At 41.5% G+C, this 144,179-nt stretch overlaps 1 protein-coding gene across 2 annotated transcripts; it reads left to right on the top strand.

The window, feature by feature from the left end:
* The first annotated feature begins 60,153 nt into the window (after positions 1-60,153).
* On the top strand, positions 60,154-120,518 carry CNKSR3 (CNKSR family member 3). 2 transcript variants are annotated; one of them, XM_075707184.1, is made up of 13 exons: positions 60,154-60,205; positions 92,406-92,569; positions 100,215-100,417; positions 102,199-102,286; positions 105,273-105,314; positions 107,208-107,327; positions 109,106-109,165; positions 111,969-112,037; positions 112,791-112,937; positions 114,742-114,866; positions 117,895-118,103; positions 118,584-118,673; positions 120,220-120,518. In XM_075707184.1, the coding sequence occupies exons 1-13, from the start codon at positions 60,154-60,156 to the stop codon at positions 120,516-120,518; spliced, it is 1,668 nt and encodes a 555-aa protein (XP_075563299.1). The 2 variants fall into 2 exon arrangements, with proteins under 2 accessions (XP_075563299.1, XP_075563298.1); XM_075707183.1 differs by having other exon boundaries at positions 118,584-118,685.
* Positions 120,519-144,179: the final 23,661 nt, after the last annotated feature.

Raw genomic sequence — 144,179 nt, 5'->3', positions numbered from 1 at the left:
ATAGCAAATATAGTTACTGAGGTCACTTTCCTGTGCCAGGGATGGATGTCCTCCCACGGGGTCACTGAGGAGTTCCCTCCCTTCTGCCCGCGGGTACCAGGCTCTGTGCAAGATTATCTGAACAGGCTTTCAACAAACACTCAGATTTTAATCTGATCCTCAGCCTGCGAGCCTGAGCCTCGTGCCTGCTCCTGAGCTCCTGAGTCTGGGTGCATGTGCTGGACACCCTGCAGTGATGGGGCAAGGCCTGGTGGGTACCCTCCCTCCTTCTCCTCCATGGGGAAACCCCCTCAGTCTGCAGGCTGGGGGGCAGCACCGTATTTTCTGTCATACACGCAGTCTGAGGTGACCAGGAAGTAAGTAAGGTCCCACAGTGTACGGTTTCTATAGCCTGGGGGTATCGGGGCAAACTCTACTGTACAAACTCCTCAGTGGATAATACCATGCTTGTAGGTATAATTCTACATTTGCAAACACCTGCTGTACTACATCACCCTCTACATTATTGTTACGACCTTTTATGGAGCTTTCTCAGTGAGTTACTTCTTATTTTTCAGTTGCTAGCACAGCAAGCAGGACTGTGAAGGTGAAATTGTGATAAGAGTATTTTTGCTCTAAGGTAATGGGGTAGTGCTCTGTATAGCTGATACCTGAATCTGACTGCCTTGCAAAAATCATGCTGTAGGATGTTCCTCAGATAATGCAATTTTGTTTCCTGTTTCTTCCAAAGGAAGAGCCAGGATTTTTTTATGTCTACATTCTCTGTACTCCTCTTTACTTTGGCTTACTGGATAAAGCTGAACTAAAGTAGCAAATCTGACTCTGCTTCATGGATGGGTGAGGTTTGTAGCAACTCTGACCTAATACAGAAGCCAATTCCAGTGTTAAGTTGCCTCCTGAGATTGTTTTGTTCCTGACTACTGCATCCCACCCCAGAGCTGATATCATTCAGCTCTCAGACACTTTCACACAGTTTCTTGCTTGGGTTTTTTTTTTTCCTTGTTGGGTGGGGTTTTTTTTGGTTGTTTTTGTTTTGTTTTGTTTTTTAAATAATAATAAAGCCACTTTGGTACACACCATGGTGCAAGGCAACTTGCAGGAATATGCAGTATGCTGTCCCTGAGGCTGAGTAATCCTCCCCAGTTGATGCATGTCCATCAGTAGCAAAGGTCAAGTCCCAGTTTTGAGACCATCTTCTCTAGGGGTTGCAGAAGATGCAGAAGCAGCTTCCAATTGCTTAGCACTACCTCGTGCATGTGCAAGTATGTACCTACAACCCATGTCCTTGCACGTGTGCAGCAGCAGCATTAATCCTGCTGCTTCTGGGCACACTGTTTGCAAGCACAAGAGGAGACATTTTGTGCCTGGAGTGCTGCTCACCTTGTCCTTGGGGGAAAACGTGGTGGGTGAGGTAGGAAGAATCCATATTCTGCATGTAGGACAGGCTATTATTCCTCAATAAAAGCAAATTTAATTTCAAACGTACATTTGATTCTTTGTAAAGGTTAAATGCCTCTTACATATTATTGATATCACACAGGATTTCAAGATTCAAATGCTTTTAAACTGTTGTGTGAGTGAATTATGCACTGTGCTCTATGCCATGCATTATATAACAGCTAATTCAAGGTGTCCCACAATTTCTCAAATCAAACAAATGGATGTGAGGCCTTGTGTATAAATCTCTTTACACCAGGTGCAGCAGAGTGTTATTTGGTTTTTGTTGGGGTTTTTTTTTTTTTTTTTTTTTAACTAGTAGGGGATCTGCCCTTTTTATAATATACTGTTGCATGCAGCTTGTGTTGTGTACTTTCTTCAGTTTCATTAAGGCGTCCTTCCTTGCATAATTTATGTCAGTATTCAGCCCTCTACATCACCAAAATCATGCAAAAGAGCTTTAAGATGAATGAAGACCAAAGAAAGACTATTTTTGCTGGACTGTACAGCTTTTCCTGCTTTGCATGTTACCACTGGTTATAACAAATTTAGGTGGACTCAAATTCATATGGACTCTAAGTGCCAAAATTGTGGATTTAATTGTAGGATATATCCCTACAATTTATAGTAGAATTTTAGTTAATTGTAGAATTAAATTACTTTGTTTTCCACTGCTGTGGGTCCTTATTGAATTTGGCACAAGTTCAAATGGCCTTGTAGCATCCAGCCTTTGCTGGATCATAAAGCAAAGACCCTCCCTAGGAACACAAATGGAATTTCTTTCCACCACTATAGTGAGATTAATGACAGCGTTAGTAGGGTTTTTTCTCCCACTTTGTTCTGTAAATCTTAGCTCTATTCAACTAAACTGCCTTTTAAAGAAAACAAACTAAAACTCAGGCTGCCTAAGTTCTCCTGAGGCACATTCAAGGCAGAAGTGTTTTGTTCATCCCACAAACCTTTCATGGCACTGTGGATTTTGGGCAGGAGATGTATACAGTACCAGGCATGCTGGCAGAGACTACTGGGGTCTGCAGTTGTAGGAGAAAGGGGCCACACATCAGCTGATGCTGCTGATGTGGTGATGGATTAGCGAACAGAAAGGTTTGCATTGTGCTAAAAATGGAAGGATTAGCAGCTGCCCTTGTTGAGTCAGGCGAGAGGGAGGAGGATGAGGAGGACAGCAACATGCTGTTGCACTGGTCTGTACTAAATTTGTTATCAGCATCCCTCTTTACCGATAATCTCACACCCCCCCCCCCCCCCCCCCCCCTTTCTTCAATGAGAAAAGTATTTCTGGGGAACTCCCTTCATACCAGAGAAGGAGAAATCTTATTTTCATTCCTTCCCCTTTGCTTATGCTTTGTTATTATTACTCTGCTGACTGCATTTCTAACTTCTGAAATATTTTTAATCCAAACTAATTTCCAGATAGAAAAGAGTGCTATCTTAACTGCAAAGGCAGATCCCAGCCTGAAGTAAAAACCAGGGATGTCTGTGCATATAGTTTTATTAAATGCTACAGCTGTGTGGCTGGACAGCATGTCCTTATTGAGATTAATTTCTGTGATGTGAGGTTTGAGTTCAGATCCACCTCTGAAATTGATAAGCCATGGTGTTTTCTTTTCATTTCCTCAAAAGAGAGTAAATTGGTAGCTTATGTTGATTTTTACCACCAAGTTCCTTAGGGTCCCTGTCTTACTATTTATAGAATCATAGAATCATAGAATCATTTAGGTTGGAAAAGACCTTTAAGATCATCCAGTCCAACTGTTAACCTACACTACCAAGTCTACTCTAAGCCAATCAAGGGTAGACTAGGCTAAACCATGTCCCGAAGTGCCACATCTACCCATTTTTTGAACACTTTTGATACAGCTCAGCAATCGAGACCCTTATGTTTGGCACAAGACCTGTTTCAGTAATGCCAACAGTTAGCACCATTGCTGATGGACTCTGGTAAGAGCCGAGAAGCTTGCTCAGATGCTTGCTGCCTCTTGCTGTCTGCTCTCCCCTCTTCTGGGGGCTGCCACCCCCCAGAGACTCGTCAGGAGGGAAGGTGTTTCCATACCTGCTCATGGCTGTGTCAGAAAGGGCTGGGGTTGAACCATAAATCACTTCTGAGTATGGCTTTGAGGTCACTTACTGGGATGTGAATGGGAGCAGCTGTGTTACCATGCAAATCCCACCTGCCAGCTCTGCCACCAGCCTGCAGCCACCGAGCGGGTGGTGGGGTACGCATCGTGGCACATGCTCCCCAAACCTGATGCAGATCCTGCGGCTGTGCTTAGGCACTTTGCTGAATTAGACCATTGCCCCTTCAAGGTCCCCCAACATTTTTAAATGCCATTTGGCCAAATGAAATTGTATTCCTCAAGCAAATGGATTTGCATCAGCCAGATACCTTCGACCTTAGCAGAGAACTCAGTCTAATAGTTGGAGGCGAGTGAAACCCCCATTTTCAGCGTTGTATTGCAATCAGTGAAGCTTCTCCTTGATGGGTGAATCTAGAGGTAAGGATTTGCCTGTAGAAAAAGAGGAATAAAACAGGAGGCTTAAATTACCTGACTGTCAGGTGGGGAGACAGTGCCGTGGCCAGAGCCCATGCAGGGCTCATAATTTCTAAACACTGCAACTCCCCACTAGGTCAGCTGCACGTGTAGCATTCACGGGGGCAGCAGCTTTTTACGCAACCCAGAGCTTCCACTAATGGGCAGCAAAACTGGACTCATACTAATACAGGATAATGATTTGTGGTATTTTTTAAATACCTGCAAAGAGCTTTGTGGATTAATATTGGTATTTTAGATCTAATTATAGATAGCTTTTAACAAAGAAAAAACATGAGATTGCTAAAATGTGTCATAGCATGTTACAGCAAGACAAATTGTTCTGGACCACTTTCCATTAGCCAGTGTGCAACATCTCTTGGCACTTCAGATTTCTTTTAATTTAAGGAAAAATATAAGCCCAAACTTAAGAGCCCAAATTCTGAAAATGGAGCACTTAAATAAAAAGCTCTGTTCCATGATTTTCTTTTGTCCTATATGGGTTAAGCTCCTGCAAGCTCTTCAGAAAACAGGGTCACTTGCTTCAGTGTCTCACTGTGAATTAAATGCTTAATTTGGGTTTACCCAAATTTGAAAAACATTGTCTCTGTAAGACGGTTTGCTCATGTGAAGAACTTTAACGTGCTGGTCAAAGAAAATAAAAGAAGCATTTTGAAAATAGCCTGATTAAAAAAAAAAACAAACAACCAAAAACTGCAGAGGAGAATTAACAAACATAAGTGCTGTTTAAAACAGATGATCCTTCTTGTTTGAGAGCAGACCAGTCTCACAGCGCTTAGGGGTGCTCGTCATGTGGGGTCTGCTCAGCCACGTCTCTTCTGAGCAAGGACAGAGAAAGATTTGAAGACAAGAGGTCTCCTGCTCACTTGTCAGAATCATGATTTGCTGCCTTATTTTCTGTCCCATAATAATCTAGAATATTTGGGACCCACTCCTGAAAGGAGAGGAAGAGGCATTTTGTGTACATGCAGCAGCACTTCTTAGGGAAAATGATGAGAAGAACTTGCCAAGTGAGAAAGCATTTCACCATTTGTCCTCTCAGAAAGTGGCTTGGGAAGTTAGGACAGAAGGATTCTAGGAAGAATTTGGTTATAGCTCACTTCCAGATTTTTCTTTTTCTCCTTCAGGGAAACAAATCAATTTTAAAAGCAGAAGCTGGAAAGAATGGAGGAGTTCATTCTGTGTCATGCCTTATCTTGCTGTCTTTAGACTGCAAGAATGAGTTTTTCCCCATCTCTAAGCATTATTGATGCATGAGGCTTTCATTGTGATGGGCATCTGTCATAGCTGTAAAGGGCATACCTCAGGGACAGCTGAAATTAATACTGCAAAATGACTGGATCTTACAGACTTGGAAGGGATCTCTGGTACTCCCTAGTTCACCCTCCCATGCAAAAACTAGGTCATGCTACTACACCCTGTCAGCTGAAGGTACTTCTGGCCAAGTCTTGGACACCTCCTGCGTGGAGACTGCACAGCTGCTCTGGGTGCCTGTGCTGGGCCTCCAACATCTTCCTTGAGATGACAGTAAGGAACTTCTACAACAGTTCTTCTCATACCAAGCATGCACCTGATGTACAGGTATGTGCCAGTAGTCTTTATCTGCAGAGAGGCAACGGGGTGAAGAAACTGACCTTTTTTTTTTAAACGCCTAAAAACATAAGAAGGTTTTGTAGCCTCAGCAAAAGGGGGAAGGTTATTTGGAAAACTTACTAACCTGTTCTCATTGGAATATTTATACCATGTACTTGAAAATGTAACTTATTTACATGGATAATATTACTGTGTTAATTAAATATGTGAGGGCAAAGAACATGTATAGAGTGTGAGTTTTTTGACATATGGTTGAAGAATCGGATGGCTCTTATTGGAGACAAGGAATAAAACTCACTCTCACCCATATAAGATAAATTTACCATTGAGACCAAAGTCCATGGAGCTTTTTGAGGTACTTGGATGGATATGAAGTTAGGGCTACAAGACTCTGTGTTCAATGATTCATTTAAATTAATCCACTTAGAAACCAAAACCAAAATCAGATGTTGTGATTTCCTCAGAGAGGGGACAACAGCTGAGATCCCGAAGAGGTATCCAGAGTCCTTACTACATCCTGATATATGTGATTTTTAGGATTATGACTTAAAGAATAAATTTGAACAAGAACAACAATGACAAAAAAAGTCCTCCAGCTCATATCCAGTAATCTGAGTTGTTTGAGAGATGGATGTGAGCCAACAGAAGTCTTTCCAGGAGTCACCCATCAATCTCAAATTCATTCCTTCCTCTGTTACAGCTCAAGCTGTTTTATAAAGTACCCCTGCTTTTTCTTTTTTTCTTTTTTTTTAAAGGCTCATGTGGGCTGAGGTGCTGAAAGCGTGAGATATTTGGTGTCCCTCCTTCCCTTCCGAGGTCCAATACTTTTCTTTCTTCCTGTGGAAAAAGAGCAAAGGAAAGAAGCACTTCAGTGTATGCTCCTGATTTGCGCAAGCTCCTCTGCGTGCTCTGACAGACCAGGCTGCGGGAGCAGCTGTTGCCAGCCTGCATGCAGCTGGCTGCATCCAGCCGATGTCTGAGCATGCTTACGCTAAGATTAATCACTTTCTAATGTTAATCACTTTCTACCCCTTTAAAACCCTATGGTGAATAGCAGTGAATCTTGCTTCCCCAACAACTGATGGAAGCTCTTTCATGCATGGGCCCAAGGAGACCTGCAGATGGGCTGGTAGAACATTGACGTGGTTTCTCTAGGGCAGGCAGGGCGCTGGACAACTGACTACTTGTGGTCCTTTGCCAGCTGTGTCTCTTATGCTTGTTTTGGGTACCAGCACCTTTCACACAGCTCAGGTGCCTATGCTGCTCTGCTGAATATGCTCATGACATCTTGCATTTCTGCTGACTTCAATGCAAGTCTGGTGTTTTAGCAAATGCAGTGAAAGGCTATGTTAAAGTTGAAATAAAATTTAGATATTATGTCCTGTATTGTTTTAAGAAGAGTTTGAATTATTTTGACATACCTGCTACAAGGAAAGTTGAAGATTTGCCAATGACATTTTTTAAGTCCTCACAATCACCTGAAAAAATGTTCAACATTTCTGTGTTCTACAGGGTTTGGATATGATCTTTTTGAAGGATTGTACTTTTGCACAGCCCAGGCACCAAAACTTCTGAGATTTAATGACATTTTCTTTCACCTTTGAAACTATAATTTTGAACAACCTTCTTCAGTAGATTGATAGCAACAAATTAAATTTTCTGCGATGGATCTCAATTCCTTCTTCTGCATACAGGTGGTATCTGTTAGGATTTTTAGGACATTATGAACACAAAAGGCCAATTCCTTTGTCAGGAAACAATATTTCCTGAATAATTTCAGGAAGCTAAACACTTCTCATAGCTGAATGAAGTATTAATACATGTATGAATCCTCAGTTTAATTTCAGTGATAGTGAGTCACTTCCCCTGTTTGTGTTGGTCATTCTACGACAGAAGAGAAGAGATCTCAAACTGCATTAAGTTTCCATTTTTTATTAAATAGGTTTCTAATTGCCAGCGCTCCTTCAGCATTAACACTGGAAGTGACTCCCCTCTCATGCCATTCTTGAAAATTTTTTCATTTGAAATAAATTATCTCCTATACATAATGAACAATGTCAATTGAGAATAAATACACTACTTTAAAAAAAAAAAAAAATCTCATGCTGTCCAAAAGACTTGCTTTTGCTTTAGTTCCAGGAGCTGGTAAAGCTATAGCAGTGATATGGTTGCATAAGTTTTCCATATGAGAAAGATAACACATGTGTATATCCAGTTTGTGTGCCTGTAGGGAGGATCACCACAGTATCTTTGAAAACCTCATTCTCCCCTTTCAGATAAATGTATTCTGCAGTTACTCCTCTTCAAGTACTTTACTGAGGGGGAAAAGAAGCACAAAGTATTTTTGAAAAACCTCACAATCTGTTGTGAGTTGAGCAGACTCATAGACACCATTCTCACACCACACTCAGTCTAACTGCCACAGTACAGTGCCACAAAGGTGGTGATTTTTTAAAGTGAGGTTGCAAAATCTTCAGGAGAATGGCAGAAGATCCAACACCTCTGATGATAACACTGAGTCTTCATTTTACTGACTTTTGACAGCCAGCCCTGATGGCCTTTGAAACTCCCAGCTCTGAACAGCCTGTTTTGAAACATAAACCAAAATCCCTAATTGTTTAATGCAAACACCATCATCTAAGAAACTCCTGTCAGCATACTTGGCCTTGCCTTGCATTGCCTTTCACTTATAAGTCTTTCAGAAAGCTTTGGATGAGCCCAGCTCTGGCTGAATGCCTGCTTCCAGCCTCCTGTGTTTGCCATGCTACGTTCCGAGGTTCTGTGCAGTTTGCTTGTGTTGTACTTGTGCAACAGCAGTCATACCAAGCACAGAGGGTTCTCTGCCCACTGCCTCTAGAACACATGTCCTACTCATGCCTATAGGATATGCACATGTTGAAAAGTTTTTTCTAGCTTGGGACTGTAGAAGGAGTGCAAACAGATTTCCCCTGGCTATCTGACATGTGCAATAAGTGTACTTTAGATAGTGACTGAGGAAAAAGGGGAAAGAACAATGGAGGAAGGAAATACGGCAAATATGCTAGGGACCTGATAGAGCTTGTGATTCCCTCCAAGTGTAACAAAAGCAATCATCCTCTTTATTTCTGTGCTTCTGTGGTTAGAATTAAAGGACTCTCTGATATACATGCTAAACTGAAACTAGATGGATGATTTAGTAAAACAACCAGGTACTTCATCAAAAGGCAGCATGTTAATGCTTTTCATTTATCAAAATACGTGCCATTGATACATGGAGTAGGGCAAAGTATATTAAACAAAAAGCCTGTGTTATGAATACAGACAAGAAGTGTGCAGCCTTATTACCTGTTACCAACGACTCAAAGTTGGAGATTGTTTACCACTATTTGGACTAATTGTGTATCTCAACACTGACATTCTTTCAAGAGAGCTTAGTTCAAATGCTGTTTGGGATCTAGAGATGGTAGCTAGCTCTAGTGAGCAATGCTACTGCAGGAATCTGGCTCAGTTTCAGGTATGCAGGAGCTTAAGACTGTTTATCCAAAAGCTTGAATCACCCTCACTTGCATCTGAGCAGTCTTGGCCAGCAATGAATCAGGAAAGCAGATTCTTCACCAGCAGAATGCTAGAGGCAGGGTTGTGTTTTACAGACAGGGAGGATGGGAGATGCCATTGCTGGGCTGGGAGGAAAGGAAGCTGTTGCTATGATGAAGGAACACAAACAATCAGGTCACTTTGTCTTTGAAGATAACAGCATGACTGTGAACCTAGACATCTCTCCAACCTGGGAAATGCTGTAGTTGCCCCTCTGGCAGTTTTATTAGTTTTACTGCTTACTTGTGTTCTTGGGAGTCTGTTCTTCCTACCATTGCTTGTCTCCCAGCAAGTCTACGGACAAAATAAAATTGTTGCTAAGGGTATAAAATTTGTATGAATTCCGATGTCAGTACAGGATATGGCAATAGCAACTAACATCTGATGTCTGCTGGGATCAAAGTTACTTTGAACTATGGAGACTACAAAGCTGTAAAGCTCTGCATTCTGCAAAGCTCCTTGGCAGCCCAGGACTGGACTTGCAAGACACAGTGTCAAAAGGCTTCAATAACCTTTCCTTCCATATTCTTCACTAAAAGGAGGGATTTGAGTAGGAGTCACAGTGTGTAAAGAGAGGTGAATTATAAAAAAGATGAGAAACTTTGGGTCTTGAGAACTGGAATTCAAGCATTAGAAGTCTATCTTGGCTCAGCTGTTGACTTGTTGTGTGGCCTTGGACAGCCTGGTTTATAAAGTGGGGAGGGGAAACTAGCACAGGAACATCTGAGGATTAAAAGATGTTTACAGAGTGCTTTGTACTTGCATCATTTTATCTTTTCAAAGTGTTTATTAATTTTGAGCTAGTTTCTTAGGCCACTGTAACAGCACTGAACTTTCCTCAACTGGATCTGTTTCTTTACAAAACAATCACATGTACATAACTAAAACACAGTGTTCCACACAAGTTCTAACCAGTTATAGAAGTCTTAATATCATCTCAGTTGGACTAGATGATCATTGTAGGTCTCTTCCAACTGAAATAGTCTATTCTAGTCTATTCTAATCTCATCTTGTGGGTATTCAGTGCTGAAAAAGATTGGAATCCCAAGGAGGGGAAAAGTCTTTATGGATAGCTGTCTCATGAAGACCTTCTTATTTGTTAACTGCTAGTTAAGGAAATATTTATTTGACTGAGAAATATACTTTATGTATTTTTCTAAGTCTCTGTCATTTTAATTCATATTAACTTAGTCACATCTTCTGTGCATGAAGTCCCAAGAGTATTTTGCAACAGACGTTTCTGAGCATCCAAGCTCTGCTTTTCTGTATGAGAATTGAGTGAAAGTGGGATCATACTGCCTGCAGTGCTTGTTTCAAGGGACAAGAAGCCACGTGTTAATCATCATTACAGTATGAAACTACTAGCTGCAGTCAATTTAAGAGTTCGTGCCGAGTGATTCTGCTATAAACCCACTTGTCTGCATGGCCTGGCTGTGTTCCCTGGGAGACACTGGTTCCCTTGAGCCACTCTGGTAAGATAGGCTATGAAGAACATATGAAAGGGAGGAGGAAAACAACCTGAAGTAACGCTGATTATTGATATTACGGTGAACAATGCAATAGGTCAAGGGACTGAAAAGATGCAGAAAGAGATATATGTTGTCATAAATATATACTATGAATACTCAAGAAAAACAGAATTCAGTCATAAAGAAAAACCTTTGAACAGAATGAAGACTTTGTGAGCAGTTGCACAAACACAGTCTATGACAGAGTTGATAACTATGGATACAGGAGATCACAGTTGTTGGCATGTATACACTGAATGCCTGGATTCTTCTATACGCAGTAGCTGTAAAGGAAATGTATCTGTGCTCATTTAAATGGCTTATGGAGTTCAGGACCTCTGGGGGTCAGCTACTCTCAAAGTCTGAGAGTCACAGCTAGTATCTTCCATTGTTTATTACATTGTATTACTGTTGGCTTTTGCAAAGCAGTTCTGAATATTCAAGCAGTCACGTGGCATGTTTTGGATGGCTGGAGCCTTTGGCAGGTTTGCAGTACCTTCTTTACATTTCACTAACCGCAGAACTGCAGGTCCATTTTCAATAAGCTTGGGGACCAAGCTAGCAAGGCCAGTGAATGAACGTACTCATGGAGGAGAAAGGTACACCTGGCTCCCATCCTTGGATTTTTCAGGTGTGAAGTCATGAGAAAAACCCCTTCAGAGTCATGTGCCTTGGGTCAGAGACCCACATTCAATGGTGATGTATACAGATAAGCAGTCTGGTTTCCAGGAATGGCAAAAAGCACAGCAAACTACAGACATAGGTGAGATTTGTGTGACAGTCAGCAACTCTGAAAACCAGGCCCCTGATATTGTTTACCATCAGGCACCTAATCTTGAAAATGTTGGCCAAATGCCACAAAACTGTGCTTCTTTTAGAAAATGGAACCTGGTTTTTTTAAACTCTAATCTGTAGTGCTGGAGCTTTGTAAACAATCTCAGATGTTTCCACTATAACATTAATGAGTAAGTCATTTACCAATGGAGAAATAGATTGGCTTGATTTTTCTCTCATTGCCCTTTCTTCTGCGGTCAAGGTTGAACGACTAGAGCTGAAATGATTATTAGAGTAAGAACGCTCTCTGCTTCTGCCTTTCCAGCTAAAACCATTGTAAGAGAAAGTGCTTCTCATTCCTGGCTCTCATTCCTGGGTGTTAGGCTGTTCTCACCCCAAACTATTTTTCAATTTTCTTGAAGTGCTTCCCTTGTGCATTTTTATTTAGTGTCTATGTACAACGGGGATGAAATGTGTTCTTAGGTTGTTAATGCAGATTGCTGTGGGCGTGAAGGGTATGAAATCTTCACGGTCTGATGGTGCTCAAACACAGATTGAGTGAGATTATTATGAGGGAAGCATGGCACTTGTATTCAAGAGGGCTGTTCAGTCCCTGTGTCTGTTAGTGTTGTGGTATCTCAAACCATCCCTAAACTTTTAATGCTTTTTTACGATTCTCAAAACATTTATTCAGGAGTAAGATGAAATGAGACTGGGATGGAGCATAACATTCCCAATGAATGTATGTGTTGTGTTTCTCTAAGTTGCTTTTTCTTTGGACTGTTTCTTCCTGTCCAATAGGCTCTAGTAAAGTTTAAAAATCTGCTTTAAAACATCCTGCCAGTTCCAGGTACCTTGGCATTTTTCAGTAGCATCACCACCTCATTAATCATTGAAATTATTAATTTCAAAAGATTAATTTTAAAAGATTAATTAACTACAGATTGACAGCAATGATGGTGGATCTGTGGGAGAGCTACGGGATTTCATGTGACAGAATTTAGATGTGGAAATTGAGGATGTGCATTTATTCACTTTCTCGATGCTTCCCATTGTCCTGGTTTCGGCTGGGATAGAGTTAATTTTCTTCCTAGCAGCAGGCATAGTGCTGTGTTTTGGATTTAGTAGGAGAAGAATGTTGATAACATGCTGATGTTTTTAGTTGTTGCTGAGTACTGCTTATGCTAGTCAAGGACTTTTTCAGCTTCCCATGCTCTGCCAGGTGCACAAGAAACTGGGAGGGGGCACAGCCAGAATAGTTGATCCAAACTGACCAAAGGGCTATTCCATACCATATGACGTCATGCTCAGTATATAAACTGGGGGGGGTTGGCCGGGGAGCAGCGATCGCTGCTCAGGAACTGTCTGGGTATCGGTCGGCGGGTGGTGAGCAATTGCATTGTGCATCACTTGCTTCGTGTATCATTATTATTATTATCATTATTATACTGTTACTATTAGCATTACTATTTTACTTTATTTCAATTATTAAACTGTTCTTATCTCAGCCCAGGAGTGTTTCTCACTCTTACTCCTCCAATTCTCTCCCCCATCCCATCGGGGTAGGGGGAGTGAGCGAGCGGCTGCGTGGTGCTTAGTTGCTGGCTGGGGCTAAACCACGACACCCATGAAGACCTTCTGAACCTTGGTCTTGCCTGCACTGCTGAATTGCTCGTCTATTGCTTTCTGCCACTGCTAGAGGCCTGATCAGCATTCACACGGCCAGGGAGGAAGAGATACAGCCGGTGTCTTTGCAGAAGAAATATTCTAACAACAATAACAATTCATTTCTGTTGCATAATCAGTGGTATTAGATGCTCTAATAGCTGGACTTAATGATCCAATAAGAGTTATAACCTAACTGGGTGTGCATATGTTTGGCTTAGCATGTGGCACTAAAAGCACTCTGCAAAACTAATTGACTCCCTTTCTTTGTAGTTATGGGTGTAAAAGCTCTAGCTTGACGAGAAATTTGCAGTATGCATAGGGGTTGTTTACCACCAGCTCAATAACGTCAGCAATATCTTTGTCTTAGCAAAGCTCTCAGGAAGACATTCTGGGTGTGCTGCTGTCAGGGACCTCAATTCTCATTGCCCACAAGCATCCAGCACTTGGCAGGGCAGGTTGGTTAATGAAGAAAAAGGAATGAGGAAAACTGTTCTGCCCAAGAAAAGAGGGAAACATGCAAATGGAAGCCTCAAGGTCAGCCACAAAAGGGTAACTTGAGCATTACTTCTTTGGGCTTTCCTGTGAAAGCAAAAGGGTTCAAGGAAGGCACTGCCCTACTGACTGGAATGGCAGAAGGAAGAAAGTCCCCAGAGCCCTTCCCTTTCTTGCCTTGCATTTGTCCCCTCTTGACCATAAGAGGAGAAGGTTTTTGAGGGCAAGGATGTCTTAGTGTAACAAGAAAGGAAATGCAGAAGCAAACCCTTGCCTGGACAGTGCTCCTTTCAGAGCCGGTATTGCCCAAACAAAGCTGAGTGTAGCTTCTGACTTGCCAGCATACTAGAAGCTAGTACATACCAGTATATAAACAGAACCTATTTTCCTCAACTGTTTTCTTTCCCTGAAGCATATACCTCCGGGGGCCCTGTTTTGCTTCAACATGCAGACTATATGTGATGAAGTGAGCCACTATACCCACATTCCTGTGGCTACCATATAACTGTTTTTTTCTCAGACAGATCTTCCTTTTCCATCCTTTATGTTCCATTGGGATAAATAGTATTTAAATCCCTGCCTGCTATTTACCTATTTTTTTCTTGCCAGCTTGACCCAGGGGAAGATGTTTGGGAGTACCAGGATGTTTTCAGATACATGGTAAGAGGCAAGTGCTGATGCCTAGGGGTAATATAACAGGTTGAAGATGAACACCTCATCCATGTACAGCAGATGTAGATGCTCCAAATGGGAGCCTTACAACAGGGCAGAGGACCTAGGGATTGAGAGAAATAGGGATGCCCCAGGTTGTGCGGGGAGAAGGGGTTACAGATGGGAGGTGCTTTGAGGCAGGATTGAGGACAGCAGGTCAGAAAAAAAGCAGGACTGAAGCAGAAGCTGGGGTGCTGAAAAGTAGGAGGACATTAGGGCAGCAAGGAGAATGTAGGCCTGAAATAGGATGTATGGGTTCCAAAGTGAGCTTAGGATTGGGTGGGTTGGAGAAGGGAGTTAGGAGGAGCAAAGAGTTTTGGGGATTGTGAAGTTGTGTGTAGGAGGAACATTGAGAAAAAGGCATGGGAAGCTGGATATTAAGCTTAGGAAATACTGGGAGATTCTGAAGAAAGAGCAATGGGGATATTTGATCTCTAGGGCACACTGGAACATGAGAAGCTTGAGACAGAGTCTGTCAGAGGAGAGAATCGGGACTGAGCTCTCTGGAATGTGAGGGGCTTGCAGTCAGGAGAGGAGCAAGGATATCTTGTCAAATTTCCCCTCAGCCTCTGCTGTGGGTTGATGGTAGGGACACCCACTGAACTCCTCTCCACGTTCTCTTTCAGCTGCAAGACTGTAGGACACCGTCCCCCCGAGTGTTTCCTACTTTCATTAGTGTGGCAGCCCAATTCATTTTCAATCATGTAACATCCACTTCCCTACGGCTAAAAGAGTGGTGGCTTCCCTGTAAAGAGTTAGAGATACATTTTAGCTGTTAATATATGAATATAATATAAAGTAATATAATGTAATATAGTATGTACTACAATATCAATGTAGTTTAGCTATATGATTTAGCAACTGGAAACAAAAAGAGCCAGCAAAATACCCCTCATGTAGTGCAAAAGGAGCCCTTCTCCTTCCCCAGTCTGTCTGTAGGCAATCTAAGAAAATTATAGAAGTTAATCTCTGTTTCACTGGAAATTAAAATTGCAGGCAAATGCTCCTCAGTAATGCCTTCAGACAGATTCCTACAGATAAAAGTCAGTCCCTGGAAGCAGAAAGTCCATTCTACAAGCATTTGCAACACTGTATTGTGGCCACCTCTTCCCCTGTGGAGAGACCAGCTACTAGCCAATGACACTACCTGAGAAGATAATGTCAGTTAACAGAAAGCCTGGTTAGTTTTCAGCAAATTTTACTGGTTCTGATCAATCTAGTAGTGCTTAGAGAAGAAAGTTTTGTAGCATTGTCAATTGCCATTTTTCCTGGGGACATTTCCCTTCCCAAAGACACAGAGCCCATCTCCGTACAAAAGTGGCAATGCTGTCCCTCTGTACTGGGAAGAAGGAAGCTCACCCTGAAGGAGCAGTCTGCAATCTGGTTTCTGGACTTTGCCAGTGGTGGTGGAGAAATGCTGAGGCAAATGCTCTGGCAAACGCATAGGTGAGCACATCATCTTACTGCTGGTACTCAGCCTGTAACCAGTGTGCGCTTCTCTTTTTTGCCTAATTTGTAGTCTGTTCACCTCAAATTTGTTTATACCTACCAAGTAGGTTTATTACTCGTTTGTACTTCGCTTACAGTTTGTTTGCATCCAGATTACAGTAGGTTCATTGGCAAATTATACCCAATTTGCAATCTTCATATAATTAACTGATTTGTTAATACCTCTTTTTCTATATCTGTTTACAAAATTTGACAGAGAGGCGTTTTTTGATATTATGCAGTCCCAATGAGGAGGAGAGGGGCTTTATACAGGTTCAAAATGTTCATGAACTGGGCCTTATTTGGCTAAGTTCTTGAATAGACTGCCATGTTAGTGGAATAAAGAAATGGGCCATATATTTTAAGTGAGGAAAAAAATGAATAATTCAACAGTAAGGGTCAAATCGTCCTGCCAAGAAAAACCTACTGAAGAGGAAGTACACTGAGTTATAATTATTTGCATTGTAGATAATAACATCAATTATAGTTCCCAGCTGGAATCAAGCCTCCATATTTTGTCTTCCATACAACCACGGAGAAACAGTTCCAGTCACAACAAGTTTCAGCCAAATAAAGGCAAAGCTCAGTTAGCAAAACAACACAAATTTGCAGAAGCACGGGGTTGGACAACTGGAGACTGATGTTTGTATATAGTTACATATGGCAGTTCAGTGACAATTAGCAGCACTAATCAACATTTATAGTTAATGGCATTTTGCACAAAAAAAGTTTTAACCCTTCCCAAAAGCCAGATCAAAGAAAATCTCTTGTTGGACCCACTAGGAACTATCTGCATAGGATTAAGTTTATGGTCTAAATGAAATTGCCAACCCACTAGGCTTTGTTGTAGATGTCATGCTATCATCTGCTTCTAAAAGCCCCAGCTTCTGAAATCTAGTTATTATGGGAGAATCACATTTTCCTTAAAAAAAGAAAAAAATCAGCAGCAAGGAGTATGCTGGCAGGTGCTGGGGCAAAAGGGGATCAGCCTGGTTTGAGGCAAAGGAGGTAGCTGCATTTCATAGAATCATAGAATCATAGAATCGTTTAGGTTGGAAAAGACCTTTAAGATCATCCAGTCCAACCATTAACCTACACTACCAAGTCTACTCTAAGCCAATCAAGTGTAGACTAGACTAAACCATGTCCCAAAGTGCCACATCTACCTGTTTTTTGAACACTTCCAGGGATGGTGACTCCACCACCTCTCTGGGCAGCCTGTTCCAATTCTTGACCACCCATTCTGTAAAGAAATTTTTCCTAATTTCCAACCTAAACCTCCCCTGGAAGGTTTTTTGCAGACTGCTGGGGGACTGTGCCTGGCACAGAGTCCTGGAAGCCAGGCTAGCACTGTCACTGTCCTGGCAAAAGATCAGGGGGTCTAGGGAAGCAATAGTGCCAAAAGGACTAATCCTCCTCTAGCCCCTCCAAACATTCTGTGACAGCAGGAGCAGCAATCCTGGCTTTCTGAGGTTCTCCCCTGGTTTCCTTTTCCTAGTTTCCCTCTAGTTCCCCTGTTTTCTATGCCGTTCCCCACCCCTCTTCTGTTCCCATAGAAGTAGCTTTGGTCCCTCCCACCTGGGGTTGCAAAATTCAATTTTGCCTACACAACTGGAAAGCTTCATACAGTTTCTGTCCCGGATGAGGGGACTAACTTTTCCATGGGATTGAGCAGTGAGGCCCTCACAGAAGTGAGGAGGCACAGAGCTGGCTGAAACCCACCAGTCTCCTTTGTGCAAAATAAAATGTTGAAGCGGGGGCATCAACCTCCTTAGGAGAGATGTCAAACATCTATGCTGTCTCAAATGGGTGATTTAGATCACTTAAAGAATCACTGTCAAAGGTATTAGCAAAAGTGGTTTTAATATGATGTCGTAAAAGTGTGACTTAACAAAGTTTGATGGCAAGGTTCACTCTACTAATTACTGCATGGAAGAAATTTACAAAGGAAAGTTGAGTTACACTCAAGTTAAAATGATTCACAGAGAGACCATGGATGCAAAAGGGTAAGGAAGACTGTCCTGTTGAGTCACGAGGTTCAGAGTAGACCCCCTTGCTTTCTAAACTCCTGATGGAGCTTAGGTGTGGCTAGGTCCAATCTTAGTCTCAGACTTGGTCAACAGTTTATGTCAAAGGGATTGTACATGCAAAGTTTATGTAATGTTTCATTAGCATCAATTCAGCACACAATCAAAGTTACCAAGACAAAATCAAAGTTACCATACTACAAGGTTATGCATTATATCATTCACTTACCAAAGGTCTGTCATTGGTAAAAGGTCTCTCTGCCTCAAGGAGCAACCTTGAGAGGTGTCTCAGCTCAAGGGGAGATCACCGCCACGCAGCCATGCTGCCTGGCAGGGACAGCTCGAAGAAGGCTCACTTAGGCTGTCATATCTATAGAATAAAGTGGTTGGCTTGTAGTCAAATTACATGCGATTCAAAAGGTATGCATGAGACTCCTTGTACTCACAACTTTCTTTGTTCCTTGATAAACGAGTTTTGGAAAAGCCACCCGCTATTCATGTGTTAATCGCATGATCTGTGTTCCAAGCTCATATGCATCGATGCTCACTGTGTCACTCTGCTCCTTTGTGGGTTTTCAGAGAACAGACTGAAACATGAGGAGTTCATGGCCTGGCTACAGCTCAGGCCTTTACCTCTTCTGGGGCCTGCATCAAACCACCACCAGTCTGGTCAAGGGGTCGAGTGCATCTGTCACTGATCTCCATGGAGATGGCAAAGGTTTTGGCACTTCTTGTACCACTGTTTGGAAGAAACAATCTACATATACTTCAAATGGCTCTGATGATCCAAACATCCTGTACAGAGTTCTCAGGTTGTGAGAACATACAAACCCAAGTATGCATTACTAATGGGACAGAGGAAGGTACCAGGGTAAGATGAGGAGAGAAATAATGTAACTTGTCCCTGTGGTAGTACACACAACTGTGGTCAGCTGTCTGGAGTGTTTAGTCTTGACTTCATCTTTGCAACACAATTTTTTATTGCAAGGCAAACCCAGCACATTCTAAAGGGCGTTAGCAGTGGAGCCAGCCAGAGCCTTCCTGCTTTCTTGTGCCACCTGACCCTGCCCATTGCACAGTGTGTTGGTTCACAGCATGCTGATTCCTCTTCACCCCGCCTATGTTGCTGATACCTGCAAAAGCTTCTTTTTTAGGACAATAATCCATGATGTAATCACAATGGATTGCTTTTAGTAACCGAGTGACAGATGAATAGAAACACCTCTTCATGCCTTCCTTTTCTAGCTGGAAGGAGAAGACATAGCCTTCTTTTCAACTTCCAACCCTTTAGGAAGAGGAAACATTTTTTTTCTTCTCCTGCCTAAAGGATACAGAGAGAGGCCTCTCTCTTTTCCCTAGTGCAGTTGTGGTCATACAGAAAGGTGACCTGGTTTTGTCTCCCAATAATGCACCCTTTGGGAGACAGATGAGTCTGGCTACCTCTTGGGGGAACCATGCATGCTCCCACTTCCAGGTTACATCTCAAGGATTCAACTCACTTGTTTACTGTCAAGGTTAACTCGACAGGCCTAACTGGATTTGGCACATACACACCCTTTATCTCTGTTGTGACAGCAGTTAATTAAAGTGACTCAGAAAACAGCTTCTCCAAAACAAAGTCATGTTTATTTGCCAAAGGAGCATCCAAAGAAGTGTCCTAAACAGCAAAGAGCCGTAGCTTAGCTTGACCTGCTTGTAGGTCTGGCTCAGTCCCAGCTTGGTAGGGAAGCCTGCCACCTGCTACACTGCCTGACTGCCCAAAGCTCCTCTCTGCTCACTATTAGTGGCAACTCATCCCTCCTCCTTGCCAAGCCAGCATCTTTAATGTGTAAAATCCACCTTGACCTCAGCTCTTGGCGTGAAGAAGAACCAGCACTGTCTTCCCGAGAGAGCAAGCCTGGAGTAGACCTCTTTTCTTCAGGGGCACTCACATTGCCCTTTTTCTCCTTTCTTACTCACTTCCTAGTAACAGTTTCGTTGCATTTTAACTTCTGGTGCTCAACAAGAATAAGGCATGGCAGACAAAATGAGACCTACATGATATATGTGAAACAGTACACATTTTTCTTATTCAACCTAGCTACGGTAGGAAAAAGCAGATGCTTCTCTTTCTTACTCTTAAGAGTAGGTGGAGAAGCATATCTTAGTGTAAAAAACACCATGTAAACAACAAACATTCTTGAAAGTGAGTCTTCTTCCATTTAAGTGCCATGGGGCCAGATGAACTCTGTCTTTGTACAGTCCTTTAGAACTGTGAAAGGTCTCTGCAAGTCCGCTACTGCAGCTGTACCTAGGAAATCTGTAGTGAGCAGCATTTCCACTCACACAGCACCAACACAGTGTGGGACCACAATGGGAAGAGTGGTACTGAATCATAGACACCAAGGAGCATGGCATTACTCATGGGAGTTTAGAGGATAAAAATCAGTCTTCTGTATTTAAGGTTTCTCTAAAAGACATTCACATCAGTGATGGGCCTAGCCTCTAATTCTGGGTATTTGACTGCCACACTTTTGCCCATCACTGGTGGTAAGCACTGGAAATGAGAAGAAACGTCTCCCCTTTGATTAGGAAGATACAGTGCCATCCCTAACCACTGCACAAATAAAACTAGTCACGGTACAAAAAAATGCAGTTACTAAAAGAAAACATACCATTTCCTCCACATGAAGAAATGAGGTCTGGAAACTCATGCAGGTATTTCTGAAACTGCTTTGATGATTGTACCTTCCACATATTGCAAAGCAAGCAGGTCAGAGGCTGCGGCTTAAAGCGAGCAGGCCTGAGCTGAAGAAAAGGAAGGTTCATTAAGTTCCTCCTGCAATGCCTACTAGTCCTGTGAAGCTTTGGGACGGAAATCTGGGGGACCATTCTTGAGAAATATATCTGAATTTATAAAAGGAAGCAGTAAGACTTGTATTTTCTGCCCTGTTTATTCAGTGTGATAACCAAACATCATGTGTGAAGGAAGTAGAAACAGAGAGCCAACAGCTAAACCAAGATACTTCAGGTCACTGACAAAGAAACACTACAGTCATATAGCATATTACTGGTGATACTACATTTGAGGTCCCAAGACTATTTTTATGTTTAACAGGTGATTGCTGCATGTTAAAGAAATAATAAGTTATTAAGTATCTGTTTTCTTTGTCCTTCTTCTACATAGATTCCTTGGATATTTGGCTCATAAATTTGTGGGGGGAATGCATCACCCATATTAAAAACCTTAATTCAGTTATTAAAAGGAAAAGCAGGGTTCAGGTTTTTTAACATTTGCCTTTTCATTATTTTTATTTTTTTATTGCTCTTGGTGTATTTTCATTGCTTAGACTTTTGGTTTTCAAGCATTAAGGCCAGGTTGTGAAAACAAATACTCTTTTTATATTCCAGTAGTTAATAAATGCAGCTTATTTACTTAATTTTGATTTTTTTTTTTCATTGTTCAGTTTTGGGCACAGAGTATACGAAAACTTTTATTTGCGTATCAGGCATTTTTGTGTTCCTTATACAGTTGTTAATTCTGTATGCATACCATCAAAAAGCAGTTGTTTTTGGTGACATTCACAGTCACCACTCTCCTCAAGTTGTGACACTGGGAATGCTTGAATTATGATTTTTTTTGTCATACTTTCATCCCTGGTCCTCTGAAAGTCTGAAAACCCCTACTTTATCGAGGTGTTAGGGGATGCTCAGAATCTCCTTGAGCTCCAATGGCAATTAAGACCCATTGGGGACATGGTAACACTCTGAGAACAGATACATTTAAGAAGAAAAAAACATCAGAATAATATTTTTTGGCTGTGAAAGAGGTGGCATACATTGACTTGTAGACAGCAATTGCTCCATGCCAAGGTTACTGTGCCTGATTGGAACCTCAGAGCAGTGTTTGGGCATGGGAGAATGGAGGGCGTTGCAGGACCATGGGCTTATTTCAGCTTCAGTTTCCGAAGCAAGGCTTTAAGTAATTAGCTTCTTTGAGATGAAGTTTGTAGGTGTTGGAATATGTCATCTTAATCTGTTTTTTTACAGCTTGCTTTCCTACTAAAATGTACTAAAATTTTTACCCTAAGGTAGCACAGTCAAATATTAGCTCTTGGTTGCCCTCTGGTTCTAAAGAAATGCCTTCTAATACTACTGGGTGTTTTTTTTTTTTTTTTTTCCTCAGGAATCTGCTGGCATTTTAAATCCTTTATGAGATGATGTAATTTGTCTGAGAAGAAAATGATTCCACCTGAAATGTGTCTTGGAAATACCATAATTTTTATGTATGGACTTTATTTTCATGTTGATTTCAAAAAAAGAAGAAAATAATGACAGAAATAACAAATAAAAACTTTATTTATATTATAGTTTCTAAGAAATAGCTTTTCTACAAACTGAACACAGAGTTGAAAGCTACTGTATATGGTGATCAGGAAAGGCTGATTCTTAAAGAACCCCCATCCAAAAAAAAAATCCCAGAACAGGGATTTTTTAAATGCTAACAACTAACATTTTAACTTCAAATGATCAAAATTCAGTTTGTCTTTCTGACAGAGAAAGAAGACTCCCTTCCTCAGTATCTTGTGGTGTGCACGTTTCATGTCAGGACAGATTCCCTGTGCAGGTCAGCATACATATTATGTATTATGCTCAACATGTATTGAAGATTCAGGTAAGTTAACAGACTTTCTATATTTTAAAATCATCTAAAAGTAAAATAAGGAATACATTTCTTTAAGAGCTGAGATATCTTGATCTCCACTTTTTGCTTCCTAGCTTCTGAGCAACTGCACGATCATTCAGGCTTCCTGATTGCCCAAACATTATCTACAAACTTGTAGTAAAGCTGTTGTGATTTAAGCACTTTGGACGAGTCACTTCTATGCAATTCCACTCTAACATGGGTGTTCCATGCTTAGACAGGAGAACCTCATGTGGCATAAGATCGGAGACACGTGGTAGTGAACCAAGCTCTTTTCAAATATTCTTCCCAGTTATTAGTGATAAGAGGTACTCAGTGTATGTGCATGTGAATGTGCATATATGTTCATGTGTCTGTATATATTTATGCATTAGATATTATTTATAAATTAAATATTTCTCACATTACTACAATGTGCAGTCCCAAATAAGTACAGTACAGAATTTTTCTTTCAGAATTTATTGACACTCTGAAACCATTATTGGTAATTGGAGGAAGATGCCATTCTCCCATTCTTTACAGATGTCCTTTACAGACTGCAGTGGATTCAAGTTGTTATGGATTATGGCCTGATAGCTAAATGATATACTTAATCATTTAATATTAATTTACATGGCAGACAGTAACGGTTTTTAAAAAGTTTCCTTCCTTCTTTGTGTCAGGAAACTTCTCTGTCAATCATTTTAAAAACCATTTCTGAAATAAAATGTAAACAAAACATTATATATGCAATAGTAGACCTAACAGTTAATATGAGCAGATGTTTCTGATGAAACTTTTCTGTTTGCCAGTTTCTAATTCTCTTTCCATCAGATACCACTGGGGCAACCATCTCAGTGACATTTCAGGTTTAGTTTTGGTTTATTTATTAATTTATTTATTGCCTGTCTCTTTACAGAAAAAAAACAGTGAAATCTGGTTTGCAGGAAAATAATTTAAAGCAATTACTTATATATATGTTTTTTTTTCCTTGGCACTTCAGAGGTAAACAAATTTTAGTTATTCATTATTCATTATTATTTATAAGGTACACTAGTAATCAGAAGAAAAATCTTCAGGAATTAGTTATTCTATTTGAGAAAGTTGCCAGAAAACTGGTTAGGTTTACTCATCTTTCCGTAATGGTATGTCAGAACTGGCATATAAGGGCTGCTGTTCATTGTCTCACAAGGATTGTGAGAAATGGTATTTTTCTAGCAAATTAAACTCACTTCTAGACTAAGGATTATGCCAGCAATAGATTTTTCCCCCCGGAAGCTCCCCACCATAATGCCAGCTAGTATTCCAGTGCTGAAAGGAGTAACATAGACCAAGTTCAGATGGTTTCCAGTGCTTGACTTAAAATACTGCCAATACATTGTCTAGATGGGCATGGGCAGGTCACCGCTTGAAAACAGTTCTTCTTTCATGCCTGTTAAGTAACAGAGTTGTATGTTGTACGTATATCCATGTTGTAATGATCTAAGCCTGGTTATGCTTCACTATGACATTTTCAGTGACAGAATTTAGAGCATTTTAGATATTGATCCAACCCAGTCAGAAAACAGTCCCTGCAGTGAGGTTTTGCATCTTCAGTTTGTGCCTGGCCTGTGCATCTGTCATACAGATGATCTCTAAAGCCCCGCTTACCTCACTTGCTAACGTATGGATTTCAACCTGTATGGGAAGAATTCAGGACATACTACAAACATTGCAATATATTAAACCTATTGCTGATCCTGTAGTGTTCTTCAATTTAGATTAATGAGATTACTGCATATTAACTGCAATAATCCTTTACCATAAGATTAAGTAACTAATAAAGACGTAGGAAAGCATTTGCAGGGCAGGGAGGGCAGTTGGGCTGTCTCTGGCAAACTCTGATGCAATCGCCTTCCTACAGCTCCAGCCTTAAGGCACAGAGGCTTTCCTGGTCTTTAAGCGTCTCACACCACAGAGGAAATATTTCCATTTCCAGGGAACTGACATGCCCTGTTCTTTCCGTCAACAGTCGTGGCATAGGTGGGATCTAGCCATGTGCCACAAAACTGTTTGTTCTATAAATGTTTCATTTCTAGGGTTCAACTCTAATGGCAAAGCATGTTTGTGCCCTGCTGTCTTTATGGTAGCTCGAAAAGATATTGCAAAAGACATGTCACAACCTTTACGAAATACTCAAGTGTATTATTATTGCACTAGCACTGTCCCTGTCCCTGCCCATACTTGAACTGCACCAACATTAGTGATGGTGGGAAGCACCAAAAGCCTGAGAAGACTCAGGGTGCTTTCAGCCACTGAGTGGCTCCAAGCTGTCTCCCAGGAGGGAGCCTGGCTTTGCGCTGACGATAGGACTTAACTGTGCTGCCAGGAAAAACTCAGCTGTGGAAAGCATTTTTTAATAAAATCTATTGTAATTTGTGAGTCCCTGGTTTACCATGGAGGTAAGTGCCGATTCAGGGATGGTGGAATGGGCCACCAGCCTCACCCCACAATTTGTACTGTACCTTTATGTATAAAGACATATTGGGGAGCTCATATGGACACCTGCAAATCCTAGAGGGACAATGCAAACTGCAGTGAGTCAGACGTACTTGGCTATAATGAAATGTGGAGACTCCAGGCAATGGGAATTGCCAATTTTATGATATTCACTGCTGTCCTCCATGTGCCAATGCACAAAGAAATATTTCCCATGGTTGAGTGAGATATTAAGTTCTGTGGGGAAGTGCAAGACATTGTGGGAAAATACATGTCATGTCACATACCTAATACTTGGCAAGTCTGAGGTAATAGTTATGCCTAAGACAACAGCAGCTAGCACAGTGGAAGTAGGTTGGGCATGCAAAATATTCACTATACCCTGAGGTTCTCAAACACTTCTGTGATTAGATATGCCCATCCTCAGATCAAGTAAGGATTAGAGGAAAGGTGTAGCTGGCACATGTATCAAAAAGGAAAAAAAAAGTGTCCTTAACCTACTGAGTTCACAAGCATAGGGAAATAAAAATAGCAAACTGAAACTCTTCCAAAAAAGACAGGTGTGCGAATAGTTCCTGCTGAAGGGAGGTATAATGCTGTTTACATTGCTGCTCTTAAGCAAGACTTCACTTCGCCACCTCCCAGAGCATAAATATTGAGATTTTTAATGAAAGCAGCTGCAGGACATCTAAGAACAAGGATAGTATCTTTGGATCAGAAGACATTGACACAGGCTATGTTAACCCTGTGAGTCAGGAACAATTAATGAAGTAATTTACTTTTTCTGGTTCTATACTCAATAGCAGAGATTAGCAAGGCAGAAACATTTTAGCGTCTTTTTTTCCTATGTGTAATTCCCTCTGCATTTTGATAGCTTTAGATGCATATAAATAGTGACTATTGTAGGTCAAAATGCCCAGCTGAATAATTTGGCAAAGCTTGTTTTTAATTAGACTCTCTATGCCTCCAAAAGGAGCAAATTTGGGGGAAAAGTTTGGAGAGAATAATGGCAACAAACTGGGTATTGTAGGCTCAGTAAGGACTCCGGCCAATCAAGCATGGAGAACTTCTTGTAAAGAAACCCCTTAGGAAAACTGACTCTGTGGTGAGAAGCTGGAGGTTTCATGCAGTGAATGCTACAGGAGATTGCATTTGTAAATGGACAAATATGGTCAACTTGTACAAGCAGAAAAATGTGTTTCCATGCATCTTCATCCACTATTTTCAAGGTGTAATATCCAAAATAATAATACAGAAAACAGTTCATACATGAAGCCATTTGGGATAGTTACCAATATTGCAGTTGAATTCTACCAAATTGCTCACAGAACCTGCTGTCCCATCCAGTCTCAGCCTGTCCCTGGCCCCCGGGAGATGCCTGATGCCGAGGGCTGGGCTGCCCTGGTGCCCCCAGGTGCTTGCTCCTGGCTGGGGCAATGGGACAGGTCCTGGCTGCCAGGTCCTGCCTGGCCACCCCCATGGGGAGCCACCATGGTCCTGAACACCCAGCTCCTGGGAAACCCGCTGGTGCTGGAGTGGTGCTACATTGGCTGTGTAAGAAAGGAACAAATAAAATAACCTAGCACAAGGTCCTAGAAGTGCTCAAGAGACATGAAAGCCTGGTGCGCTCCCAGCCCCATGCCAGCTAGACAGCCGTCTCTGTTATTTGTAGTCTAACAGCCATTCCCTGCTCCAGTGGCAATAATGATGTCGTATCAGATGCTTCCAGTTATCCTGTAGTGCTAAATATGGAAATCTTTTAAATAAAATATAGTGCTTGAGAAGGTATGAAAACCCCCCCCAGCATTTTATTCAATTACTTTTATCAACCCTTGAGAGAATGAAAGGCTTGAGCTGACCCTTTTGGATGCCAAATCAGTTGTCAGTGATGGACAGGGAATGAGTACTCTCTTGCTTACACACATCACTGCACATCTGGCATTAGCAGGGCAGAAGAAGACTTAACTTCTAAAGCAGGTCACGCTAGAGATTGACAAATGCAAATTATTAGGCAAGAAGGAGCAGTGAATGCACCCACTACAGCATGGCCCATTTTTTTTATTTAATGTGCATACCTACCTCACAGAATAAAATAGACCATATCAGTTAAACTAACATTGAAATCAAACAGCACTACTGCTTGGTTGTGTGTCCTAAAGGCATGGCATAGGGACTTATGGTGTAGTTGCCTGGGACACCTGAAGAGCATGAACTACATTTCAGTAAAAAAGTGATGTAACTGAATTTTCTTTTTCTTAAGAACTATGTGTTAATATATTTTTTAAACTAAGGACCTGAACCAGGTGGGAAATTTAAACCCAAGGCTTCCAAATTCAATACAACTATTACCTTTTTTCTTTTTTTGCTGTATTTGTCAATGGCCTTCTAAAACATTTGAACCATTTCAGCTACTGTGGAAAAAGGCATAAAGATCTTAGAGTTATAAAGCTCCTGCACATTTAAGGAAAACCAGTGCCTGGAGAGTAGAATAAGACCTAGAGGGGTGTCCCCACTGAGGAAAAGGCTGTAGGATAAGGGTGTCCGTTGGCTAATAGTGACGTGGGTAGCAGCTGGCCGGCCAGCACAGACATAGGTCAGAGCCATCCATGGTACCTCGTGCCCTTCCACACTTATTAGTGAGAAAGCACAGCGTGGAACCAGGGGTCTTTTTGAGGTGGGGGGAAGTTAAGTGTTGATGGAAAGGGTAAGCTGTAAAAAGATGCCTGGGAAAAAAATGCAAATTCAAAAGGAAAAAAATGAGTCATCAGTTTTCATGGAATAATGACTTGCTTTTTTTTGCTATTTTAAAACACCACAGTACAGGAATTATTAAAAAATCCTCTATCTGATAGCGTGGCACATTATCATGCTAAGTTACCATGCTGTCTTAGTGAGCAAAAAAGTATTTTTCAAATGACTGGAGGTTTCAGAGAACCATAATTCACACTGCCTGAAATACAGCTAAATTTCTTTTTGAAAGGAGCCTTTCTCACAAGATTCCTGGCACCTCTTGGGTCCAGCTGGATCAGAAATAAAATACAAATAGACTCTCTTTGAATTCAGTGTTTCTTCTCTGGCCACAGCATCAATTAGGAAGTCAGCAAGGGTGTGTACGTGTGTGGGTAGATAAATGAATAAGTGAGATTACTTTAGTTATTCCCATAGATTTAGCTGCCACCTTTGTGATGATGACTCTAAAAACCTATTTCCAACCTCTCCCACTTTCATATATAATACTAGACGTGTCATTGGTGTCTTCCTCAATTAAATCTTCTCTATCTCAGTTCCTCCTCACCCCACCTGGGCTCCTGCCAGGTCACATACCTTCATAAGAGCCCTGAAATCCATTCCCACAGCCACCAATCTGATTCATCCTGTGACTAATTTTTATCTTGGCTATTGCAGGTTCTTTTTTTCTATTTGCACAGTCCACAAAGCCTGCACTTGCACAAGTAGTCGTGTTAGTTATAGGCACTAGTGACATCTTGTCCTTTCACTGACAGATGAGAAGGGAATTGAGTGCAATGAAATTGCCAGTTTATTGTTTGTTCACCTTTGAGAATCTAGTCCATTTTATTGTCTCTGATTCTGTTAATTAATGCAGCTTAGAGGGTCAGAACATGAACAAGCTGAGGTAGCCTCTTCATATTTTCATAATATTGGGTCAGTTGTGGGAGGCTCCAATTTACTTGACATCTGGTGGCAGCGGCCTGTGTGGCTCCAGACATAGGATTCAAGGGTGCTATTCTTGATACTATATTTCTGTAAGGAAGAAAAGGATTTTCTTTTATTCCCCACCTCCATCTATCTGATAATTCTCTTTTTTTCCTTGCTGGACCCCCAGAAGAGGAAAGCAAAAAGCATATTCACTCAGATTATCCTAATTGAAGTGATATACCCTCATATCTGATAGAGGGTCTTCTGCCTGTTTCTTTAGGTGGGATTTGGGAACTGCTATCAAAAGAATTACTATGTATTACAGAGTATTTCCTGAAGACACTAGTGAAGACCCTATTGTGTTCAATGGTGTTTATACTGACAATATCTCCAACAGACTTGCCATCTATTCAGCCAGATCAAACAGAAATGTAAGGAGCTGAAGGCCACTGCTGAGTCAGACACAACCCATGGTTGGCAGTTCTGAGGAGAAAAACCATGATTATCCAAATCTCAGTTTCTGCCTTTTTCCACTGGCCCGTTATCATTGACAGATGATATGGTTTATAAATCCCTTTAAAAAAAAAAAGAGAGAGACTGATGGAAATTGCATTTAAGAACAAGTCCATAATAGTATTTTCCCGGCTCATCCTTTTAATTGTCCTGTGATGCTTGCAGGGTAAAAAGACAAGAAAAATTAATTAATATAGAAAGAGACAAATCCTAGTAATTACGTTCAGCTGAGGCTTTTGTGTAGGCTGAGGAAACAGGCTTTGACTGCCAGGCTGGGAATGGACACATTTTTTCTCACCTGTTCCCTGCAGCAGAACACAGGGAGTGGGACAGCAAACTGTGCAGGGTGCACAGGGACCTTGCACTCAAGCACGACACTCCCAAGATAAGCTGCTCCCTTTTTTTATCTGGAACCGTCTCATTGCTTCGAAAGGGTTATAGTCCTCTGCAGGCGCTGAACCCGAAGACTCTTCTTGGCCATGGATCAAGAACGCGAAGAACGTGTGACCTTCTCAACACGGAGAACCTTTGTCATACAATGAACTCAAGTAGCAACACAGGGAAGTTGTACTGGGAATAACTAGAGCCTCTCTGCTCCTCCCATGAAGGGATATGTAATGCAGCCAGTGTTTGAAAGTGGGAAAGAAGAGCATATCACAGATGATTGTTACTTTTTTAATCTAAATTTTCCAGGACTCTTCCTGAGTCCTTGGCATGAACAGTTATCACCGCATAACGAGAGGACACTTGATTGTTCTCACACATAGAGACAAGGGAGGAACTTACTGTTTCTTATTGCTTTGTTTGCTTCCATAGGCAGGCTCTCCCCTCAGTAAGTGAGACAAGAAGCAATGTTGTAGCATCATAATTTGAAAGGGCAAGGGCAAAAACCTCACTGTTTGTATCATCCTCTCTTACCCCTCCAATGTGACTACAGATCTGGAAGTCATTTTTTGCCTGTCTACTGATTAGACAGGTTCTAAAAAGGAGAATGAATCTGATGCTGTAATAATATTGACCTGGAAAATTGGCCTGTAGAGCTTCTGTATGAAATTCTAAAACCTTCTTACAAACATTAATGAAAAGCATTTCACAACCTTCTTGTCAGACAGGTAAGTGTTATTGTCATCATTTCATGTCTGCAAGAACTGGGACAGAGACTACGTGAGTCGCTCAAAGTCAAGTGACAGAGCTGAGAACAGCATCCAGCTCCCTGTGCCACAAATATATAAAATGTGGCAGCTTCTCAATCCATTTAGTTTCACTAACAACACAGATTAGCATGATGAAGAGGTATATAAAAATCAATTTAATCTGTGTGGTGACACATAACATTTTTGTTTTCAGTACGAATTGTATGAGAATGCTTCAGAGAAGTCGCAGCAGATACAATGGGTGATGTGTCAGTGCAGTGTCCCTGTGTGAGCGGGGGTGTTGAGACACTGGGCTTCTGTTTCTGTGTCCTCTGTTGATCTTCTGGTGAAAGCTGGTGCTTATCTGTGCAAGGATGCACAATTCTAACTATTGCTTGATCCTTACAATTGCTGGAAAAGTCGTAAAAAGAAGTCTGTGTTCAGGGTTTGGCTGCTCACAAAGCTGCTTGGACTGGCACTGTCCTTTTTGCTGTATATAGGAAAAGATAGCAAGAGACGGTTGGTTCATCTGCACCTGAATTTTCTTGCAGCAGAAGTAAGCAGTGATTCTATTCCCATGTGACAGTCATCACATTTTGTTTTCACCTAGAAAGAAATGGGTGAAATTCCTTCAGATAATAGGCAACTTGCATCACAGTGGATTAAAATGACAGCTTGTTCTACAAATCCTTAAGGATTAAGAACATCTATTTCTAAACATTAAATCCCAGCAAAAGGACAGGAAGAGTTTTTGGCTTGGAGCAATATCACAGCTGATAGCAGAGACACTGAATAAAAATATAGTCAACAATGTTGGGAAAATGTATAAAAGCAGAATCAGATTTCATTATTTTTACTTTCTTTTGTTCAACAGGTTATTGCATTGCCATATGTTTATAGTAAAGAGTACAAACTAAGGTTATACTTTGATTTTTATTTCAAAAATAGTTTATATCCTCTTTTGAGTTAATGAATGAGAAGTATACTATAGGTGGAAATAATTACCCTCACTTGTCAGCTATGCATTCTACCTACAACAAATAAATTCCTGCCAAATTTTGGATGTTTACCAGTTTGAGCTATTCCATGTAAAAACAATGAAAATGCATTTTGCCTGAGTTGCAGTGCTGTAAACTTAAAACCAGATGGTGGATTATCTTTAAAATAATCTTATTATAAAGTTCTCCTTATGATCTTGTCTTAGTCTAATTCATTATTAGACATTATTGTTATTAGTAGTATACCCAAGAGTCTTCTTTTCCCCTGAACACTTAACAAATACTGGGGAAGTAAGATGTGTGTATTTGAGGCAGGCAGGGTATTGTATTGTCCTTGTTGAACTGAATTCTCTCAGAACCAAACAGGTGTCAAAGTTTCCCAGGGTTTATGAAGAGGTCAACTGCACTGAGCAAACAGCAGCATGTGCTACTATATGTCTACATCAGAGGTGTACGTTGATGAAGCTCCCTAGATGTAAGAACAATTTTTTAATCTAGCTAAACTTTTGGGGCTTGAGATTTAGGCTATAATGCCTTTGCTCTATATTTCCTCCAGTATGGTTGACTTGGCCTTTTAGTCTTCTGAGAAAGATGTAATGGCTTCCAGGCTTCCAGGCAAGATTCAGGTTTAAAATCCAGTTTGGTTTATATGTAAGGACCCAAATAAATAGTTTTAAGGAGAAAAAAATGTAATAGTGTCTTACGTTCCTTCCCACTTTTTCTCTTATTTTGTTTGGTATGTGCTGATGCTGCCTTACAACCTTGGGGCAACTACATTTCAATTGTTTGTTTTGGAATCCTTTGGGGATGAAAAGATATATTCCCCTTAAATGGTATTAATTATGTGTTCTTTCTACTAAATGAGAAAGAATGCCAGTACTTGCTATGGTCTTCCAATGTACGATAAGGTGTTTTAGCATCTGTCTAAATATTGCATCTGCCTAATCTGTATTTTACTGTCATCTGGTACTTCTATTTCAGGAAAATCTGATATGTTAAGAAATCACTCAGCAGCCAGGAGAGAAAGAACAATGAAATCTAGTCATGGAAACTTCTGGCTGTGCATAGATTGTCAGTGTGTATGTAGCAGAGGTCCTCCTCCATGGCAGTGTTATATGGCTTAGAGATTGCAACCCCCTCTAGATGTGCAACGCTTACCTAGCGTTTCATTGGGAAGCTTGCCTGCAAGCACTCTGACGTGACAGGGAAAGAATTCAAACTGCAATATCTCAGGCTGATGAGCTTTCAGGTAAGTATGTTGCTGCTCCAGCTTATTTGAGTTCTTAAAATTTTAATGCAACTCTACAGGCTCTTTGGGGGTAAAATCCTTGACAACACTAGCATAAAGAATAGGACGGAATCATCTGTATGCCCCTGCGTGGCTGTGGCAGCATTAGTAAAACATGGAAGCAGATATTCAGCATTTAGCAGCTACTGTCAGAACCACCTGTTAGCAGGGCAGACATTACAACATTGATGGATATTTTTGAAAACCCCATGTATCACACAACCTGTCCTGTCACCTCCCTGGAGTTCTCACAGCAATCCTGCTATGTTATACTCGGGAAAGGGGTGGCAGGAAGTAAAAGCTTGGCAGTGACTGATTTGCCAGCATGGTTGTTCTGGGTGTTGAAGAATTCTTGCTCTCTCCTTTTTGAGTGTGAACATTGAGATACTTTAACAAGATTCTTGCACTTTGACAATTTGCTTCTGAGATTCAAAGCTTTTCTAAATGATCGAGATTATGCCTAGACTGTGAGGCAGATGCAGTCATGGCACCCCAACATACTGATTTTTTTACTGTCCCAATTGTCCATCACTGTTTTGGCATTCATACCATGGTGATTAGTATTACTACAGACGCAGTTCATCTGTAAGTATGGTGAAATAGGCCATTACAATAAATGTTATATTCTCACTCTACACAGTCAGACATCTCTGTATCAGATGGCTCCAGAGGGGTACAGTCTCCCCTCTGTGCTTGTGCCTGTCCTGTGCAGTTGCTGATGTGCAGCTGTATCACTCCTACTGTAAACAGATTAGCTGGTCCTCCTTGCAGAAATAATACTGCATCGTTGAATTATCTTTGCTAAATGATCTACGCTTTGATATTCCTTACAGAGACTACTGAAAATCTCTAAGAACATATAAAGGCATAACAGGGATGAAGGCAATAGAATGCTGTAACTCAGCCTGATTCTGTGATAGAAGATAATACAGAAATATAAACTTTGAGGATGAAGAATTAAATCTTTTCTTTATTTGCCATATTTAATTAGCATGTAGGTCCATTGCAAATGTCTAACATAAGACACATAGACGGTTGTGCCGGATTACCTTGGGGCATAAAATGAATAATTTTTTTTATAATAGAGATATTATTCCTATTAAATATTACTCAGCTCTTCTATGATGACTTCTTCCAGGTGGAAGTATCATTCATGATAGTAATACAAGATGCATAACTTCTACTTATCAGGCTGGAGGAAGCTCTGTGTACGCTTCAGTCCTGTGAAGTGTTGTATGCCTTGGACTACCACTGACTCCAGGGACAATCTGAGCATCTAAAATTAATGTTTAGCACTTTTTAGAACTGAACTCGACTTCCTTTAATGGGGTTGTGGGCTGAGGAATAGGTGGTAGTGTTGCAAGCCTCACACACTTAATGTGCACTTAAGAACTGGGGTCTTTGCTGACTGGTTGTCTAATTTCAGTGTCTGACTATTGGATGATAGCTGAAGCTGAATTTTTGCTCATCTGCGTGTCACGCACAGAAACAGAAAAATTCCTTTTCCATTCACTTTTATGTGGTTTAGCACCCCCATGTCTAGAGCCCAAGAAAATATTTGTCCCAAAACTAGTTTTGTTGTGCCATAATTGGGGATAGGTGTTCTCCCTTCAAATAGAGTCTTAGGAACTCAGATGTTTAACCACTGTAATGCAACCAAAACACTGTTACCCAAAAGTGAGCTTTCACTGACTCAGATTCACACAGAGTATGTAAATGCTGTACAATTGATGCAAAAAGAATTGGACTGTATAATTAACATTCTTTCTATATCCTTTCTGGATCAGAACTGTCTAGTCCAATGCTTAGAAAAAACATCCTGCTGCAAATCATTTGGCTTTTCTAAGAGCTTATTATTTCTTATTTTTTTCTGCAAAATAGAGAAGGAACCACTCTGCTACACAGAATTTGAAGTACCTTTCTGGCCTTCGAAAACAAACCATTACATAGCAATTACTGGACTGGATGTTCCTCTCCGTCTTCCTGTACATCAGCATGTCAACATTTCATCAGTGACATGAATTTTCCATGTGACTTTTATTTAGTTATTAAAACCTGCCTGCATATAACTGTTTCAAAGTTATCTACTCTCAAAATCATTATTATGTTTTAAAATGCTTGCAACTGTGAAAACCCATAGACAGATGTTTCCTAATGAACAGCGTGTGCCATGGCCAGTTGCATGTGGACGGCAGAAATACAAACTTTTCAAAACAATACACATTTTGTGGTTGGGTTTCTCCAAACTAGTGAGTGTCCCCACCAAAATCAGTTTCCTGGCAGAACATAAGTGTGCAACAGCTGTTTGAGCAAAAAAACCCCACCCCTGTTGCTGGGGTGGTTTTATATATCCTCAATAGAATTTTTTTTTTTTTTTAAAACCACACAAATTTGCACTGGGAATTCACAAAGTAACACGCAGAAAAGGATCCTTCATATGTACTGGGTATGCAACATCCCTGCAATTGTGGTGTCATTAATTCTGTATGCCAGGCTGCTTCTTTGGAAAGCTGAGTGAAAAGTTACTTATCTAGGAGTCAGGCACATTTATCAGGAGGGAAAGATGCTTTTCTGGGCATGCTTCCTTAGTTGAGTAAGCCTGACTTTTGGAGGGTCTGCATATATTCAGGTCCCATTAAATCAATCAGAAATGTTCTTACTCAGCATCTCAGCTAACTCTTTCTAAAGAAGCAGAACAACCAGACATGGTAATTTCAGTTTAAGAGGTGCATTTTGTTAAAAAACAAATTGCATTTGGGTAGTTTTAGGGACAAAAATGTGTTGTTATTATTACAGAAAAGACCTTCAAAATCCATTTCACTCATCATTAATTATGGCCTTTGTTTATGTGTTTGTCTGCTTCTGGAGATTTGTTTCAGAAGATTAACGAAGTCAGTGTATTACATAGGATGCTTCACTGATCATCAGTATTTTTCTGTTATTCATTAATTACTTTTTCTTAGGGGAAAGAGGAGAAGGCGTACACCATGTTGGTACTACGATGTTCTAAAATGCTGTGAAATGCTGACTGAAGGCATTCCCTTATGTATACCACAACATCACATATTTCTTTGGGTTCTTCCTAGAACAGAGTGGATTTGGAAGGTTTTGTTTGGGTTTGTTTTTTTTTTTTCAGTAGAAGTGAAAGACATGTATTTCTTTGTCATCTTTATTCTAGGCAGCATGTAATAAGGAAAACATTAAAAAAATCATTATGCTTCCAAACATATTTAATATGTACGTATTTGGATACATATTATTCACTTTTGTGTTTTGTTTTATTACTTGTTTCCCAGAACAAAGAAGGCAAAGAAACTCATGAAAATACAAGCCAAAGAAATAGCGTGTGAGAGCGTGTGTGTCTGCATGCAATAATTTATATACTAACTTCATTACATAGTAATACAAACCATCTAGCCAGCAGTGTTCCCCTGCTTCATTACACTGTGCACAGAAAAATTGAGCTTTATATTAGAGATCTTGCAGTATTCATTGCCATCTGAATCTTTTGCCTCTTTCATTGTTCTGCTCATCTCAATTTAAAACGCAGTTCCGATTTTGATCTCAGAGTACTATAAATCCAAAATAAGTCTAACAACTTCAAAGAAGTTTATTTCTGCTTTACATAGTTATAACTAAGATACAGATCTGGCCCATAGGCACATTCATTTTATAGCGAGTTAAAACATGTACCCTTACTATTGGCAAATCCTTAAGGTTAACAGACATACATGTGCTGTTAGAATAGCAGCTATGGTGCTTTTTTTTTTTTTTTTTCCCTTCTTTTTGCATCCAGAGCTATTTTTGGTTCCTTCCCCTTTGACACACATTCCTGGTAACAACTAAAAGCGGCTCTTCTCAGTATAAAATTAAAGTTGATAGCTGAGCGCTTTATGTACCAAGTACATTTTCTGTTTAGATGATGATTATCGTACATGGAATAGAAATGTGAGGTCCGATTCTCCTTTTACTTGCAGTGGTGTAAATCAGCAGAGATGGGGTGAAAGATGGATAGGAAAATGATTCTGGGGGTCTATTCATGTTTGATGCTTGGCTATCAAAACAAGAATGTGATGCAGAAATGGGGACTGTTTGTGCCTTTGTGGGCTCTGTATGAACCCTGTCCCTGCTTGTGGAAAGTCTGCTTGGAAGGAAAAGCAATGCACAAGGTCATTCGCAGCTTTCCCCTCTTGAAGGAGCCAGAGCTGACACTGCAGCGCATTGCACTAATGGGGTTTGTCTTGGCCTAGGTGGGGATGGAAGACTTGCTGGAAAGGGCTGCTACCATTGTCCCTGTGGGCTGTCCCACTGGAGTTACAGGTCCCGCCTCCCCTTTGACACAGCTGTTGCCCTTGCAGGTTGACATGGATTTGGTATTTGTGCTCTGTCTGTGGGCAGAATCTACCCCAAAGGTGAAAGGAGAAGTGGATGACCTTGTCCATCACAAATTCCTATAGTGGGTCTTTCATCTGCCTTAATGCCCAGGTGCTCTTACTGCCGTAAACTACGGAGTGCTCCTGCGTTTCCTCCAGGAACTCAGGGAAGGTGTTCTAACCTTTTTCGGGGTCAGTCTGAGGTACTTGGGGCTCTCCTCTTTTCATATGACCTGGGCTAACCAGTAATATTTCCTGGGATGATTTTAGGCTGACTCGCCAGATTTGAATTTCCAGGTGCCGGCAACAGAAGGTTCTTAGTGGAAAGTCCCTGGGATGTTGACTCATTTCCTTTTTTTTTCTATTAGAGTCCAGATTTTCTGACTTCCAGTGTGCACAACCAGGAGTACTTATTTAATTTAGCATTTGTGAATCTAGGCAAAATGCCAGGAATTTATTTTATCAGTGGGTGGGGTGGGCAGATGGTGGCACGGCTTTGGGCATTTGCCAGTCGTTGGCAAGTTCATTTGTTTATTTCTCTTTAACTGTGCACTTTGCCTACACACAGCGTTATGATAATGGCGGCAAATAGCCACGAATAGTGATGAAGGAGATTAGCTTCTAAGAAGATCTCCATTATGGTGACAAGGTGTTAAACTCACAGCCTACAGTCATCTGTGTGGACTCCATGCAGCTTATTAACCCAGTTCAACAATGTAAGTTGGTTAAACTATCAAACCCCACTCAGGAAAAGTTTCCCTTCAAGGGTAGTATGAAGGATTTAAGTTTAAGTCAGTGGGATTTAGGCACAGGCTTGTTTCCCGAAGCAGGACTTTGCTAAGTTTCATTCTTTCCAGCTAAGCCTTAGCATTGCCTTCTGGTCTTCAGAGAGAAAATGCAGCCAAAAAGTAAATGTTTTCACTGAGATTAGCTCTTGCACCCAGAGTCACTGGGTTTCCAAGCAGACTGCGATTTCATTTGGAAATGGCCAAAAACAGGGGGGAAAGGATCCTGTTTCCAGGATGATTGGTGGAATAAATGCTGACAGTGTGGTCACCAATGGATAAACAAGACTTGCTGTCAACTTGTGATGGTTTGCTAAACACATACTTCAAGGTAAGTGCAGAGGTACTGTATAGTAAAGAATATAAGAATAATGAGTATGTTCCTGTAATAAAGACTAGACTAGTTGTAGACAGGGCACAACATGCATAGGAAAGTTTCATTTGGTGTCAGTAAAGATCATAGAGTTAGGCCTTAAAGGCAGTATCTGGAAGACAGGAAATACCATCTGTATCACACCCGAGTGTGTTATGTTCCCTGTTATAACATTGTCTGAAATTGCTCCAGTGCTTGCATGTTTATGACACTCCAGGAGACCAGGTGCATACAGCAGCACTTTGGGGATCCCGCATTGCCCACAACACGGTGTGGCAATTTCCTGGGATGCAAAAGGCTGCAACTGATGCTCATTAAAATTCCATCAATGCTTTTATCAGGGCCACAAGTAAGTAGTTAGCCGCTTCTACGTACCTTTTAATGATAGCACTTTCTTGCGTAAAGTTGATCACTAGAAAAACCTGCAAGGGATAAGCTTCATCCCAGCCTTGAAAGGGCAGATGTTTTGTGAGCGTTACTGTCATGTGTGACAGCCTGCATTTGAATCTCAGAAACTTTAGGTGGCTTTTTTCTGAGTGTTGCAGGTGCTCTGATCATAATTGTTGTAATACTCCAGCCCCAAAACACTCAGTACAGTACATAACCAACACTGTCTGGTGTAGCGGAACCTTGTGTTTGCCCCATGGTAGTCAATATTCATCCTATTTTAAAGGCCAAGTTTTCTGGTTAAGTTACACCTCTCATTACAAACTCTGTTCAAGTGAATCCTATGACGCACCATATCATACAGTCAGGTGATGCTGTTTTGCATCACTGGAAATACTGTATAACCACAATGCCCAACCCAGCCCTAAAACAGCAAGGTGCTTGGTCTACAGCTCCTATGAGGCAATTGCCCATAGGAAGGAAAAACAATTTAACTAACTGACTTAAAATGAAATATCTTGGGTCAATTCAACAAGTCAAAATTCCATTTTTCCCAGAAAAATATATTTAAATATCACTTTCCTCTGGAAAGCAACAGCTTTATGGGAACCTCATTTTCTGTTGGAAAGGCATTACAGTGAGAGATCCTTGATCAGCTCTAATGATTTAATAAGCACTGTAGCGTTATGGGCTATTATTATTGACTCTGGCAAATAAACAAATGTGTCCTTTGCTCCCTTTTTTTAACCTGCAGTGCCCTCCTTTCCTTTTCTCTGCTTCTATTGCATTGGCCCTAAAAAGCTGACTAGACAAACAGATCATCTAACCTCACCCATCTAGTAATTTTTCAGCTAATTACTTTGTGCTCCCAACCCCCAAGCAATTTTCATGTAAACATGTTTCAGGAAATATGTTTCATTGTGGATAGTTCCCTTGCCACTCTCAAGTTCAGGCAGGTGTTTTGTTTGTTTTTGTACAGGCTCTTATGCTCTATCATTAGTCTTTGTAAGTCATTATTTTTGTTTTAACTGCTTTGATCTATTCACTAATTTCAAACTAGCCTAAGTAAAAGTTGACTCCTGTATGTTTTAATTGATTGATTTTCATGCTATATGAATGTTCCTAAACACAGCTTAGCTTCCTTCAGCTTTTCATCTGTGCTCGAATAAATGAGATTTCTGCCACAAATAGGACCCACAGACCTTTCTTACCCACAAGAAGAAATACAGATCATCACATGGCAACAGCTGTCAGGTAAAACCCCAGCCTACATCTCACTGGGAATGCACATACTGCATGTTGATCTGCAGGAGAGCTCCTGCAGCTCCGCAGGATGCTCAGCTGCAGCAGATCATGCTGCAGAGGTCCAGGGGTTTCAGAAGAACACCAAGGATGTCCAGAGCGACAGCCCCACTCCAAATGCCAACCTTCAGCTTGTGCAAGGAGGGGAATGAGCTCAGATGAAGCAAATTTATGCCCTGAAATCTTCATTCTTACCTCCAACTTTTACCCTTCCAATCTCCCATCTCCAGCTGTGACTAAGTTTGGCTTATCTTTAAAATAGGTGATGTTGCTTGATGATTATATTGATGTATGTAGTTATAATTTGAATATTCTTCAGCAGATGCAGTAGGTCATGCTCCTGTTTTCTCATAAGTAGTTCAAAGAATTGCACAATGCTAGAGGAGGGCCTCTTGGTACACACATCTTATGAAGAAGAGTAGGTAAATATGCCACCTAAAAATGTGAGTTTTCACAGATCAAATCACATGACAAAACAGACTGCAAGGCAGAGTTTGTTGCACTTTCTAGTGAACATCAAGTCTCTCTCAATGTGCTGAAAGCTGAGATGACATGTCAGATGACTCCCTAATTAATTAGAATTTCATGTTTGACTTACTCAAAGTCCCTTTAAAAACAGGAAAAAAAAAGTCATTTCTTTAAAACTGCTGAAGGGACGGTGTCAAGCTAAATTATTGCCAAGTTTTATTGTATTTAGTAATGAACACAGAGAAAGGATGCAAAATCACTGAGGGAAATAATGGTAACTATCTAAAGCCTTTCATCTCTACACCTGGTCTGGTCAGGTATACATGAACCTGTATCAATGCCATTATGCTCTTTCTTCCTGAAATGAGCTAGGCAGGGTTTTTTTTCTGTTTGTAAAAGAGAAACAAAGGAGAATGCTTAGGATAAGATTTCTCTATCATAACTGATATTAGTAACATCTATGTTGGCCCCCAAGTGGGAAATCCATTAAATCCTTTGTAGAAATCTTGTTGGCTTCAGCCAGGAGAGCAGCAGAGACACTGCAGGTTTCCAAGACCCAGCTGTCAAATACAGGGTGTAGAAAACTATGATTTAGAATTTCCTCTCTAGGGTTTCCCGGTAGAGATTCTAAATGCAGAGTACGTCTCAGGGAACCCACATTCTCCCCCGGGAGATAAAACAAACACGCCCAACAGTCAGAAAAGAATCTGTTCTCATAATATTTCCAGCGTGCTTTAAAACCAGCTGGGATTTCCATGCTGTGAAATTTGGATCCACATGAGAACGACTGTATATTACTCTGACCCTAATTTTACTTTCAAGCTTTAGAGTTTTGTCCACCTCAGGGAATAATGCAAAATGGAATCAGGATGGACCTGGAGGAATAACACATTTGTGCAACACATTTGGCTTCATGGTTAGGCATTCTTGCTGCTGACGGCAGTCAGCAAGTCATTCATGGCTTTCATGGGAATTTTTGCCTCTTAGTGCAAAGATAAATAAATGTAACTATTTCTTCCTTCCCAGAAACAGAAGTTATGTGGGCATGACTTGACTTGACAGCAAAAACAGTGCTGACCTGGCTGTGCCACCAGAGTCTAATGGGCTAAAGCTTTAATTCACTAAGCTACCATGTCAACTTGGCTTTCCCTTTCCAGCTGTTGTGAGGAGAGAACTACTCTTCTCCTAATTCCTCACACCACCCTGGTCGATGTGCCCTTCGTATGAACATAGCAGACCCCAAGGTAGTAGATATTTTGTTATTCCTGTCTTCAGGTTAGTTCAAAGGTGGATGCATTTACCTGGTCTTCTATTTCTGTGTCTTGATGATTTATATGGTGTTTTGGGGTATGTTCTGATTTTCTTGCGGTAGGGTGCAGGCCAGTCTTTTCCAAGTAAGCATAATAACTGCCTTTTCAAGGCATAATAGAATGTATTACCAACACCGTTAGTACAGGACTAGTAGCAATAACATTACTGTAGCTATGATGATTGACAGATATGAGAGGGTACATTCTTGAGTGCTTGTAAGGTTTCCTGTGTCTTCCATCTACATCACACAAATGAATCTTTTCCTGCAATGTGTACTCTTGTTTGTTAGTAATCTTAGAAAAAATGTCCAAATAAATTAATCCATAGCTAAGATTTTAGTTTACTCCTTTCCCTAGGCTTCTGAAACTAATTAGGACTTAGGTAATTGTTAAATAAAGGATCCCTGTACTTTCTCCTCAACTTGCAGATCTGGAAGCAGAGTGGAAACAGACCTGGCTCAGTCTAATTTGTAATATTACTTACTTTCATTATCTCATTTTTTCCCTTGAAATCTAGTTCCCTAGGGCTTACAAATCTGGGTCAAATTGGCTGATGATATTTTTCAATTATTTATTGATGGAAAAGGGTGCAAAATGATCCATATAACTGAATAAGTTTTAAAATAAGTCTTCTATGACATGCAAAGCCCTGCTTTGTCTTCACAAAATTAGCTTGTTGTTGTAAATACGCTGTGCTTAACAGAACACAGAAAATTTTTTAAAAGTGTGTTTTATTGGTATTATAGTGTAGTGTTGTAAGGTCATAGCAGCAGAGAGTGGCTTGAATTTACTCCAGATGTTGCTTAAAAAAAAACAAACTGATTTTTGGCAGATGTTTGAAAATAAAATATAGACCAAGACAACTAAGAACTTTTGAAAACGCGACTCTATGTTATAAACTACTCATCAAGGTGCAAAGGCTCATTGAAGTTATTTGGTGCAGTAGAGGAAAATTTGTGCCCCTATTGAGCGTAGTTTCTATAAATGAGCTCAACTGTAATATCAGCCACTAGAAAATGCCACATGGGAGACAGACGATGGCAATTTGGAAATGCTCTGATCAGACACCACACTTTGTTACAGAAGGAAATAAATCACATGTCATACAGAGCCATAAGAAACTGATCTTCACAGCTCCCACTGCCAACTAGTCCCTTTGATTTAAATGAACTGTGTTGCATACACCACGGTTGAAATGTTATTTTGATAGAACCAGAACAAAAGTAGAAGGTTTAGACTGAAGTTTAAAAAAAGTCAGTTGTATAGAATGCTAGAAATCTAGAACACTATTTATTCCATCTTTTATTTATTTTTTAAATTGTATGAAACCTATAGAGCACCCTTTGCTGGGCACTTCTGGGATTGACACTATTACTAGGTTCCAAGCTGCCAATCTTCACTTTAGGCTCTGACAGATGTCTTGCACTGAATCAATCTGCTTCCCTGCCATGTCCCCCCACCAGCTGTCCACTGCACCTTTCTACTGGAGCTTATCTTCTCTGCGGCCGAGTTGCCACACATCTTGAGTGCTTGTGCCTGGGCTGTTCCAGTGCACACAAATAAATAAGGCTTGAGCTAAGGCTGAGATGCATTTCAACATCCTAATTTAAACCATCTTACCTATACTCATCAGTGGATGGTGGCCACTCATGAAATAAAGATGATTTCTCTTCTTTGGTTGCTTGCAGTGATGGCTGTGTTTGGATGAGGCAAGCCAGAGCCTGAAGCTTTCTTGTTTGCCAACTGAATGGGTACAGAATTTAGATGCGGTGCAAGCTTCACCAAGCTCCCTAGCAAACAAAGTTAGATCGTGATTCAGAAATGTGCTCAGGTATGTTCTCTGCTTTGAGCACCTGAGTAGTGCTCAGGTGCTCAAAATGAACCTGCATGCTTAAGCCAGGCATGATCTTAAGTGTCCTAATGAATCAGCAGCATGTCTGTTGCTGAAGCCAGAAGATGTGAGCTCTGGGCCTTTCTCTGCTATTGATTTTTTAATGACTATGCGCAAATCAGTCAATATTTATCACTTTCTCTACTCTCTGAGACTCACTTAGTTATTTGTGAACTTCCTTGAGCTCCTCAGATGAAAGTCTATGCAAGGACAAATCAAAATACAGTATCACGATGTAATTCAGTGAAAGGAAAACATTCTTTCTGCTTAGCTTTGCCTGATAAGGTCAACATTATATTTTTTCCTTTCCTTTTGAAACCAGACTTTCATTAATATCAGTGAGACCTTAAAATGCTTTTTGCAATAATGCTTTTGAAATATCTTTTAGTAACAAAAAATAAAGTTGCTGTTCTGCTAAATGGATTGGTTTCAGCAGATGTGCCTCATGTTTGTAATGTCATGGTAAAACAGATGAACAAGAGTCCTCTTTCTTCTCCACTAAAATACATGTGACATTGTGATATACATGAGTCTTCTTTCTTCTCTACTAATATACATGTGATACAGATGTCCATCTCAACTTGTTGCATGAGAATTTGGCTGCTCAGTTTCCACTAGCATGAGGAATTCCATGTATTTATTTGGCAGCACAGATTTTGATCTATGACAACACCGCTAAAGCATTTTGGGAGAAAAAAGTGGATAAAAGCCATTATCTTTCTATTTAAATTTGGACCACATTCTGTCTTACATCAAATGACACAGTTAATTATATTTCATAGGATTGCTGAGCCCAGTATGACAAAATGACCTTTGAGAAAGAACTGAATACAGACAAATGGCCAAAGATCATGACAAATATCTAATTTGTATTTTCTGCTTTATCAAAAAGCAAATTCTCCTTTTGATTCTTCTCCTTTCTTTCTCTGTAGAATGATTTTTTTCCGCACATTTCCAGAAATATGGGATGTAATTCAAATGGCTATCTTGCTCGCTCCTTATACACGAGTCTTATACACAAGTGGGGTCTTTCTGGGGACTAACTTTTACATTATCTTATTCCTCGGGATCTGGGGGACAAAGGGCGGCTATTGGGAGTCACAGAAGTTGAAGTTGCCAAAAAGTAGGCACTGCAGGCTAACTGCCTGGGTTGCCTATAGGTATTATTACTTGGCTCTGCAGTATCTGTGGTTTTATTTATGCTCTTTGCTTTTCTACTCCTTGACATGGTGGGCCTACCAGCCCCTTTCCCTAGAGTTTCTCCAGTCCTCCATCACGCTGTCCCTGGCAGTCAGAATACCCTCCTACAGTGAGCACTGCCCCCTCGAGCCTTCAGTTCCTTCTCTAAAACACACAAACATTGCAAGGCCAGTACCACCTCCAGTGTTCTGCTAACTAAAACTAAACAATCCTGCTGCCTTCTTTGCACACTTCCACCCTCAGGAAAATGTGATTTCTCCACCACAATGCTAGGCAGGTGCTTGCAGTTTGGCGGTTATCTCGGTCTGGTTAGAAGACAAGCTCCTTGAGGCACAGGTTAACCTTAGGCTATCGTCTATATCAGCCCAAGTACACCACTGGCACATAGCTCCGAGTAATAAACTAACACCAGCCCACAAAAATCAGGAACTGTTATGCTGTTAAAATCTTTCCAACCTGCAGGTTTCTGAAGTTAAGTGCTTAAGGAGTTGTGAGTCATACTGAAGGAAGAGGAATAAGTCAAGTTTAAAGGGTTATTAATGTGTATGGAGAAAATATTTTAAAAATTGAAATAAGTTCATCTGGCTCCTCAAAGCTGAGTACAGATCGAATATATATTGCTTGCCCTGATTGACTCATTGGAACACCTTGGCTGCCTCAAGTTCTTTCTTTTTCCTTCCCGCAAGTGTGTAAATACCCAGATATTTGGACAAATAAAACAGATCAATCCTTTTGCAGACTTTTGGATAAGCTGAGTGTATCAGGACTGCACAAGAACTGTCTGGTTAGAGATGCTGTCACTTATATAAACCTCCTAAAAAGATCTGCCAAGTCGCTCCTGAAGCCACCAAGACGACTGAGGTAATTATTGCCACCTCCTGTTTTATGCAAACTCTGTAGCACAGTTAAAACCACAGAAGCAATACATCACTTCCAAAATGAAACAAAAAATCTCAAAAGATTTGGAAGCTTTTAATATAAGCTATTAGCCAGGTATCAGAGGACTGAGTTAAATTGGGAAGATAAATAGGTAGGAAATCTGTAAAGGGTGGCTGATAATTAACCAATGATAGCTAAAGAGGGATGTTTCCCAAAAGATTTAGAGGGTCCATTTAGTTCAGATGATAAACTCTTAATAACTTGGTTATTTATCTATAACTATCTTTTGAAGTGCAGAATACTAAATCTAATATTGTTTGTACTGAAGTCAGCGAGAAATCACTCACTGATTTCCTGTACAAAACATTTTTCCCTATCAACAGAGACTACTATGAAGTACCCTTACTTTAGCATTTGAAAAACAGTTGTACACAATGTCACAAATTGTGACAGCAAATGTCACAGTCAGTACTTACAAATTTGACAAAGTTTCAGCAGATTTGTCAAAGAACAAGACCATGGGATATCTGAGATTAGCACCAAATGTGGCTTAGTTAATTTTAAAAGATCCAACTAAGACCATTGGTCTTTAGAAATAATAGTTGCTTAGTATTTCAACAAGGGTCTGTATACCCCGAAGAGTCTACACAGAAGTTGCCATAAACCATGCACATGATATCTCAAAAACTGTCTGTATAAGCACAAGAACACTGCATGTTTAAAGAGACTATGGGAAAATGGAATGTAGTGAAGTATATATCCAGGGGAAGATTCATCTGAGGCCTGAGCTTATTGCTATTGGATTGAACAGTTAAATATGTCAACAAGAAGTCATTCAAAGGTTCCAAATATCCACATAAAGATTTCATTCCTTCATTTATAAGCAGATCTTCTGAAGCATGATTTTACAAGGTAAAAAAGCAAAGAACTCATGATGTTCTCATGAGTTCAATGATGAACTCATTATTGTTCTGCTGCCATAAAACAAATGCATAAATGAAATGCAAAATCCCACTAGCTCCATGAATGCCTTTCTGTACTTTTTTTTTTTTTTTTACAGAGATCTGTGAAAAATAGCCCCAAACTGTTTTACTTGGCACAGGAAGACAGTATTACTTGAACATGGAACTTTTTCTTGTTTTGGGTTTTGGGGGGGTTTTTTGGCTTTTTTGTTGTTGTTGTCATTGGTGTTCATCTGCACTTTTTGTTCCTGCAGCTACAATGTTTGGAAGAGCTACCTGTTGTAAATGGCATTCATGAAAAAAACATATGGAATCAGAAAGAGCTGAGAATGCACTAACTGTTTTTATTTCTGAGATATTTTGTGTAGAAAAACAAATACTAAAAATGAAATACCCACTTGAGCCTTACCAGTTTTGTAAACACGCAAATGCAGTGCTAAGAATGGTTTACACAAATTGTGCCCGCTGCTTAATGGTTAAAGACTTTACCTTTCTTCACATTGAAGCAGCAGGGAAGAGGAGACATAGAGGAGGAACTTGCAATTAGGACCAACATAATTGATCCTCCAAAGACCATCTGGAAAATTTGCCTGCTGATGGACAAACTGCTGATGAAGGTTTCAGGATGTTTAACACTTAACACCCAACAATACGCTATGTTCACAAAATGTATGGACTTCAGGGCAAACTATCTGGCACCAGTAGTTTGTGCTTGGCCTTCTGCATTACTTGAAACCACGAACCTACATTTTCAGAACTGTTTCTTCATTTGAAGTTAGCTAAATGCATTGATCAACTATGTTTTGCATTAGAGAGATGTTCCTTAAGAAGCTAACAAAGTATCTCTTATTTACATTGAATGTTTTTTATTGCTGCTCATGGGGTTGAATCCTCTTAAATCACATATTAATGATATTACTGAGGTTTGTGCTTCCTGACTCACAATAGTATAGTCAACTAAGAGAAGTGAAAATATTTTTTCACATAGATGATTTTGGTGGCTGATCACAAGTGGTGTTCCCCAGGGCTCAGTATTGGGGCCAGTTCTGTTTAATATCTTTATCAATGATCTGGATGAGGGTATTGTGTGCACCCTCAGTAAGTTGGCAGATGACACCAAGTTGGGCAGAAGTGCTTGAGGGTAGGAAGGCTCTACAGAGGGATCTGGACAGGCTGGATCGACGGGCCGAGGCCAATTGTATGAGGTTCAACAAGGCTAAGTCCTGGGTCCTGCACTTGGGTCACAACAACCCCATGCAATGTTACAGGCTTGGGGAAGGTTGGCTGGAAAGCTGCCTGGCCGAAAAGGACCTGGGGATGTTGGTGGACAGCCGGCTGAACATAAGCCAGCAGTGTGCCCAGGTGGCCAAGAAGGCCAACAGCATTGTATCAGGAATAGCGTGGCCAGCAGGAGCTGGGAAGTGATCGTGCCCCTGTACTTGGCACTGGTGAGGCCTCACCTGGAATACTGTGTCCAGTTTTGGGCCCCTCAGTACAGGAAAGACATTGAGGTGCTGGAGCATGTTCAGAAAAGGGCAATGAAGCTGGTGAAGGGTCTGGAGCACAGGCCTTATGAGGAGTGGCTGAGGGAACTGGGGTTGTTTAACCTGGAGAAAAGGAGGCTCAGGGGAGACCTTATAGCTCTCTACAACTACCTGAAAGGAGGTTGTAGTGAGGTGGGTGTTGGTCTCTTCTCCCAAGTAGCTAGCAATAGGAGAAGAGGAAATGGTCTCAAGTTGCGCCAGGGGAGGTTTAGACTGGATATTAGGAAAAATTTCTTCATGGAAAGGGTAGTCAAGCACTGGAACAGGCTGCCCAGGGAAGTGGTTGAGTCACCATTCCTGCAGATATTTAGAAGACATGTAGACGTGGTGCTTAGGGACATGGTTTAGTGGTGGAGTTGGCAGTGTTAGGTTAATGATTGGACTCCATGATCTTAAAGGTCCTTTCCAACCTAAATGATTCTATGATTCTATGGTTCTATGATTTTTCCCTTTAAATGAGTCATCTCAGCTTAGCCCACAGCATTAAGTTTTGATCCCACAAAGTACTTAAACACCAGTGTAACTTTGAACATATGACTAGTGGTACTGTTTCAAAAATAGCCCCATTGCACATCCCACTCAATTTACAAATGATGAAAGACCTTGTTGAATCAGCAGCTTCAGCAAAATCAGCAAACCTGCATTGCTCTGAATCACATTTAATTGCTTTTTTTTTTTAAAGCATAGGTCTTCAAAACAAGAAAACTAGTGGGAAAAATCCATGATTCAACTGACAGTAAACAGAGGACATAGTGATAATAGTCAAATATACAGTACCGTGAAACCGTGCCTTTTAGCAAATAATTACACACAAAGATAGAAAAAGACTCATGCCTCACCAGACAAGTAGTCCATTTCTAAACCTATTTTGTTCAAACATATACCAGCAGCCTTAACTACAGATTGAGTTACCAAACTTATAGTAGTGCAATAAAACCCCAGCAACTGATCACAATAAAGCTAGAATTTTGTCAAAAGATAGTAAAATATTGCTATATAAAAGAATTTTCCAGTACAGTAACACTGAATGAAAAGGGAGTCATGGAGCCTTTGGGATATATATTTTATTTTTCCATTGAAGTTGGCTCCTTTCAGAACATAAACAAAGGGTGCACAGTGCTGCCTTGCTCTCCCCTACTTCTTCAGGAAAAAAGGTTTCTGTTGATCGCTTTCATGTGCAGTATACATGTTCATCTTTTTCATTAAGAAGAGGTTTGTGTTTTGATCCAAACACTGCAGAAGAAATTGCCAGGGATCCAGAGGAGGTAGGCTTCATATAAATCTGATGTAGGCAGTAAATGAAGAATTTCATTCACTTTAGTGTTGACTAGGCTTTTATAGGGCACATCATGACCATGCTAAGGGTTGGTGAATGGAGAAGCGGCTCCTGGGCTCTGGAGCCAGAATTCAGACCAGAAATCTGCTGGGAGTCCTGCATGGAAATACGCCCTTTCCACTTCTGGTATTAAAATCCTATAGCATCATTTTTGATCATGGTTAAAAATACCTCCGATTCAGTCCCATGGGACCTGAAGGTGCTCAGCTTTGAGAAATCTGCTTGCCCTTTCCATTTGCAGCTGTTGGGGGCAAAATAAACAATGCAAGAGCTTAGAGAAACCCCAGTTTCCCTTTCTTCTTGAACAAATTTGAGCAAAACCTCCTTAGGCCTCCCTTGAAACCATCAGAAAGTGTCCCAAATTGAGCTGTAAATTAAAGAGAGGTATTTCAAGATCACTGGAAGGACTTAAGTGACCAAATCTTGCTGATTGTTGATCAAATCTTGCTTGTTGATCAAAGTGTTGCATGTAAATCAGTGGAGAAGGAATTCATCCCACTCCCTTCCCAACTGAATACATTTGCCCTGTGGTGATCTCTCCCTATGACTACAGAAAGGGAGGGGAACCACTAGGCAAAGTTGACCTTGAGTGAGATCAATTTTTCTCTTGGACTTGTTTTGAATATTGCTACTCAGATGCTCACACAGGACTTGATATTAAAATAAGCATCTCCCAGGGGCTGGGCCAACTCACCTCTGTTTTCTCTTTTTAGAGTAAGTCATTTTGGGACAACACAAGCAGAGGTCCTTACGAGTAATTTGTCTGCATAGAGCAGGGCTGCGATGCTTTGGCAAGGCTGTATAGGGAAAATGGGTTTTGCCATGACCCTGATTGGAAGGCCACTGCTGTCAACTTGCTCAGCACACTGTACCTTTTGTGCCTTGCTCTGTTGGAGCTTTTGGTCTCTATGTCCTCCCATGACCATGATAATCACTTTAAAATCAAAGAACAAATGCCAAAAATATATAGTGCCATAAACTAAACCAAAACCACAATAAAAAAAGTAGGCCCCAAATTAATAAGTTGCAAATACAGTGCTCTCTGCGTGGGAGGGACGGATAATTGAGGGCTGAATGAGGATTTTGAACTCGCGACGGATCCTTCTGGTGCTGTTTCTCTTTCAAGGAGCATGTGAGAGGTGCCAGCCTTCCAACAAAACACTAAATCTTTAAAAACAACAACCCCACTCATCTGGTGGCTGGATCTGAAAGAATAAACATCAGTCCATTGTCTGGCTTCTGCCGTCATCTTGTACACAGAGAAAGCCGAAGACTCCAAATAATTTTGTGGCCTCAGGCATCAACAATAAACAATGTATATTTGATGTGTTGGCCTAATTTCTGCCCACTGAATCTGCTGTCTTAAAGCTGTTTCCATGCTTTTTTTTTTGTTATGTTCAAGTCTTTATATGCCCTGAGATCTTTCTTTGTACCTTTCTCAAGTCTTACAGTTTCATGTTTAGAATGCCGTTACTAAGGAAGGGGTGACCAAAGTGCTCTTCTACACTAAAAGGCCACTGCAGACTTAATTCTTGCAGAAATTTGCAATTCCAGTCTGGTGAACTCCTTGCCTGTTGCTACCCTTTCTAATTACATTATTGAATTTGGGGGGAAAAGCCCTGAAAGCAGGGGAAAGAAAACATAATTATCCTTGCAGTGGAGGCAAAGAAGACTTACTGAATGTGGTTACCAATTTTTTTTTTGCCAGACTTCTGCTATGAAAATTATTGTCCAGAAGGGAGGCTGTAAACCTATTTCTGAAGATCAGTATGTTTCAGGAAGGACTATTGTACTTCAGATAATTGCTTTACCCTTTCTAGTATGATTTATAAGGTCTTCCAGCAGTTGTGGTACCAACATTTGTTTGTGACTTTTATTGCTCTCAGAGCAGTCACTGATTCAAATGACAGACCTACTCTTTGGTCTCTGCAAAGATGTATTTTCAGAGGATTAAATGACCCCTTTTTCGTCTCCATTCCTCTGAGCTCCTCTAAAGGGCTTCACTTTGCATCCCAGGCTCAACACTACCAATGAGTCAACTCTTTACAGAAGCAAGAGTAATATACAGTCTAAGGAAGCGTTATACATAATGTAGTAATTTATTAAAGGAAAAAGCTTGTGACAAATGTACAGGAAATATTTCAATGCTGCTCCTCAGTGAAGGAATGACAGGTATAAACTTCTCAGCAATGATGATAAAAAAGCTGTAACGTACAAAGCAAACTGTTGAGTGTGATTTATCATTTCATTTTCAAGCAATGTTTTATAATAGCGGTACGTTTCCAGTACCAACAGCACTTGCCGTAAGTGCCACAGAGCAGAGGCATTTGCTTTCTCCTCAGATTACACAGGCAACACGTGAGGAGAGCTGGCCACATAAAGGGTATAAGCCACAAAATCTAAAAAGCTTTGAAAGGACTAGCTGAGCCAGTCCACTAAGAAACACTGCTAGGGGTGGACTGGGGCGGTGAAACCTATAGCTAGAAACGGCCCCGGGAAGTAAACCGAAATCCTGTGGGGCAGAGGGGGAAGCTGAACTGAGATGCCCCAGAGCTTGGGTGAGGCTGCGGCTCACCCAGCTGGTGGATGGAGCCCCAGTGTTTTCACCCAACTGGTTTGATCAGACCGACTCTGAATATGCCTATTAATTCAGGATCCCCACATGCCACAGGGAAGTGAACAAAGTTAGCCCATGAACTCAGAAAAGGCCTTGGTCAAGAGATAGTCATTGCTCTGTAGAGCTTGGCCAAGCCTGGACCAAGGGCCTGGGCAGACGTGTGCCAAGACAGCTGCGGCAGTAGTTAAACAGTCATGTTTTGAGATATGGTCGCTCTCCCTCCTACCCCTGCTCCGCTCCTTCCAGCAGACCCTCTGCCACAGATCCCCCCTCTGCAGGGGGGTAAGTGGAATTATTTTTGGAAGCTCCTCAGGTGCTCCAATGGACAGTAGTTGCAGGTGATGCTGTTAGCAGCTGCAGGAGGGTTGTTTGGACTTGGAACCCAAAGGTACCCTTAAATCCCCAAAATCTGAAAACATTTAAGCACATTCTTCCCACTGAATTTAACAGAATTACTTTCATGCCTAAATTTAAAGCACTTCAGGATCAGTCTTTCTTAGTCTTGCATGAGCTGGCTGTGACAGAGCAAGGCTTTGAACGTCTTTCTTTTGAAACTGAGTTGGGCTGGCTTAACCACAAGACCACAGGTATTTTGTGAGACTGCTCGTTAATGTTTGCAGCATGTTTTAAGATCTGAAGATTTGAGAACGCTATAGAAGATACTACAACAGTAGCTTGCTTTCCAGCTTTCTCAAGAAACTGTTGCTAAAGTTAATGGGGTCTTTGATTCCTGATTAGGGTGATTTACTTGTCTGCAGTAACCAGCTGTGATACTGCTGCCAATTCTACTTAAAATGTTTAAATACATGACAACTGGGGGGGGGGGGCGGGCAGGAATCAAACCTTCTGCTCAGACTTTAGGTATTATTTTGAAAGATAAGCAAATATTAAAATAATTTGTTTATTTCCTATTACTCTTTTCCCCTTCCAAAAATTAACTTCTATTTGCAAGTAAAGCTCTAGCAGGTAGAGTTAATGCACCTTTCTTACATTTCAGAGTCTGCAGGGAAATTTAGGCTATTAAGAAAAATGGGTGAATTAAAATACTTGCATATCTAACAGCCTTTAAAAAGAAGCAGCAAGAGGAAGACTGCAAAAGAGAGCAAGAAATTCTGTCTTCTTTTTAAGGTCCTATAGCTTTTCAAAAAGCCTGTTTCTAGCTCACCATTCCACTGCTGCATGTGCACAGAGACCCAGATTCAGCCTGGCTTTAAATGCCTTTGGATGTTGTTTCCTGATGAAGGGAAGAGGAGTTAGAGTGATTTAGGCAGAACATAGGCTTCCTGAATCAGGGTCTTTAAATACAATATACAAAGGACTATTAGCATGCTCTGTGCAGGAATAGCTCTGGTTCTCCATCAGTAAATTTGTTTCTCTTAGACCTTATCTTGAGCAAGTTTCCAGACAAATGTGGGCCAGGGTGCGCCGGCTCCATCTCTGATATACAAGAGATGGTCTTCCCTGCTTTGGCCCACACGTGCCCCTTCAGCAGGAGGAGGTTTCCGCTGCCTGCGCCTGGCTTCAGGGGTGGTGGGGACATCCCCTCTGCTCCGGCAACCCTTCTCCTCTGCACCGCCTGCCATCGCAGCCTCGCTCCCCACGCTTCCTCAGCCCAGAGCAGTGTGGTGCTTGAAGGGAGCCGAATGGTACCTCTGCCTCCTCCTCTGCTCCTGCACCGGAGGCTCGGCTGTGTCGTGTCTGCTTCACCTGCCAGGTGTACAGCACCGTGCCTGCCGTCAGGCAGGACTGGGTCCGAGTCCACTTCTGTGTGCCTTTGATAAATGACTGCTGGACAAACATCCGCAGCAGATGGGCCAGATGCTGCCTCTGCTAATTTTGCGACATGCTTTCCCCCCTCTACCAGCATAAACTTCTTTTTGCTAGTGTTAAACTCACAGCAGTTGATTTCCATTTGGCAATGTAATTCTTCTGTATCCAATCAAACTGACTGATGGAGTGTGTTCAAGATAACCCTTTCTTCTTGTGTGCCATTTGGGCAGGGAAATGAGGACCAGGTAAAATCATCTCCCTATTTCTGTATACAGAAGTGTTGCCATTTGACTTTAATTTTCTCTTTAAGCATTGGTATTGGTGAGTTCTGTAATTTTACACAAATAACAGAAATCCACGCTTTGCTTACCCGAGTGTCAGATAGCTTCCTAGACAGGTAAAGGGACCCGAGGTAGGCCAAAATAAATTTATAAACCAATTTCTATTAACTATAAAATATATTTATAATAAATTTATATTTTGCAAAATAGGTTTGTGATCCTCGTCTAAAACACGCTACCTCAGCACAAGGTTGCAGTGGAGAAAATGATTTCTGTGCAGTGATTTGAAACTTACTTAACAAAATCATCCAGTGGATTAAAAATGCAAATATATGGCAATTTAAGGCCTGTTTCTGCACTCTTGAATGAAAAAAATTACTCAATAAAGTTCAGAGAATTTTTCTTTGAGTAAAAACTTCAGGAGAAGACCTTTCTACTTACTGCTTAGCTCAGTTTAGCACAGTATCATCAGTATACATATATACATGTATTTACACGTAGACATATACACCTATAGCAGCAGGCAGTGGCAACTTTCACCTAACTAGGAACTTTGTGTAGATTGTTTTAAACCTGAATAGAAGGAAACAGGCAATCCAAGTACAGGATCCAATACAGCTCTATCCTTAGGAAATAAGTAGTGCAGGAACCTTGTAATGGAAAAACAAAATCTACAAGAACTCTGATAGGGTCATTGATATATGTAGGTCTTCCTAACTTAACTTTGATGACTGATAAACCATCCATAACCATAATCGTCTTTATACAATACGTGTTTTACTATGACCAACTGTAGATACACATAAAATTAAATTAATTTAGAAAAATCATTAGAACCACTCCGCACCTGTCTCTTCACCTAACCTGTGTACTTAGAAAGATTTCAGGGCTCAGAAATCTTTCCATTAACTGGAGTTAGCAATTTATTTTTCTTTCTGTAGATATTTCAGTTATTTAGAAAGGAAAGAATATACTGGATTAAGAAAAATAGGCTATTTCTCACCAATGCGAGATTATAAACCTCTGGGTGGTGAGGAGACGGAAACACAGAGATTAAATGATTTGGTCCAGGTCACCAAGAGAACTGATGCAAACACTGGGACCAGAATTCATAACTTTCTGATGTTTCCTCTTCTCGGCAACCAGTATTTCATTTAAGGCAAGACTTTTTACATAGTTGGTCCGATCTGAAATGACTATTTTTGTTTTACTGAAAATCTAATTGCTTTATCAAAATCATTCTGAATTCATGAGAGTATTGCATCAAATGAAATACACCTTGGTCAGTCCATTCTCTCTAGGGCACAGGGAAGGCATGGGCAGGACATTGTTTTTCCAAAGTGATCAAGCCAGGAAGCCCCCCGGGCTATCCTCCTTACCCCATCCAGCTGAAAAAGGCTCTCTGAATACACTGTATTCAAAGAAGTACTAGGCAGACCTATTTCTCTCAACAGGCTACACCAAGATCTCCCACTCTGTCATGCATAGAAGAGATCCATCACTAACAATTCCAGTATTGAGGGGGGAAGTAGGATGTTGATTCTTGTGCAACAACAGTTTCCCATTAGTGTGAATTTTTTTTAATTACATGCTTATAGAACCAAACCCAGTTCTGAATCTGACTCACTCTGACTCAGTTAATTTACCTGTTGCAATTTCCAAATGAACTTCAAATACTCGCTGACCTTACTGGGAAGCTCTAAATTCTCATTAGGTAGGGTAAAATTCTCTTGCTATTGTGCAAAAAAGTCCTACTGACTTCTGTGGATTGTGTGTGTGAGTAAGATAACGTTTGGAAAGTCCTATGTGAATCCTAATTTTTTTGTAGTGACAGTAGTAGAGATGGACCACCCTTCCACTCAAAGATACAAATTGCAATATGCTGACCCCTCTAAAAAATTTGAATCAGTCAGAAAAAAACCTTTTTGTGGCCCTGAACAGAAAACACACTTTTTAAACTTGGTATTTGACCTTTGGCTAAACACTTGCTTATTCACCCCTCTAGAGATGAGTAACAGCCGTTACCTCTCTTTGAGAAAGGGGCTTAAGACTCAAGCCTGCATCCCCGCAGGCAGGTTGCTCTGCAGCTGTGCAGAGCTCCTGCTGTCTGTGCAAATCTGCACTATCCGAAGGGACCTGCTGCGTAGCTCTGGTAGCTGGTAGTAAGTCTGGTAACAGGCAGACTGCGATGCAGCAGTCAGGGGACATGAGCAGCTCCATGTACAGCCACGTGATGTAAAGTGATAACCCGGTCCAAACTCACTAAACTCTAACCTGTTCAATGAATTTTGTTGTGTTCTCTCTGTACCAGCAGGTTTTTGTGCTAGATCAACCCTTGTCTGTCCCCCTGATGCGAGCTTAAAATTTGAATACAATCCTTGCACACTTTGACTACTTTGTCAGAAATGTGATCATCTACACGTGACTCAGATCCAAGCTGGTGACCTGGGAGCACACAGATTTGGTATTGAAAACTATGGCCTAGGAGGCAGGGTCGATCAGACTGTGTTTAGATAAAATGGTAAATCCAGCGTTAAACCAGACTAGAGCCAACATAGCTGCTGAAACGATGCTAAGCCTTTCCAATGATTGAAATACACTTCTTTTTTTTTTGAAACAGTAAGTTTTTCCCAGCAGACTTTCTGTTACAAAGAATCACCTGCCCTCCTTCGGCTGACCAGCTGCCAGGATAGAAACCTGAAGGTGACAAACACTGTGTAGCTTCCTCGGCTAACCTGACAGTGTGTCGCTGTGGGTTTATGACGGGTCTGTAAGTCTTTGCTGAGGGGTGATAGGAGTGCACGGTGCTGCGTCCATGACTGTGGAACCATGATCCTGGTCCACACTGAGCTGTGTGTTGCCAGACTGCCCATGCAAGCTAACCTGATGTCCCTTTGAAAACCTGGTCTGCAAGGGGAAATAAAAAGAAAGAAAACAAAGAAAGCAGGGAATCAGCAAACAATTGGTGTGAATCTGCTTCTCGAATCAAGTCACTTTTATCACTGGAAAATTATAACAAATGAAAAAATGTGCACTTCCGGAGAGCTGGTAGTCTGGTCCTTGCCACAGCAATGAACTCCACACAAGGCTGCAAGCAAGGAGAGGGAACTCACATCTTTTCTAATACTCCATACCAGCACAAAATTCACAAACTAACCCACAGAGAGCATCTGAAGACATGCAAATGGGCAGTATGATTTTTTGATTTGGCATTACTGGAAATCATACAGAGTTGGGTTTTTTTTTTTTTAAATTTCTTTTGGCAATGAGTATTTTTTGAACAAAAATACCTTATTCTACAAACAGAACTTCTAATTGCATCATGCCAATTGATACTAGTTAATCTCATCTCAAATAAAGATGAGATTGAGATGGTGCAATCATGAGAAAAATCAACTCAAAAGTTGCAATCTGGGCTTTGAAAGAGTAGCACAGGTAAGCAACTCAGCTATGAATCTTTTTGAGAAACTGGAGACATGCTGCCTTCCCCTGTCAGCTGGATTTCCTTTGTCCAGAGCAGGCTGTAAAGCAGCTGGTGTTGGGGGACATAATGTAATAAAAGAACAGAGAGTCACTGCAATATTGTCCTGCTTAAAAAAAAAAAAAGAAATAGATTTGTCATTTTGCAAATTACAAAAAATACTATCTATGAATGAATAATAGATTTATCAGTCTGGCAATCTGCTAGCAAGTGACCAGATCTGCATGCCTTACTCACAAAATATGGTGCTCATCCAAACCAGACACAGGGACTGGCCCAAGATGTGTGACAGAGAAGGATGACAGCAGATGAATGCTCCAAACACCAACAGCAAGAGACATTTGCTTTCCTGCCTGCAACCTTGGGAAGCATCTGTGCAGTTAAGACAGAAGCACTGTTATATTAACCCTTGTGAAACCATTAGCAGGGCACATAGCAAGGCCCATCTGTTTACTCAGGCCTCTGTGACAGGGGAAAGCTGCTGTTTTGTTGCTCTTCAGGTGTGAATCACACACTATTTAATGGGCAATCAAGAAACTTTTGGTTGTTGCACCAATATTAAAGCTGTGGTGAACTGCATTTTAATCTTTCAAAGAGACAGAGAGGTTAATAGACAGGCTTAATATTTCACAAACTAAAAAGCCAATAAATAAATTAGCTTTAATGAATTGACCTTATAATCAAGAACTAAAAATACACCTTCAACCACCATGTAACAAAAAGAATGAACAAATTACTAGTTTTTAGGTACACGTGCAAAAAGACCATTTTTTTTTACTACTACTTCCCAAAACTAGAACTTGTGAAGTGTTGCTTCTTGACACCACGGCAGGGGCCTGCAGCAGTGCCTGCTCTTGCCCGCCTGCCGGGAGGCAGTTGTTTGTGCTGTGGTGGGAAAGCTGGGTGCTGCACAGCTGGGCGCTGCACGGCCACGCACAGAACTGAGAGCTCCTCTCCCAAGCAGCCTACATTTCAAGTACGTGACTAGGGATAGCAGATGGATAGAGATGGGAGCTGATGAAAACAGTGGGATACTGGACAGTCTGAAATCCCAGCTGCTTACCCGCTCTCTAATATTGCCAAGTTAAAATTTCACAGTCTTATTGTCACAGCAGAGTTCACTCTGCTCTTTCTCACTGAGGAAGAGGAGCAGCAAGACCTTCGTGCATGTTACGAAAGGGCTGCGCATTGGAATTTGTTGCCGAGCCAGATCACCTAAGTGATGCATGCAATATAAATACCTGTTTTCTCGACGTCTCCTTGCTGCTTTGCTAATGGCAAAGTGGTTGTAGGTTGAGTTACATGTTCGGTAGCAAGGAATGGTGGAGGTCAGTGCACTGGACACACAGTTTTGGAGGTCAGTGCTTAAACCTCTGAGTAGAGGCTGAGACTCACTAGGGGCTTACGTGGGCTTCAGGAGGTGGCCAGGACACAGCGACACATTTCCTCTGAGGAAAGTGAGCGTGAGGCACACCAGATGGCTTAATGTAGCTCCCAAGCGAGAGCAGCAAAACAGAAGTAAACTACTATGGTGAAACGGCCTCCACACCCAAGGTCACTTTTAAGCGCAGGATTCAGAAATAAAAAATCCAAATGCCAATATTGGGAAAAGCGCGGTTGAAGGGAGTCCGCAGTTGCTGCTAAAATTGCCACGGGGCTGTGACTCACACAGAGCCACCACTGAAGCCAGTGGCTTCACCACTGAAGAGCCTGGCCGCCGCTCCACCCCACGGGCAGGCCGCCACTCCGAGGGCAGGATGCCGGGCGGTTCCCGAATCCTCCCATACATCCACCCCTCCTTCCCTTTCCTCACTGTGGCATCACCTGACACAGCTGCCTTGGCGGTGGGCCTCTCCCCACCTTGTGTACATGGAAATCCTGAGCCTCCAAAATGTGTTAGTTTTAAAAAAAAAAATCGCATTAATCACTGAGTACAAATTAAACAACGTTAATATGACAGTAGGGGTGGTATGACCAGTAGCGATTCCTGTTTCTAGCACAATTACTGTTCACCAGCTCTCTGGATGGATTCGCTAAATCTTCCAGGCTGGTCTTCACACCTAGGAGAGCTAAGACTGCACCTTGCTTTAAAGAAAAGCAAGATTCGTGTCAGCACATGGCCCCGAGAGCCATGGCTTTCAGAGCTGACACACTCGAGGGGTCTTGTTAGTGTGGTCTCGGCTACCGTGCCGCTTCAGATTTATGCCCAGCGCAGTCAAAGCTGGACGCGGCTTATAGACAGTAATGAAATTTGAAGTGTTAGGCGAAGTGTGAGGTTGTTTCAGGTTTTGGGGGACTTTCTTGCTTTAGGGGTGGCTCTTGGTCGAGGCACAGGGCCCGGCTAGGCCGCAGCCGTTAACGGCCGGTTCCGCCCCGCCGCTGCGGGGCGGAACCGGCCGTTAACGGCTGCGGCCTGCCCCGGCCCGCCGGGGGCCAGCACCTGGAGGCGGAGCGGCAGCGGGGCGGGCCCGGCCGTGGCCGTGCGGGAGGAGCCAGGCCGAGGAGGGGGAGGCCCGGAGCGGCGCTGCCGGGATGGGAGCTTGAGAGGGGGACGAGTCCGCGTCCGGAGGAACGCGGCTTGCGGTCTCCCGCGGGGGTTGGTGCTGGCGGGGTTGAGCTCGCCATGGAGCCGGTGACCAGGTGGAGCCCGAAGCAAGTGGTGGATTGGACTAAGGGTAAGAAGGCGCCGGCCCGCCCGGCTTTCCGCCGCGGGAACTTTTCGGTGTCGGGCTCAGGGGTGACCCGCAGCCCGACCGGGTAGCGCTGGCCACCGTGGCTTCTCTCCCCGAAGCCGGGTTCCCCGGCGGGGCGGTCGCAGGGCGAGCGGGGCCGCCGCCGGACGCGTTTGCCAGCGCCGCGCCGCGGCGGTGCCGGCCCCGGCTCCGTGGCCGCCTGGCCGGCGGAGCCCCGGGACTCCCCCCCGGCGTTCTGCTTGAGAGTTGGCGGCTTACCGCTCCCTCCTGGCTTGTCTCCTTACCTGTTAGTGCACTTGTGCCTACTTCGCGGTGTGGGTTTTAAGGATTTTTTTTGGACGCGGGGAAAGGGGGAGGTGAGCTTTACACCGGGCTGTGTGACAGTGTCTGGCTCGGGGTACGCGTGTTTGCAGTGAGCTCTCCCCCCTTGTTCCGTGGTCGTGCTGGCCAGTCTGCTTGCATAGGGATAGTGACTGTTCTCCTTCAGGCAGATACAGTAAGTTAACTTACAGCCTTTTCAAGCAAAAGCGGCTGACTGGTCGGAAAGACTTCAATTTTGTAAGTTAAGCAAAAACTTTACAAACTAGCTCAAGTAAGCAAGAACTCTTAACCCTGCTTAACGGTGATGGGATTATAAACGCTGGGCTCCCGCTCGGAGGGTTGAATAGTGGCCCCTTCGTCTGTCTGTCGGTCGGTCTGTCTGTCCGTCCATCCCTCCCTCGCTCCCACCCTCCCTCGCTCCCACCCCTCATTTCTGGTGTGTATGTTTGTTTGTCTCCCGCCCATCAAAACTTCCTACTCTGCTTCGAGGTTTGTTCACGACGTTGACATAGCTGCGGAGAGCCTCAGCGGGACTGATGTGTGAAGGAGGCGTTCGGGGAGCCTGCCCCTGCGTCCAGCTCTGGGAAGCTCTTCAGCAGGAGAGGGAAGGTGGGGATGAAGCGGGTGCTGGGTCGTGGGCTGCACCCACGAAGTGCCCCGTTCCTGCTGTGGGGGACCTCTGCAGTGTTGGGTGTCTTCAGGTTTTTCTTCAAAGGCAGGTTGAACCTCAGTTTTGTCAAATTGGGTTGGACTCTGAGCAGTTTCTGAATGCCAGTTGGGATATTGCTGTCGCAGTTCCCACTCTGAGTGGAATAAATCAAAAGGGAAATAGCTATGAATTAGGCGAGGGGTTTATGACTTATGAAATGTACTTCTGTTTTCTTGTAGGACTATGTTTTAGTGTAATCGTCTTTTATTACATAAAGTGTTTTCACAGGCTTTGCTGGAGTTGAAGTTGATGTGAAATTAGGAGCGCTTTCAGAGGTGAAAGTTTCCCTGGATTAGAAGCGGCATTTACTTACAGCAGCCATTACTCCTCTGTCTCAGGACCATAATGCTGATTAGACTGCGTGCCTGTGGTCAGCACTTGGCAGTAGTTCGGCTCAAGACTGAGGCAAATTTGGAAAGCAGGCTCATGTTTTCATACAGCGCGAGATGGATACTCCCAGCCCTCCTGAGCGTGAACATGTGTATGAAGGGGCTGGTGCCAGTGAGGGACCGTCCAAACAGCCTTTGTGAGGAGAGGATTCCCGTACAAACGTACTGTGAAGTTATGCGTTAACATATAAATAACTTCCACAGAAAGATCTCTTTTTTTTCTAATTGGTATTGGTTTAAACAGGAGTGCATTGTTCCGATGAAATAAGCCTTTTGCTTTGGCATGTGGAATATTTATATAATGCTTTTCCTTCATTGTGTTTTGTCTCTTGGGTGCTGAAAGTTTGTTACCTTGCCAGATTAAAGACTAAACCTGCTAATAATTTTAAAAGGCTTTATTATACTTAGGCATGCTTGGCTTGCTTTCTTGCATAATTTATTTTACTCGCAAGTTCCTTGAACAGGTAATTCTTTAGCTGGACCCTCAATTAGTGTTATGCAGAATAATGTGAGGGCTGGCTGTAGTTGGGAGGTGGATCTTCTGACTAATGCAAACACGTGTCCTTTGAAATGCAAAGGAATAAATTAAAGACTGTGGGTGACTTTTGTTTCTGCTGTTGTTTTTCAGTTTCTAGGTAAGCTTTTGACCTCTTTGGTGCACAGCGTCATTTCATGTCACTCCCTGCATGACAAGACTGTAATAAAGAAATGAGATGTGGAAAATTTTTCTTTATGGTTACGCTTTCATCTCTGCACATTAAAATTGACACTTTAATAGCTAGCTAACAGCTTTATTAGCACAATGTTTCATAGTTTATTTTTAATCTGAAATGGTTATTTACTGTGTAGTTCACAACCACTGGATTTTATGTTTGACCAAAGACCAATACTCTGTATTATTATGAATATTATATATTCTTATGAATATTATATTTAATTTTCAAGGTTAGTTTTATAAAACAAGTGGTTGGAGGGGAGCTTATGCCATTTGTTTTCTTACACATGCCGTCTAGGAAGGGTGATACCATGATCTTCACTGAACTGGTCAAGCTCTGGGAGAAGCTGTTTGGCTGGTGATACCCGCTGCCTGTAGTTAGTGCTGTGGTGCTGTGGAGATGTATTCTAGAAGAATGACATAAGTAACTGTGGTGGGAGATGCCAGCTCTCAGTGGGGAGATCGGTTTTGCAGATAATGATGCATGCTTACCGTACAACGATAAAAACATCTTGGAAAAATGTAGAGAGTAGTGGAAATAAGTGGTCTGATTTAGTCCATTTTAATGTTCAAAGTAAAACTGAGAATATTTCTCCAGAAATTATTTTTTCCTTCCAAATCTTTTTACAATCAAACACCTATAAATTGATTTTTTTTTTTTAATAACTTTTCCAAACCAAAAGAAGCATGGAAACTTCCACCTGTTCCATGAAACAAACCCCTAAAAGCCAAGTCCAAAAGTAAGCTGTACGACCACTGCCGGACAGTTAGCTTATTTGCTCTTGGTGAACTTGCCTTTTTTTTTTTTTTGGTTTGTTTTTTAAAGTAGCTTTTGAACTAACTTTTTTTAACAAGGTAACTCTTATCCTGAAGAGTTTTGTTCTGTTACTTTGAGCTGTTCATTCCTAGGTAAATCCTGTAAATAAAAATTTATCTAGAATTTAAAATAGAACCTATCAAAAATTACTAAGTCAGGTTTTAAATAAGAAGTACTCTGTTCATTGTTACCAACAACAGCTGATACAAAACGCAGTTCCTTGTCTTCTCTTGCTAATTCAGACTAGAATGCTGCTATTTTTTGCGAACAAGGGTGTTTTTTCTGGCAGAGTGTGCTGTACTGACAGTAGCAGGCTACGTAGCTAGTAAGAGTTGGTCTAGTTAAACCAAAGCTGCTGAGGAAGAGTTGTGCTTTTACTCACTAGCAATTTTCTGTGTAAGTGAAGCATTTCTCAAGCTTTGACCAAGCATGTAACTTTTTAGCTACAAGGTCAGTGTTTGAAAACTATCTGATATTTTTATAAGCACCTCCTTGATTTCTGCCTGGAAGAAGTGATGGTGTAGTTACAGGTTTCTCTTACAGTATGACACAAATTCAAATAGTATTTAGGGTCCATGTTCAGCATTTAAAAGGCACTTCTTTGGCTAGGATGCTAAGTTGATTTGACTTGTGGCTGGGTTGACGTGGAGTTTATGCTCTTTGAATGATACAGCCTGCACTGTTTTCCTGATTATGCTGAGATGATGTGTTTTGTTTTCTGGTTTTGGTTGGGTTTTTTTTTGGGGGGGGGGGTGTTCTCTTTTTTTTGAGTTGAAACTTGTTGGGGTATAAACTAACATGTGGATGGTGTTGCGGTCTTGCTCCTGTGCAGGTTAAGATGCTTACAGGCTCCAAGTCCTCACCTGCATCTTGCAGCACTCCCTCATGTGCCTGTGAGACTGAATTCCCCCAGAGCTCTGCAGAAGGGATTCCTGGAGTTATTCACGTTATTGTGGGACAGGTGTGTGGCCATGGAGGTTGTAGCACATCTGCAGTACACTGCTGGTATTTGATTGTGGGCTTGCCATTTTCTGGGCTATCCTGGGTCCAGAAACCAGCAAGAACCCATTTAGTTCCATAGGGCTACGCACATGGAGAAATCTCCAGCACAAAAGTGGCATGATTTTACTGGCGTAGCAACATTTTGAAGGAAAGAGAGTGATCTGATCCTATGGAGAAACTTTCTGTGGTCCCAGAAGCTCCTGGCTACTGAAAACCCCACAGCTAAGGTCATTCCTCAAAAGATGCAAGAGGAAGGAAAACTGCGTATGGGATAGAGCCTCCTGTGTGAGAAATGTCACTGTCTTATTAGAGGACATCGCTGTGCCTCCTCTTTGTTTTCTGTAGCTAGATCTGTCTTTTCTCCCTGCCCCCAGGCCTCACATACTTATGTGAGTTGGGACTTCAAGCCAAATTTTACACGGTAAAGACAGTTTGACGCGCTTGTGGTTAGAAGCCTCTGTTGTTGTGGGGCTCCATTACAATTTGGCCTTTGTGGCTGTAGCTGTAGACTCGGCTTAGCTGGGGATCACGCATCTGCTTTAGTGTCTTCGCTGCACTCCAGGTTCGGTTATTCCCTTCCTCAGTAGTTCTTGGATATCGCTTATTCCCGTGCGTGTTGTATCATGAAATACTCCTGATTTCCATTCCTGGTAAAGCTTTTGGGCAGCTATATTTATTTATAGATATGCCTGGGAGAAGGGGGAGAAATATGCTAATTTATTAATAGTTAGCAATTAATCGTGAGGGCCTGGTGTTCTTTTTTTAGGGCTATCTTGCTTACACAGGGAGATTTCAACAAGGTCAGCCATGTTAACTGTGTGTGCTGGGAGCTGCAAACCATAGTGGATTTTAGAAACAATTATGGGTAATGCATAGCACTGGAGTTACTTTTTAGCCTTCCTTTTCTTTTTAGGTAGTCTGAAGTGAATGCTGTTGTGTTCAAATTATTTCGCAAAATCTAACACTAAGAAACCCCGGGTTATTTTTTTAGACAACATGTTTTTGCTTTCAGTGAACAAGAGTAGAGAGCTGCCCATAACTGGGGCTGCAGAAGAATCTTTTTCCTCTGTTTACTTGGTTACTTAAAAAATACTTGTATGCAGTATTTGTTAAATAGATCAGAAAATGACATTGGATAACCACTCTTTGCAGATCTCAGCTGAAATTCTGAATATAGCTGGCTCATAATGTTTTACTAGCAAAAGGTGAATATACTAAATATGTCTTTTATATTTATTTGTGGGTTGAAACAAAGTAAAAAGTTGCACAACGAGTTTGTACTATTGCAGTCTTAAAATTATTCATTCGTTGTTGCTAAGATCAGTGAGTGTGTATGAAAAAAATAAACCAAAGCTGGCCTCTGTGTTCATGTGTTAGATGTTTTCATGTTTTTTGCTGTGTTGCACTTTCTTGAGCTGCATGTGGGTTCTGTGATTTTTTTTTTTTAAATCACTGCCCCCCCCCCCCCCCCCGATCTTTTCATGTTCACAGTCAGCTCTGTTTGTTTGCCATTAAGTTGCTGTTCAAACTATTTTAACCAAACATCAGAAAGTCTAAAAGTTGCATGCTGTCAGCATAATGTCTGGAAAAGCAAAATTTTAAATGCTCAAATCACAACAGGCATTAGTGGAAAGTTGATTGTAACCTTTGTAGAGGAATGTAGTGAAATTCTGACAATGAATTTTAGGTATACAAGGTATATTTAGGTAGTACCTGAACCTAGGTAGTACTGTTAAGAGTGAAGATGCTTGTTCAGTATTAACCAACTAGAGATGTAAGGTGGTATACTTATTAAGAGAAATTTCTTCTAACTGCTCAGTAGAAGGTGCAGAGACTGGCCAGTGGGTTGGTTGCTTTTTTCCTTGTTTCTTTAGAGTTTTTCCTTGAATGACAGGAAGTCATTTGTATCTGTTGTTGGAGACTTCTGTAGGAAAAGCCTCATTTTTTATGAAAAGGGTATGTGTGTGTGTGTCAGATTTTCATAACTCTTGTTATGTGTTCATTCCTTGTACTTCTGCCTGGGACCCAATGTTTTCACCAGGTAAATCCTCTTGGCCAAGGATCATGCCTCTCTCCATTTGTGCACTGCCTAGCACACTGTAAGAGCTAAGGGAAGAGAATGTACAGGGCACTGAATAAAATGCATGTTGAAATTTGTCATGATGTTTTATTTTCTTGAGTAAAAGATCCTGACAAAAGGCTGTTATCCAACACATGCAACTAGATGAATTGCAGTTATGAGTGATGCGTGCATACAGCCTGTCAGCAAGTATTCAAAAGTATGTGGGGTTTTTTTGGGTGGTGTTTGTTCTTTCCTTTTGATTTCTTAAATCTAAACTTCTGGATTGCCTGGTTTAAGTCATGGTCTGACAGATGAGCTTCTTCCAGGCACATCAAACAGGCAATGACTAATGACACTAAGGGATTCCAGAAGAGGTGGCAAGACTGCTGAGTTTTTGGTTTGCTGCATTGTCTTAGGACAAGATTTTCATTTACAAGGAAGCTTGATACAGAAGGTATGTTAATGAATAAATCCAAACAGTGCCTCTGCAAATTAAGTGGAAAAAGTTGATTACTATTGTGTTTTTTCTGTAAAAGTGATGATATTGGTCTTAAATTGTACCTTGTATTTTCCTAACAACGTTGCACAGTCAGGTCTCGCCTCCCTATAGGGATGGTGTTTCCGCAGCGTCTCCTCACTCGATCTTCTACGTACCCCAAATATACGTGTCCTGTTAAAAGGAGGAGGTAGCGAGGCTGGCCTGGGGAGAGGAAAGGAAGGGTGGACAGGGGTTAATGCAGCTGGGGCCTCTATAGCAACCTGTCACGTATTTACGGTAGTTTTTCAGGACCCAGCTGCTTGTGGTCTCAGGATTGCTCACAGATTTTAGTGTGCTTGTCCACAGGGCTGCAGTAAGAGATAGGAAATTCAAATAAAAATGCTGCTTCACTGTAGTTCTCTGTCTGATGTTAGGCAGGGTATACAGTCCTTTTGTCATTTGGGCTCTCATTACCAGATGACTTGGAGTCTGAGGCTATCATGCCGATCCCTGAGCCATGCTTCCTTTGCATGAGAAAATTGCCTGCAGGTTTCCATATGCCTGCCGCCATCTTTTCAGAGTAGAAGCAATGACATTTCACAGCTTGGAGTATCTGCAGGAGGTACACTAAATCAACCTGATCTGTTTCACCAGCTTTAAACATTCATTACTTATTAAAATAGGTATTTATGATATTATGAGATGTAGTTAATTTTCATCAAACCTCCACACATGCTGGACAAAACCAAGCATCTGTGTTTGATTTAGTGAGATCAAATCACTGACCTCTGTAACTTTGGTCGACAGACATGCATTCAGTATCTGGCTGAATTATGTTGTAATACTGCATCAGTGCTGGGTTCATGCAGTTTCTTGTACGTGCTCCCCTGATACCCTTTTACAGGAAGGCAGTTCTTTGTCACTGTAATGACAAGATCTTTTTAGTTTTTTGGACTGCTTCTTACACTAGTAGTTAGGTGCAGGTAAGCAAAGCGTCTGGTGTGCTGTTGCAATCAAAGCTCTGTGGCATAAATGTGATCTTATCTTGCTCCTTGATCAAAGGAAAGAACTCCATTTAAAACTTAATTGGTGCTCATCAAGGGCTGAGGCTTCTGCTAAAGCAAGTGTTGGTACACGTTTCTAGGCTAATGATCCTGATGTCTCTCTCTTCTGTGTGCAAAATGAATGTTGCTTAGCTTGCCATCCTTTTATCATTAATATCTTCCCTTATCTCACAGAGTCTTGTATTACTGGAATGAAGTTTGCTGGGCAAGTGCTTTATGAAAAGCTCTGCAATATGCCCATTTTGTCATTAAATAAAAGATATCTTGTCTGGTACAGATGCTTTCCTAGCCAGAAGAGAAGGGAAGGGCTCAAGGTATTGCCTCTTTTGGATATATGATCAGTCTAGTGGGCCAGTGAGGCAGGCTTAGGGTTAAGGATTTCTGTTGGGCTTTCTAGCTTTTGTAGCTTATAAAAGGTCTTTATCTAATAAGAGAGGATTTCTGCCTTCTGTTGTGATATTACTGCTATTGCCTGTTCCAAAGATACTTTGTCCCGAGCTGTAGGTCTTGGCAGTACTTTTTTCCTCCTCCTGAACTAGCATGGTGAAAGAGCTGTGTCCTTGCTGTGATGGCCAAAAGGCAATGCTTTGGTGACAGGTGGACATGTAAGTAGAAGAACGGAAATCTACCAGTCTGTTTCATCGGGACAATATCATAACTTCAGTGCCTTGAAAATTTAATTTTGAGTTGGCTGCTATCCCACTGCTGCAGGAGGCAGAACGCTGTACCTGACCAGGTATCTTAGCACTGCACTGCTGAGAAGACGTGTGCTTGGCTGGCGGGGTGGGGAGGGGGAAGGGAACAATAAGGGATGAAGACTTCCCCCCCCACCCCTGTAGGACTTCCCCTGGGGAAGGAGGGCTGTGAGAACAAGTTCAGACATGCCTGAAGAATGTGGACTGAAAAACATGTGCAGGGACCAGGGGATGGAGCTGTGCTGGAGAGTATTGTAGAGGAAAAGTGGGAACCTACTGAAATGCAGATACGTACTCTGACATGAGGGGTTGGTTGTGCTTGGGTGTTTTTTTTTAATTTTCTTTTCCCTCCTGTATAGTTCTAGTAGTGATGTGTATTCACTGCTTCAGTTGCCCGCAAGGTGCAGGATTCTTGCTGTTTGTATTCTGTTAGCTTCACCAAACATAATTGTAAAAGGATTATGGCAAAACATAAAACTTAGTTTTTGTTGGCATTACTAATGCAAGCCGTAATGGAAACCTTGGAAGAAAGAGGAGACAAAAGATAGATATGCTATAAATTCTGTGTGCTTGTATTCTTTTTTTGTTTAAAATTTGTAGTATTCCATGTACTATTTAGACTTAGGCTGTACTCACCAGAGGATGTAATACTATACCCCTTGTGAAATATGATCCCTGTGTAAACATAAAAGCATTGTAGTTATTTCCTTGTATTTAAAAACAATCCTTCATCTTTTCTCTAACTATACATATTTCACACTATTTCAGACAATAACACTAGATAAATAAATCCATATGTGATTGAAACATGAACTTGGAAATCAAACCTGCCAATAATATTTTTATTTCTTGGTGGTTTTGGTTGTATCTCACAATAACATGTGTTAGACATCACTGCATTAAAAAAAAAGTTAAGAATACAGTTTGCCCTCAGTTATGATTAGGATTAACGGCAATCTTGGAGGAACATGTAATATTGGCATTTGACTGAGAATGAGATTCATTGCTTATTTGGGAGGGTAGGTGTGTGTTTGATGCAGCAGTGCTGAAGCTGGAGCATTAAAATGGATGCTGTGCTTCCATAGCAGGTACTCGCTGGCAGTGGGGGCTCTCAGTAGTGGGGGATCTATTTTTATGGTTGCTCTTATGATAGTTTCGTGCTTCTTAAATGTTTTGCTGCTTACTACTTTATTAGAGTATGTGTACCAGATGGATGCTGGCTGTTAGGATTCTGGATCGTTGTGGTACGTTTATTCAGATTTTAAAAGCATCAAGAGAAGATGACTGGAGTAGAGCTTTGAGAAACAAGGTCTCTGGGGGCTGATGAAGTGTTCTTTTGGTGCTTTATGCAATTCTTATCTTGATTTAACCTTAATGCATCATTATCGCAATGTCCCTTGTGCTTCCCAGTCTTTATTCTTTCAGCACCCTCCTCAGTAGGAATTTGCTGTTCTTTTCATTTTAAAGGTAGGGAGTTAACATTGTGAGGAATTTGGGGTGCGCCTACCTTACCCAGTGCAGGTCCAACTAACCTGAAGTAGGTAATTTATGTAGTAGAAACAGCATTAGCATGATTGTCTTGGCTATTATCATCCCCTAATGCAGTTACATTGCTTATAAACTCCTGAAATGTCTGGGCTACTTCAAGACTTCATTTATGGCTTAGCATTGTGGAACATGTGTTGAAAGAAAGCGATTTGCCTCTGGTCATATGGCGGGTGACATTCAAATCAGGATTAAGACGTGATTAATTTAGATGTCTACACTTATGTTACAGCCACTGGAGCCTAGAGAGTGGCTCAGCAGATCTTGTGTTTGGTGTCTGTTTCAGGGCGATCTGAATCATGCTCTGGGCTCCACTGAGTACTGAATAGGTCTCCATTGAGTATCCTGGGAGTTCAAGCATGTCAGTCTCCAACCAGGTCCATGCCATGTCTGCAGCAGAGGAAGAAACTGGTTCAGTGTTGTAGTTACTGGATCCTCCTTTCTCCATCAGTCACCTGAGAACTGCTGGTGTACATGAAGTCATAACAACAAATGAGGGGGCGTGCTCATTTAAAAATTATGTGTATGCTTGCTTAAGAAAATAGAGCATGGCTGTGTTTAGGGTTGTTGGAATACTACTAGTCAATAGGCATCTGATGTACGAAAGAGTTGTTGAATGTAATCAGTGTGATCTGTATGTTGGCAGAGCTGTAATTATATCTCGTGCTATTCAGCATCTGATGAAGAATTTGGTATATTTTAACACAGTGTTCTTAAAATATTGCATGTGAGAGTAATAACAGATGCAAGTGTGGTAATAACTGACCTCTTCTGTCCTTTCTACTTTGTCTAGCTGCAGTGCAGTGTCTTTAATTGGTGGAATACCTTGCAAAGCTATGTAGAAAGATGAGCAGCACCACATGTTATTGCATGAAAAGGCAGCATCTAACAATTGTAATTGAATCAGGCATAGCTGATACTTTTTAGATCTTTGTGGTATAATTAGAAACACTTGGAGCAGCCTTCTGGGGCTACTTTGGATTCTTTTTACAGCAGAAACCATCCTAGCTTATGGTACTAGCCATGATGACCAGTTAGAAAATGATGTTTACCATTAATGTTGCTGGAGCCAAATGTTTGGTGAAGTAGCTAGTCTTGAATATTTTGGGAAGCTCTTTAATATTTTGTCATCTTAGACCACATCATGGTGCCTAGGTTCCAAGCTAGTGAGCATCTTTGGTGTATAAAATTGTCTCTTGAAACAAGGCAATTGACAACTGGACACTGGGATGTGGCCATAGTACCAGTAGCAACACTATATGTTAGTTTTTAGTGTAGTAAGATTAGTACTGGCTTCTCAAGGCGGTATGTTTGGAGAATAATTCTAGCTCCCAGTAGAGTCAGTCCTGTGCTAGGCAAGCCTGGAGACTTTTCTTGAGCTGTCATTCACAGAAGTACTCATTTCCCAGATTGTCAGCTTGTATGTATGCTTACAGGTTTTGCTCAAATTAACATGGCTTGGTTGCTGCAGAATACTGAATGGACTGTGGTTTCTAACCCATGTATAATTGAGCATAATGCATATAATTTTATTGTCCAGTATCATCCTCCATTTTCCAAGGGTTAAGAGTGTGTTGAAATGATAGTTGGAAACTTAGTTATTATCTCTTTTGGCTTTACTGAAATAGATTTTGCTCTTTAATATTCCTCTCTGTCATGGTGTGTTCTCAGAAATCTGTTAACTTCTGAAAACTAGTTTTCTGTTAAGATTTAAACTATGTTTATTCTGCCTGCAGCATTGCCCTAGCAGCTTTCTTAGCCAAATATGCGAGGGCCCTCCCTAGAGGTGCTCTGGCACCTAGGAATTATGCACTCCCTGGAAGCTGCACCAATAAAGTTATATTCTGTAACAGATCTTTCAAAAAAACCCAACAACAGCAACAACAACAACAACAAAAACCCCAAAATCACCCCCAAAAAACCCAAACCAAACAAACCCCAATTTAGGTGAAATGCTGTGAGAAAGAAGCAAGTAGCTATCAGTCGAATTGACTGACTTTCCTATAAATATCTGACAGTGCCTTGCTGTGCCTTAAAAGTATCAGGAAGACCTGTTTGGAGCTTCAGCAGAGGGTCAGAAATATCTTGTCACCACCGTACTAAGAGGATGGAATATCTGCTCATGCTCTTGCCTCTTCACAACCACAAAAAATACTGTATGAGGATGTCAGATGGAGTGGCTGAGATAGATATAGGGCTCTTTCCTGCCTTCCTTTGCTCCACTTTACATCTAGGAAGGAGGTGGGGCTTCTGGTCAGGTTAGTGGTATTTTGGACTTGTGTTATGATTCAGACAGAATCCTCAGTCAGCTTTGCCACCATTGATCTTAGATGCCTTTAGCTTTCTTACAGTTGGGGTGTTGCACTTGAACTCTGATGAGGTCTCTGCTATTTTAAGAAGTGGCATCATCACTGCATACCTAAGTAGGGGTGTAAGACTATGTGGAATAATGAAAATGTGTCAGGCAGCTAATTGTTTGAAACAATTGCTTTAGATGTTTGAAGCAATTATAAAAAGACGGGAAGCTGAGAGATTTGGTGATTGACTGCTCAGTTGATAAATCTTGGTTTTTGACACAGTGTTCAAAGGAAGCTGAGAAGCTTCAGTGATATGCTTTAAAATGCCTATTGTATTGGGTGCCTCAAGGCAGGTCCCTCCTGTCACTGGTACAACGTTACCAGTGTGCCAGTGTGTTTTGCTGCTGCAAAGTCTTTTTTTTTTCTTTGGATTTTTTTTTCCTTTTTTCTTTCTCACATCTAGCTAGGTGTGCTAACCGTATCAGTCTTTTCTTCCCCCCTCTCTGCTGCCACCTTTATTTCTTCAAATGCATGCTGGTTGCTTTTGCTCTCAGAGATTTTTGTGGCCGGGCCTCCTCCTCCTAGCCTTGCTCTGCATGTCTTCCCTCACCCCTTATTGGGAACTCAAAGGCTACTTTACCTGAGCACCTTTAATTAAGCTTTCTGATCTTTTTCACATTGCTGGAAAGCTCTCCTCAAAGCTGTCAGCTGTGATGGCATCAACCTTCCCAGCCCTTTGCAGGTGAAGGGTGGGGGCTAGCACAGTGAAATAGTTGCCTGTCCAATGGGGTAGAGCGTCATTCTTTGTCTTATGTTCGTCTGTTTCAAGCTCCCTTTGGACAGGGGTTGGGATTTTTGTTCTTTGGTCTTCAGGCTCCTTGTGTGTCCTGGCTCATGAAAAGGACTCCAGTGTGCTATATAAAATAATGTAAACAATAACTTTTAGAATCATAGAATCATTTAGGTTAGAAAAGACCTTTAAGATCATCCAGTCCAATTGTTAACCTACACTACCAAGTCCACACTAAACCAATCAAAGGTAGACTAGACTAAACCATGTCCCAAAGTGCCACGTCTACCCATTTTTTTAACACTTCAGGGATGGGGACTCCACCACCTCTCTGGGCAGCCTGTTCCAATGCTTGACTACCCTTTCTGTGAAGAAATTTTTCCTAATCCAACCTAAACCTCCCCTGGTGCAGCTTGATCCCATTTCCTCTCATCCTATTGCTAACTACATGGGAGAAGAGACCAACACCCACCTCACTACAACCTCCTTTCAGGTAGTTGTAGAGAGCTATAAGGTCTCACCTCAGCCTCCTCTTCTCCAGACTAAACAATCCGAGTTCCCTCAGCCGCTCCTCATAAGGCCTGTGCTCCAGACCCTTCACCAGCTTTGTTGCCCTTCTCTGAACACTTCTTAAAGAAGCTAGAATTCCTGATGTAAATGTTACGGGGATTTTTAACATGAAGTAATATATGCATCCAAATAATGACAGCATCTCCTAGGAGAATCCAGTAGTGACTCCTGGGGATCTGTCCATGATGGAAGAAATACGCACCATCTGCATTTTTCTGTTAATGTCATTCAGCTTGCTATGAAATATTAATTAGCAGGTGCTGATGGCTGGTGATTCTCATGTGCCTGTACTTTTGCCTCCCTGGTGACCATGAGATTGTAAGGTGTTAGTCATAAATGTTTTGTAACAGTGTAGGAGGTTGTCATCTAAAAGGCTGGCTATCTGGCAACTACATCAGCTGTTGCCCTTACAGCACGCTGCTCCCTGACTAGCTCATGGGTGTAACAGTAATCACAGTGTTCACAAGGGTGCATGCACAAAGGGGAGGCAGATGTGAGTAATGGACCTTGCTGCAATCAGCCAAAACAGTTCCACATGGTGGTGTGAGAAGGCAGCCAAGCCAAATTAAAGGGATCACCCCATTTCTTCTTTGGAGCCAAGAGGCAGGCAATTTTGCAATGTTCCCTCTTGTTTCCACTGTGGGAACAGGCATCAGAGTGTTAATTACCAGAGTTCAAGAAAAGGAGCTCTTGTGACTAATGAACTACTCCTTCAACCACAAAAACCTTGAAACTTTTAAAAGGCAAGCTCTTAATTGCATATTTGAGATGAAGGCCCTAGGGTGGGGGGTTGTTGTGCCATATTGACCACATAAAGTTATCAGGTACACAGGTTTCATGTGCTAGAGACACAAACAAGTAATGTAGAGTGTACTGTTACAGCTTTTGAAAATGAAATGACTTTGTGTTTGACCTGTTGAAGGATAGTATTTATTTTTTGGGCCAGCAAAGGCCCTTTTTATTTGATAAGGAGTATAAAAATTATTGTTACTGCAAAGATCTTGACCTGTTTTCCCCATGGGAGTGGCCTAACCTATTAAAGTTGACAAGCTGTGGAGGCAGCCACCTTAGGAAGTATGTTTCAAAGGGGACAGTGCTTTTGTGATGCCTGTAGTCAGTGTGGAATATTAATATTGTATGTGATTGAATTCTGTGCTCATACGTGCTTCCATTTTATTCCTTTGGAAGAGTATTTATCTATGCTGTTGTGAAGAAGTTGTTAGCAACAGTAAACCAAATAGGCAGAGGCTTGGTGATGGGATATATGGGCTGATGGAAGTCCAGCTCTGGATAAAGTGGGCTGAAGTTTTGTTTTTTGTCTTCGAGTGGAATGGGTTGGTTGTTAAGTTGGGTTGTTGCTTTGCCAGGGAGTTTTGCTATGCAGTATTCTCTGAAGGCTTCCCTTGCTGGTTTTGGCATGGAGATGGAGAGTATGGCTGGTTGGGGGTCTGGCCTGTCCCCTCTGTCCTAAAGGTCCCCAGGCCCAGACAGTCCCTCTCTAGGAAGAGGGTGTGAGCTGCTGCTGTCAGCTCTGGTCTGCAAGTAAATGCATGTTATTTGTTTCTGTGGCTCTCATTCCAGCATCTTTCAGCAGGATTAGTGTGTGTGCGTGAGAGGGGGACACAGCAGCTGAAGTTTAGTGTCTGCAGACCAAGAAGTTGATGACAGTTTTATATCTATTAGAATTGAAAATGTTGGGTGTAAAAGACATGTCTGTCTTACTTCATGTGAGCGGGATGGTATGTCTAGAGAGAATAACTTGGAGATTAGAAGACTTCTATGTTACCCTGTTTATTATATGCCCATAATGCTCTTCTGTGGATTGCTTGCTTTTGAGATACTGCTACTTCTGTCAATTTGAAATAAACACTATGACAGGAAAATAATGCAAAAAATCTGTATGCTTACTGTAGTTGGAGCAGTGTGACTGTTTAAAGGTCAGTTAAATGGTCTCTGTTGGGTGAATTTCTCAAATGGAAATTCTCAATTGTAATTTCTCCTCACCTTTCCTTTTGTGGCTCTATTTCCCTTTATTCCCGGTATTTTCCCGTTACGTGATCTTTCCCAGGTGGTATTTTGCCACGTTGGCCTTACTTGGGTAGAGGCAGCCTCACTGTCTCCTGGCTGTTTTATAACAGTTTTCAGAGGATTTTGGACTTCTTTCCTCAGTAAAGAAGATGCTTGTAGAAGTGATAAAGGGCAGGAAATGTTTTGATGAATTGCATTAGTCCTTGGGTGGGGAGCCCTCATTCTTTTCCAGCTGATGGTGAGCAGAAGACAGGAGTGCCTAGTAGCCTCTGGGGTGACAATTTGGAAATGAATTGGTACTTCACAGCTTTCTGCTTGTGGGTCTCCATTACTTGTGCAGAGGGCACTGCTGGAGTTGGTGGGTTTGCTGGAGGTTTTGTAGAGGGCACATAGGGATGGTGCTGCCCTCTCAGTAGCAGTCTCGGTTTGGGGATGTGAAGCCAAGTCTGCATACAGAGAGAGTATCTGTGTGAGACACTGTTTCTTTGCTGCTGTTTTGACAACTTCTAAAAATCACTAATGCCTTCAACTTAGAAAAGAAACCCTCCTTTTCCTCCCCCTCCCCACCCCTTACCTTCCCCCACTGTCCCCTACCTTCTGTAAGACCTAATGATTAACTTGGGTGTAAATAAGGTCACTACAGTGCCTGTAAGTGAAGAACAAAGATGAGCAGTGATCAAACAGGCCTCCATAAATCACTGTCTTAAAAGTCCATCGCAGCATAGTTAACAAATAGGAGTATTCTCAGGGGTTGAAGAGGATCAACCTGGTTGCATGTTCTCTCTCCCCTTACAAAGTAGCACACCAAAGTATTACTTCTGAATTTAAGCTTCCAAATGCATCCTTGGGCACACAACTTCACGATTTGGAAGTTTGAAAATGTGATCACTAGCTGGAGATTGCTACACAGTACTAACCATGTGGCAGATCAACTTGCAGAAGTCCCAAGCTGTGGAAGCAAGCTCTAGCTTGAAGAGGGTGTCTGACATCTTTAGGTTGCTTGGAAATAAGGCTCTGTAATACTTGAGATAAAGTATGCATCCAGGAGAGAGGCTGCTCAGGCAGCTTTAAGTTGATCAAAACAAACAAATAACTGTATTTGAATAAAACTTACGGTATTTCTGGATTGAATGTAATATCTTTTTATTAGTGGGCAAACTGCTGCTTCTAAGTTTCCATGCCTTTCAGTTTCATACAGTCTTGATACCCATCAGATGGTGCTTTTACAAAAATGATGCAACTGTTACAAAGATGGGAAAGGGAGAGGGGGGAGAGAAAAAAAATGTAAATTTTTAAAGGAATTTTGTAACCTTTTATGTTAATTAATGGCTCTAGTAAGTCCATTCTGTGATTAAGGTAATTATAACTCCTTTGGAAGATCAGGAGAAGAGGAAAGAGCATATATTTCGGTTTTGCTCTGGAAAGTTATGTTGAAGACAAGATAACTATTTGTTAGACTAAAGCGGCTAGGCTTCTTTCAAATCTGTATTTCAAGGACCAGCAAAGCTTTGAGAATTTTACAGTGCTCATGAAATATGATTTAGTTCTTTCTACGCCATTCTTCTCTTCAAGTATAATGTTAGACACGGAGCTACATAAGGCACTCAGTTTCACATGAAACCTTGCATTTACTGCTTCTACTTATTTCTACTCTTTGTACTGATTTGCAAAAAACACTGAAGTTTGTAATAGCTAGTACTAGACAGCATGAAACCTCTGAGCACCAAGAGGATGCTTGATTTTTTCAAAACTTAGTGCTATTTGAAAGGTAAATAGAGGAGCAGTAAGTAGAAGAAAAATAAGAAATGAATGTCTAGGTGACCCTAGAAATAGAAATTGGGGAGGGGAGCATATTGGATTTAAAAAACAGGTGCAAAAATGATTGTACCCACTGTTTTTAGGACAGTATTTGCATACATTTGTTTCTAGTGTGTTTTTCACCTGTTTCAGCAACTTCTGGATCGGGTTCATTCTTTGTGATTAACTACTGTGTTAAGAGTAAGTGCAGTCATCCCTCCCCTGCTCTTGCAGTTTCTCTCGCGTATCTTCATAACTCAGGCTAGGGACATTACATTGAAGAGCTTTTTCTGTGATTTTATTGTTAACAGGTATCTTCTGTTGTTAGTGTCCAACTAAATAGCCATATCCTTGTGATTATGTACCTGGGATAGTTAAAGCAGGGTCTGCATTCAGGGAACTGTAATATGCTCTGAATCATCAACGTAAGTGTACAAGAAGTATCTGTCGGGTTTGTTTATTTATAGAAAGAGCAACCACGAAGTGTGAGGAAGAGCAGCTGAATTTGCTGAGAAGCAGGAACACAAACCTATCATAGTGATGCAAAAGTTAATAGGTGACATTTTGATTGCTACTCTTAATACAGCAGCAGAACCGTAGGTTATTTTTGGTGCTTAAAGTAATGTTACAGGTTCAGGATCAGGACCTCATTGTAAAAGATTGCATGCAATCTCCCACATACACACACGTACACACGTAGTGTGCTCCCCAAGGACTAAATTGTGTCAGACATTAAGAATGCAAACCATTTATGGGATTTTCATCCCTTTGTGTATCTGTTTTGCAAATACAGGACTCAAGCCTTAAGGGGAGATTGTCTGCTTAATACTCTTTTAGAAGTAGGGCTGTTAAATGGTTAGTTTATTGCTTTCACGAATGTTAACTATTTAGCCTTATTTAAAATCCAATTTAGAGAATCCTTCCCCTAGGTTACTGTACAGCTGTAGATGTGGCTGATGTGAAGTTTGATATAACTGAAATTCAGAGTAGTGGAATTTGGGATGAGGGAGAAATATGGTCCTTACAAGGTGGATCAGCCATTGGGTTAGAGAGACATTTTCTCCATGGGTGGCTTGTCAGTTTTTAGGAGGTATCTGCCTGTTTTTGTCTCTTGCAAGGGGTGCCTTTCTCTACCTGTTCCTGTCCTTTCAGCTGTTGAATACGTGCTTAACTCAGAAGACCATGGCAATGGTGATTTTGGTTTTTTTAATTGATTATTGATTGTTTCGTATGAAAGCCAACCCTAATGAAAAAAAGTTAACATGCAAAGAAAAAGATATTTTGCTAAAATTAGCTTTGAAAGTAACATTGCTCTTTAAAAAAAAGGGGGGGGATAATGGCATAGAAAAAACTCAGCAGGAGGAAAAATTGACTATACATAAGATACCAGTGATGCCATTTAGACAAAGAGAATTGTTAAATGCATGAGAATAATGAATTGAAGCATTGCTTTGAAGTGTCAGTAGGCAAAAGATAATACAGGTGGAAATACAGGTGGCTATATTTTACTGAGGTTAACTCTCTGTGAAGCAGAAACATTTTCTTGTTCAGACAGCTTTGAATTTTTGACACCTTGAAGTTTTGTCTTGTGATGGTGCTGATGTAAACTGCATGTTACTGTGAATGCATTAACATTACAATTGAAATTACAAGAGTTTATAGGGGGAATGGCTCATTAAATTGTCCAGGAGTGCTCCCATGTCTGGTGCTGTTGTGGAAATTGTTTTTAAATCTGGTTGTGAATTACTTTATAGTAATAACGAAGTTAGGTGAGCTAGAAAAATACAGTGACAGGGAGCTGCCTCTTGGTAAGTTTAACTTCACATCTGCTTCTTGGAAAACTGGAGCAAGGAGATGTGAGGAATGGGGTGAAACCTGCCAAAGGATACACCCCTTAGTAAGAAGTGAAATGTTGCTTCACTTTAAGCAATATTATACAACATGACTGATGGTAATAACATCTGGGTCCCGGAAGACCAGTCTGACCAGCAACCTGGGACACTGATGTGACACAGCATAGCCAGTTTTGAACACTTAGGCAATAAATGCACTTCGTGTGTCTTGAATATTTTGTATCTGGGGATATGGTGAGAGCAGTATCGTGCAGGAGGGACTTTATTGTTGTTATGTCAAGTACTGACAGTGCAGAGACCTTCTCCATCTATGTCCCATTTTCTCTTTCTCCCTGTCCGTGTGTCTGCCCCCCACAAATACTTAGGGGGGCAAATAGGATTGTCAGCTATACCTTGTAGCTGTGCAACCCTCCATTCCACATTGCACCATATTTTTCACTGTCCTCTATGTTTTGTGTCATTCACTGCCTCTTGTGCAACATCCCGTCATTCATTCAAGTGCCTTCTTGTATTCATTAAGTCTGTGGTGCCAAATACAGTCCTGCGACATCTCTCTGGTTCCTCCTTTGTGGCTCCTATGTAGTATATTTCCCAAAACCCTGTGCCTTGCATGGTGTCATTTGCTGCCAGGCTGTGCACGAGTGTCTCTGGGATGGTGTATGTTGGTCCACAACACAGAGCTTGTCCAGCCTGTGATTTGCAGTGTTTCTCTGGTGCACTGGCATGCCTCCCAGAAGATGCTCAGACACAGCCAGAGCACCTGATGGGGCCCCTCGTCACCTCTAGTTTGGTGCTCTGTCACCACTTGTGCTATGGATAGGACCTGGAAGGTTTTCTGGCAAGGGGGTGGTAGGATGGTGCAAGTGAGAAAGAAGGGGATCAGGGATGTTTAAGAGAGGAATGGGATGGATGATGGAAAGAATGAGACTAGAGAGGTGGTCTTCAGCCCTACAGCATGACTTACAGAGTGTGTCCTAATTCCGTAATTTCCACAGCTTCCGGAGTTTTTGTCTCTGGGGACTTAAATGATTCCATATTCTTGCTATGGATTAAGCTACAATATATATTTCACTAGAACAATAAAATGAAATTAAATTGTTTGCATTAAAAAAAAAAAGGTTCCTGTAATCTTGTGGATTACACAAGCTAGCATTGAGACTATTTTAGGTTCAGTGCTATTATACTTCTATAAGTGAAATGGTAAAGTGTTTTAAAGGCTTGTTTTGAGTAAAAGTTCTCCTGTACAAAGTGTGTGTTAGAATAGCAGTGTAAAAAAGAAACCACCCAACAAATTCAGCATGGTTGTGTGAGTGGGAAAATTCTGGGAAATGTATTTCTTTGCGGCTGCATTGATTTAGCGAAAACATCTGTATCTGTTAGTAGCAGAAATAAGATTTCTTTTGGGCTTCTCTTTGGAGCTGTTAATGGGTGTGAGGAAATGCACCTCTCTGTAAGTGGGGTCCGCAGCCAGTCTAGTGAGGAGCAGCGTGGGGGGGTCTCATGAGGTACAAGTCAGGTCTCTGACAGATGAGCTCTGCTGGGCGTAGTTGTGCCACTTTCTTGCTGTTTATCCCTCATCCCCCTGCAACTTCCTGCCCTTGTCCTCTGCAGTAATGCCACAGCAAGGATGGCAGACCAGGTTGTGTTCTCCTACATCTCTTCCCAATTTACAGCCCACTGTACTAGCTGGAGCTGCTGCTGATGTTGAGCTTGTAAAGGTCCTATTGCGGTGGTTGAGGCACAGGTATCTGTGCAGCTTGCCTTCTCCTGTCAAGATGTTGATGTTAAGTGGCTGGGACAAATCTGTCTCTGGTGGTGTGGGGGAGCTTTACCTCAGTTTTGGATAAAAGTGAGTTGGCAGTAACCAACTGTGCATCTCTTTGTGCCATCTGGGATCCAGTGAAGTGAATGTTCTGAGGTCACATTGTCCTCCTGCGTATGGCCTCCTTACTGAGAGAGTGAGTCAGGGTGTTGGACCAGCCTGAAGATGAATTAGGAATTGGTCTCCTACCTCAGTTCTTGTTGCCACCTAGCTGCAGGAGAGACAAATGCTGTGGTATGCCCGTGAGTGGTTCGTTTCTGGAACCCATATGCTCTGTACAGGAGAGGGCACGTGGTGAAATGGGCTGATTGCCTACAAAGCCTAGCACTGTATGGAGGGAGGGACAAAGGTCTGGTCTGTAGATTCTTCTCAACTGCAGCTTTCAGTGGCCAGATAGCACTCTGCTTTCATTCCTGCCAAAACCCTACTGTGCCTAGGCAAAGCTGTTACTTGCATCAATGGAATGGACAATTAATTTTTCAGTGAGAGAGGAAAACAGACCTACCTTGACTACAGAAGTTGCAAATTCCTGTTTGAGTAGAAGTTAAAATGTATTGGCCAGCATGTCTTAAAGTGTACTTGGTATGAAGAAAAAGCCTCAGTGGGGTGAGAAAAAGAATACTGGAGTAATTTGGTTTTCTCCACTTTTTACTTTTGTTTTTACCACTTGCTTTTGTTTCCTGCTGGAGAAAGACTTAGTGGTTCTTTGAGCCTGTGTGCATTGGGAAACAACTTCTGAGCATCAAAGAGGAGCGAGATTTTCAAGCCAGGGTGGAACAGAGTCCCCACATTTAAACTTTGGTGAAAGTTTCATTGTCACAGTTTTGACACAGTACGTGAGGATGATGCTTTATGTCACTAACAGCCTGTAGGATGCATTAATTTATCCTGATGTATGTGGAACAGTTCTACACTCACTGCTTGAGTGGAATTAATGAAGCCACTAGTTGATTGCTAGATATAATGGTAAAAACTTAGGGTGAAAAGGAATAACGAGATCTGGGTTATACTCGCTGGAAGTGGAGAGCCATTCTAAACCCATTTAATTACAGCTGTATTAAATGCACCCAACAGACAAATAGGCATGCCTTTGCACGTGTTAGTGTATTGGGCAAAGAGATGTTTTCTTGTTTCAGTTTGGAGTTTATAGTAGTTCTTAGATGCTACTTGAGCAATAAATGTTGATTAAATACAAGTGGCATCATTACAGCTACAATATACTGCCATTTTATTTGGTTCATGTTGCCTTGCTCATGGTGCAGTATACCCAAGGGATGAATGCGAGTTGCATCTTGCCACAAGTAGGATATCGTTTTTACTGTGAAGTCAGGGAGGATGTTGTCAGCAGTGTCCCTGAAGACATCTTGTGGTATTGGCTAGGAAGCTGGGAAGCTATTTGGGCTTGTCTGCCCAGGACAGGTGTGTTCTCTCTTTTAATGTGTTTTGCATGCATTTGCTGAATGTTGGCTTTCATTGTGTGTTCTGTTGAAACTTAGAGTGCCAGGTCTATCTGCAGAGAACATATGGATATGCTCTGCTTCCATCTCATTTATTTAGTTTGCCAAACAAAATCTGTTAAAGCACGGAAAGATTGCTTTTGCCAAGCGTAGCTGGTCAGTGAGTGATGTAGTTGATTCTTAAAAGAGAAAACCAAATCATGAGTGTTGTATTGTGTGAAGCTACTTCATCATATGGAACTTAATCCTTGATACAGACAGAGAATGTACACCAAAGTCAGCAGGAAAAAATGATGTGCACCAGTTTTCTTCTTTTGTTTCAGTCTTCATCTTTCTCTGGTCAGCAGTCCAGTTCTGGTAGTGGCTGGGACTAGCAGTTACAGCTGAAATGCTGCCAGCAAGATACCATGCTGCCAGCTGTTTGAGGTCTTGAATATGAGCATTTGTTTGCGGTTCCTACTCTTCCTTCTTGGAAACCATTTTCCCAAGATGAGTATTTGGGGTGGCACTGTGGAGTCTGGCTGCCTGGGGCTGAGTGGTAAGTCCTGAACAAGGGTGTCTCTCATCTCTTTCCTCTTCCTTTGAGGCAAGTCAAAATTTTAACCCTAGAAGCCAAATGATACTTAGTGGCCTAATATTCAGAAGTGGAGTCAAATCACGTTCTCTCAGGGAAGTGGGTGACATTAGCAAGCGTGATGGCAGCAAAGCCCCACTAGGTTATGGCTTAGTATGTGCAGCAGGGGCCCACAGCTGGGCACAGATGTCCACTCCAGCTCTGCTGGTGAAAAACATGACTGCATGTGTATTCTGACCCACCTGCTTTCAAATTGGTGGGAATGCAACACAGCAGATTTTTTTGTTTGTTTTTTTCTTTTCCTGGTATACGCTGATTTTTCATGTCTAGAGGGAATACCCTGTCAAATTCAAAAAGGTTTTAATTTCTGTCTCTCTGTGGTTGTGGCATAGTGATCTATTTTTCAGTGTAGTAAAGTATGATTGGCCTATGTCTTCGTGCTTGTATCTCTTTTATAAAGAGAGATTTTTCTGGTTAAATGTATATGTCATTGTGCTGTGTCCTTTTTTTTTTTTTTTTTTTTTTTTTTGAAATGTGATGTGCCAGCACAATTCACTTTGCTATGGCATTACATTTTAATTTTGCCTTTAATTAGCAGCCTTCAAGCTGTGTCATAATAAGAACCCCCCCTATGGAAAATAATAGAAATAAGTTTCTCTTCCCCCACCCCAATTTTTTCATGATTTCCCTGAAAAAGAGCTATTAAAAAGAAAGAAAACTCAACTGTGAGTCTTAGCTGAAATGCTTTTGGAATTAAATACCATTAACTTTTCATTTGTTATAGAATAGCTTTTATCTTACTTTATTGTATGCTACCATTTGCTCATGTCAAATATATTTTTGCAGTCCTGATGCAAGTTCACTCATTGTCAACTGAAAATACAATTTCTAAATTAATTCACTCTTGCAATTTCCCACTTGATGTTAATATCTCAAGCTGGATTACAACCCACAAGAGTAGTTGTGTGATTCGCTGTGATCTATTTCCTAGTATTACTAGGGTCTATTTTTGCTGTAGTGGGTTTTTTTTTTGTTGTTTTTTTTTTTTTTTTTTTTTAACCAGTCTGTAAAAGCTTTGGTTTATATCTTTTGGCTTAAACGTAATTCAGTATTAGTGTTTAGCCTTGCCCCCCTGCCTTCTATTTCTCTATAAAAAGTTTTGGCATTTTTGGGAAAATCTTGTGACACTATTACAGTAAATACTAACACCAATAGTAGCTTTCACCTAGTGAAGAGAGAAGAATTTTCTTAAGTCTTAGTATAAAAGTAATTAAACGGAAGCTGCCATCTACATTTTGGTGCTGTGTATGGCATAGTTGTGGAAGTCCTGTGTCCTGTGCTCTCTAGCTCAGTGTCCCATCCTGAATGTTTGCCAAAAAGGGATATGTTAAGGAGGATCATAGGAAAGATGACATACCATGTGTTTCCTTCTGTAGGTTTCCTCAAGCCTTCAGCCATTTCTGTTTGAGTCTTTCAGAGCCAGACATGACTTCTGTGGCATTTTCTTTCATGAACCTGTTCACCTTCCCCTGAACCCGTATGGATGTTGAACATTCATTGCATACTGCTGTGTGAAGAATCACTTTTCTATTGCTTGTTTGGACCTGTTACATGCTAGCTTCATTGGCTCTCCCTAACTCCTGTATTGGAAGAGACGATGTATAATCAGTGCTCTTTCTGTTTTTCTGTGCCAATTATAGAATCATAGAATCGTTTAGGTTGGAAAAGACCTTTAAGAACATCCAGTCCAACCATTAACCTAACATTGCCAAGTCCACTACTAACTTCTGTCTTTACAGGCCTTTGTTGTGTCCTTCTCCTCCCTACAATCTTTTCTTCTGTAAAGACTCCACTCTTACTTACTCCATGTCTGCTTGGTTTCCTGAAAATATTTTTTGAGGGAAAGCTGTGTGTGGGTTTCTGGCTTTTGTAGAGAGAGGTCTTGCTTTGCAAACCTGCTGGAGTTCTTGGAAGGGTTCAGCAAGCGTGTGGACAAAAGCTCTTTTGACTCTTCCTTAACATACTTCATGATTTACCCTGTGAAGTGTTGAAGCTTATAGTTGTCCTCAAATTTACAGTCTGGAGCATGGTAATGAGTACTGCTGGAATGGTCCCAATCAATGGCTTTGTAGGGAGGACTGGTAAAAAGTGTAGCACAGCGGAGCGGAAGGCCTGTCAATCTGAGATTGCATCTATGTGGAGCGACTGAAGGTTAGACACAGTCTCCACAGCCCTTCTGGTCAGGTTTATAACTCACATTTACCCACCAGTTCTTTCATTACGAGGCAAGGCTTTCAGTTTTGCATTCAAAAGAAGCTAAGGGATTTATGGACAGATTTGAATGGAGTGAATGGATTTATTTTGAGGTAGTGTGAATGCATGTGTATGTAGTCTGTTTTTCCAGGCTAAATATGTTAGTTGGAAATACTGAAAATAGGAACATGTTGCAAAAGGCTTTCTGTGCAACTGTCAGTCAGAGGTGATTACAGAGGGGACAGTAAAGCACTCATTATCAAAGTTGAAGGCTTTGCCCTTTCCCTCTGTCCTGCTATGACCTTCATGGGGGAGCTGCCCTTTGCATCCCTGCTGTCAGGCAGAGGCCAGCAATTTGTCTGGCTCCATCCCTGTATGAAGTGGGGGGACAGACAAGAAACTTAGGTACCATTCTGGCTGTTCTAGGCAATGCCTGTCCTCAGCAGAGCTACACCTAATGCCTGGTGAGGCAACAGGCCACGCCTGCTTGGTTGGGATGCAGATGATTAAACAGAAATGTGGAAGAGTTGCTTACAATTGACTACAGGAGGAGAACTTATTTTATAAACAAGCTGGTATATGCAGAGGACATTTTGTGATGCTGGTAATAAGCAGCTCTTGCTCTTCAATTCTGTTTTGTGTTGTTTTTTTTTTTTAAAAGTGATTGATACTTCAGATGGTGGCAGTGTTATGAATGACTGTGAAACTACCTGGACTAAAAAATGGACCGAAGAAGGTTTTTTACCTTTGTACACTAGACAGTAATTCAAAGATCTCTTGAAGGCTAAGGCCTTTGATCTCTTCTCTGGCCCCTCTAAGTGACTCACACCAACTGATAACTAAACTTTTGTTTTGAAAACTTATGGAAAGATAAATGCTAAACCAATCATGATAGCTAAGAAGCAGTCAGGCGTGTGGGTCCTAGAAAGTCAGTTCTTACCTAGGCTCAAATTATTACTGAATTAAGTTTCCGCTGGCTGCTCTAGATTTATTTTTTATCATCCTTTTAAATGACCTTGAATTCCTTTGTTAGTCATCCCTGGCTCTATTTGTCTATAATATTGCAGGAGGAGAATGGCATCTGTAGTGTTACAGTGGAACAACCTTCCCACTGTGTTCTATATTAAAGAAAACTGTCTGTCTGTTTTCTTTCTCCTTGAACTTTCAATTTGTTCCTTTTCACCCTGTACCTGCCCTACTGAGTTGCTTCAGCTTTTCACAGCTGTCTTGCAGACCCTTTTTCCTTACTTTCATTTGCCTTCGCAGGTCAGGTGCTGGTTCACCTGCTTACGAAGTAGCTCTTTTCCCTTTCTAATGTTTGTTTGCTGCCTTGATTTCCTCCTGCTTTTTCTTTTATTCATTTCTTTTAGTCCTGGAAGTAGATGGAGGAAATGAAGGGAGGAAGCTGTCACTGTAACAGTTATAAGATGATGTGGAATATAAATGATAGTATGATGGCACATACCATGGGGTACGTCAAAGATTCTCCTAGAATTGATGATCTTTTAAAGCTTGGGAGGATGGATTGAAGTTGGTGTGTGCAAGGAGTCTTTGGAGACTAAAAGTAGCAACTGAATAGACCCTGAAGGGGAGACCAGAATAAGAGAATTTCTTAGGTGGGAAGGTCAGATTCTAACAACATTTGAATGTGTTTCTTCAGGTGATGAGGCAAAAAAGACTTAGGCAGTCCCACCTAGCCAGCTATCCAAGGTCCAAGGGAACCCCTTGATGGGCTGAGGGTTGTAGCTGAACCTTGCTGCTACCCTGAGACATCAGGTACTGCTAGTTTGTTAGTCACCCAACAGAGAAGAGATGAGTACATGTTCATAATAATAAGGCTCTATTTCCTTGAGACAATGAGCAGTGATCCCCGTGGTGGTGCTATGTGAAGGAGAGGGTCCTGTATTTAAGAGTTTTTTTCTCTGTTCAAGTGGCTTATGCTCCTCCTGCTTCCTTGTGTCAGTTTTGGCATTTTATGAGCTATCCTGAGAATCTGTTCAAGTTCCTGAACTAATGGAAAATGATCCCTGTCACCTTGCAGTTCCCCCTCTCACTTCCTTGCCCTGTCTATCTCCCCTTCCCCTCCCTCGTCCTCCCCACCCCCCATGTTTTATACAATGTACAGACTCTGTGGTCTCACAAGAGAAGAGAGTGAGGAAGAGTGGGACTGTGGGAGGAAAGAAGAGGTGGTGGGTCAGCTGGTTTTGGATCTGTGGCTGTAATACATTAGTTAACTGTTTTTATTGCTTTATAGTAGGCAAATTATTTGGTAATGTCCAGCACAGAAGTTGAGCAAAAAGCGTGAAACTACTTAGCAACTCTACTTAGAAAACACACATCTTCAGTACTCTGGGAGTTGGATATATCATTGCTGAATGGCTGACATCTATCAACAGTAGTAATGTTAATTCTCTCTGAATAGTAAACTGATAGCTATGGCTTAGACCCAAGCCTCCCCCTTAGCCCCTCAAAGTTGTTTTCCCTCAATTCTTATTCAAAATAACTTCCTTAAACTTGGAAACAGACTGAGATTGGTATCGGTGCAAATCTGTAAGTGTAAGCCCTGTCCTAATGTTTTTGCATGAAAGCAAGGTATTGAATGTCTTCTGGGTTGCTTTCTGTGGTGGTGGAAGGTTATTTTAGACATAAAAGTCTAGACAGTTCTTAGGATCTATTGCACATCTCTACACCTGCCAAAATTTGGGAGGGAATTTTGTTCAAGTTACACTGCAGTTCCTCAGAAGGGTTTTCATGATACGAATAACACTAACTAGACTAGTCTCTCTCTCCCCCTGCCTCCCTCCCTCCCCCCAAAATGACTGCTACTATTGTTGTGAAACTTGGGTAATGTTCTGCAATTGCTATTTCTATTTCCATCTTCCCTCATTCTCTAACAATTGTGTAAGTAGGAAGGTTGTTATCTTTTGTACATGGTTTTGATGTATGTACAAGGAATAATATAAAGATTTCTCACATGCAGTTGAGACAAATGCTTTTTGAGCACACTTTGAGCATTAAAATGAACAGATTAGACTTCAGAAGGGCTCTTCAGTGAGTAAAGGAGATAAATATAGATATCTTTTCCAATGCCAGTGTCTTGTATTTTTTTGGAAATAGAGAAAACTATTTTCTTGCTTGAACCTGCTAATATTGCACTGTTGAAAATGACCTGACATGTAAGAAGGTGTCTTTCTGAGTAATGTAGACTGCTTTTTATAGTTTTTAATTCATTGAAGTTTCTCAAAAATATCCAGACTCTGATAATGGGCAATACCAAGTCTACGTGAAGCTCTGAAGTTCACAGTGAAAATACATGGAAAGAACAGAGATGTTTAGAAGGAAAAAAAGAGCAGTTCATTTAGATTAGCAGTGGCATTTGAATGCTGACTTTTTAAACTTTACTTAAATATTACTTAGTTTATTGTATTGAACTGATTTGTAAGTCCTTTTTTCTCTGTTCTCCTTTCCCTCTTGGAGAAATAGGAATTTTTTGATTTGCATATGATGTTTAAACATTTCATACATACAGTGGAAAATTAAACAATAGGCTATAAATGCGGGTGCAATCTCAATTAAAATGTTTAGTATTTTTCCATATGTTTCTTAGTAAAAATAATAACAAGAGCCAACAATGTGCGCTTGCAGCCCGGAAAGCCAACCGTGTCCTGGGCTGCATCAAAAGCAGCGTGGCCAGCAGGTCGAGGGAGGTGATTCTGCCCCACTGCTCTGCTCTGGTGAGACCTCACCTGGAGTACTGCGTCTAGCTCTGGGGCCCTCAGCACAAGAAGGACATGGACCTGTTGGAGTGGGTCCAGAAGAGGGCCACCAAAATGATGAGAGGGCTGGAGCACCTCTCCTGTGAGGCCAGGCTGAGAGAGTTGGGGTTGTTCAGCCTGGAGAAGAGAAGGCTGCGAGGAGACCTGATTGCAGCCTTTCAGTACTTAAAGGGGGCCTATAGGAAGGATGGGGGCAATCTTTTTAGCAAGGCCTGTTGCGACAGGACAAGGAGTAATGGTTTTAAACTAAAGAAGAATAGATTTAGACTAGACATAAGGAAGAAATATTTTACAATGAGGGTGGTGAAGCACTGGAACAGGTTGCCCAGAGAGGTAGTGGAGGCCTCATCCCTGGCAACATTGAAGGTCAGGTTGGACGGGGCTCTGAGCAACCTGATCTGGTTAAAGCTGTCCCTGCTCACTGCAGGGGGGTTGGGCTGGATGACCTCTAAAGGTCCCTTCCAACCCAAAGCATTCTATGATTCTGATGTTAGTAAGCTCATCTTAAACCATTAGTGAATGCTTGGTGTGAGTGTGTGGGTCTGTCTTAACTTCCTGCTTTGCATAGTTTTGGTCACTTTAATCTTAAATACATTTCTAGCTGAGTGGCTATGCCTCTGTGTTGACTGTTTTGAATTAACATTTGTGTGATTTTTGTAATATTTTATTTTATAAAATATAGTCTTATGGTGTGATTGTAGAAGTATTGTTTTTAAGGACTCTTATTAAAAAATATTTGAGAGGTAGCTGTTCAAGTTGTAATAGACCTTCAAGAACAGGCAAGCATGAATTAAAAAAAAAAAAAAAGCACGGGCAAGCTAAAAGCCATAGTTGTATTTCTTGTGGGGGATATATACATTTGTGAGTCTTATGTTTTAGCACGGAATGAGGATCTAGAAAGTTGAGTCAATACACAGAAAGGATAGTAGGCAAAAGCAACACTGCATCCAAAAAACTTGAAAAATAAAAACTTCATTGCATGCTGAATGCAGTGTTTTATTTTAGGTGTTTCTGTAATTTGTAATGGAAACTGTGGGCTTGCAATGGCAAATGATGGGAAACAGTGGTCTGCAAGACAGCATTAAAAATTGGGAATGCCAAATATGTGCACTGTATGTCAGCCTCGGTTGAGAATTTGTTTTGAAAAAATAAATTGTTAAACAATGAAGGCCAGATCTTTTTATTATTTTTCCTGGGAAAAGAGTTTGTATAGCCTAAGGGAGAATTTGGTGCTTGTGGGAAACAGAACACTGGGCTCAATTTTCAAAATTTATGTGGCCTTGCCAAGACAGATGGGAGGAAACAAGAGTGCACCCCAAACAACTGTAGCCCTGGGAGACTCTGCTCATCTTGCATGCGGGTTTTCCCATTCATAATTATGCTTAAAAATCAAGCTGTGCACACTAGTAGCTCTGCACGTGGAGGAGTCAAGCTTGTTTAGCCAGATTTTGATGTACTGCAATAATTAAGCTTGCCTGAGTCATGTAAAGGGGTGACTGTTAAGTGCCAGCGTGTCTGTCCTTATTAATTTCTGAGTGACCATTATAAAGGCAAGTGATGTGCGTTAAGTAAGCCTGTGCCTTTGAGAGTCCATAATCTACAGATCTGCTGTGACCAGAAACTGCAAGGCAGCAGTGACTGCTCGTGCTGCTGTTATGAAATGAGTTATGTTTCGTGTGGCTCCTAGAACCCCCCTTGTGATTTGTCTCGAATGTTTTCTTGGCAGTAGGGTGTGTTGGGAGTGCTTGTTTTCCAGGCTGCTACTGCGGCTCCATGAGTGGAACTGAGTGCTGGTCTTCTGGCTCTCGTTTCCTTGTAGTTCAGGATGCTGTTTGTGTTTTTCATCTCCAGCATTCAACATCCTGTCCATCTTAGTGGCTTCCTTTTGAGCCAGCATAGTGGATAAACATCCTTTATACAGCTAAAGTTCATTTTTTTTTTTTTTTTAAAAAAAAACTGAATGGTCAAACAATGTAGCTATTGTGGATGCTACAAAGTAGATGTCAAATGTGTAATCTGAATTTTTGCTCATGTCAGCTGTTTTCAGTGAACGTGGTGTATTTCTGCAAAAGAGCTCTAGTTGGATATGTTCCTTTTGCTCTAGCTAATATGTTGAGGTGGAACAGGGCATCACGAGCTCTGCATCACCTTTAAAATAACACATCCATCCAAATTTTTTCCCCAGGTTGTTGCTGCTCACAGGATCTTTAAGAACAGAGGAAATGAGCAGAATACACAAGAAAACAGGATTCGCACATGAAGTCTAGTTACATAAAACAAAATGAAAACCAGAAATCCTTTCTGTAATCACTGAGGGAAAGATACCATAGAGAACAGGATCCTAGAATCACAATTTAAAGTGAGGATTTTGGGGATATTGCTGGGACAAAATAGTCTAAACTGTTTTAAAACTACTTTATAGATACAAAAGTGAATTAGATTTCTTATTGGTGTGTGCCATTAATCCTTAGCAAGGGGAAGGAATGGCTGATTCAGGAAGCTGCAGGGTCTCATAAATCAAGGGAATAATGATACTTGAGCCAAACATCATTTTGATTGCCTTTGTTCCATTTTCCTCTCATCATTCGTTCAGCCCTTCTGTATATAAGTGGATGGGGAGCTGCGGGTTTTTGTGTTTCTGTTTGGTTGCCTGTTTAACTAGGCTTTGGGCAAGATCTTTCTTCTTGCCTTGCCTTGTTGTATTTGTCTTATTTTTTGGTCAGGTTTTTTTTTTTTGTTATTGTTGCTTTGCTTGCCCTTCAGGGTTTTGGGTTACCCTGGTAGCTGAGTCTGTGAGTGCCCCCTGGTAGCTTTGCCTATGCAGACACCAAAGGGCCATTCTTACCTGCTGAGCTTGATCCACAAGGAGCAGGTAGGACGTGCATTGGCTTAGGTGAGCTAAAGATCCACACAACCTGCGTGCTCTGGTTCTGTGCCCCTGTAGTACAACTTCAGCTGCATGGCAAGTTTCTTTTATAATTTGGTGTTGCATATTGTATGAACTTGGAATTTGTGCCTTTCTCAGGGTTTGTTTTTGCTATGGGTTTTGTGTGTGGTTTTTGTTTTGTGGGTTGGTTTTTTTTTTTTTTTTTTTTTTAGTTAGGGGGAAGGTGAAGAAAAGACAGAAATCTGTAATCGCATCCCCTTCTCTCTTTTGTGTTTTGGTAGGCCTGGATGATTGCCTGCAGCAGTATGTCCATAAATTTGAACGGGAGAAGATAAATGGTGAACAGCTGTTACAGATTTCTCACCAGGACCTTGAAGACTTGGGTATCTCACGGATTGGACACCAGGAACTGGTTCTAGAGGCTGTGGATCTCCTGTGTGCATTGGTAAGTGGTGGACAGACATGCAAAGGATTTACTGAAGTAAATCTGAAGTAAATTTACTTCACTTTACTGAAGTAAATCCTTTATTTTGGGTGATTAACTAAGGCGAGTCTGATAAAACTAGAATACCTGTGTCTCTTGCCTTCTGTTACACATCATGGTAAAAGAAAACAGTAAGAATTTGTTTAATTCTCGCAAGCTTTGTGTTAATAGCTCCTTAACTTTTTCCTGGTAAGAGGCAACACTAATTCATTTGGTTGCACATCTTTAGAAGTTGTCTGAGCAGCATTTTTAGATCTTGTGGCTCCTGTTAGTAAACAGTGATTAAAATTTAGGGTGAATTTGTCATAGAAGATAGAAGACATACTCCTGAAATGACAGCTGCTAATTGTTCCTCACATCAGTTGAAATGGGTTTAGGGCAATTCTGTAGTCTACATACCAAGTCAAGAAAATGTTCTTGAAATGAGGGATGTTTTGTTAACTCAGTTACAGTCGAGTTCAACTCTCATTGGAGTCGGAACTTAAGCTGTTCCTCTGTCTTACTCCTGATACATAACTGTGCAGATACTTTTAAAACAAACACACTCTGAAAAGAGTAAATATATTTCACATTGTTTTGTTGGCGCAAGCTTTATTTAAAAGCCATAGTTTGGACACAGTCTTGAAGATGTGTTTGATGTAACGCAGCAAATGAACACCAGAGGTACATATGATTACACTAGGGAGAAGGGTGGGAAAGGCCAGTGATTCCTTGGCCAGCACTGGCCAGCCTTCCCTTCATTAGGCAAGACTTGCAGTACCGAGCATGCTCTTCTTAAAATGGAGAGTCTTTATTGCCTGTGTGATACATGCTTTACTTGCTGCAGAGGGGTGCTACGGGGATCATTCATACTCCATAACCAGGGAGAAATTGGATAAACTGTACTGAAAGAAGTGTATTTAATGAAATCACTTCATACAATCTAAAATGTTTCCCAAAGAGTTGCTCTTATATTTGAAAAATGTTTTATTTCCTCTTCAGTATTTGATCTATCTAAAATTTTTAACATTTAACTTTAAAATCTAATAGAACGTAATTAGCCTGAAATGAAATTCATGGTGTGGGAAGGGATAATCTGTCGGGTAAGTGAAGGGGTCTGGTGAGTTAGTAAATGTACTGGATACAGTCCTGACTGAAGTAATGGATGTGGCAGCCCCTAAAGGCACTTTTTTCTTCTTACTTTTAAAAATATTAGAATAAAATGAACAAAGCTGGATCACCGCCAGAACCTAAAGCTGTGTTTTATCTCCTACAATTTCCTTCTAATTTCCTTTGTAGACAAAAGTTTTGACCTCAGACTCATTTCTGGAAATCCTTTGTGAAATGCAGCTCAAGTTAATGCATTAGACAGAGTTCACATATTGCAGCTGAAATGTCCTTGTTCCCTTTTAAGAGGTGGAGGAAGAATTCCCGTGTTTTAGGTATGCCATTTGTCACCTTCTTGATGCCCCTTCGCTTGAGTTTTTGGTATTGTCGTATAAAATCACCATTAATTTTGTTCCCGAAGGGTTGGTGTGTTTTAAGTTCTAGATTTCTAGTGATGGTCCATTTTTTTCTTTTGCTCTTTCTTCTTTTTGTATGAGAGAATAAAGGTTTCTCTGTTCCACCTGTATTAGTTCTTTGAAAGTGGGTCTGTATATTGGTAACATTTAGTGGATGTTTTTTGTGTGTGTGTGTATTTAGTGACATTTCTCTAACTTCTGGGCCCTTGAATTAAAAAGCAAAGGAACTATTTTAGGGATTTCCTTCCCATCCACCCCTTACTTTTAGCTCATACTGTGGAAAAGTGGCATTGGCTGGGCCAGCCTGAGGTCAGGCTTTGAAAGTTGTTTTTCGGGGGGGTGTGGTGTGTGAAGGGCTGAGAGGGGGTTTTGGTGGTTCCCCAGTCCTGGTGTTCTTAAGAAGAATTTCCCTTTTTATCTAGTTTTGCCCTGGCAGTTTTCCAGCTGAGCTTCCTTCAGATCAGTGCTTTGGTTCCCTCGCGCTGCAAGAACACTTGCAGCTCTAAAGGCGATGGAGCAGCTGCCTTTGGAACATCTTCTGCGGTAACTCTTTTCAAGCATTGACCATACAGACTTTTTTCCAGCCTTAGCAGATCAGTCATAAAAATATAGCGTGAAGGTAGTCACCAAATAGACTTTTTTTTTTTTTAAGATTTTATAGGGATAGAGCCCTCTTTGGCAGCTACACTGCCAAGCTGAAAAATATGTCTTCAAGTTATGGTGTTTGCCATAGTAAGTGAACTCTAGAAGCAGTATAGCTGAAAGAGGAATGAATGCATCTTTCTCTGCTGCTTTGGTGATGTGGCAGTGTTCCCTCATCTCATAGCAGTGGCTGCATGTGCAGCAAAGCTGCAGCTGAACAGGCAGCAGGAGGGAGTGTGGACAGGGATAAAAGTGAAGATTTCCTGTGAGCACGCATTTCTGTTGCTCTCGAGCTGGTCTAATAGACTCTTCTGAACAGGTGTTGAAGACTTATTTAAGGAATTCAGAGGACATATCAAAGAAACTGAATTCCCCAGAGGGGGAAAAAAACATCAACTTGAGTGCCTCCATCTTTTTGTCAATGACAATATTTGCTTGGGGGAGAAAAGGGATGGGAGAAAGACATTTCTTAGGCAACTGAAGTATTGGGGGAGGGGGGAACAAACATAGATAAATATGCTTTTTACACTCATGCAAAACCATAAAAGCAGGGGCAGGGATCCAGAAAATAAGCTTTCTCAGCCAAATAATTGGGACAAAAAGCATCTGGAGTGATGGTGAAAACTGAATACTTACTTATCATTCCCTGATGAGTAGACTTGCCTGTTTGGGCTTAATAAATATAAAACAATGCAAGCATTAACTGGAAACTGTATGCAAATATTTTCATTTTTGTGTTCTTTGGATTAGTTTTCTGAATCTTTACCTACACTGTACGATGGGAGAGATTGGAAGCAGAAAAGCAGCTGATTTTTCTTGAGGTTAGAATGAAGAGATACTAGTTTTAAGCAATCTAAAAAAACCCAAACAAACCACAAAACAAAAACAACATAGTTTTTAGTGTTGTGCCTTTGATAATTTCACTGGTAGTAATGTTCTGCCAGCATATGCAGCAGTGCAACAAAGTATAACATCATAACATAAAATAGAACATGCATACATGAAGATTTAGCCTTTGTGGCTAATCTGTGTCAAAAGCATATAATCTATGCACCACTTCATCAGATTTCAGTTTTCTAGAGGTCTCAAATTTAGTGCTGCTTATTAGGAAATTTGGGACCCCAAAGGATTCTGTAGGATGCATTTTTGTTGAATGGCAGAATGAGTGACTGTGACAGTACCTTGTGTTAACTGTAGTGTTTATATAAGCATGCAGTGAGGTGGATCAACTTTTGAGCAGGCATTCAGGCTGGTTTTATTCATTTTTTTTTCCCAGAGCTAGTTTTCAGTTGGATCAGCCAGCAGATCCAGCTCATCACACTGTGGCATGTAAACATGGCTGTGAAGGGGAGGGCGATGCTGCCCCTGGGTAGTAGCAGAGCTCTGGATCAGCCCAAGTCAGCTCTGACACAACTGCTGTGCTCTTCTGACTTCAGTTAGCTGGTTAGCCACGCCCTTTTTTTTTTTCTTTTTTTTTCCAGTTTTATGTTGGCTGCCTGACCTTGAGCAAGTATTTGGTCAGTGTACTTTTTCTCATTAAATGTAATGGATTTTGGAAAGAGCGTGCTCTTGTGCGCATGTGCTCTCTCTCGTGCACGTGTTTGTGCTGTCTCGCTCCAGCCCTTTGTGTGGCTCCCCAGGTTAATGACTAACAACCTGGGAATGTTTGACATAGGGTGCTCTTGACCACTGGCTTCAGCCTGTGTTTTGATGAAAACAACTTTGATGTTTTAAATCGGGAGCAATAGGAAAATATAATGTGTTCTTTGGTTCATGAGCAACATCTAAAGCCTTTTGGTTGCTTAAATAATAATCTGTTAAATATTGTAGCCTCAGTCCTGTAGAAATATTTCAAAAAAGCCCGCAAAGCTTTGTACTTCAACTGTGTGTCGCTGTGCTATCAACATTCCTATCTGTCCTGAATTGGGGCTACAGCTCCATGACAAGTTCATTAATCCAAGTCAGCTGCTGCCTCCACCCCCTCCTGTCCCTTGATTAGTGATCTTTTGTGCTTGCACTCACCTGACCCTGAAGTGAGCTACTTCAGGGAGCTAAACCAGCTGAGAGCACACTACAGTAAAAAAGGGAATAGATTTTTTTTGAATGGTTTAGTTCCCCAAACCAACCCTCCCAACAGACTGAACGGTGCAAGTGAAGGAGCAGAAAGATAGCAGAAATAGGTGGTTATGTGTGAGGTGGTCAAGATAGTGTCAGCTTAGATAGAAACATTGCTATATCTGGTGAAGGGGCATAACGTTTTCTGTGTATTAGGGCAAACAGGTGAGGAGACTGGCTTACCCCTGGAACAGAGATGGTTTGGGTTGTGATGACCCTTTGTTCTGGGGAAATTTATCCCTTGGGGCTGATCCCTAGTTGGAGAATTCTGTCGCCTGTCCTGAAGAGCTGCATGCTCCCTGTTGTGCTGGATAGGCATAGTGCTTAGCCAGGACTTTTCCTAGAGCACAAACTGCTGGTTTAGGTATCTCAAGTGCACTCTACAGAGTCTCTGGGGGTAGCTGTAGGGAAGCTTAGTGCAGTGACTGGAGAGTTTGGCTGTGGTGTGCTCTTGATAGGCTGTTGGGAAGACCAGTTGCAGTCATAAGCTGGAGCCCCTGTATCTCCAGAGGCAACACCTGTGTTGCTGAAGTCCACCTCAAAACTGACAACTACTTGAGAGAATTATTTAAAAACTAGCTAAACTGGAAAAGTCACACCGGACTAACCCACTGTATAAATAAGGCAGAAGAGGTGTGATGAGGAGTATGTGAATGTTTTGGGGCCAAAGTCAAAATCTGACCTGGTATGTCAACATGTGTCCTCTTAAATGCTGGGGCCATTTCTAATTGCGGACACCCACAGGTGGTGGGCATAATTTCTGCACCTGAATGACAGAAAGAAAGACCTGGAGATACTTAAATATATGAAGACTCTCTTAAGTTCTGATCAGAGTGATTAGGTAGTTATACCACTGTACAGAAAAAAAATCTTTTGTATTTTCTGTCCCTTTATGGAAGAAGGGGGGTCAGCATCCTCTAATTCCCCTGTTAAAGGGAGAGATTCCTGGCACATGGCTCCTTTCAAATTCTTGTCGCAGGAACTTACCCCACATCCAGACCTGTTGGTGAAAAAGTATTCCTCCAAAAATAGACTAATATGCAATGCCCTGTGAAGAGAAGACTAATTGCAAGAAATGGATCTGAATGATACTTTTGTCATTTGGGTTTGTTTTTTTTTGTTGTTGTTAAAATTAAAAGGTGATAAGTTCACACATGACAGTGTGCAAGTACTTTAACATTCTTTAATAATCCAAATCTTTCCCTCTCTGTGATCCTGGAAAATTTAAGGATATCCTTTGCTGTTGCAACAGTGGCATTTTTTTAATTGGATATATCCTCTCAACCCCTACTCCTGGCTGCACTTTGAGGGTACTTCCTTGCCAAGAGCCCTCAGGGGGAGGAGGGAGGCACTTGTGTAACTTACACCCACTGGGATCTTATCCATAGGAGGTGGTAGGTATTTATTTTAAAGGTAGCTGAGTCCTTACACTGGTGGGTTTCTTTGGGGCAAAGGTTCTGTTTTGTCTTCTGTGAATGCCTCGATCTAATATATTCCAGCCTGCTTTATGGATGCTTGATTGTGGAGGGAATGGAGCCACAAGCCAGCAGTGTGCCCTGGCAGGGAGGAAGTCAGCAGCATCCTGGGCTGCATTAACGGGAGCATGGGCAGGAGAGGGAGGGAAGTGATTATCGCCCTTTTACTCAGCAGTCATTAGTCTACATATGCCCCCAAGCACAGGAAAGATGTGGATAAACCAGAGCAAGCTCAGTGGAGGGCTACCTGGTTGGTCAGGGCTGGAGTACTCACCCGTGAGGAGAGGCTGAGGGACTGGGACTTCTTCAGCCTGGGCAAGACACAGCTTTAGGGGGGCCTAACAGCAGACCTGCAGCATCTACAGCGCAGGGGAATATGGTTGGCAGGATGACAGAGCTGGGCTGTTCATGGTGATGCATGGTGGGAGGATAAGAGACTTTGGGCAGAAGTTGAAATGAGAGGTTCAGGCTGAGTATAAGGAAACAGTTTCTCACCCTGAGGACAGTCAGGTTGTGGATCACATTGCCCAGAAAGGTTCTGTAGTCTCTGTTCTTGAAGGTTTTCAAGACCTGACTGGATAAAGCCCTGAACAAGCTGGCCTGAGCTCACAGCTGAGCCTGCCGTGACCAGGAGGTTGGACTGACCACCTGAGCTCCCCTCCAGCCTGGGTGATGCTGTGATCCTGAGTGGAGGCACTGGGCACCCCTGGGAAACTTGGAATTGAATGGAATTAAGATTTACTTTAGTTGCTTCAGTTTTTTGAGGGGGGAAAAGAGAAGGAGTACATAGTATAGCTGACTAAACTATGGAACTTGGAGGTTCATAGCAAGAATCTGCAGCAGCAAGAGAATAGAAGAAAGGCAGGGTTTTTTGGTGGGTTTTTTTTTTTTTTTTTTAATGAAAAGTAGGAGTTTTCACTCTAAAAGAGCTAAGCATTGCCTGGGACTTAACTTCCAGAAGGTGCCCACAGAAGTTTTGCAAGGTGGGATAACTCAAAAGCAAAGACACTCAGCAACATATTGCTGCGTAATTCACACATTTGCACACTGACAGCAAAAAGAAGAAAATCTTGATTACAAAATTGAGTTGCCTTCAGAACAGATATAGTATAGCATTTCTGATGTGTTTGGAATGAGATGATCAATATGTTGCTTAAAACCAATGGGGTTTTAATCTTACAGAGCATGATTTGTTTGTATTTGAATTTATAAAGTTGAAGTTACAGGTAGGACTTACAGATTTTTTTTTTTAAGTTTCAAAAATTTTTATAAAGAAGCTGTTCAATGAAAAATGCAATGTCTAAGAATGGTTTTAATTACTATGTATAGTGTTAATGCAGTCCTCAAACTTGCAAATAAGTGCACTGCTGTAATCAAGGAGCACTGTTACTGAAAGCTTGTGATCCAAATATTTATTCCAGCTTTTGACTGTGAAATTACATTTGCTTCCTGTTGATGTTTTTATTTCTTGCCCGAGTAAACTTATCTTAGTTGTGAATGAAATGTTACTTCAGTGTTTATGTACCACAGTATAGAAAACATTTTAAGAAAAAACAGCATTTGCTTTCTTTTAACAAAAACAACAATCCTGTTACTCCAACTACATTTTAAAGGTAAATAACATCTGAGAGGACATTGGGACTTCATTCTGGTTGAAAAATGTCCTCAAATCTCATTAATGCCAGAAACTGAGGGGGTTTGGTACCCACAAAAGTATTCTTTAGCAGCTGTAGTGTAGAACAAATCTTAGAAGGCATTTTTGCCAGAAAAAAGAAAAAAGACCTTTCATTCCATATGAGTTTGTAACTTGTGGTATAATAAATAGGAGGACTCAATAGGGAGATTTATCAAGCTTAATAATATTCCTTGCAGAACTATGGGCTTGAAACAGACAATATGAAGAACCTGGTTCTCAAGCTGCGAGCATCATCCAACAATCTGCAAAATTACATCAGCAGCCGTAGGAAAAGTTCAAATTACGATGGAAATACCTCTCGCAAGCCCCCCAATGAATTCCTTACTTCTGTAGTAGAGCTTATTGGTGCTGCTAAAGCCTTGCTTGCATGGTTGGACAGGTAAGAATAAAATATTTATATTTTAATTTACTGCTACAATGAATTGCTTCTCCTTGTAGGGCAACTTCTAGATGCTTGGGTGTAAAGATCTTCTTGATCTCGCTCACCTCGTTTTTGGTGTTGCCAGAAGGCCTCTAGTGGCCAAATTTAATCTAGGGTATCTACTCTTGGGCTTCCACTGTTGCTAAAACCAGTGAAACCATTACCATTGTATCCAAACTAGTATTTTTAAAAGTGGGAGTCTTCCTGTTCAGGTCAGTTTCTCATACATGTGACTTCCTCCTCTCCCCTTTCCACCTTCTAAATTACTTGTCATTGGCAGGTCCCTTTCTAAAAGAATTTTTAATTTTCTGCTGAAATCGTGGCCTTAGGTCTGTGATTTGAAAACTGAGCAGTGGGAGAGAGACACTCTCTCTGCCTGTTTTTTTTTTGGGGTTTTTTTTTTTTTTTTTCCTGGTGATTTTGGGGTTTTTGGGTGGGTTGTGGTTTTTTGGTTTTGTGTTTTGGGTTTTTTTTTTTGTTTGTTTTGTTTTTGTCTCCCCGCCCCCCCCCGGCAAGAGCCAGGGTTGTTTTGTGGCAGCTGCAGCGGAAGCAAACAGGCAACAGAACTGGCTGGGTGCTGGCAGGGATGCTGTCCATGATAACAGATGAACGTAAATTCTCAAGCCCCTTGCCAGCTTTCCTGTGAAGGAAGGTTAGGAGGAGAGCTGCCTGGGGACCGGTAGCAAGGAGTGCTTTTATCCTTCAGTGTCCCTGCTCTCCATCAAGGAGTCAATTCTGTGTCCAGGCAGTGACATTAACAGCTCGTGCCTCTCACCTGGTCCTGTCCTCTTGCCCTGTTGCTGGCAGCTCGCCCTAAATTTCTTCTGCAACTCACTGTCAGCAAGATGGCTGGCTTGTCTGTTTCCAAACTTGCTGGGGTTACTTCTCGACCCTGCTTCTAGCTCTTTCAGCTGTCTGGAGGGTCTGAGGTGAGACTCGATAGGCTCTAAAGCTGCCCTACCTATAATGAGTCTTCTCTAAGATTGAGCCTTGCTGCACCTCGGTGTGTAAAATGTGAAAATCTATTTTTCTTCTTTTAGAGAATTTTTTTTTTTTCGCCCTCTCCAGTCTGAGTTTAGTAATCAAAGACTTGGAAGTTGGAAATCCACTCACTGGCAAACGCAAGGGTGTGACTTTTACAACACAGTCAGTGTGATCTGACTTCAGCATGCAGCTGAGTCATGCATGCAGCATTTCTTCATAGAATCATAGAATGCTTTGGGTTGGAGGGGACCTTTAGAGGTCATCTAGCCCAACCCCCCTGCAGCGAGCAGGGACAGCTTTAGCTAGATCAGGTTGCTCAGAGCCCTGTCCAACCTGACCTTGAATGTTGCCAGGGATGGGGCTTCTACCACCTCTCTGGGCAACCTGTTCCAGTGCTTGACCACCCTCATTGTAAAAAACTTCTTTCTAATGTCTAGTCTAAATCTATTCTTCTTTAGTTTAAATCTGTTATTCCTTGTCCTGTCACAACAGGCCTTATTAAAAAGATTCTCCCCGTCTTTCCTGTAGGCCCTCTTTAAGTATTGGAAGGTCGCAATAATGTCTCCCTTACCACAGGGCTAGATATTCACCAGTTTTGGTGCAAGGACAGAGCAGGACTATGAAGTCGGGAATATCTCACGCTTATGTGGATGTCAGAGTTACAGCTCTTGCTCTCACATGCTGTTCCTCACTGATAAGGTGGCATGGGAGAAGACTGGTCCCTTTGATCTAAGGGGAACTTTCTCTTGTTGCAGGACCCCATTTACAGGTATTGCTGACTTTTCATCAATGAAGAACAGAATCATTCAGCTCTGCTTGGATCTTACTACTACTGTTCAGAAGGTCAGCTGATTTCTTTTCCTCTTTGCTTTCCAAAAGGGAAGGAAGTGGGGTGTTTGGGGAAGTTATGTGCTCACTGTGTGCAGAGTGCTAATTGGAAGGCAGATCCGGAAATGAGAGCTTACTCAAAACTTTGAAGGTCCATGAAGGTCAGCTTCAGTTGTCCATTTTTCTGAGATGTCCTGTGTCGTGTCGTGTCGTCCCCCCCCCCCCCCCCCCCAATTTCCAATTTTGCTATGGCTGGCTGTATCTTAAGTGACTGTGGTTTAAAGGCTACTTGTATTTTCTTGAGCTTTAATGGAAGGAGGGTTAGTTTTTGAAATAGTTGGGCTGCATTTGAAGATTTTCAAGTTCCAAACATGTTGAAAAACAGTTATCAGTGCTAACTCTAAAGTAAAAAATACAACTCCATTGGTTATTATACCCGTGCTTGCAGACTCCTTAGGTCTTGTCCCATACAGAGTGTTTTAGCCACCAGATGGGAACTGCTGCATGTAATGGAAGGAGCTGCCACCTTTATGATACAAATCCTGCTAGCCAGGCTTCCTCTGCCAGTACTGTGAGACCACACTGTTTTGTTGCAAAACTTTGCATTTATCAGCTGTGTGATGAGCACTTGTATTGGTAATAGCTAAAAGAACATAGAATCATATAATTGTTCAGGTTGGAAAAGACCTTTAAGATCATCAACATGTAGCAGTTCTGGCAATCTTGGCAAATGATGCCATTTTGCTCCCTGAATAATACTGCATGTCTTTGAAACTGTTCTGACAGTGTGACATTACTTTGGCTGTGAAGCACTGTGTGCATGCTTTGGTTCCTGCCAAACTTGCTCGTAGCTGTTAGTCTGTGGCCGTATGTTGTTTGAACTCTGAAGGACCATGTCCTGTGACATGGGTGATTCTCTCCCGTTTTGAGGGGATGATGTCAAAGGACAGAAACATCCTATGAGTTGTCAAGCTGTGATGACACCCAGTTACATCAGTTGGATCGCTGTGAAAGAATAGTGTCTGGATATTGTAAGTTCAAAGGTGCACAAGTTTGGGTTGCTGTTGAATGCCCTTCTTGTTTGGGCACTGTGTGTGCAATTGCAGAAAGTCGGTGATCTACAGCTACAGATTTGCAGATTGTGAAGTAGAACAGTAAGCATTTCTAGCAGCAGATGGTGTTCACCCAAGACTGCTACAGGAACTGAGATAGGAGATTGCTGAACTGTGTTAATAAAACTACTAAAAACGGTATCTGATCTGTCAGTTAAATCAGCCTTTGATGGCAGGGGAATGGAAGTTGGCAAATATAACCCTAGCCTTTTAAAAAGTGTCAAGAGTACTTCTCTGCCAATTTGATATGAGCTATAATAAAGAATGGGATTGGTGTGTATGAGATAAAGCATTAATGGGGGGAGAATTAACACTATTTTGTACTGGGACACTGCAGATGCATTAGAGTGGTCTGAAGGAGGCCACTGATGTGGAAAAGAGAGATACAATTGAAAAATCTTTAGGTGAGTTTTTAGACTTCAAAAGTATTTATTATTAGGGCATAAAGTGTAGGAATAAATGGTCAGTTCTCACAGTGGAGAAGAGACCAGTGTGGCTCTCATGGAACCGATGATGCTCTGCATAATCACAAATGATGTGTAAAAGTGGGTGAGTAATAAGGCAAGGCAGGAATGCAGTAAGATTCCAGTTGACTTTAATGACAGCTATATAGATACAAGGAACAGAGTTTACTCCACTGTTTCTTAAAGTTTTATGGAAAACTTTAAGGTTAAAATAATCAGTGGAAACAGAAATGAAGAGGAGCAGAAGGACTTTGCAATATTGAGCAGCTGGGCTGCATGATGATAGGTGACATTCACTATTGATTCATGCAGATGTATTTGGTAGAGAAAAATTATGCTGATGCACAACAATGGAGTCCCAACTTTTGTAGTAGTGTCTTGAAGCTTTTGAAAGAATGTAAAAAGTGTGACCTCACTCCTTGGTGGTCATTACAAAGGTAACAGGGTGTTAAGACTTATTATGAAAACGTAAAACAGAACATAGCAGAGCTGTTTTATATATCCCTGGCGTGTCCGTATCTGGAGAACTGTATGTTGGTTTTGTTCTTGCTTGGTGGTTGGGGTTTTTTTTTTTTAATTTTATTTCTGTATTTAAAAGCACAGAACAGAGGTAGGAAGGAACAGAAGAAGTGTTGAAGATGATCAGAAATATGGAACAGCTTCAATTCACAGCTCCTGGATGCATCTCTTGGGCATTGTGTGGTAGTTACGCAGGTTGAGATGTCAAGGGCAAATATCTTGGAATTTAAGCTTGTTTAAATGCTTGGGGTTTGGGGTTTTTCTCCTTATAGATATTGTAAATCTCGTTCCATTATTTACTAGCTGTTTTAACTTTTTAATCTGAGAATCTAATACCATTCTCTAGTTCAGCTCTTCTTGCAGAAAACAATGACGACTTCTGTAGTTTGTTACATGAACTTGTTTCAGTTCAAAGACTTTGTACCTGGTCTGTGTAAATAATGCTTTGTGAGCAGTCCTCTGGCCCTCAGGAACGTCATCGATAGCATATTTTTAAAAAGATCACTTTTCATTCTGTTCTTAACAATATGTTTTAGATCCATTTTGATGCCTGGGACAGAGGAGCACCCGAGTTGGGGTTTATCAGTGTAAGGCAAGCTCATGTGCCTGGCCTTCTGAGAGTCTAGTTCTATTGTGCAGGGTTCTGCTTTTCTGGAAAAGCCTGCTGCTGTAATTGAATCCCATGTTCTCTTAGTTTTCAAGGTTTATTATTGCTTTCTACCAGGGCCAGAAAATAGTTGTTTAACAGTACATTTGAGCCCTACTGGGTGAAACTAATCTGATTAATCCCTGCAGCATGAATAACTCTATTTCAGTTCGAGGTTAAAGTGATAATTTTGCAGAGTTTTCAGAGATTATGTGTTTACATGTTTATTGGTTAATATAGGGCTTTTGTTTTGTTTTTAGGACTGCACTGTGGCTGACATGGAAGATAAAGTTCAGACTGTAGTAAGTATATGTTTCTGCTGAAACTCAGCTGCCTGCATTCACTCACATTTAGTTTGGTGGCTTCTATGCTGACTGTACTGACAACAGCTTTCCAATCGCACACAGACAAGCATATCATGCAAGTAAACATTGTTATGGGCCATTTCGTGAATATTCCTTACTGTAGAGGAAATCAATGAAATCTGAACAGACAGATAGTGTGCGTAATAGCATGGAGTTAAGTATTCCCTAAAGTTTCATTGCGCAGCTATTTTTTCAAGAGGATTTAGACCTCAGATTTTCAAGGGAGGGGTAGTACTGTACAATCATCGTAGGCTAAATAAACCAATTATGCCTGTGATGTGCATTTAGTGCCTTAATAAGCAGACACTATGCCTTATTAAGCTTTTTCATGTAAAAGAACTGCCCAGCCACAGGACTGAGGTTTGGTCTCTGTACTTGAGCTTGAGTTTTCAGGATTGTTTGAAGCAGCTTTCTGACCAAAGGAGGAGTGTAATGGAATGCTTTTTGTATTTTGTAACAGTTAATCATTGCTTCCTGCTTTTGACATGAACCAGGCTGTACTCTTTGATAAGGTCTTCCGCTGGCTCATAGATGCTTAGGAATTTAGTAGCACAATAACTAAAAATAATTTTGTCTATAAATAATGAGACCACGTAAAAGGGAGTGGTTTGCATCTTTCTTTTTCCATTTGTGCACACCCACTCTGGAAGTAGGTATTGTTGTTTGGAGCTCCCTTGTTTAAGCAGTTCCTCGCATTCACACTTAAGCATTGTTTTGATTTATATTATTGCTGCTCTGTAAATCTGGTGTAAAACAAAACAAAAAACATTGGAACTATTGTTTCCAAGGACCACTGTAATCCAGACCAATGTCTTCCTATGAGATGGCTCCCCCTGTTCTGTAATTACATATGTCTACTTTGACTGAAGGATTCAAACCCCTTGTGAAAGGTGGCTTACCTTGCTGGTTCCCAAATTGTGTATAACTAACTGCTGTACAGCGTCCTAATCCTCCCTCCCCTCTTCTTCAAGCTTTTGTAACCTACTTCGAGTTTCAGCATTGCTTCAGTTAACATCAAGACCCAAAACACACTGTGGGGCATTAATGAAATTTGTGAGTGTAGGGAGGGCACAGACTTTTAGACTATGATTTTTTCTTCTTCTGATTAATTAGCCATTCTGCTAGTTAAAAGTTCTACAATACAAAGCTGTTCTACCTCTGACTTTACTGACACACACGCAAGGTCAGAATTTGCCTTTAGTTATAATGTTAGCTTAGGATCAGTTATGTTTTGGTCAAAAGGAAATATGAACCTTGCCTGCATAAAGCATTCCAGAAGAGGTCAGTTCAGAGGCATGGTGAAGAGAAGTAATGCTGAAATGCTGAAGTGCTAGATGCCCTACCTTATACTGTAAAGCTTTGTGCAGATAAGTTAGTGGCCAGCACCTCACTTTTTCTGACACATGGCCAATTTTATTCTCATAGCAGAAATAAAGAACAATATGAAAAATTGTCAATTTTTCTCACAAGGAATCATCAAAATGTTTCAGTATTTTAATGGGTTATATTTTGGTTAAAGCAAACAAACCCCAACCCAATTTTTTGCTATATTTTGTGTTTATTTTTTTAAACAGAGGATGTGTTGGCATCTGTTAGCAATGATGAGATTGGCAGTAATGGAAATACCTTGTTTGTACTAGGTTGCAGTAAGAAGGTAAATGTGCTGTAGAACAGATCTGTACAAATTAATCTTCTGCTTAGGTGATTCTTAACTATGCGTTATTAGTGGACCAAAGTTTAGAACTCATTTCCTTTCCATTTTTGAAAACTGAAAGAGGAAGAAGCCAGGAGAGAAATTTTTTAACTGTTTTTTGTATGTTCTCATTGTAGGCCAAGACTTTAAATGGCATTTGCGATAAAGCCATCCGATCAACTACAGATCCATTGATGAGCCAGTGTGCGTGTCTGGAGGAGGTTCATTTGACCAACATTAAACCTGGGGAAGGCCTGGTAAGAACAGATTCTGGAGTGTCCTGATGTCCCCAGTGTTTAATAGGTAGTCTTGGTGAGCCACTGCATATGCGCATGTATAGCAAGATATTTCAAACCCAGTAATACCCTATGGGGAACAGAAAGAGGCATGGGGAGGAACTCTGAAGGTTAATTGTCAGGCAGTGTTCTGGAGTGGTTGCCAGAGATGGGTATGCATGTTAACAGGTTTGATCACAAATATAATTTTTGATGGTAAAGATTTGTGCAGATTAGTGTCTTAACCAGGATATTGGGGAATTTACAGATGCTTGTGAAATCAGTTGGTTTATTTTTGCAGGTGACCTTCAACAGCTGTTTTTCTAGGGGGGACTGGGGGAAGAAGATGATTATGAGAAATTATGTTTGCGTTTTGAAAGACATGTTTTTATGTGCGTTTGTAGCAAGACTGAGAAGAATATGAGGATTTTTGAGGTTTGCTGTTAGCAAGAATATGAGAAATCCTTTTAAATGTTCAGTGGCTGTCTAACGTTACTGAATCTAGTTCATTCACTGGATGCTGCTTAGCTGAGTGCTGGTTATGAGAAACTGAGGTTGAAACCTTGGTGGATTTTCTGGCTGGGGAACAGACATCTTAGAATGAGTTGGAGGGAATTTAAATTCTTAAGTGCATTTGTATTCTCCCCCTGGCCCCAAAGGCAGAAGATATGAACACTTTTAGAGGAAGCGTTACAATCTTACTGTGCTACACAGTTTTATCTAGGCCACTGGATTTGACTGAATCAGTCATACATTCTTGAAATTATGGGGACTTCTTTGTTAATGCACAAGCTACAGTGAAGCAGAGTCAGCCTAGCTTGGACTAAGTAAGAAATGAGGAGGTAGGTGCACACAATTGGGTACCGACAGGCAAACCAGAAATGGAATTGGCTGGAGAGGAAAGAGCAAAAAAAATCTTCTATTTTTCCTTGTACTTCTAAGCAAGTGTGGTAACTTCGGGCAGATAAGCTACCTATGACTCCTGAATAACATCAAATTCTGTACAGCTCAGTGTGAGTGCTTCTAACAACAGATGTAGGTAGGAAAAGTAGAGATGTATTTGTTCATAAATGATGAAACCAATGTACTGGTCACCCTTTGTGGGGAAATCTATGCCATTATTAGTTAATAGCCTGCTGGTGATTTTTAATTTGGTGTTCATATGGTCAACACCCACTTCATCTGAGTTTGTCCTTGCATTCACACTCAGCACTAAAATATACAACCACAAATACTTAGTTCTGCCAGAGCTTTTATTGCTTGTGTCAGTAGTATGGCTACAAGGCAGTCTGTATATTGACTTGCCAAGAGAAATTGTAAAAGAACATGTGGGCAGTATTTGTAGCCCACCTGTGTAAGTGTGCTTTGTATGGAGAGAGCTGGTGGCCATCTAGTAAAACCTGTAATTCTTTAGTGCAGGCCGGGCAGTAAGGAAGTAAAGTTTTGTTCAAGGCCAAAGACCGACAAGGCAGCAAAACCGGCAGTGTTTGGTATTACCAACCAGACAGTGTTTCTAAATTGCGTTCCATATATTAGGTGTTTTAAATCATTATAAATATTATAATTAATTACAGTAAAAATGATCTGTGAAGAGGTTTAGAATGTTGTAATATTAGACCACACACTTTTCTGGGGAAAATATGTGAATTGTTAAGTGTTTTTAATAATGTTTTGAGTCTGTTGCCAACAGTTGTTTAATCAGATAAGTTATATGTGGTTTTTGCCTTTAAACTTGTTTTTCATTTTCTACTTACATTTAGGGAATGTACATCAAATCAACTTATGATGGATTGCATGTAATTACTGGAACTACAGAAAATGTAAGTGAAGTAAATGTAGATTAACCCAGGCTATCCGATAGTAGCTTTGATTAAGTTAGTTTGACTTTTTCACTACTTTTTTGTTTTACATAGAACTTTCATGACATTACTGCTTTAAATACTGTGTGATGCATCATTTGTTTAGCCACAATTTGTAAATATTTTGTGTCTGCGTGTTTCACTGTTAGTCTAATTAAACCAGTTTCTGCAAGTACATGAGTTAGTTCAAACACTTGGCATTAAAATAATTGCTTTAATAAGTTACTGTATCTGCTGTTCTGAGTGCTTATGGTATCTTGCTTTACGAAGTCTTGAACATATTTGTTCTCCGCTGGCAAAGGCAATCTCCCCGAATGGGAACATTCAGGTGGTAGTGTGCTAAATTCAGTAATGAGCAACGAAATCAATGAGCTGTCCCGTGACAAAATCACCTTGCAGAGTAAAAAGGCTATGAAAAAGTAAGACTTTGAGTGGTCTGCTGGAAGGAAATGGTTGGCATGATACGCAACTGTATTTTTTGCTGCAGATGGTTGCTTGTTTTATTCTTACACTGAGTTCTGTGTAGCTGAGACTTTATTAAAAGCTTCCGGGCAGTCATTGCATTTGACCTCTGGCCAGCAGCTAAGGCTGGTGGGTGATGCTGTGGTGTTGTCAGACATGCTGCTCTGCAGGAGCAGTGGCTGAAAGAAAAGAGTAGAGGAACTTGGCTTTTGCAGCAGTGCCTCTTTGTGTGTGTGTGTGTGTGTGAATAGGAAAGAACCAGTGGTTCTAGTTGTACCCCTGCCAAGTGCGGGGGCCAGGGAGGAGTAGGTGGAAATCTGTGCTTGCAGTTCAGAGTGAGAGCGGAAAGCTTGTATAGCTTTTATGTTATTGCCCCAGCATAATTCTGTATAGGATCTGCAACAGAGACCAAGTCCACTTTGACAGCAATTTCAACACCCGACAAATATGAAAGAATGTAATGTTGACTGCTGACAAGCTGCCTGTGCATATAGATCTCATTCTGGAGGCCAGGAGTGGGGCTGTATTGCTTCTATAGCTTTGGGTGTTGACCTAAATGTCAACTTTTTTATGAACTCTGTTTCTTCCTTTGGGGAAGCTCTTTCCTTTGGAGCAACAAAACTTAACAAGTGACAGAGATCTGCAAACAATTTATGTTTTTCTGGTGGCGTGGGATCATTTAGATGACCCAGGCTGGGTCTTAACTCAATTTTCTTGCTAGGTCTGGAATGGTATTTTAGTAGCTATCCCCAGAAGCTGGTGTGTTGGAATACAATGGAATTGCACCCCAAAAATTGACAGTACTGTACATTGGAAGGACTGGGGAAATCCATGCATTTGATAGCAGTCAGCTAAGAGGATTGCTGAGTTGTGCCGTCCTACTTGTGACTTCCCGCATCATGTTGGCCTAGATCTAAACTTTGCTCTTTCCTCTGTTCTCACAATGCAATTGCAGTGTCTGCTGTGCTAGCTGGCACTTGTTGTAGGAGTCCTCTGTGCAAGGGTCCTCCACCCTCCCCCAGACGGGCTGTTGATCGCGCAAAGGACAGCTTGAAATGACCTTTGTTTTTCACAAACTTGACTTTGGCCCAGCATTTTTTCATGATCTTGGGTTGACTCATATATATATGCGCGCAGCCTTCCACGGAGGCATTTCCTCTCAGAGGAAGCGAGAAGACAATGAAGAAATGGGGTTAGTCATGATAGCTGGAGCCTCCCACAAATTCCCCCATGTTTCCTTCCCTTGTTGCACTGTTTATTCCTACAGTTCCTTCTCATAAAAGTTACTTGAGCTGTGAAGGTGTGATGACAAGGAGAAAGGAGTCCTTAATCCAAGTGCTTAGTTCTGGAGTCACTAGGAAGAACTGGCTTGCTGCCAAGTGGTTACTCATGTGGTGGGGGGAATGGGAGGAGAAATTGTCCCGTGACTGGGGTGCAATATACCAATGTAGTATGCCTGTGCACTCTGGGACTTGCCAAGGCTGGTCAGAGTTGGTGTGTTATAGCAGCGAGACCATTTTTAATAACTGCAGCAGTAGCTGGTGCATGGCACCAGCCGTAGGTAAACCTAAATAAATATTGACACATTTAGCTGTTCCTCACTAATGGTTCCCAGTGCTTGGTTCTTGTTCCAAGAAAATTGTATTTTAAGGTGTATTATTATTAGATAGGTATTTGAAAAATACCTGTCTATGCACACTTTATGTGTGCAAGCATGTATTTTTATCTGTTGACCTTGATGATGCAGGCAGGTAATTTCATGTTAAAGTTGGTAGCTCTTACACTAGGAAACAGAAAGGGAAAGTGCAATGGATCTATTTTGTGGGTTGGAGAGTTTTTGGTCCTTTGGTCTGTACATTCAAAATCTTAGTGTGGGTTTGTTTTTTTTTTTTTTTTAAATCAGTATACATTATTTGAAAGCTGAGTTTAAGATAGTTGCTGTGTTAGGACAGAAGTCTCCTCTTCAGTCCTCTCCCACTGCTGTCTCAAACTACAGTACAAACTGGAGGCAAAAGGACAGTGGAGACCGTGCCATGACTTAAGTACAATTTGGCCTGTGACAGATGTAGGCTATGCCTTCTCCCTTTCCCTGTAGTTCTCCCAGTAAAACAAACAAAAAAATCAAGTTGAATTTGTTTGCATTTCTCAAGTCATCAACAGATCTAATGTATGATCTAGCTGTGCGAAAATTTGCAGCAATGCTCTTCATTATAGATACAACCTTTGACATAGCTTGGTGGGGATCGTTATACGAGGGAAGAAAACCTACTGAAGCACATGCCTCTTGTTTTCCTCTTTGTAGTCCCCTGCTGATCGATCTCAGAAGATTCATGCTGGTGATGAAGTGATCCAGGTTAATCGGCAAACTGTGGTTAGTAACAAACAGCCTTACCAACCTTCCCCTATGCTTGCTCTGCAAAGCTCGCTCCCCACAGGTTCTGGGTGGATGGGGTTAGGAGGTGGGTCTGGTGTTTTCCTGTTGAAATCTTTGAGGCTTAACTTTCTGTTTTCAAGACGAATTTTATTCTTTGCAATATTTTGATAAAATAAATATGCAATATTTCATGTTTAAATACTGTGTGCATCACATTAAAATACTTCATGTTGTATTTAAGGACTGTTTTAAAATGCATTGTTACAATCTACTGAAATGCAGTAAAAACAGCCTAACACACCCCTCCCCCCCAAGTATTTGTCAAATTGTTTGCATCTGGGAACTTAGATAAAATGGTTATGTTTTTGCGTAGCACAGGTAAGCAATGCCTTTCAATGTGAGAAAGAAACATGCCAGAAGTAGTTCACTGTGAATCCCTGTGTTACTCAATCTGAGCACATCCATGCATCCTTCTAGGACTGGAACTGACGTATAAAGAGCATTGCTTGATATCTCAGTCTTTAATTTACAGCTTAAGTAGAGATCTTTCTTTGAAACAAAACAAAGAACCACCTTCCAAAAAAGGAGCTTTCCAGGTTTTTTTTCTTCATTCTGGCTTTTTTGGATCTCTTTTTCTCTCTTTAGGTTTGTGTTGAAACAGACAGTTTGACATGGGGGATTAGGGTTTTTCTTGTTTGTTTGCTTTCAGAAAAGCAATATGAAATAAAATATGTCTTTATTCTTTTCCAGGTTGGATGGCAACTAAAAAATCTGGTGGCAAAGTTACGAGAGAATCCTGCTGGAGTTAGGCTGCTGCTTAAGAAACGTCCTACTGGCTCCTTCCATTTCACTCCCGCTCCGCTGAAGAACCTGCGCTGGAAACCACCCTTGGTGCAGGTGAGAGGCTGCCGGCTCAACTGTAATGTTGGGATGGGAATGTCTTGGTTGCAACTTGAAAAAGAGAAATACCAGAAATGCTCCTAGGTACTCATGTTTAAGTATAGGTCAGGGGAAGTTAGGTGAAATGGCTGTCCTCTTCTGGTTCCTAGATAAAATGGGAAAATGTCTTGCCTTTTTCTTTTTTCTCTTTTTTGTTCTTGTCTTTTAAAACCCAGATAATGTGCTCTTGATACACAAAGGGACTAGGTGTGTTGAGCATTTTAATCAGTCTGTGTGCCACTGGGAGAACTTAATCTGAGGCAAAACTGCTGGAACTGCTGATACATATGGAATTCATCAGCATGGAGTAATAAATGCTTCCTCTATTTAGCAGAGTAATATGGTTTTTTGCTGAAATAAGTTAGATTATTCATATATTTGTGCTCTTTTTAGTCTGGTGAAGGGTGAGAAAGAGTGAGTGTTTTTCAAGAAGGTATTTAAACTAGTTGTTTAAATCAGATTTGGTTGTTGGGCAATTCACGGATTGGGTAATGAGCAGACAGAGAAAGTGACGTTAATAACTCTTAAATAACCATGCTGAGGAATGGCTTGTTTTATTAGGAAGCTTAGGGCTTAATGCTTACAGGAGGAAATGACCTAATTGAATCTAAACTGATTACCTGAAATAAAGAAAACCAGGGAGAGTTCCCATTCCTAATCCTGTTCTGACACAGGTCTCCCTACAGCTGTGAGGATAACTTATCAACCTGTGAAATGCCAGTGGCTATCGCAAGTCTTGATGCAGGCAGATTTCTCTCAAACTGGGTAGAAGACGTGCACTTGACTCCTTTCTCATCCTTCCTTTCACCAATGCCTGTGTTTTGTCTTTGTGGCATTGTGCTTGTCATTTAATCAGAGCCAAAGGAAAGAAAACCACCACGCTGTGAGTTTTCCAGGGTTACCCAAAGCAAGGACTGTGTTACCGGTGTGAAGAGCTAAGGTGTGAAGAGCTGGGATATAGGCTGTGCCAAGCAGCGTTTCCTTGGGGGAATGAGTGATTGGAGAAGCTTGTTGATAGTTCTGGGCTCCAGCGTACTGACCAGTAAAAAGCAGATGCTTGTGCAGAGGTGCCATTAACTGAGTGGCCAGAGTGAAAACCTGGGCAGGTCCTTGAAAAAAAAGGGGAGAGTGCAGTCCTCTTGCCTGACAAAGTTCAAAGGGTCCTTCAAGCCTTTGTTCTCCTAGAGGCAGACAGGAGCCTAGCAAGATGCTGGGGACATAAAAGTGAGCCACAAAGAGCAAAATGGCAAACTTGCTCTGATGAGTAATACCAAATATATTTTTCCTTTGCTTCCCTTGCCCTAGTTATATATCCCTTGATGTAATTTATGGTGAACTTTACCATATTCTTGCCCATGCCCCAGGCATTGGACTGTATGGAATAAGGGTAGCATGAGCTGGCTTTGTAAGTGTTGCAGATCATATCTGTATTTAACAAACTACATTCTTTTAATGGATCTAAAAATAGAAGAAGGGGTTTTGTCTCTGTCACTTCTTCTGTCTGTGGAATTTGCAGGAAAAATAGAACTGGAAAGAGCAAAATATTCTTGAGCAATGCATTACCTGTGAGAGGATTTCTGTAGGAGGGACTGCAAAGCTAGGCAAAACTGCGGGTGGAAGAAAATGTAAATGCTAAGACTTTTTAATGTGTTTATTAAGCACAGAAATAGTAGTTCACTAGGGGATGAAATGGATTATCGAATTATCTTTTTGTGAATGATAAATCAATGTTCAGATGTTTGATAGCTTTCTAACATTTCAGACCAGTCCTACGCCAACTTCAACCCAGTCACCAGAAAGCACCATGGATACCTCACTGAAAAAAGAGAAGCCAGCCATTTTGGATCTGTATATACCACCTCCACCAGCTGTTCCATATTCTCCTCGGTATGCAAATAAACATGCACTACTGAACAAAAAACTCCTTTATTACACTTGTTTCTGAGCTGGCTTGCTGTTAGAGCTCTGTGCAGATTAGTCTGAGGAAACTGCAGATCTCACAGACTTTCTTCTAGTTGCTTAGATGCACAGGATTGCTTAAGCTTATGCTTAAATGCATAAACTGTCAGGATCATAATAGATTTTATTATTAGAAGATTATGGTGTGCCACATAGATGAGAGTTGTTCCCAAAACATGAACGGATGTCATCCCTAGTTTTGTTGTGGGGTTGTGTTTTTGATTTTGTTTAAATCCGACTGCACATCACAAGAAGACGTTTTTGTCTGTAACTTTTTCTACTGTTTCATGTGTTGTTTTGTATTTTTTTTTTTATTAGCAAGTTAAGTAACTGCTGTGGGAGTTAGCATAGAAAAGAACTTGTCTTAAATTGTTAAACTTGCAAGTTGTATAAAACAGGAATGTTCCCACTGAAGGAAAGGGAGAGTCAATTCATTCAACTTTATTTTTTATCCTGCAGTGTAAACTATAAAAATGCAGACCTGTGTACACAAAAGGTAGGGGGTGGGGTGGGTGTATGGTATGGCTAGCTTTTGCTTGTTCTCAAGTCCGTGTTGACTCATGCCAGAACCTTGCCAGCTGACCTGGGAAGGTGATGGACAAAAGAGTTTTCAGGCAAGGCATGCTTCCTGGCCTGTTCTGACACTTCAGGTTACATGTAGATAGCCCAGCACAGAAACTCTGACCTTTTGCTGCAGGACTCGTATGAGAGGAGAGCTTGCCTACTGTCATTTAAGGCCTGATACAGAGACAGAGGTTGTATTACTGCAGTCTTTGGGGTAGTACCAGGGCTGGGGGAGAGGGTTTCTCTAAGGTAGGGTCTCTTTACTGAAGTTGGACCTACCTTGACCTGCTCTCTCCCTGTTTTTCATGTTTAAGCGTGCTCAGTTCTTAAAATAAAACAAAATAAAATATCTTGGCATAAAAGCAAGCATATAGATTTAGCAGCTGAGTTTAGAATGCCTTGGTCTTTTCTTTAAATTGTTATATTTCAAGCATTGGTGAATTATGCACACAGTTTGTTTATCTTTCCTAACGAACCACAAAACTATATCTAGCTTCAGATGCCTTTAGACCTGAATCGCTGTTGGCAAGGAAGGAAGTAGCAATGTGAGCTGTAAAACTTGTCCTGGATGATATGTGGAAAGGGGAAAGCTTCTTGACTTTGACTTTTAAAGAAAGCAAATGTGGGAAGCTGTGGCAGCCAGGAGGAGGAGAAAGGGCAGTTCTTTTGCTTTCTGTTTGTCTGTTTAATTTCACCTCTGCATCTTTTGCTCTTCTCTTGAAACTGTGGTGTGTTTGTGTGGTCATTTCTTTTTTGCCCCTCATCATCCTGTTCTCTTCCCTTCCTGGTATGGATCATCTCTGGCCCACACTGGGGAGGCAGAGAGCAGTGACTGGTTTCCCTCCCCATGGCACAGTCTCCACACGGTGGTGTTGTAGGAGAGCTCTCTGTGTACATACGGTTGTGGTGTAACACTTCTGTGCAATTTTCGGTCCCTGAATCTCCGTAAATAGCTCTCTTCCATTCACTGAGCTCTAGCATTGTTCTTGATGGAGAGCTGGAGAAAGTGATATGCACTGGGCCATGGGGCCGTTGTGAATACTGGGGTATCTATGCATTTAGACAGTCAGCTGTGTGTTTTTATGCCTGACTTGGCTGATGGTTGCTTCAAGCAATAAGACTGTAGCATGTACAGGGAGGGGGAAAAAAGAAACCCCAGGCAAATCTTAACTTGGAGGGTAGCTTTTCTTCCAAAAGTACTCACAAGGACTTGTTCTAAAAATGGTTGTTCCTGGCCTTTGAAATGAGGGATTGCTCCGGGAAGGGAGTTTCTGCAGAAATTGCTCAAAATCATATGTATAAACACTATGAATTTATTACGGAAACTTTCAAGGGGGTCTCACCTTTGGATGGAGAGAGAAAGTGATGTATATTCAGTGGCAGTTATTATGCTTTTATAATGACTGAAAAGCATAGTCCTGCAGATGGAGGTGGTAGGTGTTGTCATTACATAGAGATGGATAAATCTATGTATGCACTCCTCTGTCACAACTGTGTACTGAACAGGTAGTGGATCAGGAGCTTTGATACCCTCAGGGCAGAAAGGTCTCATTTCTCAAAAGCTTTTTCATGGGTGGTACCTCCTAAACTTCTCTGTGTTAAATTACTGGCTCACTAAAAGTGAATTAGCATGAGGGGGTAGCTTTCTTTTCTCCTTGGTAAATATGTTCATAACGAAGTCTTCTGTCCTGGTTTTGGCTGGGATAGAGTTAATTTTTTTTTTTCCTTCCTAGTAGCTGGTACAGTGCTGTGTTTTGAATTTAGTATGAGAATAATGTTGATAACATGCTGATGTTTTTAGTTGTTGCTAAGTAGTGCTTTACACTAGCCAAGGACTTTTTCAGCTTCTCATGCTCTGCCAGCAAGAAGCTGGGAGGGTGCACAGCCAGGACAGCTGACCCAAACTGGCCAAAGGCATATTCCATACCATATGACATCATTCTCAGTATATAAACTGGGGGGAGTTGGCTGGGGGGAAACTGCTGCTCAGGGACTGACTGGGCATCAGTTAGCGGGTGGTGTGCAATTGCATTATGCATCATTTTTATATTCTTCTATTATTATTATTATTATTGTTTTCCCTTCCTTTTCTGCCCTATTAAACTGTCTTTACCTCAACCCATGAATTTTATTTTTTTTCTTTTTTTTCTGATTGTCTCCCCCATCCCACTGGGGAGGGGAGGAGTGAGCAAACAGCTGTGTGGTGTTTAGCTGCCTGCTGGGTTAAACCATCACATCTTCCATCATCCAACTTGAGTTTTTTTCAGCTTGTTTACAGCACGATGCCAGTTGTCAGGAGCATGACTGGGTGCGAGAAGTATCTTTCAAACCTACTCATGTCTGTAGTATGAAACTCTGTTAAGCTACTAACTGAAGTGAAATGTCCTTTCAGAGATGAAAAGGGGAGTTTTGTATATGGAGGAGGCAACAAACTCAGTCAGCCACTACCTGGGTCCAAGGGCGCCGAGTCTCCCAATTCTTTTCTGGATCAGGAAAGTCGAAGGCGAAGGTTTACTATTGCTGATTCGGATCAGTTGCCTGGGTATCCCGTGGAGGCTAATATCCTACCAGCCAAGATGAGGGAAAAAACACAGTCCTATGGTGAGTTCATTCCTCTTTCATTATTGCTGTTATGATAAACACACTGGTCAGTTTGGAATGTTTTGTGTTAAAAAAACTGCTCATTAGGCTTGATGGATATTAAGGGCAGTCTGTGCAAATTGTGAATGTGAATGAAATTCCACATCTGAAATAACTTCATTTAAATGCTGTTATTTCTTTAATGAATGTCATTCAGCTGTACTTTGCTGCTATGGTTGGCCATTTCCCTGTGTGTTTTGGTGATAACTTTTGGTCATTACGTCCACTGCTGCTGTAAACGAGCAAGAGTGTGACTGTTCAATCTCAGTGCATTGCTTGCTCATATTTCACCAGTGGAAGTATCTTGAGGTAATTTTTTTCTGCAATTTTAACTCCTTATTGCTGTATCTCTCCCTTTTGCTTAATTGTGAAAAGTACTGATTTAAAAATTGGCTTCCTAAACTTAATGTAATTCGTCATAACCTTCCATGTTGCCTTTAGGAAAACCTCGTCCTTTGTCAATGCCTGCTGATGGGAGCTGGATAGGAGCTGCAGAACCCTTCTCTAGGCCACGAGCACCAGGGAGAAAAGGCAAGGTTTTAGGTCTTGTCCCTCTTTCTCTTCCCTTCCTCTCCATAATTTCCTTGGGGTGAACTGCATGGAAGTATTTAAATTAGGAATGGAGGATCAGTGTTTGCATATTGCTGAACTGATCCAAGATGACAGTTGTTGGTTTTAGCAGGAATGCCAGATGGTAGCTGTGAAATTTGTGAGGTTATTCAGTGCTGGAGCTCAAACTTCCATTGTCCTGCCTTAGAATTCTTATGAGCATTAAAAGTAGGCTAGAATGACTAGGGCAGGTCTGTACTTGTCTCTTTATAGCACAGGTTTACCATTTTGCTCTTACACACACCTCTTTCCCCTTTTTTCTGCATTTAATATGGATCATAAAACTGCTTTTTTGATAAGTCTTTCTGTTTGTTTAGCTCACTATGGAGGCTGTTGTAGAAGCAAGCTTGTTCTCAAAAGTAAATGTAGGGCCTTTTAGGAGTTGCTTTTTTCTGTGACTGCTGTTAGAAAACAACATATTCTACAGATGTGACAATAGGAGAAATACAGAAGCTCATAACATTGGGAGTTAGGTTGGGTGGCTTTTTTTCCTTCCCCTACTACCCTTCTCTCCCTCCCTGCCTTTTGCATCTGAAAGGCTGAGGGTCCTGTTAAGAGTGGGAAATAAGAAAGGATGACTATTTGGTTATTCTTTAAATCGGTTATGAAAGCTAATGTATGATTCTGTGATTCAGAAACAGAAGCTGAATTCTATTATTTTAATGCAAAAATAGAAGCTGAAAACAAGAAGCATCAACCTGGAGAGATATTAGAAACAAGCTAACTCACAAGTCTAAGAGAACAATCACCAGGTGGCAGGCTGGTTTTTGTGTGTATCGGGTTTTGTTTGGTTTTGCTTTTGGTTTTGTGTTGGCTTTTTTTTAACAATTGAAATGTACTTAGGTGCTGCAGGCTTGTCTGTAAGCTGTATTGGGTCAGAACAAAGGCCTGTCTAGCCCAGTAGGATGTCTCTAGCAGCAGCTGCCATGGTCAGGTGGCCAGGGAAGAGTGAAAACACAGAAAGCATCACAAATCTATGGTCAAAACCAGGGAAGTGCTTATATCTTTATCTGCAAAATTAATTTCTGTTGTCCAGAGTAATATTTGTAGTTTTAAAGTTAGTCATGAGTTACATTCAGATAAACATGGATTCAACTCTGGTCTATCAGCGTCTTGAATGACACTTTACAAGAAGGTTTGTTAGGTCTCACTCATGATAATGATTTGCATGAAGGTAGACTATACTAGCAGTTTTGGTGTGTGTGAATCTGGAATTTAACAGTCAAATGGTATCCTCTCTGTGTGTGAATTTATTTTGTTATTCTTCGTGCTGCTTAAAAAAAAAAAAATACTAAAGATGCAAAAAGCCATAAATCTCTTGACAGCTGCTTATGTCCAGGTGTGTTATGAAAGGTAACCAAAATCTAGGTAATTTGAAATGTAACTAGAATCTTTTTATAAAAATAGAAAATGTAATGGAGGGTTCTGAAGTCAGCAATAATTGGGTTTCTTCCTCCTGTTTGCGCAGGTGAAGATGTCCTCTGCAGATACTTCAGTAATGAAAGGATACCCCCAATCATTGAAGAAAGCCCCTCCACACAACATCCCCTCTCAAGGCCAGTGTCTGACAAGCAGTTAGTGAGGGGAACGGATTATATTCGAGGCAGCAGGTGTTTTATGAATACAGACCTCCACAACAGTGCAACAATTCCTTTTCAAGAGGAAGGTGCTAAAAAATCCTCTGTTACATCATCCACAAAATCTTCCTCCACAGAGCCCTCGCTGCTGGTCAGTTGGATCACGAGACTGAAATTGTTGACTCATTGACTATTGTTCACAGGACTGTTACCAAGTGCCTTTGCTCATCAGTCAGACTTCTCTGCTTTTCAGCTTAACTGATGCGTAGTGACTAATGCGGTGTTCTTTTCCTGGAGAATCTTATTTTTTTGCCTTTTTGTTTGTGATTTTTGATGGATCAGAGGGTTTCATAGTGCAAGGAGGGAAGAAAGATAAACATCAAGTTCCTCTTCCTGGCCAAAAGCTGAGGGCATTTATTCCCCTGGAAATGAGTAAAATTTCAGTGATATAGAGGCCACACATGACCTGAAATATGCATAATGACTCAGAGGAAATCATTGCATTGCTGTAAAGTCCAGTGGCACTTCAGTTGTCTGAATGCTTGGAGGCTGGTGCGACTGGCTGGGTGTCAGAGTATGTAGAGCTCAGCAAAAGTTGTGTTACTCTGCTGACCAGGAAAGATAAGCAGGGAAACAGCAGTTTCATGCAACTTAGTGGTGCTGTTGCAAGTACTGTATGAGATCAACCTTGTGAGGAAGAAGTAATAGTGTTGGCATTCTTTCTCTGATATCCAGAGATCTTAGGAAGTCTTAGGAAGAGAGTTCTCTTATTCAGAGATCTTAGGAAGTTGGACTAATTTAATTATAAATCAATCCAACCTGATACGTAATCCATTTTATTGAAATCACAGTACAAATAAAGAGCACTGAACAGCTGCAGTGCTCATCTGTAAAGATATATGGATTGCTACAATATGCCAAGGAAATGCATCTGTAGAGGTGGTAAAAGAAGATATATTTTTTCCTTAATTGTTTAAGAATGATTTGCTGTTAACCAAAGTAAGCTTTTAAAGACAGTCCTGTTGGACTTACAGGAACTTTTACAGTGGTTCAGTTTTTGAATGATGTGTTGTTTTTATGAAAAATACGTGCTATGATACATTACAATTGTAAGACATCTTGCTATTTTCTATATAGCTGAAATTTTTTCCCCTCCAGAATTTTAAAGTAGCATTGGGTATTTTGGGAGGAAAATAAAACTTGTTTAACAAAAGAAGAGGATATTAAAGAGGTATTGTTTAAAACTGAATGTACATAAGATTGTTAGTATGGAAACAGTGGTGTTTAAAGTAATTTAAATGTTAAATATAGTTGTATATGTTTTTTACACATAAACAGATACAGTTTGTACCTTCCTGTCTGCGGTACTGGGCACAGATTAGTCAAATGAAAAGAAAAAGAAACTCTTTTGTATGCCCTGCTAATTGTAAGACTAACTATTTTCGTAGATGATACATTGCCAACAGCCTTTACTCCTTTGGTCTTGCTGAAAAGGTGGATTTATATTTAACAATTGGTGGGGAAAGAGGGAGGTTAAATACTAGTTTGCACTTTGGACTGGGGCAGGAATCGTATGTGGTAACATGAGTGTTAAAAACATACCATAATTCTGGCTGTGAAGATGTGACCATTCTGCTGCAACAAGCTCATGAAGTTGTGCTACAGCCCCACAGAGACAGGGTGTTAAATTCAGTTCTCAATTATGTTTGATTGTGACTCACTGGTGATTTAGGTGGGGGATGGTTTGGACCTTTCTGATCAAAGCAGATTATAGTATGTCTGTCTTGTGCCACTTTTCTCCGCTTGCCGAGATGGCAGCCTGGATGAGACATGTGGCCAAACACAGCTGCAGTGCAGTTGAACCCAAGACCAATTTCTTCCTGCCTCTGAGGAGAGGGCTGAAGCTGCCATGCTGTAGGCACTGTGGTATAGTATAGTTCCAGCCCCAAATTGACTGAACTGTTTTAAATTAAATCACAGTTACTGAACTAGTTTAAAGTAAGAGATGTTGTCTAAACAAGACTTTAAAATGGAACTTTTACTTATCTTTAGTGTCCTGTTTTTCATGGTTTAAAAATTAATGTGGAAGAATCATGCATATTGATGTGGAAGAAACTATGGATATACTCAGTTTCTTCAGGTTGCACCTGGATACACTTTAAAGACACTGAAAAATTTGCTTCCTTTGTTCAGTTAGGTTCTCTTGAAGTTTGATCTAAAAGTAGTGAAATAAGCTTGCCTTAATTTAACAACTAGCTTTAGATCACTGCAGCTATGAGGAAAGAGGAATTTGTAAGCATTTAGGCAGAACGAAACTTTCAAAATCTGCCTTGTTGCCTAAATACAAGCTAATCCTCCCTGTCCCATGGGGAAAAAAAAAACAAAACACCAACAAAACCCCCCCCCAAAAAACCCCAAACCACCCAACCAAACAGTGTTCTCTCCTGTTCATCCTCTCCATGCTCCTGCGTCCTAACTGTGCTGAGTTAAGGTACTGAATTTCACTTTTTGTCAGTCAATTGTAAGGATATCCAGTAGTTGATTGTCCAGGGAAAGAGTTGTCTGGCTCTTACAAACAGGAGAAACAGAGGTACTTTTCTGGAAATTACCAGGACTGGTATTGTAGTTTCTCAGAATCAGAATGGTGGAGCTTGGAGGGGACCTCTGGAGGTCATGTGCTCCAACCCTGCTGCACAGGCAGAGGCAGTTGCCCAGGGCCATGTCTAGACAGTTTTTTTATATCTCCAAGGGTGGAAACTGCACAACCTCCCTAGGCAACCTGTGCCAGTGCCCGGTCACCTTCACAGTAAAAAAGTGTTTCCTGATGTTCAAAGGGAACCTCCTGTGTTTCAGTTTATGCCCATTGCCTCTGGTCCTGACACCAGGCACCATTGAAAAGAGCCTGGCTTTGTAGTCTTTGCACTCTCCCTTCAGGTATTTATACACATTGATAAGATCCCCCTGAGCCTTCTCTTCCCAGGCTGAACAGTCCCAGCTCTCTCAGCCTTTCCCCACAGGAGAGGTACTCCAGTTCCTTCATCGTCTTGGTGTCCCTTCATTGGACTCTCTCCAGTATGTCCATGTCTCTCTTGTACTGGGGAGGCCAGAACTGGGCACAGTACCCCAGGTGTGGTCCCATGAGTGCTGAGCAGAGGGAAAGGATCACCTCTCTCAACCTACTGGCAATACTTTGTCTAATGTAGCTGAGTTTCCACTGTAAATCAGTTAAGATCATTGAAAATACATTCATGCATGGTTTCTCAATCAAAAAGGTAAATAATGTTGGGGGCTTTTTGCCCCTCTTGAACTTTATCTGCCATTTGCAGATGACACCAAGTTGGGTGGGAGTGTTGACCTGCTTGAGGGTAGGAAGGCTCTACAGAGGGATCTGGACAGGCTGGATTGATGGGCCGAGGCCAATTGTATGAGGTTCAACAAGGCTAAGTCCTGAGTCCTGCACTTGGGTCACAGCAACCCCATGCAATGTTACAGGCTTAGGGAAGGTTGGCTGGAAAGCTGCCCAGCAGAAAAGGACCTGGGGGTGTTGGTCGACAGCTGGCTGAACATGATCCAGCAGTGTGCCCAGGTGGCCAAGAAGGCCAACAGCGTCCTGGCTTGTATCAGGAATAGTGTGGCCAGCAGGAGCAGGGAGGTGATCGTCCCCCTGTACTCGGCACTGGTGAGGCCGCGCCTGGAATACTGTGTCCAGTTTTGGGTCCCTCAATACAAGAAAGACACTGAGGTGCTGGAGCATGTCCAGAGAAGGGCAATGAAGCTGGTGAAGGGTCTGGAGCACAGGTCTTATGAGGAGCGGCTGAGGGAACTGGGGTTGTTTAACCTGGAGAAGAGGAGGCTGAGGAGAGACCTTATTGCTCTCTACAACTACCTGAAAAGAGGTTGTAGTGAGGCAGGTGTTGGTCTCTTCTCCCAAGTAACAAGTGATAGGTTGAGAGCAAATGGCCTCAAGCTGCACCAGGGGAGATTTAGGTTGGATATTAGGAAAAATTTCTTCACGGAAGGGATTATCAAGTATTGGAACAGGCTGCCCAGGGAAGTAGTTGAGTCTCCATTCCTGCAGATATTTAGAAGGCATGTAGACATGGTGCTTAGGGACATGGTTTAGTGGTGGAGTTGGCAGTGTTAGGTTAATGGTTGGACTCAATGATCTTAAAGGTCTTTTCCAACCTAAATGATTCTATGATTATTGATGGAGTTTTGGCCATTAGAGTGTATGTATGCAGAATAAATATAGCAGAACATGATATACCTGAAGCCACATCCTTGCTACTATGAACTTATTATGTGCTCAAGTAAGCTACCTTGACTTCTTGATATTCTTGTTTGCAAGTACTGCTTACTGCTCACTGCTGCAAACCTTTTTATGTAATGTATGGTATGTAGGAGTCTTTCTCTGGGAAGCTGGCATTTTATTGGACTTGGCAGAGGGCTTTTTTTTTTTCCGTCTTTGATTATCAGATGGAAAAGCTCCAATAGGTGTTCTCAGTAGTAATAGATAGGCTATTTTGGGTTGCACTATGAATTGTAGATACTGGACATGTGCTCTTCCCCCACCCCTCTACTTCTCACGACTTTTTAATGCAGTGACTTCCTTTATGGGAACAAGCAGTTTAACAGAGTGACCTAAAATGTGGCTGTATTTCTGTTTTTTGAAACATGAGGAGGTAAGTGCAGTTGAAAGACTTGTGGGAGCAGACTCTACTCTTTCTAATATCTATAAACCAGAGCTTTTTGCTTCCTATGCTGGTGACATTGATTACCAAAAAGCAAATGCATCAAGAAAACTTAGAGGAGCAATGACATAGATAGCTATAACTTCAAGCATTTGATAAGGTGAATTAAACACCAGACCCCTTTTTCCTTTGCCTGTATAGCTCTTTAACATACATAACTTGACCTTCTTTCGAATGTCTGTATCTTTTTTTTAAAGACCTGATCTGATCCTGCTATGCAAGGGTAGCTGTTAAGGTATTGGTTGCAAGATTCTACTCTACTATAAATTTTTAGCAACTGTTGTTGGGCTTTATGGTTATGCACTCATCATTCACTCTAGAAATCTTGATTCAAGGTGAATTTTAATTGACCTGTTTTGTCCCTTTTCCTGAGAGAAAGGAAGGAAAAGAAGGGAATATCTATGGGAGACACATATTCATAAATTATGTCAAGTTCAAGGGGAAATAACAGTCCCCTGTCTTCCTGCATGGAGTGGGGAGGAGGTCTGAAGAACTTGGGGAAGGCTGTAAGTCCATAGCCACCTGCAGCCCAGGTATTTCAAGGGAGGACCACTGCTCCATAGCCCTCCTCTGATCAAGATTATTCTTAAGGAGTACAGCCAACCCTAGCAGAAGGAGCCTCACTCATATGTTCCAGGACCTTCTGGCAGCTGCTTTGCCTATGTGTATGTTCCATCTTGTGGAGTGGTTGTATGTGGCTCTGAGAGGTGACCACTAAGCAAGGGTGTTTCTTGTCTCAGGTATGCACAAATTACATCCAAATGATTTCTTTACGGGAGAAGGAAGCGTGTAGGTCTTATTTCCTTTCCTTTATATTTGTTACAAAACATTAATAATACTAGGAAGGTCTTTCCAAGAGAACCAAGGGAGTAGATGGGGGAATCAGGCTCTGATCTGGAGAGGGGCTTGGTGTTGTGTAGAGAACAAGTGTGCTGTTGGCACTGGATGATAATGCAAGCGGTTGAATAATCTGTTGCAGATATGTAGTGGCAGCTAATAAAGTCCTGCATTTTGTTTCAAAGAAGCATTGAAGTCATAGAATCATAGAATGCTTTGGGTTGGAAGGGACCTTGAGAGATCATCGAGCCCAACCCCCCTGCAGTAAGCAGGGAAGTCTCTCACTTCATGGACACCAAATGAGAGGGAAAATACAAGTACCAGTGTAGGAAGAGAAATAAAGTGAAGTTGCAAGGAACTGGTAGAAAGCAGGTCTTTACGAGCAGCTTTTACACTGTTCTATGAAAAGCACTTGAACTTTAGATGGCTTGCTTCTTTGTATGACCTGTCTTCCTGAGCAAAGAATAGAGATTAAACCCCCCCAGCTTTCTCTGTGTCTGTGCACAGCATGCAATATTAACCAGCTGATGTTTAGCAAATAGCAACATGGCACAGATCATGTACCTCTGTTATTACCATTTGGGAGAAATGCTGCTGTTGGTTTGGGAGAATGGTTTAAAATGCAGGAAAGTCCCATAGCAGTGCATGTCACAATATTCCCGAGTGTGGTTATTTTTTTTCTTTACAATAACAACTCCTGTTAGAAGTTCTAGTGTATGGAGAAGTGTTAAAAATTCAACTTTTTCAGATTGTTCATTTTGCATTTTAATCTCATTTGGAGAGGGTGAAATCTGACCTATGTTTGTGGAATAATTTCTCCTACCCACCTGTTGTGCTCTTCTTCTTTGTAACATATTAATTGAAAAGCGAGGGGAAACATCTGGAAAGGCCGAACTCCCAAAGACTAGTGCACTTTCTTTGTCCAAGAGGTTAAATTTGAAAGATGTTGGTCGCTTAACTTCTTACAGTATATAGTGAATATAGAAAGTGCTCTCTACTGGGGGGGGTGAAAAAAAGACTCGCAGATCTAGGAGTAGAACACAGGCGGTATCTTTCTGGCTTAGCCTGAGAAAAATGTAGGTAACAAGTCAGAAACTGCAATTATACAGCAACTCGTCTCGTCTCTTGGTATTGAAGGTACGTGTATCTGTTGTAACAAAAACTACGCCTAGGTTGACTTCCCTAATGAGTACAACATATGTATCCAGATATCCTGCCATGGTACAGTACTCCACAATGCTCTCAATACTCTGTCATGGTGGCAAACCAACACAGTTAATTGCAAAAATTGTAAAACCCATAAAAATGAAAAAGAATATTTGGTATTCTTGCATATATGTATACTGAGGCTTCAGGAATGTGCGCTTCAGAAATACTGAGCAGGCTTCTAGTTTAGTCTGTAGAGTATTTGCAAGCCAATACCTTGGGCATTCCCCTACATACCCATTGCAAGAAAATACCATTCTGGGTGGTAATGTGCAAGAGGAAATAAGATATAAAAATAAATACTAATGGCTTGTAGAGACAGAGTTCAGGGCAATTCTTCAAGCAATGTGTTTCCTCTAATATAACGAAATTAATGATAATGAAATTAATCAGTGTTTGAATTCTGGATGACCAATGGAGGTGGATAGAGTACTGTGAGTATTATACTAATTTTATACTAATCGACGAACTGATAACCTTTTCTTCCTCCTAAGCAGAGCTTGTTTAAAAACAACATACTCCGTAAGCTGGGTGCTCATTGAACAGAAAGAGGTGGGGGGGGCGCGGGGAATCTAAAACTTAGCCAAACCAGGAAACAGATGGTGATGACTAGCTTTATAGTCAGAGAGGATAAAAACTTTTCTTTTTGCAAAAAAAAAAAAAAAAAAAATTTGTCCAAATCTTATGTCTTGTTTTCATTACATTGCCAACAGGCGGTCTTCATGAGCTGCTCTGTACCTGCAGCTGCATCCTGAATAGACCAAGTTAAGCCCCTCCTCAGGCTTTAACTTGGGCCTTGATGATAAATTCAGCTCAAACCTTTTCTGTAGGTTTTACTTCCTCAGGAGTTTTTCTGCATTCATCAGTCAGTTTTTGGAGTCTCTTACACATGATCTGGGTAGCAAGACTCCTGTGTGCGTGCATTCGCAGAACTGTTTTTGGGAGCAGGATTGGTATCTTGGAGGAGAGTGGGTGCTGGCTTGTGCTTGTGGTTTTTGCACTTTTAAGTTCTTCCTCCACTGACTTCCACCATACAACTTAGTGCACCATCTCAGAGCATGAATTAGAAATGCTCGTGCTCAATTGGAAAGAAGTGTTGGAACCTTTGGAGTAAACTGACTTTGTCCTCCTGTACAACTGTGGCTTCTTTCTTCCCTTTAGTCTGAGTTTTCCTTTGCATGTGCTGTGCTTATGGAGCATGCGCTCTTTGTGGCCATCACATAGAAATGTTTTTGTTATCTTGCAGGCTGTAAGGTTTTATAATAGACAAGAGCTCTCAAGAAAGCCATCGACTTAAACTAAAATGTAGAAAGAGCACTCCAAAAAGGCTCCATTTGGAGAATGAAGAAAGAGGGGCTGGGCTAAGTTGAACGTATGGGTCTGTGTTGTGTTGAACACCCTTTCAGCAGTATAGCAGTAACTCTGCAGAGAAAACAACCCACACAAGTGCTACATGCCCATTTGTTTCTACTGCTACATTTGTGTGGTGCTGGAATATGAAACAAGGGCAGTCACTCAAAGTAGTTATATATAGTTTGATGTACAGCTCTTGAGCTGTAAGATGCATGACAAAAGCAGTCAAGAGCTGCTGTCAGTATATAATTTCACCAGATTCTACTGCCTACACTGCTGCTGCATCAGTTTAAAATAGTAACCCCTCTTTACCCTGTTGCCCGCGCAGTGCGAACCCAGCTCTCTGGCAAGTGCGTAACTATCAGTTTTGCCTTCTTTTGTGATAGTAACTGCTGGTGAGATTGTGTCATTCCCGTGCGGCCTCACGCAGTGGTCCAACAGCTTAGTTAGTTTGGGTTACTCTGGACTCAGTCCAGAAGTGGAAATTCAAACTTAAAAACAATATTGCTGAGCCAGTATCACTTAGAGTTGTTTTTTTTATACATAACTAAACATGATACAGGCAGGAGTTGTCTGTTGCACATATTTTGCTAGTAGGAAGAAAAATGAGGATTACATGTTTGGTGGAGGAAAAAAAACCCAGACCTTTGGGTGTCCTCCAGTTCCTGCCAGTGGGAGAAATGTGTTTGTTTTAACATGACATAGAATAGATGTAAACATTTATTTTTAAACCTCCCTGTGTGGCCACCTCAGTTGTTCGGGATGATGTAAGCCACTGACTTATCCCCTTAAGTAGTTATGGAGTTAACCTAAAATATTTTTTTCAGAGAGGGAAAAGAGATCTTCTCTTAGGTGATTACGTGATTTGTTAATTGGTTATGGAGATGGAGGAATTAACTGTAAATGCTGGACAGTGCTGATTTGCAGGGAGACTCCTTGGAGCCAGTTTGTGATTGCAATTTCTGTTTGCTCCCTGGGCTCTGGTGAGGATGAAAGTTCACCACGCATGGTGGCAGTTTGGCAGCGAGGCAGCAGCTGAAGAATCACAGGACAACCAAGTCCAATTTACAGTGCCACTTTCAGCAAAGTGAGTTAGTTGCTTGGGATTTTTTTTTTTTTTGGTGTGTGTGTGGGGGTTTGTGGTTCCCCCCTCCCTGCCCCCCATAAGTGTAGCCCTTCTTCAGTACGGATGGGCCAGGGTAGGAACTGTTGGAATGTATCTGTGGAGCAAACCTGATGAGATCCTAATGAAGCAGTGGGCTGCACTTGCTGCCAGCGCTCAGCCACCAAATGTTTTGATGTATTTTGGGAGTGCTATTGCAGGTAATGAGCCTCAGACCCTTGTGACCTTTGCTTAGAGGCTTTTTTGTTTGGGAAATATTTACTGAGCACCATAGAAAATGCCACAGTCTAAACTGATAGTGTTTTTAGTGGCTTTTCCATGTAATTGTATGCTGCTTAGTGCTACTTGTTAACGTGTTTCCCCCTTCCATCCCCCATTAGCTGTTTCCAGTACAAATGCTTCTAATGAAATCTTCACATATTTCCAGTGAAAATGTTACTAATGCCAAGTAGTCACTACTGGGCCATAAAGTTCTATCTGTAAACTGTAAAAAACCAAACAACAAAACAAACCCCCTTTTTTCTACCTTACGAATAACAACTTAATGAATGACAATGAATAATAATGAACGTAAGGATTTTCACCCTGGTGAAATGATAAATCTTGGATTATTTATTTGGTTTTATTACATGGTAGTAGGAAGCGAGGGCAGTAGTTTCAGGTATTGTAGGTTCTTGTAGAGCAACTGTGGTTAAATTTCTCTCCACAGAACTTGAACAAAATTTTCTTAAGCATAATGCGGCTCTAGCTAAACTGTCTTCCCCAAGCCCATTGAATGTCCCTCTGAACACACAGAAGTCTTAGTATCTTCTGGCACAGCTCTTGACCGTTTGTTTCTGGTGGGAAGTTGGTGTAAGTTGCTATAACTGAGCAGGATGAGAATAAAAATGCTGATCTCCAAAATGAATTATGTTCCTTTCCCTACTTCCTTTTTCCTCTCTGACCTTCTCCCTATATTAAGGCCAATGGACTTTCCAGGAATTTGTTGCACAAACACACACCTACAAAGCTTTTAATAGCTATAGCATAATCTAGTTTGTTTTGTTGTCTGAGATAGCGTTGGCCGGAGCGTTCCAGTAAAAATAGCGCTACCGGCAAGACAGTATTTCCAAGCTGTTTATTCGCGTAAGAATTCCTCTCTGCTTAGTAAGCTGTCGGCTTAGACTCTGCTTTGAAGCTGCTTAGACCACCCCAAGCAGTCCTGGTCCTTTAGCTCCAAACACATTGGCTTCTTATCGCTGGAGAGGAAGAAAGGCCTGCTTTTTCTCCTAGCTCTGAGTTTTGTAACTGTGGATTGCAGGTCCCATTGGAGAGGTGGGCGCGGACCTACGGCACAGGCCTCCTGCCCTTTCCTGCCTGCCCCTCTCCTGCTGCTGTCTGTGCCTTCGCCTGGCAGGATGGAGGGACGAGAAGTGAGGAGGAGCCCATCAGCTGAACCAGCAGTTCCTCTCTCCTCCTCCTCCTGCTCAGGAGCTGAGCGATGGGCCTCTGGTTCAGCTCTCAAAATACAAATTTAGTAAGTTTTTGGTTGCAGAAGAGACGAGTAATTGTTTAGGTATTTTTTAGAAGTAATGAAGACAGGAAGTACAAACATTTAGGAATTTAGGATCGAGTGCAACTAATTGTTTCCCAGTCAGAAGGCTTGCCTGGGATGCTGCCGATGTGGCTGGGCATTAACCCGTGAAGCGGCAGGCCACTGGTGAGCTCCATGGCCCCCTTTCCTGCCTGTCGTGCCGCGGCTGCTCTGTGGCTTTTTTTAAGAGTGGGTTGGATTTTTACTAACAGCATCTGCACTGACAGATTTCTCCTGCACTGTTGTCAAGCAGGGGATTTCCTTCCTTCCCCCCAGTGTGGCTTTTTTGTGAGCTGGGAGCCAGGTGAGACTCGCTCCCCATTAGCAGGGAGAGAGGGGAGATGCTGGTGGTGTGTGCTGGGTCATACACCCGGTCCGCATCGGCTGTGCGGTGTCCCACAGTGAATAACCTGCACTTGATTGCCGTGGCTGTGGTCCCAATGAGCTGTAGGTCAGAACTAGCTTACGAGTATACTTGAACAGCAAATGAATCGGGGACGAGAAAGATAAAAAACAGACTGAAAGGCTAATGTGATAAGATACATGAGTAGTTGTTCTTTGCTTTGATTTGCAAAGTTTGTTTTCCTGTGGAAGTGTGGGGACAGTTTGGAGGGATGATGTATCCCACAGCATAGTGTTAACGCACAGCTAATGTGAGGGAGCCATTATTTAAAAACCAACCAACCAAACAAAAAAGATTTGGCAGCGTATGAGCTCCTTGTATGGCATGAGCATGATTCAGCTAGTGCTGCGCAGAAAGGCCTTTATTAAAGCAAAGTGGGTGAGTAAGCTGGGGCTGTCTGGGAAAGACTGAAGTGAGGCACTGAGGCAGACACCTGGGGGTACTCACGTGGAGAAGAGGAGGCTGAGGGGAGGCCTTATCACTCTCTACAACTACCTGAAAGGAGGTTGTAGTGAGGTGGGTGTTGGTCTCTTCTCCCAAGTAGCTAGCGATAGGATGAGAGGGAATGGGCTCAAGCTGCACCAGGGGAGGTTTAGATTGGATATTAGGAAAAATTTCTTTATGGAAAGAGTAGTCAAGCATTGGAACAGGCTGCCCAGAGAGGTGGTAGAGTCACCATCCCTGGAAGCGTTCAAAAAACGGGTAGACGTGGCACTCTGGGATGTGGTTTAGTGGGCGTGGTGGTGTTGGGTTGATAATTGGAATGATGATCTTAGAGGTCCTTCCCAATCTTAATGATTCCTGGTTTTTACTTTCATTATAAATAATCCAGCCACCAAGCCAGGAGGCGTTGGGTTGCTACTCTACCCTTAATTGGTTTATTGGTGGACTTGGTAATGTTAGGTTAATGGCTGGGCTGGGTGATCTTAAAGGTATTTTCCAACCTAAACAATTCTATGATTCTATGGGTGAGCCTGGCTGCAAAAAACACATTTGACTTGCTACTAAGTTTGCTGTTGTGCTTGGGATGGATATGGTCTGTGTGTGGGGAATAAGGCCTCTAACAGGATGTGGAAGAGGCTTAGATTTCAGTATCATGACTGATTTTCCCAGTGGTTGACCAAAGAGGGCGAGTGTGATCGGAAGCCATGATGAGAAGTACTCATGGTGGGGAATTTAAAAAGCATCACCAGAAATTTGAAGTTCAGAAAACCTGACCCACCCCTGGTAACCAAAGCACATGGCTTCTCCTACAGCTCAATCCTGCAAATGTGGATTTCTTTATCTAGTTTTCAATGAAATATTTGACATGTTTTCAAAATACAGATGACCTTGGGCACCCTCTGGTCTCACACAGTGCTTGTGGCTCACGTAGCTGGGTGGGAGAGGAGACATCTTGGCAAGAGTGCGTGAGTCAAGGTGACAGTTATACCAGCCTGACTAGCTCTTTGGGTTGGACATACATAACATGTCTACATCTTAAAATGAAGTGAAAATCAGTTATTAAAAAAAAAACAACCCAAAACAAAACAAGAAACCCCAAACAAACAAAAGCCATTAGTGGAAGAAGAGATGCTGCCAAAGCATGGTTCTCTGGTTGCTTTCCAATACTCTCACCTACCTTGTACCCTTAAGACAAAATCCCATGTGGTGCCCTAATGGAAAGGGGCACAGTAGGTGACCCCAAAGGCTTCCTTCAGTTGATCAAAACACCAGGCCAAGCAACATTTCTGTTATTTTTCTCTAGGTCTCGAGCGACTTCCAGTGGTGACCAGTCTATTCAATACGTTGCCGCCTTCTCCCTTTGCTTAAGCGAGGCTGCCTGTGGTAGCATGGGTGCTGCATGTGCATTTGGGCAACAGTTGTGTGTTCCTCTAGATGGCTCCAATTTGGCTGGCCTTGCTGAGCACCTTGGGTGATAGTTGTCATGCTTGTGTGCCTGCAGAAGGCAGTGTTGTGTTCGATGTGCTTGTGCTGCTTTTGTTCTGTAGGATAAATAAGCATTTTTCCTGCTAAGTAAACAGGGCTTGTCTGGCAAGAGGTTCTGTCCAAGGCAGCACTAGGTCTGATTCTTCTTTTTGTGTCAAATCTGTTTGGTTTAGAGCCGTTCCTGATTTATGGCTGCAGGGGTGAAATGAAAATAGGATCTTGTTGATGAAGAGGATTCAAGTTAACATTTGAACAAATGAAAAAAGGCCAAGAAAATTAGAGAAGTAAAAACAGGCACCGTTTCTTCATCTTTGAGCAGTGCTAAACCAAAAATACACCAAGTAAATGTGTATGTGTTTTGCATTTGTGTGTTTTTTTGCTCTCAGCCCATTGTCTGGAAACTTTTAATGTTACTGTCCTGCAAGTTTCTAGACAATGAGAATATCTTGAACTTTCAAAATGTAGCTTCAGGTAGCTTTGGGACATATACGATCAATCTGCTGCTTATTGCACTGCTGTATTTGGGAGAACAGACTGCTTGCAACATCTGGCTTTTCTGTTCCTTCCCAGCCCTCCCACTCTAAAACCAATGCACATCACATCAGGTGGCTTTCAAAATGATGAGCTTGTCACTAGATCCTCTTTTCACTGCCCTGTTTGGTTGAGCTTTTGAGAACAATATAAAATGGATTTTTTTAAAGGCTGGAGATACTGCAGTATATAAGCACAGGTAGATGTAATTATTAATAGGTTTGAGAACTGGAGCTGTTGTAAGGTAACATACACTGCTGCATTTTAGATAAAAAGTTGTCTCGAAATAAAATTGTGTTGATATGTACTTGGACTATTAATTACACGTTTGATTCAGAAATGCACAAAGCAGCATTTGTGTGCAACTTCAGTAAAGTTCACGTGGAAAAGCTGAATCATCCACGCCATCTGAATGATGCACACTATTCGGTGGTTGTTTTCTTCAGCAGGCAGCTGGTGATCTCTCTTCCTGTATTCGGGGCAGGGGTGGAGGGGGGAAGAAAAGGAAGACGGGAAGGAGTCTCCATGGGGGGGGAGTCCTCTTGGTTCATATGTGCAAACTTTACGATTTTCCTGAGAGATCTCTAGATTTGTGGTAAGTTAAAACTATATTCAGAGGGTTGAAGAGGCGATATATATTACAACTAGGTTATAAAGTGTTTTTATTTTGAAGTAATAATGCTTTATTAAGTTTCCAGGCATGATTTGCTCAGTGTAATTTATATTTCAAGCAGTGCTTCATGGGGAGGACATGGGAGTTGTGCTAGGGCTGGGCGTCCTTCAGACTGGGTGGCTTCTGTGTCTCCTGCTCAACTCTTGAAATCAGGAGGTGAACTGTGAGATTCGGTGCCTCTCCAGCCAGAAAATGGTAACTTTACTTACCTCTTGTGCTGCCTGTGTTGTAAAGTTAATACTGAATTTACATGTTTACCTACCTAAGCTCAATGGTAGTGGCGGGCTGTTTAATGCTGGAAAACCTCCCAGCTAAGGAGTGGGACACACAGGTGATGGGGGGGAGCACTAGTTTTGCAGACAGCCCTCCCCCCGCCGCACTCCCCCCTGCCCCCCCCCCCCCCCCCCAGCTACCATGTCTGTAGTTTCCCACAAATAGGATGTATCTAGTTTTCTGTGGGATATTTTGGTTACATTGACTTTGGCAAACAAGTTAACTGGTTTTTATGCTCTATCCCTTTATTACAGTCTGTCTTATCTATTTAGATCCTAAGGTTTTTTTTGTAGCAAACCGTATTTTACAGTTGTAACTTCCTGAGCATGCCGGGTCGGTGATTTAATTGGCCTCTAGGCACTTTCATACGAAATAGTAATAGCACAGTTCAAAAGGCCTAAAAAGCAACAGCAAGAGTCTTGGTTTGGAATGGAAAAAACAACACAGAGGAGCTTTGCTCAGAGATCTTCTTGTTGGCTCGATTTTTCTTTTCTTTTTTTTCCCCAAAGCTGAAGAGGGACACAACCAGCAGGCATTCAAATCTTGTTTTGACTCTATACCACCCTCTGTGACTATGTCAGTATGAATAATAATCTGCCTGGGAAATGATAGTAAATTGTTTGTATTCCTAACAAACACAGAACAGAAAAAAGGATTGGGGATCCTGTTTTAGGCAGGTTCTTCAAGAGTCTCTCATTGACTGTGCTGGGGGGGCACTTCCATTCCTCTTGGTGACTGTCATTTTAGGGCTGGCAGTGCCAGTCACATAACCTGAAGTACTCACCACAGCAGGTATTTCTAATGAGGGGGCAACAGCCCCCTTAGGGCTCTTTGCTTAGAAAACATTGGCCTTTGAGGAATATTAAATAAAATCTAGTTGCATAGTCTTAAGAGGAGGTGACTGAATTAGTGTCATAAGAACAAGCCTGATAAAGATTTATGTAAGAAATTTATAGGACAGATTTTTATAGGACAAGAGATAATAGGCTTAAATTATAGCATGGAGCTTGAAGTTGGTAGAAAAATCTGAAGTCAAGGAGAGATAAGCACTGGTTTAGGCTTCTGAAGAAAGCTGTGGAACCTCCATTATTTGATGTGATTAAGAACAGGTTAGGCAGCCTCTGTCAGGAATAGCCAAAGTATAATTGATCCTGCTGGGAGGGACAGACTTAATGATCTCTTGATGTCTCTTTGCAACCTTATGAATCTGCAGAGATGTAAGTAGGCCCTATATAATTGCATCCTGGCAGAGTTCATCAAGCACTTTCAGGTCATTCTGGATAAAAGCCACCATATGCACTTCAAATCACTATAACCGTAGTGAACTTTTGAGGTTTTAAAGGAGCCTGAGGCAATTGAGTGAATGCATGAGAAGATTCAGTTCAGTGGATAAATGACAGTCAGTACAGTGGAAATCAGTACTTTTGCAAATTTGCAGTTGTCTAGAATAAAATCATCATCTTCTGCAATTACCATTCCTTCAGTTGAGGCACTTGCAGAACATCCGGAAACCATAGCTGCTAAATTTGAAGAGCTATGGGTTTTTTCCCCCTTAACAAAAGGAAAGTATTAGGGACGGTTCTACACTTCTGAGTCTTCAAGTGAAAGCATATTGATAGCTCTGAAAGATATTTTAGTCTTTGAAAACCAAAACAACAGATCTACAAAATCTACTCTTTTATATTTCTTCCTTTGATATGATAGAGCTGAAAGACCTTCCCACCCCACCCCCACCCCCCGTTCCTACTGTAATCCTTAATTTTTAAAAAGGAAAATAACTTGCGGACAGGCAGGGTAGCTCAGTGCTTATGGAAGTAGCTTGTTCCTTGTTAAAACAAGCTGTGAAGCAAAGAAGTACCCGTCCTGATCTTCTTTCAGCCAACAGGTAGCCCAGGGATAAGAGCTTTGTGGGGAGACACAGCAATGGCATTATACTGAGAAATTAATTTCCCATACAGAGCAAGTCATCAGTGGCCAGAGCCTCCAGAATGCAGCACCAGATGCCCTGAATATTTTGGCACACAAGTCTGTAGAAAGCTCTGAAGAGGAGGAAGTGAAAGAATGGTGACAAGTCTCTTGCAAGCAATTTTAGAGATGTGGGACTTCATTTGCACATGAGTACGACAGCTCACTTCAGCAAAAAGCATGGAGGGAAGTGGGATAGACTGGGTCTTTTCTACCACTCAAAGGACTGAGCCATCTGATTTTCCGTGTCATCACTGAACACTGTCTGGTTGGCTGTCTTTATCTCTTCTATGGACGATTCATTTTTTCCATAAGTAACACATATGCTTCTTCAGGCCTGTCACTATTACCCTCACTGTGATTCAATGCACATGTGAAGGCAGTAGTTATTTTAGGAAGCAATAGCTGAGTCTGTGCATCAGATTCCAAGATATGTTCTTGGGCAAGTTTTCAGATAATCCATTTATATGCAATTAAAGTGCTTTGAAGATGTAAAGTGCTATGTTACTGATAAATACTGATTAGTCATGCAAATAAATGGAAATATTTTAATTAGGGCAATTTCAACATGACTCGTACTGTGGAAAAGAGCCTATATAAACATATTAAATAGGTAATTTATTAGTGGGAACAACCTGTGATTAAGGGCGTTGTGTTTTAATTTTTTTGGGGAAGGGAGGGGAATAATATACATAGCAAAGTAGCAATGCAAGGGAATAATAATCTGATAAGCTAAAACCCAATAACTAATAACCTCTATTTCTCAAAGTATGCAGAAAGCTACAAATGAGATATTTGTGTCTCTTCATCTCTGCTTGAACCACTCTACAACTTGGAGTAGGTTGGGGATGCTCAGATATGTGCTGCCTGAAATGCAGCAGCTTTGCCAGCTGGCCGCTGTTTGAGTCTACATACATGTCCTATGGTGCTATAGTAGTTTTGCTCTAGGATTTACCACCAATTTTCTGCCAGGACCCTTTTTTTCTTGCAGTCTGGTTTTTTTTTGTTTTGGTTTTTTTTTTTTTTTTTTTTGGTGATCTGCCAGCATCCTGACTGGGAGTAACAGCAAGTGGCTGGGGCATTTGCCACAAGGCCTTCTGGTGTTATGTGGGACGTGTGTGTCAAATGTTGCTAGGTCATTTTATAGCTACTTCATAGTCACTTTTGCATGTGTGTACAATTATGTGTAAAGTGAATAGAAATGGAGGGCCAGGATCAAGGTATTGAGTTATGCTGTAAATGTTCAGGAAGGCTTGGGAGAGTTAGAGCCAGATCTTCCACGTCCTTGCCTGAGGTTGCACCCTACGTGTTTGCTTCCCTTGGAAAGCAGGGCCAGGTACCTCTATGGTGGGGAATAGAGCAGGATATCAGACTATTATTATTGATATGTGTGGGTTTATCACCTTTGGCAGTATATCTGGGCAATGTAAGCGATGAATGTTTGATGGACTATGGGAATATATTCATGAAATTATTCCTTGTCTTTTTGTTTTTAGTGCCAGGACTTGTTTATAGTGGAGTGTGCCGGAGTTCAATTAACCTCCAATTAAAAATCAGGAGAAGCAACAGTTTACCTAATGGTAAACACCATGTACTGCATCAATTTACTGTCTGCCAGTTAGTCACAACACCCACAGTCTATTTAATTTATGAATAAAATGCAAAGGCTTAATGTAAAGCGATTCTTCCAGTCTGGCTTCCTAGTTTCAGTGGAATTTGCCTGAGCTTTATATCAGCGCATTTACATGTGTGTATGTCTGTGGGTATACATATATATACCCACGTATTTTTGAATCCTGCCCCAATTTAAACTACTCTTCTGTAACGTTTGTCAGAGACGGAATTGCGGGACTTGTCAGCTGTGTCTTTCAGAGTCACTCTTTCAGCTTTGCTACAACCCTCCCCCAAGAACTTAGACTTACAAACTACAGTCAAGGCACACAAGTCTGCTGGTTGCCACGTTTCCCTGTCACCACAGCAAGTCCCCTTACCTAGAAATGTGATAAACCCAGGCTCAAGTGGAAGCTTTAATGGTGCAGCTCATGTGTACCTTCCAACTTTATGGCTGTACAAGAGGTATATTTCTCTTGCTTTTGTTTCTTTTTCTTTAAACTGAGAATATACAACAATAAATTGTCACAGTCATTGAGGTTGTGATGCCTACTGAATAGGTATTTAAATTTTTTATGGTTGTCTACACAAAGTTCAGTGCCAAACATCTTGTTAATCATTGCTATTCCCTTTCCAGCGTAAGGTTACACTCCAAGTGCAGCTGTGTCTGTCTCTGCCTTTAAAAAGAGGTCAAATTGACATTTAGAGTTGTGCTTTGAAAAAACTGGTGTGACTTCATGACCTTTCTAAAACTGGTATTCTCTGCCTTTTAAATAGGGACTTTCACTTGAAGGAATTTACAACAGATTTTCCTCTCAGTCCTTCACACTTAGATCCTGGCTTCATTCCAGGTTGTAGAAACTAGATTTGCAATTGCCTTATTTACAAGGTAGGGTTCCCCCCCACCCTTGTTTGCTTAACTTGACAGATTGTAGACTATCAGGCGCCACTTAACCTTTTTAAAAATTGTTTTATTTAAATTCCTTTTGTCTTAGATCCATTTATTCTCTCAAGAACCCCTCATCAGAATTAATAGAAAAAGTGTATTATTCTGAATTAAATTTGTAATACCAGAGACCGTGTCAAATTGTGGGTTTACCACAATGGAAGAAACAGGATTAAAGTTGTGCTCAGTTTTATTAGCAAAGAATTTGACTTTAAATTCCTGTTTTATTTTTCCCATGAATTTGCAGATTTGGATAAAATTTGGATAAAACAGTGGTCTGAATTTCTATTCCAAGCTTAAAACAAGTCTCAAACATGCTAAATACTTCAAGGAACAAAACCCTCACCCCAAATGGGTTCTGGCTTAAGACTGTGGGTTATCTATTTATTTATTTATTTTTACCTTCAGTCTCTGCCTCTTTGATATCTGAATGGCACTAGGAATCTAAAGCACAGCTGGGAAGGAGACACAGCCAGCACTGGGATGCTTGTCAGAAAGACTTGTGCACTCAGGACATTCTCAAGCCTTTCCCTCCCAAACATGCCATCATGTGGCCTTCTGCATCCTCACTGCCCAAAACAGCTCCTTGTCAGTACAGTCCTCATCCCAATGACCCTACCAGCAGGTCCTGGGCCCAGCGTTTTCTCTAGGAAAAGATAGTTGATGGGTGAGAAAGGGTGTAGTCCAGAGTTTTTTTGAGGACCGATGAGCTAGAAGAAAGCTCCTGAGTGAGCTGGTTGTCATCCTGGTGTCTGTGGTTTTCTGCTGGACTCCTCCCACTGCAGGAAAGGGCTGCAGCAGCGCCAGGTCGTGCTCATGAGGGTGGAGGTGGAGGAGGAACGGTGCTTCCTCTTTGCTGTGGTAGGGACTGGACCATGGCTGGAGGAGCCGGGGTGTCTGTCTGATTATCTTCTTGTGCTGGGACCACTGGGTGTTGCTGAAGATCCCTGAGGAGGATTGTAGATTAGAGCAAAGAGGAGGGTACCGTGCACCAAAGCATGTTTGATGTCTGCAGAGTCCATCCACACAGCACCGTCATCGTGCGAGGTGAAAGCAGGCACAGTGGTACCACCATTGAACCTTGTGCCTCCTCATTCCTCCGAGGCTGGCACCAAGTGACTTCCCAGCATTGGTGCCCTGAGGTATTTGTGCCTGTGGCACTGGTCAGAAGGTCTTTCTGGGAAAGGTCTTTCTCTTGGATGCGATGCTCTTTGGTGCTCACCTGCTGGAGCCTCCTCACCCTGCCCCCTTCACAGAGCATACAAGGACATTAGAGGTACAGCTGAAGAGATCTGGTGCTTTTCTGCAAACTGCAACATCTCATGTTGGTAACCCTGGCAGACCCTACATCAGTCCCTGCTGTTTTGGCCAAGATGGGAACTTCTGTATGAGTGTGCAGACTGACTACCAAAATGTGTGATATTTATACAGCATGTTCTCATATCACTTTCTACAGATTTATTTTGAAAGGATCCATGCAAAAGGCTAGCCCTCGTGGAATTTTTGATAATGTTTTGTTGCTGTATTATTTAACTTCTTCCCCCCCCCCCCCCCCCCCAAGTATCACTGTGTGAGCAGATGGCACTTGCAGTCTGGTTGGGCAGTCAGGCTGTTTTCTGTATGACTGCTGTAGGAGAGCAGAACAGTAACTATTCAGCTAGCTGGGCTACTGGGCAGTTGTAGGTGGTGACTGGTACCTACTTGGATTTTTCTGGTCTGCTCAGCCACCCTTTTTGTTTTATCTCAAACAGGTTGTGAAAAGATTCTGAATTGTACAAATTGACTTCTTGTCTGTAACAGTGTGACAAGCAGCTCATGTACAACAGCCTGGTCCTTCGGAAACTGTTTGTTTCCATTTGTGGCATTTGAATGCTTGGGTGAGCTGTGTGGGTGTCTCTCTGCTCTCTGACAAACTTTTGCAGTGGGAGAAAGATGGTTTATTGTCCTCTGTGGATGAATGCGGGTTTTCATACAAAGCACAGACTGCCCAGTCATGCACATAAATAAAAATCCATTCAAGGCAATGATGATGATCTATTCGATTTATGCTATGTTTCTTTTTCATCTTCTGTAAATCCAGATAATAGTGAGGTCTGTAGAATCTACTTAATTTAGGCCCTGGTTCTGCAAGCATTTACCGGTGTGTGAATACATTTATGTAGCACTGTTGATTTCTAGAGGACTGCTCGAGTTTATAAGATTCATCCAAAGGCTATGGAATATCCAGTCATTCTGTTAAATCTCATCTATTTTAATGTGTTAATGTCTTCAGGCTGTGGTCATATGTATTTTGTATTTCACAGGAAGGGGAAGGCTATCCCAGAGGTGAGTAACTGTTGACTGGCAACTTGCAGGTTGTGAGCACAGGTCCCAGGGCTTCTCCAGCCTGCCTGATGTCTTGCGTCTTGGCAGTAGGAAAAGGAAGGTCATGGTAGAGAAAGTTATGCTTAACTCTCAGATTTCAAAGTCTTATAAGAGTGAATACTTTCAAAACTGTGAGACAATCAAGAACCAGCTATGGCTTTTTTTTATTTCCTATTTGGGGTCAACAGGGTGACTGACATTTGATGGTGCATAAAGCTTATTGCAAGGTTTGGATCTGAAACTTCTTATAAAGAAATACCTTTGGGTTTGCCATTGGGAAGAAAACCTAGAATGGCTTGTTTGGCCTCACCCACAAGCTAAAACAACCAAAGAAAAGGGGCTTTGGAGCTAAATGACTGTTTAAAACCACTCTGGTAGACAAGACTAAAATTATTAGAATTTTTTTTCAAAGAAAAGAGATGTAAAGCGTAGATATGTTAAATATGATGGCAACAAACGTTGACAGTCATTTATAACTTTGCTCCTTTTTTATACATTGATGACTTATAAGCTGTGGTCTCTCAGTAGACACTGAGTGGGAGAATGATACTCATTCCTGCACCATCATTGTTGTTGAACTGAAATGTGAAAGTCCACATGTCTCTTTAATCTCATGCTTTATCATGTACATGTGTGTTATCAGAATTCATGTTTGAATTGATTCCATGCCAGTGAAAAATAATGTATAGCTGAGTCATAATGGAAACCTGGATACAATGAATAACAAGGGAAGAACTTGAAGGGAAAGAATGAGAATAGGAAGTCTAATCTTCAGTTTACTATATATAGAAAACACCTCAAGGGTAAGCACATACTGTTTTGTATAAATACATTTAAAATGTGTTTTGTAGGCACATATTTTCAATGTGTTGTCATGATTGGAAACACATGTAGACTCTGAAGAATTATGTGAAGCATGCAGAGCCCTTGCCCATGCACATAAGTAAAAGCTATGCGCAGTGTGTACGTGTGTAAATATTTAGCTGGAGGAACAGCCACATGAGAACTACTTCTGAACAATCCCCAAGTCAGGAAGCCACAAATTATAGGTCTGAAATTTACCACGCTGGCATGTCTACATAAATAAAACCAACTGGAAAGATAGGAGGGAGGGAAAAATGCATTTACAAATAGTATTAGATTAGAGAAGAGGAATAATGCTAAACCCTTTTCTTGGCTTTAATCAGAAGGCAGGAGGATTATTACAGGCAGGAGCTTGCAGACTTCAGCTAAACAACTTCCCGACTCTGAGTTTGAGTCTTGATTTTTATTTACGTGTATGCATACAATCAAGGCTTTACACATAATCATTATTTTGACAGAGGCCAAGAGGAGGTCTGGTTGGATTTGCTTTTCCCCTTTCCAGGAACATTACCATCATCTTACTCCCTCTTTATCTTTGCCAGGTCTTTGGGATGGGATGATGTCATCTTCTTTATCTACCTAGTATCTACCATGATGAGGCCTTGATCCTGACCAAGGGTGTTGGCTGTTTCATGAATGTTGAATTGGAAGCAGCCATAGGAAACCTGAATTTCTATTGCAGACAGCAACACTTCAGCTAGAGTAAATACAACTGATACTTGTAAAACCACCGAGACAACTGCTAGTTGTCACAAGGCCTTATACAGGCATTGGTACGTCAGTTGTCTTCCAGTCCTCCCACCCTTAGCCTATGCTGGAGCAAACTCCCAGAGCTTCTCTCCCCGCTCAGTTGTCACGCTTGCAACTCAAACTCAGCCGCAGCCAGGCTGCTGGAAGCTTGGAAAAAGTAGCTGCCTGGAACTATCAGTCGCTTCTCAGATCCAGGTGTTCCTGGAGCTAGAGGAAAGACAGCAGGTAAAATACAATTCTTTGAACTGAAGAGTAGGAAAAGGGAATGTCACTAGGTCTGAAGAGAGAAAGCAAAGCAGCTGTGTATGTTTGTCTGGAGTTGTCTTTTCCTCTGTCTATCTGAAGAGAATCGCTGAGCACAGGTGTAATTGTCTCTGATGTGGAGCATCCCTACATGGTAGAGAAAGTCCGACGCTCACCTCATCTCCTGGTTGGGTCTGGGAGGTCTGTAGCACGACTGGTGGGAATGTAGCAAGGATTGCTGCTCTTCCTCATGCAGACTTCTTGGGGCCGCTTCGTCCACTTCCTCTGCTTCACCGGCTCGGAGGATGTAAGGGAAGAGGAGGAGAAGGGAAAGCATAACGTAAGTTGGGGAAAATCCCTTATTATCTAGCAATGTCTGAAATGTTTAAAGTAGGGGGGGAGGGGAGCAAGCATTTTCTTGAGACGGTGTGTTCTGAAACTAGAATTGAACACACA

Source organism: Pelecanus crispus, chromosome 3 (genome assembly GCF_030463565.1).
Source record: "Pelecanus crispus isolate bPelCri1 chromosome 3, bPelCri1.pri, whole genome shotgun sequence".
NCBI lineage: Eukaryota > Metazoa > Chordata > Aves > Pelecaniformes > Pelecanidae > Pelecanus > Pelecanus crispus.
The sequence above is the reverse complement of the archived record's forward strand: the minus strand, read 5'-3'. Positions and strand labels throughout refer to the sequence as shown.

Coding starts and splice junctions, on each gene's coding strand:
- CNKSR3 (XM_075707183.1), top strand. CDS start 60,154: ATGGAGCCGGTGACCAGGTGGAGCCCGAAGCAAGTGGTGGATTGGACT. Junction 109,166..111,968: donor TTACTGGAACTACAGAAAAT/GTAAGTGAAGTA, acceptor TCCTCTTTGTAG/TCCCCTGCTGATCGATCTCA. Junction 118,104..118,583: donor GGAAAAAACACAGTCCTATG/GTGAGTTCATTC, acceptor TGTTGCCTTTAG/GAAAACCTCGTCCTTTGTCA.